Source organism: Myxine glutinosa, chromosome 1 (genome assembly GCF_964187855.1).
Source record: "Myxine glutinosa chromosome 1, kmMyxGlut1.1, whole genome shotgun sequence".
Taxonomy (NCBI): Eukaryota; Metazoa; Chordata; class Myxini; order Myxiniformes; family Myxinidae; genus Myxine; species Myxine glutinosa.
In genome coordinates, this window is record NC_136261.1 from 223,240,537 (window position 1) to 223,384,715 (window position 144,179).

Here is a 144,179-nt window from a genome sequence, read left to right on the forward strand (position 1 = left end):
CATGGCAGTCATGCCTGGTGTACCTGGATGACGTCCTGGTACATGCCCAAACGTTCCCCCAGGCAGTAGCTAATTTGGACCAGGTGTTCGGGTGCCTCAGACAGGCAGGGTTGAAGCTGAACCCGAGTAAGTGCACTTTGTTTGCAAGAGAGGTGGCCTATCTAGGTCACGTGATTGGCCGCGAGGGGGTAAAAACGGACCCAGACAAAATTAAAGCGGTAGAGGAGTGGCCCGCACCACGTACCATCAAAGAGGTGCGGGGATTTTTGGGACTCTGTTCCTACTACCGGCGCTTTGTGGCGAAATTTGCGGAGTTGGCCCGTCCCCTCCACCGGCTTACGGAGAAGGGGACGCGATTTAATTGGACACGGGAGTGCCACGAGGACTTCCAAAAATTGAAGGGGTGTCTAACATCCGCACCCCTTCTAGCTTACCCCACTAGTGACGGGACATTTACCCTGGACACGGATGCGAGCCAGGAAGGATTGGGCGCAGTTTTGTCTCAGACACAGGAGGGCGTGGAGAGAGTGATTGGTTATTATAGTCGGGCCTTAAGTAGACCCGAGAGAAATTATTGCGTCACTCGCAAAGAGTTATTGGCTATGCTGGCTGCCATGAACCATTTCCACCCGTACTTGTACGGGCGGAAATTTTTGGTTAGAACTGACCATTCCTCCTTGCAATGGCTCCTTCGGTTCAAGGAACCGGAGGGCCAAATTGCAAGGTGGTTGGAAAAGTTGCAGCAGTACGATTTTGATGTGGCCCATAGGGCCGGGAAGGCCCATGGTAATGCGGACGCACTCTCTCGGCGTCCTTGTCTGGGGGAAAACTGCAAATTTTGTGCGAGACACGAGGAGAGGGAACAATTGGGCGATTCGGACCCGACCCTCGTTGTCCGGGCAACCCGGGTGAGAGGGCCAATTTTGCCACTAACCGCTGATGAGGAATTCGGAACTTTGGCATGGAGCACGGCCCAGCAGGAGGATCCTGTCCTGGGGCCAGTGTTCAATTGGGTCAAATTGGGGCAAAGACCAAAGGGGGAAGAGGTCACCCCCCTCGGGGCACAAACAAAGGCATATTGGGCTCAGTGGCAGACCCTGGAATTGAAAGGCAACATCTTGTATCGCAAGTGGGTGGAGGTTCCCTCTGATCGAACTTCCTGGCTGGTGATAGTCCCTGACAAATTCAAGAACGTCATATTGCAACAGGTGCATGGTACCCGCTCCGGCGGCCATTTGGGCAGGACAAAGACAATATCTCGGGTCCGCCGGAGGTTCTATTGGGTGAATATGGGGCGCGACATACAGGACTGGTGTTGGAGATGCGACGCCTGTTCTGCCAAAAAGGGACCAGCACGGAGGATGAGGGCCCCCCTTCAATTACATCAGGTGGGGGCCCCACTTGAGCAGGTGGCTATGGATATTCTAGGACCGCTGCCCCGCACCCGCCAAGGTAATAAGTATATCCTCGTTGTAATGGACTATTTCACCAAGTGGCCGGAGGCCTACGCCCTCCCCAACCAAGAAGCAGGGGTGGTAGCGCAGGCCTTCGTGGAAGGATTTGTGTGCCGGCATGGGATTCCACAGGAGTTGCACACCGACCAGGGACGAAATTTTGAGAGCAAATTGCTAAAAGATGTGTGCAGTCTCCTGTCAATTCGGAAAACCAGAACAACGCCTTTAAGACCTCAATCTGACGGGATGGTGGAAAGATTTAACCGAACTTTAATCCAACAACTGGCACTGTTCACCGCCACCCGTCAGGATGACTGGGACGAACATCTCCCTTATTTGCTCATGGCCTACCGAACCAGCCAGCACGGGGCCACCGCATGCAGTCCAGCGTTGCTTATGTATGGGCGGGAGTTACGGGCTCCCGCCGACTTGCTATGCGGTCCCGTGCCAGACACAGTGGTTAACCCGCCGAGGGAGGGGTACGCACGTCACCTAGAGGAAGGCATGGAGCTAGTCCATGCCTTCGCCCGCCGCCAACTCCATCTGGCGGGGGAAAAGATGAAGCGCAGGTACGACGACCGGAGCCAGGGGAGTCAATACGCTCCGGGGATGAAGATTTGGTTCTTTAATCCCCGGAGGCGGAAGGGAAGGTGCCCAAAGCTCACCTCCCCCTGGCAAGGCCCAGGAGTCGTCCTGTCGCAAATCTGTGACGTGGTCATTAAGATCAAAATGGGGCCACGAGCCCTCCCTCGGATCGTCCACGCCGACCGAATAAGGCCTTACACCGGCGAGCAGGCGCCCCCGTGGATTGCCTCGGCTTTAGATGCCGAGGCGGGACGCAGTACCTCTGAATAAGGGGGGCTTATTAGTGCCAGAGGACTGGGGGATTGAGGAGCGATAGGCCCGGTGGGTAAGGGTGGCATCCCTGCCACCCTTCCCATGGTGGGGGCAAAGGAGCTATAGATTATGGGGTGCATGGCAGTGAAAACTAGCCCGGGTGGGTTAGGTTATATTGTAGGGATCTAGAAGAGATTGACATTAGGTAACGTTAAGTTTAGTTAGTGACTGATACCTGTAGTGGGGACGCAGGTAGATTAGTGTGGATGATAATGACGAGGGAGCGCAATAGTTTAAAGGGACGACTGGGAAGCGCAAGTTTCAGAAGGGAGTAGTTAGCTGAGATGATGCCGTGTGTGTGTGAGAATTGAACAGGTGTGATTGCACAGGTGTGCAACTGGACAGGTGTGTGGAGCAGTGTGTGAGTAGTGAGTGTTGTGGATCAGCGCGAATGCGCTTGGGGAGAGAAGGGTGCAGGTGGCACCAGGTGTGAGAGCACAGGTGTGCAGGTACAGGTGTGTGGAGAGAGTTGGAGTAAGTGGTACGGAGTGGTGTGCATGGTGCGAAGGTGTGGATGGGGGAAGAGTGGACCCCTTTCACGAGTACCCGGGGCGGGAAGTGTAAGTGTTAGGTAGAGGGTATAGGTAAATTGTGGTTGGAAATTGGCATTTGTGGTGCGGTTGCAGAATGGTGTTGTGAATGGGTGCATTAGTGTTGTGGAAATGGCTGGGCGTGTAGCCTGTTAGTGTGTGTAGTTGGTTGGGCACTCCACCACTGTGAGGATGTCGGCCAGGTGAGGCCGCAGGTGGGCTCTGGGAGCCGTTAGTGTTAGTGGGTGCCTGAGGATCCCGGGTGTGGATCGGGCAGCCCAGTGCCAGAGAGGGCACCGAGTGGGGAGAGCGCCAGAGGGCCTTCCCCAGGTAGTTAGGTTAGGGTAAGGAGCAGGTAAGCTCGGAGGCAACTGCAGTGGTGGAGGTGTGCAGGTGGGTAGACCGGCTAGGAGAGTTACACGTCGCAGCCCCGAAATTGTGCGAGGGCACCGAGAGATGAATCGGGGGAGTGAGACCCCAAATTGAAAAGCACCACAGTTTGGCCAATGGGAATTGGTTTTTAGAACCCATAGTGTAAGAGGGCCAATAGTTTGGCCGGAGAAAGACCCCGGGTAGTGTAAAGTTGTTAAAGTCATTTTGGAAATAGTTAGGATTGATAAACCTGTCGCACCATATGCAGCCACTTACCTGTGGTGATGATGACTCCACACCTGTGTTTTCTTTGTTTGTGTTGCAGGAAGTAAGGACTGCTGTTGGATTTGTGAGACGCATCACGACGTGGATGAGACATTGGGGTGATTCCATCTCTCCCTCCTTAGGAGGGACTGATGATGAATTGGTGATGGCAAATTATGATGTTGAGTTGGAGATGGCAAATTTTGAGGAAAGTTGGAAATAGCAAATTTGATTGGTTAGGAGGGAGAGAAGACGAATTTGGTTTATGGGAGGAACGGGGAAGACAGTAGGGACGTTTGTTGATTTGTAAAGTAGATGTTTATGGGTAGTGTTGTGTTTTGTGGATACAGTAAGGGGTAAGGGAGGGGCCATGTAGGTTACCTGGTGGGGGGGGGGGGGCGTACGGTAGGAATGTACCTGTCTCACCTGGTTCCCATGTGCCCCCAGTGTGCATTACCTTACATTGCGTGCACTTTTGCGCCCTTACCACCTTACTCACTTGTCTGCTTCTTTTGTCTCCCACCTCCGAGGATCTGGCTTTGGGGGCAGAGAGGGAGGAGAGAGAGGTGCTGGCTACGCAGTTGTGGGCCTGCACTTTCGCTGCTTGCTGCCTGGATCGATACACCATATGGACCGCAATGTTTGTGGCCACCCACCATGGACCGCAGTTCTTATGCGGCCAAGCACCACCCGTGGATGGACCTATGGGTCAACGTGGCACCGATGCCATACAAGGTGAACCACTAACAGTTGGCCCCCTGACGGCCACAATAGAGAAATGGACGCGGTTGGCGCCTTTCTTTATTTTTGAAAGAAGTAAGAAGGCCAAGTGCACCACACGAAGGCAAGACCAGCGGCAGAACATCGGCCGGCTGCGACACCACACAATGATTCATAAACACTTTATTGGTGCACCGGATGGTGCTCACTGTGTGATGGGGTGGTGCTTGATGCTTGGAAGGGGTGCTCTGCACATTATTAAAGGCCGTAGGCCACAGAGCACTCGTGGGTTGGTGTATCGATGCTGGCATGCGTGCTCTCTCTATGCATAACATCTGCATGTGTTCCTCCAAAAACAGGTCCTGGATCGTAGTGTAAATATCAGCATAGTCTTGTGTAAATAATGCTCCCTACCGGCTGTATGTTTAGTTTGAGGATTCTTTCCGGATTCGGTTATCCTGTGGGTGTGTTTCTGTGAGGAGAAGGGTGCAACGTCGCAGGGGGACATATTTACTCATTTGTGAATATCTGTAAAACTGTCGCACTCAGGGTAGAGTTAATAGTAGAGGGAACTACATTGCGTGCCACACTAAAGTAGGTAAAAATTTATCGGGTCGGGACGCCCCGAGGGTAGAGAAGGGTGCAATGTTGCGAATATGGAATTTGGCCTCCATATCCGCTTGTAAATATTCCCCTATTTCCCCAATACTCCCCAACTATCCCCAATCCCCCATTCCCTAGTCCCATTGTCTGTAAACAACAATCAGTAGAGCCGACCTTCCCCTATTTCCCCCATTAAATGTCGTGCCCAGGTCCACCGCATCTCACGTAGACAACTTTCGGACATCTTGCTAGTTATTCTTAGTCTATGTCAGTTAAGGACTCCTTTCCATTAATTCTGACTCTTCGTTGCACCAGAATGTGATTATATGGCACCAGTAGTGAGTTTAGGACCTTCCCATACCTCCTTCCATCTTCTTCCCCAAACAACAACAACAACAACAACTACAGCTACAACAACAACTACAACCACGGCGCGCGGGGGGAGTGTGCGTCCTCCCACCAGCTCGGTTAGCCGCCATGACCATGCGCTCCACGGGGTTACCACGAAGGGGCTCCCTGTCAGCCCCTCGTCAAGGGCGGAGTCGGTAACCCCCCCCGCATGCACCCAATGAGAAGCAACGAGCCGATTCCATCTGGGGCGGAGCTAACGAGCCGAGGGCGTGTCACTCCCCGCCGGATATACGCAGCGACTTACCGGATGTGACAAGAGATGCGCCCCGAGCTTGAGACGACAAGACGCCACCTCGAGCGCTGTGAAACCTCCACCTCCCGCATCTCTGGACCGGACCGGGTCGATTCTGTCCTTGAGCCAAGAGTGCACCTTGAGCCATCGATACCCGCTTTCCTTGCCATCAATCCCCGTGTGAGTCAGCCTTTTTGTCCTGTTTCTCTGTCGTCTGTTGGGGTTAATATAAGATTGTGTCTAAGTGCCTATCTTCCTTTGCTGTCCCTCTTGTAGTTGTAATCTAACCTTCCGAACGAATATAATCTCCTCCGGAGGTCTTGAGAACCGTATCCCTGGTGTCGTGTCATTTTAATCCCAGCCGTGTGTCTTTTCCTTCATTGACCTAGCGTAGCGCGATTAGTCAACGTTCGGGTATAATCGGGTAACTTGTGCAGACGTGGTCATACCAAACCGCTCGGTAAATAACATCCACCACCACGTCTGTAACAGTATCCTTATGTAGATGTGTATCTGCTCGATATAGTCGTTTTGTGTGTGTATGTATCCTTATGTAGATGTGTATCTGGTAGATATAGTCCTTTTGTGTGTGTATGTATCCTTATGTAGATGTGTATCTGCTAGATATAGTCGTTTTGTGTGTGTATGTATCCTTATGTAGATGTGTATCTGCTCGATATAGTCCTTTTGTGTGTGTATGTATCCTTATGTAGATGTGTATCTGCTCGATATAGTCGTTTTGTGTGTGTATGTATCCTTATGTAGATGTGTATCTGGTAGATATAGTCCTTTGGTGTGTGTATGTATCCTTATGTAGATGTGTATCTGCTCGATATAGTCCTTTTGTGTGTGTATGTATCCTTATGTAGATGTGTATCTGGTAGATATAGTCCTTTTGTGTGTGTATGTATTCTTATGTAGATGTGTATCTGCTCGATATAGTCGTTTTGTGTGTGTATGTATCCTTATGGCGATGTGTATCTGCTAGATATAGTCCTTTTGTGTGTGTATGTATCCTTATGTAGATGTGTATCTGCTCGATATAGTCGTTTTGTGTGTGTATGTATCCTTATGTAGATGTGTATCTGCTAGATATAGTCGTTTTGTGTGTGTATGTATCCTTATGTGGATGTGTATCTGCTAGATATAGTCCTTTTGTGTATGTATGTATCCTTATGTAGATGTGTATCTGCTAGATATAGTCGTTTTGTGTGTGTATGTATCCTTATGTAGATGTGTATCTGCTAGATATAGTCCTTTTGTGTATGTATGTATCCTTATGTAGATGTGTATCTGCTCGATATAGTCGTTTTGTGTGTGTATGTATCCTTATGTAGATGTGTATCTGGTAGATATAGTCGTTTTGTGTGTGTATGTATCCTTATGTAGATGTGTATCTGCTCGATATAGTCCTTTTGTGTGTGTATGTATCCTTATGTAGATGTGTATCTGCTCGATATAGTCCTTTTGTGTGTGTATGTATCCTTATGTAGATGTGTATCTGCTCGATATAGTCCTTTTGTGTGTGTATGTATCCTTATGTAGATGTGTATCTGCTCGATATAGTCCTTTTGTGTGTGTATGTATCCTTATGTAGATGTGTATCTGCTCGATATAGTCCTTTTGTGTGTGTATGTATCCTTATGTAGATGTGTATCTGCTAGATATAGTCGTTTTGTGTATGTATGTATCCTTATGTAGATGTGTATCTGCTCGATATAGTCCTTTTGTGTGTGTATGTATCCTTATGTAGATGTGTATCTGCTCGATATAGTCCTTTTGTGTGTGTATGTATCCTTATGTAGATGTGTATCTGCTAGATATAGTCCTTTTGTGTGTGTATGTATCCTTATGTAGATGTGTATCTGCTAGATATAGTCGTTTTGTGTGTGTATGTATCCTTATGTAGATGTGTATCTGGTAGATATAGTCGTTTTGTGTGTGTATGTATCCTTATGGCGATGTGTATCTGCTAGATATAGTCCTTTTGTGTGTGTATGTATCCTTATGTAGATGTGTATCTGCTAGATGTAGTCGTTTTGTGTGTGTATGTATCCTTATGTAGATGTGTATCTGCTAGATATAGTCCTTTTGTGTGTGTATGTATCCTTATGTAGATGTGTATCTGCTAGATGTAGTCGTTTTGTGTGTGTATGTATCCTTATGTAGATGTGTATCTGCTAGATATAGCCGTTTTGTGTGTGTATGTATCCTTATGTAGATGTGTATCTGCTCGATATAGTCGTTTTGTGTGTGTATGTATCCTTATGTAGATGTGTATCTGGTAGATATAGTCCTTTTGTGTGTGTATGTATCCTTATGTAGATGTGTATCTGCTCGATATAGTCGTTTTGTGTGTGTATGTATCCTTATGTAGATGTGTATCTGGTAGATATAGTCCTTTTGTGTGTGTATGTATCCTTATGGCGATGTGTATCTGCTAGATATAGTCCTTTTGTGTGTGTATGTATCCTTATGTAGATGTGTATCTGCTAGATGTAGTCGTTTTGTGTGTGTATGTATCCTTATGTAGATGTGTATCTGCTAGATATAGTCCTTTTGTGTGTGTATGTATCCTTATGTAGATGTGTATCTGCTAGATGTAGTCGTTTTGTGTGTGTATGTATCCTTATGTAGATGTGTATCTGCTAGATATAGTCGTTTTGTGTGTGTATGTATCCTTATGTAGATGTGTATCTGCTCGATATAGTCCTTTTGTGTGTGTATGTATCCTTATGTAGATGTGTATCTGCTCGACATAGTCGTTTTGTGTGTGTATGTATCCTTATGTAGATGTGTATCTGCTCGACATAGTCCTTTTGTGTGTGTATGTATCCTTATGTAGATGTGCATCTGCTCGATATAGTCGTTTTGTGTGTGTATGTATCCTTATGTAGATGTGTATCTGCTCGATATAGTCGTTTTGTGTGTGTATGTATCCTTATGTAGATGTGTATCTGGTAGATATAGTCCTTTTGTGTGTGTATGTATCCTTATGTAGATGTGTATCTGCTAGATATAGTCGTTTTGTGTGTGTATGTATCCTTATGTAGATGTGTATCTGCTCGATATAGTCCTTTTGTGTGTGTATGTATCCTTATGTAGATGTGTATCTGCTAGATATAGTTGTTTTGTGTGTGTATGTATCCTTATGTAGATGTGTATCTGCTCGATATAGTCCTTTTGTGTGTGTATGTATCCTTATGTAGATGTGTATCTGCTAGATATAGTCGTTTTGTGTGTGTATGTATGCTTATGTAGATGTGTATCTGCTAGATATAGTCCTTTTGTGTGTGTATGTATCCTTATGTAGATGTGTCTCTGCTAGATATAGTCCTTTTGTGTGTGTATGTATCCTTATGTAGATGTGTATCTGGTAGATGTAGTCCTTTTGTGTGTGTATGTATCCTTATGTAGATGTGCATCTGCTCGATATAGTTGTTTTGTGTGTGTATGTATCCTTATGTAGATGTGTATCTGGTAGATATAGTCCTTTTGTGTGTGTATGTATCCTTATGTAGATGTGTATCTGCTAGATATAGTCCTTTTGTGTGTGTATGTATCCTTATGTAGATGTGTACCTGGTAGATATAGTCCTCAACATGCATTGTGTTGAATTGTTGTGAAATTCTGGCTCTGATATCGACTTCTGGTGTTCGTTCAGGCTGGGTAAGGATTTCTGCAGTTGATTTACGTGAAGCTGTCCCAGACTCCGCCACATCATGTTCTCATTGTTAAAGCAAACACAAGACTTTCTTTCAGCTGTTTGGTAGAAGAAACACTCCCATTTGAAATACTGGATGAGGGTTTTGACCTTATTTACTCAAAAAGTGCCGAAAGGAAATCCTGAACCTGTTGTTAGTAAATATCTGGGTGTATTTATACCTCATAGAGTGACTCTAGCTGCTTGTCCTTTCAGCTCGTGTGAAACTCAAGGCTCATGGCGGAACAAAATGATGGAGCCTGAAAGGGCAGGGATGCAATACCTGCTGAGATTCTGGAAGATTGAAACAGCATCAACAAGTCGATGGTGAGAAAGCACTTTGCTTTATGCTGCAGAATGATAAACGCTTTCTGGGCCATACTGATGATTATCAGAGCTTTGGCATCCACTGCTGCAAGCATGTCGACTCGCATTGGAGAGCAATACTCTATTCTGCTTTGAATAAATGCTTTATAGGCTGTGATATGTTCTGCAATACCGAGGAAGGCCTTGTCCAACACAGAATGTCTGTTCCCTCCTTTATTTTAATGCCCAGTTTGAATATGTGGTTTGCCAAGCAGAGGTCATGACATGACTCTTTGTGATGAATCACAGACTGGGCAAACAAGTGGAACATGTCTTTCAATCCTGACAAATCTCACACTCTTACGATGTCTCTCCGAAAAGACCGACTGGACAACCCTCCCATCTACTTTCTGAATAATCCTCTCCAAGAAGTTCTGTCACTCAAGCTTTTGGGTCTCACTATCTGCCATGATCTTTCCTGGGAAAACCACATTTCCAAGCTGGCCTCCAAAGCCAGTCGCCGACTGGGCATCCTCCGTCGTGCGAAGTCCTTCCTTGGCACACCTGAGCTCCTCACCACATACAAGGCTTTCATCCGCAGCTCAATGGAATACTGCTCTCCCCTCTGGGCTGGTGCTCCTGCCTCACACCTAGCTCGTCTTCACGCTGTTGAAACCAAAGCGTTCAGAATCATTGGAATCTCCCGCAATGAAGCTAACTCCAAGGGCCTTTCACTCACTCACCACAGGCAGGTTGGTGGTCTTTCTCTCTTCTACCGACTCCTCTCCGGCCTTGCTCCCCCAGCTCTCTCTCTGTGCGCTGTTCCACAAATATTCCTGCAGGTCGCACAAGATCTGCCAGCAACCCTCTTATGGTTAAACTGCCAAAATCAAGACTCTCTGCTCACCTTCACTCCTTCATTCCTCTTTACTCCCGCCTCTGGAACAAACTCCCTCACTCTCTTCAATCCCACTCCACCCTCCAGGTCTTTAAAACAGCTGTTCACCACCATCTCTTATCTTCCCCCATCCAAAAACCTTGATCTTTTCTACCCCTGCTAATTTCACCCCAAATCCACTTTTTTGAAATACCAACTTTTTTCCTCGAAGTCCTTGGTGTCCTTGTGTTTTATACTTCTCACACCCCCCACCCCTTCCCATGCCTTCTCCCCCCAAGCCCTCTCCCTCCCACAGATCTCCCGATGTCCCTGCCCTCAAGCGTTGTGTTTGTGCTTCCCCTTCTCTCCCCATCTTATCTACCGCTCCGTTTATTGTATGTTTTGTGTGTCTGTTTGATTTTTTGTGTGATAAATGTTAGCTCTTTCACGAGCCTCGTTCCTGTATGCAAGAAAAATGAAATCTTTGGAAGAGTTTCAGTACTTTGAGCTTCTGTGTTTCATCAGCCTCCACCTCTCGCAAGGAGACAATTCATAAGTTGGCCTATTAAGCTATATACAGGCTGATAATTCTCCTTTGGTCTGTGTCACATGACCTGCAAGGCATTTCTTTCAATTAATACTAGAATGGCACATGGTAGAGCACGTACCTCCACCAGGCTGAATAGTTTATGGTTTGTATCCCACTGATAGGCCAGATCTGCATCCAGAGTTTAATCAAAATCTAATCGGATTGTTCTTGTCACCTAACCAGCTCATCCACCGAGTTGTGTCATAATCCGTCCACAACCTTTTGAAATATTCTATGTCATTTTCTCCCCATCTCCCAATATTGAAGAATCACTTGAAAATGAAAAACAATTCTCATACCCAGATCCAGATATTCACCAAAAATCGAGGCAATTCATCCTTGCTACACACCCAACCTGTCCACCAAGTTTCGTTTGAATCCGTCCATAATTTTTAGAGATAACGTGCTATGTATCATTTTTGGTCTGATTTCTCAATGGTGAAGAATCACTTTAAAAATTCTAATATACGAATTGTCACCAACATGTCATCAATTCTTCCTTCTCACACAACCAATCTTTCCACCAAATTTCATCCGAATCTATCCATAAGATATCCTCCTCACAGACAGACAGGTGGTGCACTATTTTGGTGCATCGTAACCTCCGTGCACTTTTTTTGTTGTTGTTGGTGTATACAAGATCGAGGCTCGTGTAAGAGCTAACATTAATCACAAAATAAACCAAACGGGACACATAAAACATATAATAAAGGGAGCGGGAGACAAGATGGGGAGAGAGGGGGAAGCACACAAGTACAATATTTGAGAGCAGGGACATCGGGAGATCTGTGGGAGGGAAAGAGCTAGGGCGAGGGGGCATAGAAAGGGGGGGAGAGGTGTGAGAAGTATAAAACACATGGACACTGCTAGTACTTCCAGGAAAGAAGTCGGTATTTCAAAAAAAGAGGATCTTGGGTGAAATTAGCGGGGGTAGAAAAGATCAAGGTTTTGGATGGGGGAAGATAAGAGATGGTGGGGAACAGCTGTTTTAAAGACCTGGAGGGTGGAGTGGGATTGAAGAGAGTGAGGGAGTTTGTTCTCGAGACGGGAGATTTCGGTGGCTGAGGTAACAAAATAGGTTTTTGTTTTTTCTCTTTTGTGGGTCAGTGTTCCAGAGGCCTTTTCTTTTCATTCTTAGTTGCTGCAGAGATCAAAATTCTGAGCGTTTCTGGTTTTATCCCCCCCCGAAAGGGCAAAGGAAAGCTTGGCACAGTGCCTCCTTGCTGCTTACTCATTTCTGATAGGTTGATGGCCTTTTGTATTCCACTGTCCCTCATCTAGTCTTGTGCTTTTGCCCATTTAACACTCCAACCTCCATCCAATTTTACCTGGATGACACAATTATTCACTAACCTTTCTTATTAACCCCCCTCCCCCCCCCCACTCCCCCTCAAGTCCAGTATGCTCATACTTTATCCTTTTTTTCTTATTTTTGGTCACTGCATTTTATCTTCGTCAGCGAAGGTGAGCAGAGGTGTGTTTTCACCCCTGTCTGTTTGTCTGTCTGTCTGTCTGTTTGTTTGTCTGAACAGGATATCTCAAAAAGTTATGGATGGATTTTTCATAAAATTTGGTGGACTGGTTGGATATGTGACAAGGACAAACGAATTAGATATTGGTGAAGATCTGGGTACGAGAATTTTAAAGCGATTCTTCACTTTTGAGTGATGAGAGGGTTCGGACATCCGGGGACTTTTCCACTAGCGCCCACACATCCGCCTAGCAACCAGAACAAAGGGGAAAACAAAGGGGAAGACGCGTAGTATGCAAGTCTGTAATTGCAGGCATCGTCAAAGTTGTTGCATCTTCAATTGCACCAACGACAAAGCAAAAGAGTCAGAACTTTTATTTTATTTGAAACCAGGTCAAGCTACTGGGCCAAAGAGAAGACTTCTATGGCTAAAAGCTGTCAATGGTGGCACGCAAGATTCCAGAGGGAGCAGATGGGAGCCCAAGTCAGATTACTCCTGCATTTGTTCAGCACATTTCATGTCGGGTTAGTGCTGTCATAGTTTCTTTCATAAGTCATGTAAAATAGAAGCTAAAGAAAATCTATTAAGTTAAACCGCCAATAATGTGTCCACCAATTTCAAGATTGGGATTGTTATGTGATCGTTCCACCAATATGACGAGACTTTTAACATGTGATCTGGCCTTATGGCTAAATTTAACAGACCAAGGCCAAGCCTAACTTTTTTTTTTTAGTCCGTTAAATCTGATGCGATTTGTTGAGTCGTTTTTGATTCCGAGATTTTCCACTCTCCCCACCATCACTTAGATGTAAATTGACATGTAACTTTATTTTGTCCAACTTCAGTAACAACAGTTAACCTTTTACACTTAAAATTACAGTTAATGCCAGCAAAATGTTAACTTAAAAATTTGAATTGGTTATTTTAACTAGTTAAAAAGTTAGATCTGTTGATGTGGGTGAACATGTTTTACTGACGAAGTATTACTGTAGATTAACTATAAAAAAAATTAACGTTACTTTTTTAAATAAAACGATAACAATTCAAATTGATAAATGAATAAATGAATTGGAATGTGTTTGATTATTATCAAGTTTGGATCTATTGTATATCTGGCCAATGCCGAACCTGGCAAATGTTCTATATACCGATAGGACATTGAAAGCTGTTAATTGAACAGAATGTATCAATAATTCAACCAAAATAAAGCAATAGATGAGCAAGTATGTTTCCGAAAGCGAGAGTCAACAGCAATAATACGTGTGATTGTGCGTGCAACAGCTTTCGTTTGCCAATATGGCGGCCACGTTCCCAAGAAAAATCACGTGACTGTGACGTCTCGCCAACTCCCTCTCATTTGGCTAAAACAATATGTGTATGGTATGACACCTCAAAAAGTTGTGGACGGATTCAGACGGAACTTGATGGACGAGTTGAGTAAGTGACAAGAAAAAGCCGGTTCGATTTTGGTCCATGTCGGGGTCCAGATCTGGCCAATCGGTGGTAAACAGCCAGAAACTGTTCAGCCTGGCAGAGATATATGCTCTACTGAGTGCCATTCTAGTTTTATACGAGTGTTTAAGCTCATGGGGAACAAAATTACAAAGGGCAGCAGGTTTAGAAACAACCAAAGGGTATCGGGGGTGAGATGGACAAACACAAGGCGGAAAGGAAGAGCAACAGAATCGACTAACCATGGGCCGGAGAGTAACAGAATGGGGGACAAAAAAAAAATCAGTGTGTGTTGAGTTCATGGCTGTGCATGGGTGAGGACACGCGCACACACACACACACACACACACACACACACACACACACACACACACACACACACACACACACACACACGTTAGGGTGGGAAGACACAAATGCTGTTCGGGAGAACCAACAAAACACTAAAGAGACTGGTACCAAAATCAAGCCCATTGAAGGAACTCACCATATAAATGGAGATCAGAGGCATGAGGGAGAAACTGAAAAAAAAGGGAAAGTATTCACACCCCTAGACGTTTTTCACATTTTGTAGTTACAGCCTGAATTTCAAATGGGTTAAACTGAGATTTTTTTGGCACTTATCTACACAAAGTACCCCACAATGTCAGTAGAATTTTTTTTTCCCGAAATTTTTACAACATAATTAAATATGACAAACAGAAATATCTAATTTACATAAGTATAACTTGAGTAACTCCTTCCAAGCAACTCCATAAGTATAACATATAAATCCCCCTGAGTCAATATCGTACAAGCGCCTTTAGCAGTGATTACAGCTCAGATTCTTCTTGTGTTTGTCTGTATCAGCTTTGCACATCTGGATTTGGGGAGTTTCTCCCATTCTTCCTTGCAGATTTTCTCAAGCTCTGTCAAGTTGGATGGGGAGCATCAGGGAACAGCAATCTTCAAGCTTTTCCAAAGATTCTCAATGGGATTCTAGTCTGGCATTTGGCTGGGCCACTCAAGAACTTTCACTTTCTTGTTCTGGTGCCATTCCAGTGTTAATTTGGCTGTATGCTTGAGTCATTATCCTGTTGGAACGTAAATATTTGCCGCAGTCTGAGGTCTTTCACTTTGAAGCAGATTTTCCTCAAGGATTTGCCTGTAATTGGCTTCATTCATTGTTCCCTCTATCCTTACAAGTCTCCCAGTCCCTGCCACGTAAAAGCATCCCCATAGCATGATGCTGCCACCACCATGCTTCATGGTGGGGATGGTGTTAGATGGGTGATGAGCTTGCTTGGTTTCCACCAGATGTAGCGCTTTGAATTCAGGGCAAAGAGTTAAATTTTCTTCTCATCGGACCACAGACTCTTTTGTCTCATGCTCTGAGTCTTTTACATGTATTTTTGCAAACTCCATCCCTGCTGTCAAGTGCCTTTTTTCAGGAGTGGCTTCTGTCTGGCCTCTCTTCCATAAAGCCTAGATTTGTGAAGGGCTGCAGAGACTGTTGTCCTTCTGGCAGGTTCTCCCATCTCAGTCAAGGAACTCTGTAGTTCTGTCAGAGTGGTCATTGAGTTATTGGTCACCTCACTGACCAAGTTCGTTCTTGCCCGGTTGCAAGTTTGGTCGGATGTCCAGCAATAGGAAGAGTCTAGGTCATTCCATTTCCTAATGATGGAGCTCTCTGTGCCCTTGGGTACTTTCAATACTCCAGAAATTGTTTCTAGAAATTGGGTTATTTTCCTATTGGATCCTTCCCCAGATCTCTGCCTCCTCACAGTTCTATCCCGAAGTTTTACGGACAGTTCCTTGGACTTATTGGTAGAGTTTCCACTCTGATATGAACTGTCAACTGTGGGAGCTTATATAGAAAGGTGTGTTTCTTTCTAAATCATGTCCAATTAATTGAATTGTCCACATTTGGACTCCAATCGAGTTGTAGACATCTCAAGGATGATCAAAGGAAATTGGATGCACCTGAGATCAATTTGGAGTGTCATCGTAAAGGGGTTGAATATTATTGACTCAATAAATTTCAGCTTTTCATTTTTATTTAATCTAAGAAATTCTACGAAGAAAATTCCACTTTAACATAATATAGATCAGTGACGAAAAAAATCTCAATTTAATACATTTTAAATTCAGGCTATAACGATAAAATGTGAAAAAAGTCGAGAGGTGTGAATACTTTCTTAAGGCACTGTAAATTTGCTAGTCAGGCAGACGTTCTTTATTGGAAGACGTCTTTGGGTATTAGTTAAGCATGATAGACGATACCAGTTGGATGATGATGCTCAGAATATTGTGCAACAGCTGCCTGAGTTGGAGCCAGTTGGCCTTGTCTGGCCTGAAGGTGACTTGGAAAATTTTGGCCTTGGCAAGTGTTGTCCGTCACACCCAGTCTACCGCCCATCCAGCTGAGTGTATGGCATGGAATTAATTATATTCTGAATAACTAGGGAAGCACACTGGTGCAGCACAAAATAATTAAGTCTAATCCTAACCTTAACTGCACACTCTCCTCCTAAACTTGCTTTTGGTGACATGTTGAGTGTCCTGAATTCCCACATTAATAGGGCCTTCATTTTTGGGTGGTATTAGGAATAGATCTGTGTAATATGAAAGCTAAATCTTGAACGGTTTTAAAAATATTGTGTTTCACAAGCCAAGTTACTGAGAAGGTTGCCACGACACCAGAATTCAGCCAATCACAACTGTTGTCTAATAAGGTTCAGATAATGTCATGAGAAATAGATATCTACAATAAGGAAGCAAAATGTTCAACAGTTTTTAACTCCGTCCAGTTGAGTTCATCACATAGTGAACCCTCCGGCGTCCGTCGTCATCGTCGTCGTCGTCATCGTGTCGTCCGTTAACTTTTCGACGTTAACACTCCAGCGTCCACAAATATCAACCGATTCTGATCAAACTTGACGTGCAGCATCCTTACCCCAAGGACCAGGTTGGTATTACATTTCAGCCCGATCCGTTGAAAAATGGCGGACCTAGGCGACCATTTTGTTTTTGGTCATGAAAACGACGTTAACACTCTAGCGTCCACAAATATTAACAGATTTTGATCAAACTTAGAATATTTAACCCTTACCACACAAGGTAGGTTGCTATTGCATTCCAACCCGATCCGTCACAAAATGGCCGCCATAGGCCGCCATATTGTTTTCAGCTCCGAAACGACGTTAAGACTTTAACGTCCACAAATATTTATGGATTTTGATCAAACTTGGTGTGTGAAGTTGTCCCGTCAGTTAAGTTGAGTTCTGCTTCCCTGGAAGCTCTAGTTTGAAATACAGTGAAGACAATAGTACATGGACGGAGGATCGGTCGGTCGAATGGACGGAGGTCATTTTAATATCCCTGTTTCTGACATTGTCGGAGGGCCGGGGGACAAAAATGTCCAGTGTGTAGAACTAGGACATCTTTCCCTATCAAGGACAGAAAGTCTATATATAGACATATACCACCTTGCATATAAGCAAAAATCACTATGAAGTGTATCGTGTTTGTTGCTTAGGATGGCGGTCATATATGAGAGACTAAGTGAAGTTCTACATTATTTTGAAAGACTATTCCAACTGATCAAATCACCTTTCCCACCTGTACCCATGAAATTGAGATGCATTCGATTGTTAAGTTCAATTTTGCATGTTATAGTGTAGGTCGTTGTGTTATTTAGTGAACGGTTCATATAGAATCTGGAAACTTGTGATTTTTTACTTTCTATGATCACACTGAACACAAAACAACCTGTTTCCAATTTTTTAATTTATGTCCAGTGGCAAAATTCAAGATGGCCGCCAGCATATACCGAAAAAGCAATAAATCGTTATATTTGAACCAACGTATTCAATATATGCACAATGATAAGCTTATTATGGACATGCTTTTGATTACAATATATTTGTATCTACATATGGTTGTATGAAATAGACTGTCTTCAATGTTTTCATTCATATCCATTGACAACATCCAAGATGGCGTCCACCAAATTTCGAAAAAATACGATATTTTAATATCTGAACCATTTATTTACGTACATGTATAATGATAAGCTAAGGACATTTTTGTGATTACAATATATTCTTTTCTACCAAGTATGTTACTTCTTTAAGAAGTTTTCAATGTTTTCATTAATGTCGTAGAATAAGTCCAAGATGGTGGCCACCATATACAGAAAAATCAAACCATTTATCAACATACTTGTGTTATGGAAATTTACCTAGGCATGTTATGTATCTAACAATCATGGGGAAAACCAAATGGTGTTCATACACATATCAAATTGGATGCTCAATTATACATGTATCCGGATGCTAGTTATTACTGCCACGTTATTAGTCATCACTGTCGCTGTCATCATCATCATCACTCTCTGTCTCCTCATTTGCAACATTAGTGCATGATCCTTCAGCACCTTCACACTTGCAAAGCTCTGTGCATGACAGATTATTGGTCTTGCAAGAACACCGTCCACTGCATTTGCTGGCAATACATGAACACTTCACGAGGCCGACGACAGCCTCTGGTACCGGTGGAACTTTCGACGTCACAGGAACACAACGTCCGTCATCTAGTTGTTTCCATCCCAACGATACTGGATCTAGAAGACTTGGAACAGCTACTGTGTCCTGCACCCAAATGTTAGCTTGGAAGTGTGCTCGCAGAATGTGTTCAGTTATGGATCCTTGAGTTGGAGGTAGTTTCTCTACACCCTGGTTGCCCTTGAGTTGCTTGAACATATGCCACCGGAGTGCTTTAGCTGATTCATAACCAGGTTTGAAGAGCTGACACACGAACTTTTCACAACCAGCCAACACCTCCGGAGATGGATACACACCAACACCAAGCCCAGCTAGTGCATGGATTACGTCATCACTAGCCTTCATGAAGGATTTGAAGCAAGTAGGCTTTCCCTTTCCCTGGATGTGGCCAGTGGTATCACATCCAGTGAGCGCGTGGAATCCTGGCAAAGCTGCTGCACGTTCTGCGCCAATGGCCATGTAGATAGGTTTGAGTTTAATCTTCCGTCGTCGATCACCAGAGCCCATGATGATGAGACTCTCTGTGTTGAGGTCTGGGACCCTGCGCAGAGCGAGCACCAACACATCTGTGTCAGAGGAGTATATATGTGGTGTATTACCCAAACTACTCACTGCTACTGCATACATGACCAGTAACGTGTCGGCTTCCTCCTGTGTACTTGTGATGTTCACCATGTTTGATTGGGAAGACATAACACCTTTGTGTGTGTGGGTAGTGATCGGCAGTTTGCACAGCTGGACAGATTTTGTGCAAGGTATAGCACGAGGTTGGCTTTGGTTTCCTTGGTTCCTAGGAATACCTTAAAGTCTTTGATAGGTGTGGAATCTTCTATTTTGTATCCCTTGTCTTGTGCTCTTCCTGCTGTTCGGAGCTGTCTCGTTCTGTCCTTCATGGAGTTTGTAACAGTGTAGTTATCGAATAATAAGTATATGTCACTGTAGCCTCGCGACTTGTTGTCAACACTTCGAATGAAACAGCCTGACAGGTCTCGGCAACACTTTATACCATCCTTCCGAACAACCATCTCCTGCACGAGAGCCATGCCATCTATTACGATGCTGGTCAAGACATGTGCTGATTGACGTGGGATGATCGGCTCTTCTATGGATTCTTCAGAAGTATCTGTCCCCGAAACCACTCCTTCCAGTTCATGGATGAGGGTGGACTTGCTTGTAGTAGGTAGCAGAGAACCATCGGGCCTCATTAAGCTTGCATTGTAATGGGCAAATTCATGTGTTCCCACAATGTCCTGCAGGTCCAGTGCTCTTGAGGACTTTGCAACGAGCAGCAAGCGAACGAACAGGGAGTTAGTTGCTTTCAAGCTGACTACTTCAGAGGATGCCTTCAGACTGATACTTTTGCATCCATCTTTCCAAGTCAGATACTTGAGCTTCGACATTTTGTCCCACATGTTCTTGTCTCCATTGACCCTCTCATCAACATATGTTGCAAGTGCCGTGTGTCCGCGTACCTCTATGTCCAAAACACCACGCTGCACTGCCATTGGCATTATCCGCTTGGTGACGAAGTTGACCAACTTCATTTCAGATCCATCATCATGTTCTGGTGCATTGAAGGGGTTTGCACTGCCTATGACATCCTTGAGTTGTCTCACAGCCTTTTCCTGTCGTGCAGTTTTAGATGCTGAGTGTTGGTGGTGCTTCTTTGGGATAGAATCTGATATGTTTAGCATACGCTCGGTTTCTCCAGCCAGCCTTGCCAGTTCTGGGGAGCCGAGGCAGTATTTGAGCAGACCCTGGGGATCGGTGGTTAAGCCAGAAATGGCACCTTCACCTTTGTGGATCTTGTTCACATGTTCCTGTGCGTGATCAGGTCCAATGGATGTGAATGCAACAGGGTTCGTACTGACGACAAAGTCACCACTCTTGAGCTCTTGCCATATCGAGGGATGGCTGCTTTCCAGGTGATACATGTGTGCGATGTAGTCAGGAATGTTCTGTGCATAGTCATGCCTGTTATATGCGAAAAAGTAGATGCACATCTTTTCCAATGAGGCAAGGTACAAGAGCCAGTTATGGTCGCGGGTACCTCGCATGAAGTGGAGTAGGTTGTTGACCTGTCTCATATACATACGAGCCCACTTGTACATCGGGTACTTCTCGTTCTCGTGGTCGAATGCTTCTAGCGTTTCCACCAGCTTCAGATCGGATGCCAAGTTCACCAATTCACGATGAGCTTGAGCTATATCCAGACCATTTTGACATTCTGTTCTCACATCTTCTATTGCAGACGTCAGTTTGTTGAGTAGCACTGGATGTTGCTCGCAGAATGCCTCGATCCACAAATCAAATAGAACTTGCAGAGTGATCTGGTGAGCATCCAAGGCTCTGTTGTGGTGCTTTCCATTCAGTATCTGTACTACAGTTACGCTACTGTACAGGCCGGCTTCAATCCATGCTTCATCTAGACCGCTGCTCTCAAGAGTCGCTCCAAGACACCGTAAGGCACAGAGAACTACATGGAAAGGACCGGGACTTGGGATTATGTTGGCTTGGAACTGTAGATCCAGGAAGCTCAGTTTTCTAACTCTTTTATACAAGTCCATATCTAGCCACACAAGTATTGGCTCATTGTCCTGATTGTCTCAGGCCATCAGTTTGTTGAGATTAGAGAGCTGAGTCAGGGCTGTGGTAAGGGTCGTCCACTCATGGGCTGGTGCATTTATGAGGGGCAGTGCATGCACTTTGTCCAGTTTGATAGATTCAGTGTTGGATGCTGACGTACGCAGAAGTGAATTATATGCTGTCCAGACAGGGACAGGTTGGTGTCGCACATGAATCACTTCACCATCTCGAGAGCTGTCGTGTGGTTCAGCTAGCTCAATAACTGGATTGGCATGATTGCGATGGTAATGGCGTACCAACAGCCATGATAGGTCATCAAATGCAGGTCCTCTGAGCTGTTCCTCATTCATCCCCAGTTTGAAGTTCGGATAAGAAGGACTCGTGGGAGGTTTAGGAGTACCTGTTATGTTGCTCGGAATCAGTGGGACGACAGTCATGGGGACATCTTTCAACGATCTTGCCGATTTGTTGTGTGTGGGGGTTGCATACTCTGTGACCACCTCCACGGTTTCATCCATGCTGGGTTCCCGTTGATACACAGCCATTGCCGTTGCATGGAAAGAATTCCTGCCATCAGAGGTATCAACCTTGGCATCAACGTTGTCAATTGAGAATCGCAATCTTCGTTTTTTGTGAAGCCCTGGTGGTAAATAGTTTCCATCGTTCTTCTCCATGTTCATCTGTACCCCTTCCGAAATTTGAGCGACACACTGCTTTACGCGTCGGTATGGAACTCCCAAACCGGCTTGTGAAACTAGATTTGACAGTTTCTGGCTTCGCCATTTGTGGTCACAATACAGTGAGATGCCGAGTGTGATAGGAGTTTCAATTGTCGATCGAAACGCAGCCACTGGTGATTTTGGGTCATACAGGAGTTGCCGATTAGATTTGTGGGCTTGTACTATTTGCTGAGAGACGATTGACGCAGATCTATTAAACTCCTGTGCACGAGCTTCAGTTTTAACTGTAGTTGTACCTTTCATGATCCAAAGCACCATGCTGTGGAGCTCCTGTGGCACTACGCAATGCTCACTATTTTCGAGTGTTCCGGTGAAAACCCACGGGTCTTTCTTTGTTTCCTGGATCAATTTACGTAGGACTCTGCTTGCTTCAAATAACTTCTTCATGTCATCGTATGTGTTGTTCTTGACAGCTTCATCACCTGCAGCATTTTATGCAGCTTTGGAATGTATCAGTGTAGGCTTCTTCGGTAATGGTGTGAACTGAACGAGATTAACATTTTCCTCGATATTTTGTCGTAGCCACCTCCCCTCGGACTTGGCGTTACTAAACTTCGAGACATACTGGATGTTGTATTGTTCCATCTTCGATAAGTATAGCTTTTCTGCTTCGTCCATTGGAATAAATTCTCCCTCGTTGATGCGATCTTGTATTTCGGCAAAGAATTCAATTTCAGCCGTGATGTGGTGTACTGTCGGCCCACTGGCATCTGTGTTGCAGCGGTCAGCTGTCTTAGGGCATGATCCACTGTCTGCAGCATTTCCCTGCTTTAGAAACTGCCACTGTTCGGTGATGCACTTCTTGTGGTAGACAATATCACGTGACAGCGCATCATTGTCAGATAGGACAGTGGCATAGTTAACCTTCCATTCTTGGTTGTTGGAGTGGTGTACTATGTCCTTTATCTGCTTTCCAATATTTGCTGATTGACATTCGTGCAAGGGACCTTGTATTTTACCTTGACAGAAGAAACATTCTGTTTTGTCATATGCAGTTAACTGTGATCGGGTGTACTTTTTTGACACTGGCTCTTCGTCCGTAGCACTAAGTGTTGATGAAGCAGTTGGTCTCCCCACGGTTCGGCTACTAAGGAGAGTAACATCGGATGTTGCACACGCTCGGTTGTAGCGCTTTTCATCACGTATTATATGTTCTTTATTTGTGCTCATGGCATTTTTTTTTTTTTTTTTTTTTTTTTTTTGTATACTGAATCGAGGCTCGTGAAAGAGCTAACATTTACTTCACAAACAAATCGACCAGACAAACAAAATACACAAAAAGAGGGAGCGGAAGACAAGATAGGGAGAAAAGGGGAAGCACACAAACACAACATCCGAGAGCAGGGAGATGTGTGGAAGAGAGAGGGCCCGGGGGGAGGAGGCATGGGAAGGGGGGGGGGGGGAGGGAGAAGTATAAAGCACAAGGACACCAAGGACTTCCAGGACAGAAGTTGGTATTTCAAAAAGTGGAATTGGGGTGAAATTAGCAGGGGAAGAAAAGATCAAGGTTTTGGATGGGGTTTTGGATGGGGCAGCCTTCCACAAACGCCGCCTCTCTTCACTTAAATTTCTTGTTTCCTCACCCTGATTCAGTAGAAGTTTGGGCGTTTTGTAAAACTTAACTCCTGGCCTAACGCCTGGCCTGTTTGAACAACGAAATACGCCGCAAATTGGCATGACTGGTCGTGAACAAAAACTATTTAATGTGAATCCGCTGACGACGTTGTTCGAGAGGGTATCAAAATGGCCGAGGTGTCCCAGGGTGCCCTGTGCGCGTGCTCCGATGACGTCACAAGAAAACAAAGAATTGTGTAACATCGATGCGGCTTTTGTTTTAATTAAAACTTTTTGTACTTGTTTCAATCACAGGTGCAGGTAGGTCCACTTAAGACGTGCACGTGCACACTGACCACCTGTCTTTAGGGGTCGTGGTCCGCGTGCTGTATAAATGCCCTGTAGACACAGGGCCATAGGGTGGATATCTATTTTTTTTTTTGATTTCATGACCTGAACCTAGGGATTTGGCAAGAAGGGTGTGGGATGAAGCCTTATGACCTCCAAAACATCTTGTTTTTTTTCACAAGCGATATCGTGGTACGTTACCGAGAACCGCTGCCCCAAAACACCAGTATACACCAATTGTATGTTACATTTGAAATACCCATTTACACAGTAAAAAAACAACACAAACTATATGATGTCATGTTCACATTGGTCTTGGCAGCAATATTTATTAATTCAGACCCCCAAAAGTAGTAAAAATGTTGTTTTAACGACTTGGTAAAATAACATGCTGTTGATGCATTTATCAGAAAGTCATGTTTTTGGACCTTAAAACCTGCATAATTTTAAATTTTTGTACAATATTTGTAATTGGTGTTGCTACTACGATCCATGGTGGTTTACCAATGCTATTTTGAAACTGTTAATAGGTCCAATAAGTGTTTAAGGGGTGATATTTTAACCCATCAAAGACAATTACGTGGCGTACAAGCGAACCAGTGCGCATTGACGTCATGATAAACTCGAGATGGGCTAGAGAAGCTCCACCGTCTCAATGTATGAACTCCAGAAGCGAAATGTTGGTTTGGTGTCACTTGCTTCTAAGAATTTGTCAAAGGAGGTTTTGAAGTCTTTGAACTTGTCACTGTTGAGAATGACATGGTAGTTTGGATGTGGGAAAGCTTCAGCTAAGTTTGACAAAAGTTCCTTCACTCTACCCGCTTCATGTTCTGGAATAGATTCAAAATATGCATCCAGGAGCATCTGCTGCATTGCGTCTGACATCAGCTTATGGGCTCGAACTGCCCTGTTGTAATGCTTGCCGCTGAACACTCCATTCACAGACCCCACTGCAACAATCTCTGACTCAACCAGGATGTCTAGGAGACCACCATCTCGAAATCTCTTTCCAATACAGCCAAGAAAGGACATTGCAGTGTGGAATGCCCCAAGTCGAATTACCAGTCTCTTCATGAACTGTGCATTCTTCCATCTAATGAGCTGTGCCTTGCAATAGATGGCTTGGTCAACGACAATGACGACTGCTTCCAACTGTAACTTGTCGGCGATCTGAACACTTCTCTGCAGTATTGTTAGTACCGTATTCATTTCAGTCGGAGTGGCATCAATGACAGGGAGATACCCTATCACGCTCTTTGGTGGAACTTCAACACAAGACAGTAGTTGGTTGAATCCTGTCCAAGATGGCAGAGTCCCGTCAATGTTGTACTTGGTGATGTGGTATGCTAGGTCTATCGTCTTAGGGTGCTGGAGTAATGGGAAGTACGTTGCTCGATCCAATGGAACGCTGGTTGCGAATGGAGCGGGTCCTTCGTTTTTCCCTCCATAATATGTGGCAAGGTTCACTGCAGGTGGCTGCATCGATCTCTCCCGCGTCCTCTTAACTGTAGTGACTGGTGCTGGTTGTACTACTTCATGGGATTGACTTGGTCACTGTATTATAATCCCATTGGTATTGTGCGTTGTTCCACGCCCAGACAATGTCTCCTCCCCGAAGTCATTATTGTCCCATACGAGTGTGACATGCTTGCCCGCCTGAATGATTGATGGAAGAGCATCCTCTCCACGATGTAGTTCTTGGTTAGCCAGTGCAGTGTCATGATTTAAGACGACAGAGTTTGAGACGCAGTAACCAAACCCATTGAGTAGGCTGATTAATTGGGCTGAACCTGAGAGATGACGTACTGTCATTGCAAGTGACAAATGTTTGGGCATCTGTTTCCTTCCCTTTGATTGGAGGTATATGATGTCCTGTGCAATTGTGAGAATTATTCTATGTATTGTAGATTCTATCTTTACAAACTCATCAGAATCAGGTTCGTCTGACACTCCCACCATCCATGCAATAAAGTTATAGAGACAGGCAGGTACAATTGCTTCTGCGGCATTTGTTGTCAGGTGCTCAGAGGTTGGGGGCCATGGCATATTTGGCTTGATCTCATCTATTGCATTTCTCAATTGTAGCGCAGTGAAGTAGTGTTCTCTAAGGTTATTCTCAGTATACCCAGGTTGCTTTGGTGGGGTTGGTTCAGAGTCGGATGTTTGTTCTGTCTCTGTTGTGTCATCACCTGAACCATGCATGGTTTCTTGCAACACTTTCTTTTTTTCAACCAGCACTTCAGTGGAGATGTCATTAACATACACAAGGTGTCCTTGGCAGCGCATATACAGGGTTAGAAAGCATAGTTGTGGAAATGTTTTCATCAGTCTTGTCTTGAGAAAGCCACTTTTGTAGTTTGATTCTATTCCGTGTGTTGCTTTGATTTGTTTCATGAACATTAGTGGGGCGGCTTAGCCCAAATATTCAAAAGAATTGTGCATTTTGTGATACAAGCACCAAATTTGGCACAAATGTACATTAATATGTTGCGAACATTTTCAGATATTGGGCCACTTGAAATTCTCAAGTTTGAAATTCTCAAATTCTCAAGAAATTCTCATTCTCAAATTATCTGAAATTCTTACTATAAGGCTTTAAATTAGAAATGTTTTATATAAAGTAGTATTTTGAGTGAAGTGTGTATTCCACACTGACAGTTTTGACATGTTCTGAATTTAACACGAAGGCTGTAATTAACAGAACGGGGTATGTCTGGAAAATGTACTGTCCAACCTAATAAGAGTTTAGACTGATTTATATTTAAATCTTGGCTGTGTAAATATTGTAAGAATTTATGAATTCAAATGTTTTGTAAATATTCAATAAATTTGGGAATATTTTTTAACTAAAGAATCTCATGTGATTTTATTTCTCTTCTTGCCTCCGGTATGGGTGAAAATTTAATTCCGGCATAATCTCACAAAACTAATTCCCTAAGTGTGCCAAGCTAAATGCTCTACGATATAGAGGAATTATCCTCCTCTCCATTAGTATGGCGGAGGAAACCCCTCTATTATATATATAACAAAATGTTAACATTATATCATTGTATCGTTGCAGATTCAGAAGACAGTTCCACCATGTCCAAGAGCTTCAGACTAGCTGATGTTGAGCGAACTTCACCATCAACATCACAGCACCTCACCACAACTGACTGGAAGTTATGCCTTATATGTCAAGAGGACAAGACGGAGACACTGACCAAACCTGACCAATCAAAGAGAAAAGACATTGGGAGTGGGTACAGTTCACTCGCAGAGAACTTGGTCAAATTCAGTGAACTTGGAGAGCTTCCAGGATCATTTCACCTGGAAAGACTCGATGATGGTCATGGCATTGAAGCTGCGATGGTTGCACACGGTGCAAAATATCATCAGACATGCAGGCTCCAGTACAACAACACCAAACTGCAGAGAGCACAAAAGAGAGCACTCAAGAAAGAATGTGAGAGCGATGAGGAACAAGCTGCATGCAAACGCACCAGGTTAAATTCACGCTCATCGAGTACAGAGAAGAAGGTCCCAGAAAATTGTTTCTTCTGTGAACAACCTGCTGGGGCTGACAGTCTTCGGAAAGCTGCAACATTCCAAATGGACAAACGGGTGCATGCCTGTGCAACCCTTCTTGGTGATACAGAACTGCTGGGCCGTCTCAGTGGTGGGGACATGATAGCGTTGGACGCCCAGTATCACCCACGGTGCTTGATAGGACTTTACAATCGCACAAGAAAGGCCCAGTCAACAGGATCACAGGACACAAAACAAGAGCGAGCAATGTCGGCAGTTGTCTTCGCTGAACTCGTCCTCTACATTGAAGAAACCAGACAAGATGAGGAGACGGCACCAGTATTCAGATTGGCTGACCTTGTCCAGCTCTATCAGTCCAGAATGGAACAGCTAGGAGTCCAGCTCGACACGAGAGTCCACTCCACACGACTGAAACAGAGACTGTTGGCTCAGTTTCCTGACATGCGGGCACACACCAAGGGGAGAGACATCCTGATGGCATTTGAAGAAGATGTCGGTGCTGCTCTTGCCAAAGCCTGCGAACTGGACAGTGATAGTGATGCAGTCCATCTTGCCCATGCTGCACAGATTGTTCGCCGTCACATGTTTGGAGAAGCCAAGCCCTTCACAGGATTCCCTGAAGTATGTCAAGAAGAATCTGTGCCACCGTTGCTGCTTGCCCTAGTCAGTATGATCCTAGAGGGACCCAGCATCAAGGAACAGATGGCAGACACTAACCCTGCAGCAATTGCCACAGCTCAGATACTGAAGTTCAACAGCATCAAACACAAGCGAACACGTGGCACCACATCATCCACCAGTGTCAGGCACAGTGTTGCACAGGAGACCCCACTTCCAATATACATAGGGATGATGCTGCATGCTCATACACGCAAGAAGGAATTGGTCGACAGACTGTCACACCTTGGCCTGAGCATCTCCTATGATAGAGTGCTCCAGCTCTCAGCACAGATGGGCAACAGTGTCTGCCAACAGTTTCACAGAGAACGAGTGGTCTAGCAGCACACGAAATAGCAGCTGGATTGGGACGAGAGAAGGCTCATGCACTGCCAATGTTCCACGCTCTAACTGGATGCGACACTGTGTCTAGTTTTCATAGACATGGCAAGAACACTGCGTGGGCAGTCTGGACGGTACTGCCAGAACTCACTGAGGCGCTGCTGCTGCTGTCCTCTGCACCTCGTGACATACCAGACGATGCAATGCGCATCATCGAGAGGTTCGTGATCCTGTTGTATGATCGAACCAGCAAATGCACAGACATTGACAAGGCCAGGAGGAAACTCTTCGCAAGGAAGAACAATGTGCAGCTCATCCCTCCAACGAAGGCAGCTCTGGAGGAACATGTCAAGAGGGCAGTGTATCAAGGTGGACATGTGTGGGGTCAGATACTGCTGCCAGCACCAGAGCTCCCTCCACCAACCAACTGGGGTTGGTCAAGGACTGGAGAAGGACAGTACACACCTTACTGGACCAGGCTAACTGAGGCAGCTCACAGCTGCATTGAGCTGGTTTCTTGCAAGTGCAAGAAAGGGTGTGTGAGGCGCTGCAAGTGCAAAAAGGCTGCCCTTCAGTGCACAGCCCTCTGTGTGTGTGAAGGGGACTGCACATGACGATGAGTCAACAACATACATGTACTTGTGGCAATGCTGAACTTGTTAACATGACACTGTTTATGTACACGTATCTTCAGTACCGGTATATACCTAGCCTCAGATACCAGTACACCTAGCCTCAAATACTAGACCATGTAGCATGTCAGTATTATACCTAAGACATTTACAGAACTAAGACATTCTTTTCAAAGTATTGTGTTGAATCCAATATTTGCCTAGATAATTTCCAAATAAAATTATATAACAGACTGTGATAGATAATATTAAGTTGAAATTGGTACCATTGGATTCCTTGCCCCCAAAAACATACATTTAGATACCAGAATCAAGTCAATAGCTGCATTACGTCCAGAGATAATAGCAAATGTAGATTTCAAGTGGCGGCCATTTTGAAATCCAATATGGCGGACATAAAGAGAGAATTTCAAGTGGCCCAATATCTGAAAATGTTCGCAACATATTAATGTACATTTGTGCCAAATTTGGTGCTTGTATCACAAAATGCACAACAGGTTTGCTATGCTGCTACACTACATGTCATTAAGTCGTTTCAGTCTGTAGATTTCCTTGTTGTCTATTATAAGATCCTTGACTGTTGCACAAAATAATGTGTATGCTTCTGAGTAGTTGGAGTCTCCTTGTTGCTCTGCATTAGGTGTTGTTGCTAGCTTGCCTAAATACTGGGTATACTCCTTGTAGCAGCGACCATGGTATTTTACCTCTATCGCAACACAATCGCGGTCTTGAATTTGAAGCAGCAGGTTTGTATTGTTGTTGTCTTTAGCAGCTTGCTGCAGTCTTGGTGCCTCAATTGTTGAGCACCTTGTTAGAGGCTCTTTTCTTCGGCCCCTTTTGCCTGTATTGATTGTTCTCTCTTTCTGACAAAGGATGCATATTGTTACAGACGTGGCTTGGATGTTATTTACCGAGCGGTTTTATGGTATGACCACGTCTGCACAAGTTACCCGATTGTGCCCGAACGTTGACTAGTCGCGCGATGCTGGCTCAATAAGAAAAAGAAGACACCCGGCTGGATTACAATAACACAATACGACACCAAGGTTTCGATTCTCAAGACCTCCGGAGGAGATTATATTCGTACGGAAAGGTCAGATTACAGGGGCTAGAAGTATAATCACAGAAAGACAGGCACTTAGACACACTCTTATATTAACCCCGGACAGACGACAGACAAACGGGACAACGGCTGACTCACACGGGGGTTTGATGGCTAGGAAAGGCAGGTATCGATGGCTCCAGGTCCTCCTGGGCTCGGGGCAGGGTACAGTACGGTCCGGTCCGGTCCAAAGATGCGGGGAGGTATCGTCGCGCTGGGGGTGGCGGTGGCTTCTCTCTCCAAGCTGAGGCGCATCTGACGTCACATCCGGCGCGGGGCCGCGTATATCCGGCGGGGAGTGACACGCCCTCGGCTCGTTAGCTCCGCCCCAGATGGAATCGGCACGTTGCTTCTCATTGGGTGCGTGGGGGGGTTACTGGCTCCGCCCCTGACGAGGAGCTGACAGCCAGCCCCTTCGGGGTAACGCCGTGGAGCGCATGGTCATGGCGGGTAACCGAGCCGGTGTGAGGACGCACACTCCCCGCCCCTCTGTTGTTGTAGTCGTAGTTGTAGTTGTAATTGTTGTTGTAGTTGTTGTTGTAGTTGTTGTTATTGTTGTTGTTTGGGGAAGAAGATGGGAGGAGGTATGGGAAAGGTCCTAAACTCACTACTGATGCCATATAATCACATTCTGGTGCAACGAAGAGTCATAATTAATGGAAACGAGGCCTTAACTGACATAGATTAAGAATAACTAGGAAGATGTCCGAAAGTTGTCTACGTGTGGTGCGGTGGACCTGGGCACGACATTTAATGGGGGAATAAGGGGAAGGTCGGCTCTACTGATTGTTATTTACATGCAATGGGACTAGGGAATGGGGGATTGGGGAAAGTTGGGGAGTATTGGAGAAAATAGGGGAATATTTACAAGCGGATATGGAGGCCAAATTCCATATTCGCAACATTGCACCCTTCTCTACCCTCGGGGCGTCCCGACCCGATAAATTTTTACCTACTTTAGTGTGGCACGCAATGTAGTTCCCTCTACTATTAACTCTACCCTGAGTGCGACAGTTTTACAGATATTCACAAATGAGTAAATATGTCCCCCTGCGACATTGCACCCTTCTCCTCACAGAAACACACCCACAGGATAACCGAATCCGGAAAGAATTCTCAAACTACACATACAGCCGGTAGGGAGCATTATTTACAAGATTACGCTGATATCTACACTACGATCCAGGACCTGTTTTTGGAGGAACACATGCAGATGTTATGCATAGAGAGAGCGCGCTTGCCAACATCGATACACCAACCCACGAGTGCTCTGTGGCCGACGGCCTTTAATAACGTGCAGAGCACCCTGTCCCAGCATCAAAAGCACCACCCCACCGCCAATCGGTGCAGTCACCATTGTTCATTGGAATAAAAATAAACTCGACAACCCCTAACCCTGCAGGTGTCTCTTGCTCTTCGTGTGGCCTTCAGTGGTGTTAATTAACAGTGGTTCACCTTTATGGCATAGGTGCCACGTTGACCCATAGGTCCATCCCCGGGTGGTGCTTGGCCGCAAACGAACTGCGGTCCATTGTGGGTGGCCACAAACATTGCGGTCCATATGGTGTATCGATCCCGGCAGCAAACAGCGAAAGTGCAGGCCCACAACTGCGCAGCCAGCACCTCTCTCTCCTCTCTCTCTACCCCAAAGCCAGATCCTCGGAGGTGGGAGACAAAAGAAGAAACAAGTGAGTAAGGTGGTAAGGGCGCAAAAGTGCACGCAATATAAGGTAATGCACACTGGGGGCACATGGGAACCAGGTGAGACAGGTACGTTCCTATCGTACGCCCCCCCCCCCACCAGGTAACCTACATGGCCCCTCCCTTACCCCTTACTGTATCCACACAACACAACACTACCCATAAACATCTACTTTACAAATCAACAAACATCCCTACTGTCTTCCCCGTTCCTCCCATAAACCAAATTCGTCTTCTCTCCCTCCTAACCAATCAAATTTGCCATTTTCAACTCTCATCAAAATTTGCCATTTTCAACTCAACATCAAAATTTGCCATTACCAATTCATCATCAGTCCCTCCTAGGGAGGGAGAGATGGAATCACCCCAATGTCTCATCCACGTCGTGATGCGTCTCACAAATCCTCACAGCAATCTCATTTCCTGCACAAAACAAAGAAAACACAGGTGTGGAGTCATCATCATCACCACAGGTAAGTGGCTGCGTATGGTGCGACAGGTTCATCAATCCTAACTATCTCCTAAATGACTTTAACAACTTTACACTACCCGGGGTCTTTCTCCGGCCAAACCATTGGCCCTCTTACACTATGGGTTCTAAAAACCAATTCCCATTGGCCAACTGTGGTGCTCTTCAATTTGGGGTCTCACTCCCCCGATTCATCTCCCGGTGCCCTCGTACAATTTCTGGGCTGCGACGTGTACCTCTCCCAGTGGGTCTACCCACCTGCACACCTCCACCACTGCAGTTGCCTCCGAGCTTACCTGCTCCTTACCCTAACCTAACTACCAGGGGAAGGCCCTCTGGCTCTCTCCCCACTCCGTGCCCTCTCTGGCACTGGGCCGCCCGATCCACACCCGGGATCCTCAGGCACCCACTCACAACTACCGGCTCCCAGAGCCCACCTGCGGCCTCACCTGGCCGACATCCTCACAGTGGTGGAGTGCCCAACCAACTACACACACTAACAGGCTACACGCCCAGCCATTTCCACAACACTAATGCACCCATTCACAACACCATTCTGCAACCGCACCACAAATGCCAATATCCAACCACAATTTACCTGCACCCTCTACCTAACACTTACACTACCCGCCCCGGGTGCTCGTGAAAGGGGTCCACTCTTCCCCCATCCACACCTTCGCACCATGCACACCACTCCGTACCACTCACTCCAACTCTCTCCACACACCTGTACCTGCACACCTGTGCTCTCACACCTGGTGCCACCTGCACCCTTCTCTCCCCAAGCGCATTCGCGCTGATCCACACACTCACTACTCATACACTGCTCCACACACCTGTCCAGTTGCACACCTGTGCAATCACACCTGTTCAATTCTCACAAACACGGCATCATCTCAGCTAACTACTCCCTTCTGAAACTTGCGCTTCCCAGTCGTCCCTTTAAACTATTGCGCTCCCTCGTCATTATCATCCATACTAATCTACCTGCGTCCCCACTACAGGTATCAGTCACTAACTAATCTTAACGTTACCTAATGTCATCTTCTAGATCCCTACACACAATATCCTAACCCACCCGGGCTAGTTTTCACTGCCATACACCCCATAAGCTATTGCGCATTTGCCCCACTATGGGAAGGGTGGCAGGGATGCCACCCTCTCCCACCGGGCCTATCGCTCCTCAATCCCCCAGTCCTCTGGCACTAATAAGCCCCCCTTATTCAGAGGTACTGGGTCCCGCCTCGGCATCTAAAGCCGAGGCAATCCACGGGGGCGCCTGCTCGCCGGTGTAAGGTCTTATCCGGTCGGCGTGGACGATCCGAGGAAGGGCTCGTGGCCCCATTTTGATCTTAAAGACCACGTCACAGATTTGCGACAGGACGACTCCTGGGCCTTGCCAGGGGGAGGTGAGTTTTGGGCACCTTCCCTTCCGCCTCCGGGGATTAAAGAACCAAATCTTCATCCCCGGAGCGTATTGACTCCCCTGGCTCCGGTCGTCGTACCTGCGCTTCATCTTTTCCCCCGCCAGATGGAGTTGGCGGCGGGCGAAGGCATGGACTAGCTCCATGCCTTCCTCTAGGTGACGTGCGTACCCCTCCCTCGGCGGGTTAACCACTGTGTCTGGCACGGGACCGCATAGCAAGTCGGCGGGAGCCCGTAACTCCCGCCCATACATAAGCAACGCTGGACTGCATGCGGTGGCCCCGTGCTGGCTGGTTCGGTAGGCCATGAGCAAGTAAGGGAGATGTTCGTCCCAGTCATCCTGACGGGTGGTGGTGAACAGTGCCAGTTGTTGGATTAGAGTTCGATTGAATCTTTCCACCATCCCGTCAGATTGAGGTCTTAAAGGCGTTGTTCTGGTTTTCCGAATTGACAGGAGACTGCACACATCTTTTAGCAATTTGCTCTCAAAATTTCGTCCCTGGTCGGTGTGCAACTCCTGTGGAATCCCATGCCGGCACACAAATCCTTCCACGAAGGCCTGCGCTACCACCCCTGCTTCTTGGTTGGGGAGGGCGTAGGCCTCCGGCCACTTGGTGAAATAGTCCATTACAACGAGGATATACTTATTACCTTGGCGGGTGCGGGGCAGCGGTCCTAGAATATCCATAGCCACCCGCTCAAGGGGGGCCCCCACCTGATGTAATTGAAGGGGGGCCCTCATCCTCCGTGCTGGTCCCTTTTTGGCAGAACAGGCGTCGCATCTCCGACACCAGTCCTGTATGTCGCGCCCCATATTCACCCAATAGAACCTCCGGCGGACCCGAGATATTGTCTTTGTCCTGCCCAAATGGCCGCCGGAGCGGGTACCATGCACCTGTTGCAATATGACGTTCTTGAATTTGTCAGGGACTATCACCAGCCAGGAAGTTCGATCAGAGGGAACCTCCACCCACTTGCGATACAAGATGTTGCCTTTCAATTCCAGGGTCTGCCACTGAGCCCAATATGCCTTTGTTTGTGCCCCGAGGGGGGTGACCTCTTCCCCCTTTGGTCTTTGCCCCAATTTGACCCATTGGAACACCGGCCCCAGAACAGGATCCTCCTGCTGGGCCGTGCTCCAAGCCAACTCTCCAAATTCCTCGTCCGCGGTTAGTGGCAAAATTGGCCCTCTCACCCGGGTTGCCCGGACGACGAGAATCGGGGCGGAATCGCCCAATTGCTCCCTCTCCTCGTGTCTCGCACAAAATTTACAGTTTTCCCCCAGACAAGGACGCCGAGAGAGTGCGTCCGCATTACCATGGGCCTTCCCGGCCCTATGGGCCACATCAAAATCGTACTGCTGCAACTTTTCCAACCACCTTGCAATTTGGCCCTCCGGTTCCTTGAACCGAAGGAGCCATTGCAAGGAGGAATGGTCAGTTCTAACCAAAAATTTCCGCCCGTACAAGTACGGGTGGAAATGGTTCATGGCAGCCAGCATAGCCAATAACTCTTTGCGAGTGACGCAATAATTTCTCTCGGGCCTACTTAAGGCCCGGCTATAATAACCAATCACTCTCTCCACGCCCTCCTGTGTCTGAGACAAAACTGCGCCCAATCCTTCCTGGCTCGCATCCGTGTCCAGGGTAAATGTCCCGTCACCAGTGGGGTAAGCTAGAAGGGGTGCGGATGTTAGACACCCCTTCAATTTTTGGAAGGCCTCGTGGCACTCCCGTGTCCAATTAAATCGCGTCCCCTTCTCCGTAAGCCGGTGGAGGGGACGGGCCAACTCCGCAAATTTCGCCACAAAGCGCCGGTAGTAGGAGCAGAGTCCCAAAAATCCCCGCACCTCTTTGATGGTACGTGGTGCGGGCCACTCCTCTACCGCTTTAATTTTGTCTGGGTCTGTTTTTACCCCCTCGCGGCCAATCACGTGACCTAGATAGGCCACCTCTCTTGCAAACAAAGTGCACTTACTCGGGTTCAGCTTCAACCCTGCCTGTCTGAGGCACCCGAACACCTGGTCCAAATTAGCTAGTGCCTGGGGGAACGTTTGGGCATGTACCAGGACGTCATCCAGGTACACCAGGCATGATTGCCATGGCATGCCGCCTAGTACATGCTCCATCAATCTCTCAAAGGTGGCGGGGGCGTTACACAAACCAAACGGCATCACAGTAAACTGATACAGTCCCTTACCTGTGGAAAATGCCGTTTTCTCCTTCCCTGCCCTATCCATCTCCACCTGCCAATACCCACTCTTGAGGTCCAAAGTTGTGAACCAATTTGAGCCCGCAACGGCATCGAGGGTGTCATCAATCCTTGGCAGGGGATATGAGTCCTTGAGTGTCACGTTGTTTAGCTGGCGATAGTCCACGCAGAACCGCGTGGTCCCATCCTTCTTTTTGACCAGCACAACAGGTGACATCCAAGGACTTCCCGAGGGCTCGATCACACCTGCGTCGAGCATTTTTGCAACCTGCTCGTCAGCTTCCGCCCTCTTGCTCCAAGGGAGCCGTCGGGCGGCCTGACGAATAGGCCGGGCCTCACCGGTGTGGATCTGATGTTTCACCAGGCCCGTACGTCCAATATCCTCGGTGGACAGGGAGAAGAGGTCCAAATGGGACCCAACCAGTTTGTGTAAGGCCTCCCTCTGGGTACCTCCCAACTCTACGCTGCTACGATTTACCATCTCGCAAATGGGATCGGGCCAATTCCTACTTGTTATTGAAGGCTCCCCCCGGGGTCGGCTCGGCTGGACGTTCTCGCCCCTCACTGTCGCGACTTCCTCAACGGGGGTGCAGCCAGCTACCCTCGTGCCCCTTACTATAGTGCGTGGTTCTGTACTCATATTTATTACTCGGACGGCCACTACCGGTCCGTCCGTTTTTACAAGGGTGCGGCCCACGATTAAACCCGGTATGGACTGCGCTGCCACCGGTTCGACCAGGCCGCAGGACTCCTGCCATGTTGGGCGAGCTGCCCATCGGGCCGGCACTATCGCCTCGGCCCTTGGGGGGATGGTCACGGCCTCGGAAGCCTCCAGCTCCGCTCTCTCGGCCGTGCTCACTCCCCCTAACGGCAGCTCTTCTACTCCCACCTGCAGGATCCCCCGGCACAAGTCGATTTTACAACCGCTGGCAGTCAACAGGTCCAACCCTATTAAACATGGGTCGCACACCTCCGCCACCCAAACATCTATCTCCCTCCTTACCGACCCTAACTTGAGGGTCACAGAACCACGCCCTATGATCGGGGCCGTTACCCCGGTAGCAAGCTGCAAACTATAATTTTGCAGGCGCTGGATCTTATCCCAGCCACCTGCGCTCGAATCAAGGACCACAGGGCTGATGATCGTGGCGCTAGCTCCTGTGTCCACTACGGCGTCTACCCCCACGCCGGCAATTTTGCATCTAATTGTCAGGCTACCGGTTCCAATTTGGCCACAATAAATGACCTGTCGCGTCAATGAGGGCTCTCCTCCATCCTCTGCTGCCGAACACCGCCCTACGTGCCCGACACCTTCTAGTTTCCCGGGGTCTGGCGGGGGGGTGTCTGGGGTCGGCTAACCCGCTCCCCCCTGGGCGGAGTTGAGGACCTCAACTGCCGGGGATCATCCCGGCGCGCGTTTCGACAGTGCCGCGCCAGGTGACCCAGGCGGTTGCAGGTATAGCACCTCACCTGGTAAGGTGCTTGCCTCCGGAATTCCAAATTCCCCCCCCTGTAGGTCCGAATTGGATTACCCGCTCGTGGTCCACCGCGGGCCACCTCCGGGGCCGCCTGCCATGGTCCAGGTCCTGCCAGGCGCTGGTCCACCAGCCTCCGGACCATGCCCGCCAGGTCAGGACCCACGTCGGGGGCGGGCCCCCTAAGGGGTCCGCCCTCCATCGGGGGTCCCATCTGGCGGACCGCCATTGCGAGACGCTCGCCCCCCCGGGCCAGGGGCCTCGCTGCTTCCCAACGGGCCGCAGCGTCAGCCGCCTGGCTCAGAGTCTGCGGGCGCCACATGGCGAGCTGTTGCCGGAGCTCAATATTCGGGAGGGCCTGGATAAAATGGTCCAGCGCCAGGCTTTCCCGGGAATCCGCTGCCATGCTAGCATGTGCGATCCCCACTGCGCGGCGAATGTCGTGGGCAAGTTCCCCGATGGCTTCCTGGGGCTTGCGCTTTCGCAGCGCGAGCTGAGCTTTAACAAGCTCGCTCTGCTGTTCTATTCCAAATCGATTAATTAGGGCGTCGCGGAGGGCTGGCAGGGTGAGAGCACCCGCTGGTAATGCCGTCAGCACCTCCGCCGCCGCGCCGCGCAATGCGGCCACCAGGTGTACTCCACCTTCGTCCTCACCCCAACCGTTGCCCTTACACACACAGTCGAACTGCGCCAGGTACGCGCGTAGATCACTCTTGCCGTCATACGGCGCGAGTGGGACCTTGTGGGACCACCTCATATGTGAGTCGTTGCCCGCCTGCCGGACCCCGTGCGTCGCCCCTTGCGGGGTCAGCGCGGGGCCGAACCGGCCGGGCCCCCACAGTACACTACCCCCAAGGGGCTCTCGTGCCTCCCCGGTCCCTCCAACAACTACCCCTGTTGGTGTTGATGCATGGGTCACACCTCCGCAACCCGCTACCCATTCCATACCACCACCACCACCACAACCTTGCTCACCCACACCTCGCACCTCTCGTTCCATACCCTCCGGACCAGCCATACACCTCACTCTTGGCCTCTCACGAACATCCGGGTCTATCTCGACCCCCAAGCTTATTAAATCACCTGGCGCATCATACGCACGACCATATTGGTCACCACTTACACCGGGTCCTCTTTCTCTTCGCTTCTCCTCCATCACCTGCGAATCCCTCATCCGGTTAATGAGCACATCATCACGATCCGAACACAGACTTTGGACCAATTCTTTTACTTCCTCCTTTATCTCTTTCTTATCCTCTCTCCGTCGCTTCTTAATTTCGCTCACCCCTTCTTCCACTTCTTCTAATTTTTGCTTCATCCCCTTCATCTCTTCGTGCGCCCCTTTAAGTTCTTCCTCTAGCTCCACTTAATTTTTTTCTATGTGCTCCCGCACCTCCCGCTCTTTAACCTCCATTACCTCTACCACCTTGTCCATTTTCCTCGTCAGGTCCTCATGTACCGTCTGACACTCTTTTTTAATTACCCCTACGTCCTTTTTCATCTCCTTCTGTGTCGATTTTAAACCCTCTATTACCGCTGTGTTCTTCTTTACCTGGTCCCCCAACTCCTTTTGTCCCACTGTCAGTTGTTCTACTCCCAGCGTCAACTCCTCTATACCACCTTGCAATTTTACGGTCCCCTTTCTCACCTCTTTCTCCATGCGCTCCTTACAGTGCCTCACCTCCTCGCGCACTCCTCCGACCTCCTCACTCACTCCTCTTCTGATCTCCTCTCCCATCACTTGCATCTCCTGCCCAGATGCCACCCTCATCTGCTCCATTTCCTCCCTGTGAGCATCCAGTTTGGTTTCTACCCCCATTCTGACCCCCTCTATCTGCTGCTCCATTTGTTTAACTTCCCTTTCCGCTTGGTCCCTCATGTCCCTCAATTTGCCTTCCATACTGTTTTCTAACCCCTCTAACCCATTTTTCACTCCCTCTATCTGATTCTCCTGGGCAGCCATTCTATTTTCTACCCCCGTTAACCCATGTTTCACCTCTTTTATCCCGTTGTCTAACCCCTCAAAATTATTGTCTAACTTCCCAATTTTCTTGTCTAACTCCTCAAAATTATTGTCTAACTTCTCACCGGTACCCCTCGCTTCGTCCCTCATTACCCCCAATTGCTCACTCCGAGCCCTCGCTTCGTCCCTCATTACCCCCATTTGGTTTTCCAATCGCTCACCCTGAGCATCCATCCGGTTTCCCAACCGCTCATTATCAGCCCTCGTTTCCTCCCTCATTTTCTCGCTATTCTTGGCCATAAGGGCCTTCATTTGTATGAAAAAAAGGCCCCAATCCATCGGGGGCACTGCCACGGTCGCTGGCGCGGTGATCAGCGAGGCGCCATTTTGCGCGCCCGCTTCTTCGTGCGTGACGGCGCTATTTTGCGAACCTGCCGCCCTCACTGCTTCGCTCTCCTCCTGTCCCTCATTTTGGTCCTGGATCGACCCTACCTCACTCTCCTTTACCGGACCCCAGCTGTCTTGATCCGCCATAGCGCGACTTTCAAAATTCGGTTTTTTTTTTTGTTTTTTTTTCGTAAAACAAATTCAAATTTCGCCGTTATAATTTCGCGCGGGAAACGCGCTCCAAATCGATTCGGTCGAGCGCCGTACGCGCTCCGGCTCGATTTTCCCTCCCAAAATTTGGGCCTAACTAATTTAGTCCCGGGTTCGAATTCCACTCCTCGACACCAATTGTTACAGACGTGGCTTGGATGTTATTTACCGAGCGGTTTTATGGTATGACCACGTCTGCACAAGTTACCCGATTGTGCCCGAACGTTGACTAGTCGCGCGATGCTGGCTCAATAAGAAAAAGAAGACACCCGGCTGGATTACAATAACACAATACGACACCAAGGTTTCGATTCTCAAGACCTCCGGAGGAGATTATATTCGTACGGAAAGGTCAGATTACAGGGGCTAGAAGTATAATCACAGAAAGACAGGCACTTAGACACACTCTTATATTAACCCCGGACAGACGACAGACAAACGGGACAACGGCTGACTCACACGGGGGTTTGATGGCTAGGAAAGGCAGGTATCGATGGCTCCAGGTCCTCCTGGGCTCGGGGCAGGGTACAGTACGGTCCGGTCCGGTCCAAAGATGCGGGGAGGTATCGTCGCGCTGGGGGTGGCGGTGGCTTCTCTCTCCAAGCTGAGGCGCATCTGACGTCACATCCGGCGCGGGGCCGCGTATATCCGGCGGGGAGTGACACGCCCTCGGCTCGTTAGCTCCGCCCCAGATGGAATCGGCACGTTGCTTCTCATTGGGTGCGTGGGGGGGTTACTGGCTCCGCCCCTGACGAGGAGCTGACAGCCAGCCCCTTCGGGGTAACGCCGTGGAGCGCATGGTCATGGCGGGTAACCGAGCCGGTGTGAGGACGCACACTCCCCGCCCCTCTGTTGTTGTAGTCGTAGTTGTAGTTGTAATTGTTGTTGTAGTTGTTGTTGTAGTTGTTGTTATTGTTGTTGTTTGGGGAAGAAGATGGGAGGAGGTATGGGAAAGGTCCTAAACTCACTACTGATGCCATATAATCACATTCTGGTGCAACGAAGAGTCATAATTAATGGAAACGAGGCCTTAACTGACATAGATTAAGAATAACTAGGAAGATGTCCGAAAGTTGTCTACGTGTGGTGCGGTGGACCTGGGCACGACATTTAATGGGGGAATAAGGGGAAGGTCGGCTCTACTGATTGTTATTTACATGCAATGGGACTAGGGAATGGGGGATTGGGGAAAGTTGGGGAGTATTGGAGAAAATAGGGGAATATTTACAAGCGGATATGGAGGCCAAATTCCATATTCGCAACAATATATTAGGCAACACATATTGGGATCTGGCTGAACATTTGGGCTTGCCTAAGCTGGAGCGTAGAGCACGTTTCTTGACTGGTTGTGGGCCTTTATGCACCTTGTCAATGTTGACGTTGATGTCATTGCATGTTGAAGCTGCAATAAATACACATAAAAGAAAACAATTAAAATTATGTGAGTTTAAAATGTCTAGACCTCAAGTCATGGTTAGCCCGACTAGATTCCCTACCCCCCCCCCCCCCCCCTTCCTCAGACTTCCTTTTAAAAATTTATTTGTTTCACCTCGGCCCAACCTCCTTGCATAAATATTGGACAGTTCCTTCAATTCAAAATCGTTCGACTACACACAAAATCATTTTACATATACCTCACAAAAAAAAAAATCAAACTAAAGTTTTGAAGCATTGTCATGATTTATTAATTCAAGTTATTCAACCTACCAGTATTGGCTGCATTTTCTTCTCTTTTTCATGCTGCTTTGCACCCTGCTCACTCGTTGTTTATCGGTAAATCGTGAATAACACACTTGATGAAACGCTGCATCGTGCGGTATAGCTATAGCAGGTATTGTTACCATACTGTTGCCACGTTCGCCGAATTCGTCAGCGTGGTTCTTCACGAAATTTCTCGCAATTTCAGCTTGATCACCTTCTAAATTCTGCCACGTAAGAACAAATTGCAAATATCGCGGCCATGTTATATCACTAAAAGGTATTAAACTTGATCTTTTGGCCGGAGAAATGCACATATAACAGCGTTTCTTGCTCCCACCCTCGTCACCGTCGCTGCTACTGGAGGCCGCCATTTTGTTTACTCGCAGTCGGAAGCCCAGACATCGTACGTAGCGCGAATAAGCGCGATCCTCATTGGTCAATACATCGAAATGCGTTCGAGGCTAAACGGAGATTTTGGAAATAAAATTATAAATTTCAACATTATATTACAGACTAACGTACCAGAATCTGACTTGTGAAAAGTCATGAACATTATTTCTTAATTTTTTCTATATTATCATGCCAATTTGATGCCCACGCCCACCCGATTTTCAGCTCATGAAATGAAAAGCTGGAATACCTGACAGTCTACTGTGGAGCTCTCTCGATCTTCAAAACGTGTTTCGACGAGGATTAGTCGACGAACGAGCGGGAGAATCGCAGACGTGAGTTTGAGAGGATTCAAAGGGGGAAACAAGGCTCGAGTGACGAGAATAGACGGGTGAGGGCGCTGTGCTCGGGCAGCCGGGGCTCCTCGCCTCATCCAGCCAAGATCACGGCCTGTCCGGGCTCGCGGGACCCAGCGAGCTCTTGGGATGGACACGCACGATCGAGGACGAGGCCCGAGGACGAGGACGACGACTCAGGCCATGGGCGAGAAGGTCGACATAAACTCGGCGAGCGCTGCCGAGCTCGAGAAACGCCTGGTCGGCGTGGGGCCCCACAAGGCGCAGGCCATCGTTAGCATGAGGACGGTAGGCCTCGTTTTTCACACATTTAATCATTTATTCCTCTCGGACAAGACATGTCCATGTTGTACACGCCTCGTGCTGTCGTCACGGCCGTTATTTACGGTTCTAGTTGCCGAATTTTCGGGCCTTCGCTGAATCACCTTCGTTTTTGGCGTTTTCCGTTTGGACTGTGTCTGCCTCGGTTTGTCCTTGTCTGCGGTACACAGTGGTACAAGATTGCCCGGAGAGTGAGTGCTTGAGTCATTATCGACATATTTATATTTTGAGGATGATAAAGCGAAAGGAAGAGCCCGTGTGTCCGTCCGCGCTTTGTCTCTTCGCCACGTCTCACCTCCACGTCCCACCCGTCACTCTTCCTTGATTATCTGCAGGTGTCTGCACTGTCTTGACACGCACAGCTCGAACATCGCCCTTTCTCTGGCTAGGTTTGTCGTACTAAAACGACTATCAAGGCCGGAGCAATTTGTACACGGACAAAGGTGATGGCGAGTGGTGGAACGTGATCGATCAAAGGGATCATCATGTGTACTGTATTGGGGGATTGATGGATGCTGTCCACGTGATCGATCAAAGGGATCATCATGTGTACTGTATTGGGGGATTGATGGATGCTGTCCACGTGATCGAAGGGACCATCATGTGTCCTGTATTGGGGGATTGATGGATGCTGTCCACGTGATCGATCAAAGGGATCATCATGTGTACTGTATTGGGGTATTGATGGATGCTGTCCACGTGATCGAAGGGACCATCATGTGTACTGTATTGGGGGATTGATGGATGCTGTCCACGTGATTGATCAAAGGGATCATCATGTCTACTGCATTGGGGGATTGATGGATGCTGTCCACATGATCGATCAAAGGGATCATCATGTGTACTGTGTTGGGGGATTGATGGATGCTGTCCACGTGATCAAAGGGATCATCATGTGTACTGTATTGGGGGATTGATGGATGCTGTCCATGTGATCGAAGGGACCATCATGTGTACTGTATTGGGGGATTGATGGATGCTGTCCATGTGATCGAAGGGACCATCATGTGTACTGTGTTGGGGGATTGATGGATGCTGTCCACGTGATCGAAGGGACCATCATGTGTACTGTTTTGGGGGATTGATGGATGCTGTCCACGTGATCGAAGGGACCATCATGTGTCCTGTATTGGGGGATTGATGGATGCTGTCCACGTGATCGATCAAAGGGATCATCATGTGTACTGTATTGGGGGATTGATGGATGCTGTCCACGTGATCGAAGGGACCATCATGTGTCCTGTATTGGGGGATTGATGGATACTGTCCACGTGATCGAAGGGACCATCATGTGTATTGTATTGGGGGATTGATGGATGCTGTCCACGTGATCGAAGGGACCATCATGTGTACTGTATTGGGGGATTGATGGATACTGTCCACGTGATCGATCAAAGGGATCATCATGTGTACTGTATTGGGGGATTGATGGATACTGTCCACGTGATCGAAGGGACCATCATGTGTATTGTATTGGGGGATTGATGGATGCTGTCCACGTGATCGAAGGGACCATCATGTGTTCTGTATTGGGGGGATTGATGGATGCTGTCCACGTGATCGATCAAAGGGATCATCATGTGTACTGTATTGGGGGATTGATGGATGCTGTCCACGTGATCGATCGAAGGGACCATCATGTGTACTGTATTGGGGGATTGATGGATGCTGTCCACGTGATCGATCGAAGGGACCATCATGTGTACTGTATTGGGGGATTGATGGATGCTGTCCACGTGATCGATCGAAGGGATCATCATGTGTACTGTATTGGGGATTGATGGACGCTGCCCACGTGATTGACTGGTGGGCCGAATGAACGACGCACGCTCTGGTCGAGTAGCTTCCTGCCTCCTGCTTTAGATCGATGCCTTTGCACTGAGGGTTGTGGATTAATGACGAGTTTGCACTGTCAAAAGGTATGGAGGGTTATTTCACTCAGAGGAGTTGTATGCAATGGAAAAGGTAGTGGCAGTCAATACGGTAGATAGATTTAAATTTGAGTTTGATGGTTACCCAGAATCATTGGCAGGAATGGTAGGTAACTGCTCAGTATGCATCGGTGATTGTACACCTGTGTTGTGATTGTGACGTCTGTGAGAGTGGCTCATAATAAATAAATAAAACCCCTGGTGATGTCCCTGTGCCGGCCACACCGTTCTCTCCGCTCCTTGCTCCAGCGAATTTAAATAAACACGCATCAAATTGATGGTGGTGATAAAGCACAGGCACGGTGGGGCAATTGCCCTCCTCGTGTGTTTATTGTCTGCTGTGATCACTAATCGACGAGTGCAAATAGTAGAATTGGACCGAGATGAGGAAAATGTACTTTTCCCACAAAACGAAGGACGAACGAGCAGAGAGCTGAGCAAATTTGGAATGGGCTAGATTGCTAAAAGATGGGAATGATGACCATTTTTGGCTTGGTGAGAGGTCCGGTGAAGACCGACGTGTCTTCTACTGTTTATGATGAGCGGAACGAGACCTTTGTGTGGGACGTTCAATATTTTCAGAGTTGCCAAGTCCAGCTGTTGATGCCACGGTTATGGCTCCGAATGGATTTTTCTTCTTCTCCGATCCTGCCAGCTTTGGCCTTGCATGCCGAAAGTAGCCGATGATGATTCGATAAGAGGAACGGTGACAGACGACGTCCGGTGGGCATTTTTTGTGGCTCATACTGGCGACTTTGAGATGCGGTCGTTCCAGGGCAGTTTGTGGTCCATTTTGGGTTTGCGGAAAGCATTTGATTTTACCTGTGGTAGTTGGATGTAGCTGATCTCTACATGCATACATTCTTGTACACCGACGATGCCCCGTGTATAAACCATGTACCGTATTTGTGCAAGAAAAAACCTTTTTGAGCGGACACTCGGTGTCCTGAATGTGGTTTTGATGATGATTTTTTAATACATTTTGATCCTCCTGACGCCATGTTTAACCTCAAATGAAAGATTGGGATTTATTTATCTGTTGTAAATAAAGGCAGATTTGGAATTAGTGCATCTTTGTGCGTGCTTTACATCGCTGCACCTTTCTTCACGAGTTGGGTTAACCATCAAGGTGTACGTTTTTGATGATTCCTGACTTGAGCGCGACGTGTTCAGATACACACGATGGTTGTGATCACATGGGTGTGTGGACATCCGTTGGTTGTTCTTTTGATGAATGATGTGTTTGAGGGGGAAATGGCCTTACGTTCGGAATCCCCATCTAGTTTACCTGCTCAAAATGTACGCACAGTACCTCAACAGAGTTGTTTATTTTGGCAAATTTTACATTTTGTTTTGAAGGAAAGTGATGATGTCTTGAGGGGTACAGGATGGCCTAGAAGTATGCACCTTCTAAGGTGTCTCACCTGGTGTGTGTGTACCATCCCTTGGATGGACTTCCCGTCTGCCAGCATTAGTTGGTGCACGTTAAAAGATCATAGTGTCCTTTCGAAGAGAGGAGGCGAGTCATCACCAGCACCCTGAACAAATTACAAATTCCTGTCTGAACTGTGGATTATAAGTGCTGTGGTATTTTTGGATATCCCTTGACACTAGGTTACACCTCTTGCTATCTCGGAGTGTGGTTGTCTGGGCAGCAGATCCTTAACTACAAACAAGTTCATGACCCAGATTGTTCGCTTACCGTTACCGGCTACTTCCATGTTCTTTGGCTTTGGCTTTGATGGGCAACCATGTAGTGCAGGAGCTTCCATGTCGTTTATATTAAATCGTTCCTTCCTGTTTTTATTTTTATTTATTTTTAAGTCTGGTACATATCTGTCACCTTCATGTTCATTGTGCTTTGTTGAATTTGTTTTTGCAAATAAATACTTTTTTTTTTTAAATTACCTCCGCCACCAAAGGTGGATGTAGGTTATGTTATCACCCCTGTAGTCTGTTTGTCCGTTTGTCTGTTTGTGAACAAAATATCTCAACTTCTGGACGGATTCGGACTAAATTTGGCAGAGATTTTTTGGGTGACAAAATTGGCAGTATGTGACTTTTTTTTTTTTTTTTTTTTTTTTTGTACACAAGATCGAGGCTCGTGAAAGAGCTAACATTAATCACACAGAAAGACAAACTGACACATAAAACATAACATGGGCAGCGGTAGACAAGATGGGACGAGAGGGGGAGGAACACAAACACAACATCTGAGAGCAGGGACATCGAGAGATCTGTGGGAGAGAGAGGGCTTTGGGGGGGGGGGGGGAGGCAGGGAAAGGGGGGGTGGGGGAGGTATAAAACATATGGACACTGCCAGGACTTCCAGGAAAGAAGTTGGAATTTCAAACAAGGTGGATCTGGGGTGAATTAGTGGGGGTAGAAAAGATCAAGGTTTTGGATGGGGGAAGATAAGAGATGGTGTTAACAGCTGTTTTAAAGACCTGGAGGGAGGAGTGGGATTGAAGGGAGTGTGGGAGTTTGTTCCAGAGGCGGGAGAAAAGAGGAATGAAAGAGTGAAGGTGAGCAGAGAGCCGAGATTTCGGCAGTTTAACCATCAGAGGGTTGCTGGCAGATCTTGTGCGACCTGTAGGAATATTTGGGGGACAAAGCACAGAGAGAGCTGGGGGAGCAAGGCCGGAGAGGAGTCGGTAGAAGACAGAAAGACCTATTCAAAAGATCAATAGGGGAGGAATGGTGGGAGGATTCGTCACTTCCGTTGTTGTGGTTTTCATCCACTGTTAACATTTTTGATTCCATGTACTATTATTGTTTTCAAAAGGTTTATTGTTTATGAACTGTTTTCAAAAGGTGAAAAAGTTAGAGTTAAAGGAAACCGGATCGGGAACTGGACGACGACGAAGAGGAAGAGAAAAAAAAGAAGGCTGAGCGAGTGGGTCGGAAAAGAAGCATAGTTTCTTTGCGGACTGGAGCGAACGTTGGCGAGCAAGAGTCACGAGTGAACTTTGGGTTTCCCAGGAAAGGGATTCCTGCAACAGAGTTGTTATCGCTGTGACAGATCAACCTGCGTGTCAGGTTTTGCGGTCGATTCCGAAGAGAATCGTTGGACTGCCGTTAGGTCTCGAGAACGGGCCGTCGGCCATTTTGACTCACGCGCTTTGCGCATCGCGCAAGGTCTTTGCTTTGCTTCAGCCGTTTTCACCGCATTCAGACGTGTGTGTGTGTGTGGTGTGTGTGTGTGGTGTGTGTGTGATAGTGGGACGGAGGCCATACAATGTTGAATGATTTGTTGGTGCCAAACCGCAACCCAGACACCATTTTTACTTCTAGATTTGTAAAGCTGTTTCTCTGCAGACTTTTAATCATTTATTGAACCTAAAGCCTTGCATTAACATTTGAATGACTTTTATACATGATACTAATTATGCACACCCCATACTCTCTTTTAATAATAAACCTAGAAATAGCCAATAATATATGCTGAAGCACACACGATCCCGGATCCACCCCCCTGATAATTGTAGACCGACCTTCAAGTTAATTTTCACCATCTACATCCGGACTCGCACTTGTTGAAAAATGAGCTTTTTATTTCGTGTGAATACTCGGATTGCATAATTTATTTGCTCATTTTATCTTGATGATGCCAGCTTAAGAAAAAAACAACATGTGCTTTTAACGGAACTAATCCTGCATCTTGATTGGCTACCTAAATGTCAAATTGGGGGACACCTGATGTGTCTGTAGAAAGAGCACATGTTCCCACGAAAAGCGACAAATGCAAGTGTATATTTATTACCTCCACCACCGAAGGAGGATGGAGGTTGTTGTCGCACATCTGTCTCTTTGCCTTTGAGCAGAACATCTCAAAATGTTGTGGATGGATTCGGGCAAAACTTGGTGGATCGGTCCGGTGTGTAAGAAGGATGAATCGATTAGATTTCGGTGAAGATCTGAATCTGGGTCCGGAAACGGATACGAGAAATTTTTATAATTTTCAAGTGTGGTTTTTCACCATTGCGAGGTTATGTCAAAAACAGTAAATGTTATATATCATGTTTTTTCAAAAGTTGTGGACGAGTTATGACAATGCAGGGTGGATGAGTTGGTTTGGTGACAAGAACAAGCCGATTAGATTTTGGTTCAGGTCCCAATCTCATCCGACCTATTGGTGGGACACAAAACATAAACTGTTCAGCCTGGCGGAGGTATGCTCTCTACCGAGTGCTGCTTGTTATTTTTTTTTAATGGTTAATGAAGAATAGAATAAATAAATAAATAAATAAAGCGCATACCTGCTTTGCAGTTCATTAAATTCTTCTTCAAAACATTTTTGTAATTCTACCTGATAAGGTAAAATAACTTTAAAATGTATATTTATTTATTTTATTTGACAAAAACAGCCGCCACTGATCTGTTCATTCAGCATTTTTAAACCACAAGCTGCTTGCTGACCTGTGCAGAAAACTGGAGATGTCCTTTGGCTGAAATGGAATGTCGAGTTTACAATTAACAGAACTCCCTTCAATAGCTGCAAGTCCAGGCAGTTTTGATGCAGGTGAAAAAATGAAAAAAGATCAACCAATCGGTCGAGGAACCTTTTGCCTGACTACTAATAAATTGATTGCTCCAAGCTGTCAGGAAAATAGAGATTGCCGGGCAAAATAGCTGTGCTTAGACCATAGTTATGGGATTAAAAGTAAGTACAGGAGCCCTCTACTGTTTTCTAAGTGAGCAATCATTCCTTTGTGGACAGCAGGAACTGTCATTTGTTGTTGCAATATTGATTTCATTCATGGTGATAAATCGTTGATACCTTTATTGACTATCAAACTGTATTCAAACCTTTCTTATTTTTATTAGGGAAAGAGAAATTCATTTTTTTTACTCTTGCTTTTGTCCAGAATTGAATATGAATGAATGAATGATCGTTTTAAGGCCATTTTCCCAGCTAGAGCGGGGGTTAGCCTTGCGGGCCCCATGACAATCATGGTTCCCTGTTTGAGGCAATGTTTTTATGGCCGGATGCCCTTCCTGACGCCAACCCTTGGTCGCCTCTTACGATGCGCAGGGATACGGTGTACCTATTCTAAACCGGGGTACACACCGTGATCATTCATCCCAGCAAGCTGGTACTCAATTTGCCGACCTCGGAAGGATGACAGGCTGAGTCAACCCCCCTGGCGTTAATTCAGCGATCGACCGGGATTCGAACCCAGGATCCTCGGATCCCAAGCCGGCACCCTAACCGCTAAGCCAACACCAGGGCTAAGCCAACACCAGAATTGATTGACAAAATTGATTTGACAGAATTGATTTGACATTTCAGGGCTGGTAGGGTGAACTGGAGTTGCACACACTTGCGTGTAGCCTGGGTTAGAATTTTCACTGCCTGTGGCCACAGCTTGTGCCAACACGTGGTGATGGTGGAGGCTCTCACCTCATCCAGCAAGTCCTCGGGCAATGTTGAAATCTTTCCAACATTGCCCAGCAGTGAGTGCTAGGTTGGACTCGATTTTTTTTTTTTTTTTTTTTTTTTTTTTTTTTTTTTTTTTTTTTTTTTTTTTTTTTTTTTTTTTGTATACAAGGTCGAGGCTCGTGAAAGAGCGAACATTAATCACACAGAAAGACAAACCGACACATAAAACATATAACATAGGGAGCGGTAGACAAGATGGGGAGAGAGGGGGAAGGACACAAACACAACATTTGAGAGCAGGGACCGAGAGACATGGAGACATCGAGAGATCTGAGAGAGGGCGAGGGCTTTGGGGGGGGGGGGGGGGCGTGGGAAGGGGGCGGTGGGAGAGGTATAAAACATATGGACACTGCCAGGACTTCCAGGAAAGAAGTTGGAATTCCAAACAAGGTGGATCTGGGGTGAATTAGCGGGGGTAGAAAAGATCAAGGTTTTGGATGGGGGAAGATAAGAGATGGTGGTGAACAGCTGTTTTAAAGACCTGGAGGGAGGAGTGGGATTGAAGGGAGTGAGGGAGTTTGTTCCAGAGGCGGGAGAAAAGAGGAATGAAAGAGTGAAGGTGAGCAGAGAGCCGAGATTTCGGCAGTTTAACCATCAGAGGGTTGCTGGCAGATCTTGTGCGACCTGTAGGAATATTTGGGGGACAGAGCACAGAGAGAGCTGGGGGTGCAAGGCCGGAGAGGAGTCGGTAGAAGACAGAAAGACCACCTACCTGCCTGCGGTGAGTGAGTGAAAGGCCCTCAGAGATAGCTTCATCGCGGGAGATTCCAATAATTCTGAAAGCTTTGGTTTCAACAGCGTGAAGCCGAGCTAGGTGTGAGGCAGGAGCACCGGCCCATAGGGGAGAACAGTATTCCATTGAGCTGCGGATGAAAGCCTTGTATGTGGTGAGGAGCTCAGGTGTGCCGAGGAAGGACTTCGCACGACGGAGGATGCCCAGTCGGCGACTGGCTTTGGAGGCCAGCTTGGAAATGTGGTTTTCCCAAGAAAGATCATGGCAGATAGTGAGACCCAAAATCTTGAGCGACAGAACTTCTTGGAGAGGATTGTTGAGAAAGTAGATGGGAGGGTTGTCCAGTCGATCTTTTCGGAGAGACATAGTAAGAGTGTGAGATTTGTCAGGATTGAAAGACATGTTCCACTTGTTTGACCAGTCTGTGATTTTGTCCAGGTCTTCAGAGAGTGAGGAGGCAGCAGACTGCCGATCTGAGGGAAGAGGAATGGAGCGGCAGAGAGTGGAGTCATCAGCAAAGAGATAGAGAGGATTTTCGAGAGAGTCAGAGAGATCATTGATGAAGACCAGAAAAAGCACGGGGCCCAGAACACTGCCTTGGGGAACTCCAGCCTGAACAGGAAGAGGAGATGAGAGAAACCCATTCAGGGCCACACGTTGACGACGACTAGAGAGGAAGTCCGCCAGCCATGCGTGGAGATTTCCATGGATACCAAAGGAGGAGAGTTTGGTGAGCAGAGCGGGGTGCCAGACCGTGTCGAAGGCACATGATATGTCGAGGGAGACAGCTCTAATTTCCTGTTTGGCATTGAGGACCTCCATCCATTGTTGAGACAGCAGAAGCAGCATGTCCAGAGTAGAGTGACCTGGTCTGAAACCAAATTGATGATCAGAGATCAAGCCATTGGAGAAGAGGAAAGATTTCATATCCGAAGCAATGATGGATTCCATGACTTTGCTGATAATTGGGAGAAGGCTGATTGGTCTGTAGTTGCTAGGATCTGTTTTTGCACCTTTTTTGTGCAAAGCGGTGATGTTGGCTGATTTCCAAGCAGATGGCAGTTGACCTTGAGCAAAAGAGAGGGTGAAGAGAACAGAGAGAGGGTGAGATAGAGCAGCAGAGCAGGATTTTAGGACCCGTGGGCTGATGCCGTCGGGTCCAGTTGCAGAATCAGAGTCGAGGGTTGACAGAAGCTTTTCCACCTTGTCAGGAGGAAAGGACACGGAGTCCAGGAGCAGCAGGGTACGACTGGGTATGGTGGGTACAGAGAGGGATGGGTTTGGGACACAAGATTTAGAGGCAAACACAGAGTTGAGGCATTCAGCTTTTTCACGTGCGGAGTCAGCTGTGTAGCCGTTTGAGGTAAGGGAGGGGATGGAGGGGGAACAAACACCAGAAACGGATTTGACCAGACGCCACCAGGATTTGGAAGAGGGAGACAGATAAGAGAGTTCGGTCTTGAGAACGGAGAGATATTGTTTCCTGGCTCTCCTGAGGGTGGACACACACTTGTTTCGGGCTTTGTGAAAGGAAATGAGATTTCCTTCCGTTGGATTTGCTTTCCAGGAGACGAAGGCAAGTTGTTTCTGGGCAACAGCCTCACCACAAGATTCCGTGTACCATGGACGGGAGGAAGGGTATGACAACTGAAGACGAGATGGGATAAATCTGTGCATGAGAGAGAGCAATTTACTTTGGAAGAATTCCCAGGATGAGTTGATGTCAGAGGTGGTAGAGATGGGAGACCAGTCCAGATGATTGATGGCTGCTTGAAGACCGTGCCAGTTGGCCTGAGTGAAATGCCAGACTCGTCGACGCTGAGCAGGCTCCCTGAGGATGGTCAGAGAGATGTCCACTTTAACAAGGACATGATCAGATGATCCGATCGGAGCAGAAGAAGAGCAGCAGACATTTTCAGGGAAGTTAGTCATAACCAAGTCCAGAAGAGAAGATGTTCCGTTGACTGAGATCCGGGTCGGGAAATTGACAGATTGTGTCAGTCCCAGTGAGTCGCAGAAGTCCTTTGCTGAGGAGCCATGGCTGGTGAGAGAGGTACCCACACCCAGCCAACTGGCATGATGACAGTTGAAATCACCACATATGAGGAAGAGAGAGTTGGGATGAGTAGATAGAAGTTGGTCCATATCATCAGACAGCGAGATGTAGATGGAGTCATCACTGTTTGGTGGACGGTACAACACACATATGAACAAGAGGTGGGAGCGAAGGGGAAGCCGTAGCCAGAGGTATTCCTGGGGGTGAGGTGGAGAGAGTGCAGTGCAGGGCGAGTGAGGAAGAGAGTTTTTGATAAAGATAGCAACCCCGCCTCCAGGACGAGGCTCAGGTCTATCATACCGGAGGAGGGAGTAGCCCGGGAGAGATACTATGGAATCAGAGACATCATAAAGGAGGAAAGTTTCTGTTAAGCAGATCACGTCTGGTTTGACAGAAGCAACCTGTATGGAGAGATCAGTTAAGTTTGAACGAAGGCCCCGGATGTTTGAGGTCCATACCGTTAATGAAGAGGAAGGGGGAGCATCAGATACAGAACAGGGGGGAGGAGGGGTAGGGTAAGATGTGGAGGAGGTGGAAGAGGTAGGGAGAGCTGTTGAAGGTGTGTCAGAGATTTCAGAATAGCTCGGAGAAAGGGAAGGATGGGGCGGACAAAAGGTTTGATGGTGATTGGGTGAGCCACAATGAGGTGTTATTTGAGGAGGGGGAAGAGCGAGGCAGAAGGTTGGGGGAGATGGAGGTGAGAGTTTGAAGGGGGAAGAAGCGGGGAGGACGCTTTGAGGAGGGGGAGTGAGAGGGGGGAAATTGAGAAGCAATGAGGGTGGGGAGATTTGAAGGGGAGGGGTGAGGGGGGAGTTTGGGAGGGAAGGGGCAAGGGGAGGGATTTGAAAGGGATGGGATATGGGGGAGATTTGGAGGGGAGGGGTGAGGCAGGAGTCTAGGAGGGGAGGGGCGAGGCGGCGTCTTGGCGGGGAGGGGTGAGGGGGTAGTTTAGGAGGGAGGGGGCAAGGGGGGAGATTTGAAAGGGATGGGTGATGGGGAAGATTTGGAGGGGAGGGGTGATGGGGAAGATTTGGAGGGGAGGGGTTATGGGGAAGATTTGGAGGGGAGGGGTGAGATTGGATTTTTGAAAGTGTACGATTTATGGGAAACGAACATTTATTGCAAAATGAGTTTCTTGTGACCTTCGAGTTAAAAATACGTTTAAGGACGCTGGATGGAGGATGGAGTGCAGGAGAGTTTAGGGAATGTAGAAAAAAGGCACTATAGGAGATGGATATTTTTTTTGGGATGAATTGATTTGGTGAGCAAGTCGAAAGCAGCCTTTTAAAGAAGAAGAAGAAAAAGGTGTTATAAAATATGACGGAATACATAACTTGAGGGGAAAGTGTAAACATTGAAGGTTAATGAGTGAAAACTATCTGGGGAAATGGGGGAGAAACACGTGGTCGAAGAACGAACGAACGAATAAGAATGAATAAACGAATGAGAACAGAGAAGGGAATTTTTTTTTTTTTTTTTTTTTGAGTTGAGATTTACACAAGGAAGTAGGCTATGGGTGAAAAGACTGGGAATACAGAGAACGAAAGTTATTGGATCACAAAAGACGGACCGCTGAGAGAAAAACAAAGCCTCAAGGTTGTACAGTGCACACTGTACAAGGCCTCAAGACACGACACGGCAAACAGACGATCAATTTATGAAAGATAAACACCGAGAAACAACCAAAGTTGCACACAATAACTTCACACACCGAAAGATAAATACAGTTTCGACAAAATACAATTGTGAACAGACTTAGCTTCGAAAAACGTGGAGACCGTGTGGAGCTTCGAAAATCCCTGCCGCCGTCTCCAAGATCTCGCGAGATGATCGATGATCTCGCGAGATGATCTTATTGCATCCAAAATTTGGCAAAAGGTGTGACGTGACGCGTGTGTATAAAATTATATATGCACCCAAGTTTACTCTAACATTGGCATGCCTTTCACATTTATGTCTGGCACCATATATTTATTGATTTTGACAAGGAGAGGAAAAGAGGAAAAATCGTGTAAAATGTGAATACCTGGTGATGAAATCTTATCTCGAATGAAAAGAAAAATACAATTCTCTATAATACAGTCATGTGTTGATGTGATGCACTAATTGGTGGTCCTACCAGCAATCGTGGGATGTTCCACACCTGCAAGTCTATAAAAGTATCTATTGGTTGTAATATCATTGCACTGTATTGAATACTCTGGCTCTTGGGAAGGAAATGTCACATGACGAGCGTAAGGTGGTCTCCTAGCTGGTCACGCTTGTGCCCGGACATTGTCAAATGAAGTCTTGCACGATTTCTTATTTTTATTGCATGTATACTAGGGCATGCCCGTACTATATCTATATCTAAAATTATATCCCCCCCCTCTATTTACATGAAATGGTTTGGTCCAAAGCGAACGGCTTGCGAGTACGGTGACAATCCCCCCCCTCTATTTACATGAAATGGTTTGGTCCAAAGCGAACGGCTTGCGGAGTTTGGTAAAGAAATCGCCATAGCGTGCACAAACGCGCAGGAAAGCGAAAGAATCGCAAATTAGTTTTAATTAGTTTTAAAACATAGTTTAACGCCAACATAGCGGCAACATAGTTTGCCAACGTGAAATAAATGAATACGCTCTCAAATGTACCGTCCGAGGCAGAGTCTGTTCGCCACGTTTGGCACACGTGATAACTCGCTGCTCTCTGATTGGTTGAATCGTTTTTTGGACATAGCTCGGTAACTACTTGTCCGATTAATATGAAACCTTGAAAAGGCACATCCTCGGGTCCCCAGCAATATACCTGGCAAGTTTCAAGTATATCGGACCGGTAGTTGTCGAGAAACAGCGGTCGCATACACACACACACACACACAGAGATTACTGGAATTATAGATAGATAACCTCCATCATCTGAGTAGAGTAGCGGATAATGTTGGCAATGCCCTTGATGCAAACGCTGGCTGCAAACGTTGTTGAAAATATACATTTCCCTAACCCTTTTCTACTCACCCCCTGGATGAATAAAAATGCTCTCCATTATGTAAACAAATGGTTTAGTACGCCAACCCATCTACCTCTAATCAAACTCTGGATGAGGTTGTTTCTTGAATCTCAGAGCCTTGCCATCAGCTATGGCCTCTTCTGGGTAGTCGATCATTTCAGAAATGTATTTTCTGTATGTGACTATGTGATGCATGCATGTTCAAATGCTTGTCAGTTGCATCCTCTGCAGTGTCAGCAAGAACACACCAGAATGGTGGAAGCAGGAACAGTGTTAAAGACAAAGGCAGACAATGTATAAAGATTGCACTGCGTAGGAATTTGGTGCATTGCAAAAAAGATTGTGTACCATGAATTTTAATGCGTTAGAGAAGAGATTTCAATTGGATGTCTCGATGGCATATTGGCAAAAAGGAGAATATGAGGTAGCAACTTGGTGCTACCAAGGTTGACAAGGAGTTATTTGGTCAAAGAGCACCTGTGACTCATTGTCGTGGCTGGAAATGAACAGATGTGTGACAGAAGGTGCGAGACAAAATTGAAAGCAAGCTGAGCAGACAGAGGTTACTGCATTGCCTTGTGAATAATTTCCCTCCTCGTATTCCACGTGAAGATGAAGAGTGCAAGGAAGGACTTGGCTAAGTGCTGTATACACTGAGCGTTTTCCTTTTAAGGCTGGCCTCAAAATATAGGTCACTTGAAATGGCTTGTGATTGGTGGTTTCGTTGAGCAATATGAACCGCGAATTCCACCGCCTCCTCAGCCCCCAGGATGACCGTAAAATAACGTGTCTTTGTCTTGGCACTCTTGTTCGATAAACATTTAAAAAATATTTGAAACCGCTTGAATTAATTTAATTATTTTTTTTTCCTCTAATTTACGTTTCCATTGGGATACAACACACCAACAATCCCTGGATCTGCTATTGCTGGATGCAATGTCTTACTACTTACTATTGAGTCGCTGCCATTGAGTCCAGATGACTTGTGCAAAAGAATCTTCTTAATGGCCACATTTTTGCGCACGTTCTTGTGGGGATGGCCGGGGCGAGTTTTATTTATTTATTTTTCCTGTAGTCTTTCACAAACCACTTGGCCAAGCCTGACGCGAGACTAAATAGTTAGGGCAGGAATTTGTAAAATGTTCAGGATGTTAGGATTAGCTCATCCATTCTTCGGGAATAGTCAGGTTCACTATGTTAACAAATATAATTTCGTTCAAACTTTTGGGAGATTAGCAAACCTTTTTTTTTTTTTTTTTTTTTTTTTTTTTTTTTTTTTTTTGTATACATAATCGAGGCTCGTGAAAGAGCTAACATTTCTCACACAAACAAATTAAACAGACAAACAAACAAAGTATATAAAAAGGGGAGCGGTAGACAAGATGGGGAGAGAAGGGGAAGTACATAAACACCACATTTGTGAGCAGGGACATCGGGAATGTGTGGGAGGGAGGGGGCTTGGGGGGAGGCGGCGTGGGAAGGGGGGGGGGGGGGGAGCATGGAGAATCAGAGCATGGAGAATCTGAAAATCAATGTTGGCATTTGCAGAGACACAGATTTTGGATTTTCAAAATGGCCGCCATAAATACATATTTTGCGCTATCTCGGCTTCCAGTCAACCTAGAAACTGAATGAAATATGCTAATCCTATGTTTTCTGGGTCAAGGAATCCAATAAAGGCCTCAAAATAGTGCTCAGGATTATAGAAACGCAACAAACAAAGGTAATTGAAAACCATTGTCTTTATATTTGTGATATAACTGTATTACATAATACATGATATTGCAAGTCCTTTGAAGTTATAGGTATGGGTTTATAAAGCAAGAAAGCAGCCTTGTTAGTATCAGATTGAACTATAAGTCCTATACACAGGATCTACTAGGTCTATACCGTTCAGGAATATGCTTTTGCAGATCTTCATCTCTGTCCTGAGTGTCATTTTTGCAAAGGTGTCTATGCCAATGCCAACATTAATTTTTGGATTCCTCATGCTCTGAATATTCCAAAAATGTATAGTTTTGCTAATCTCCAAAAATTTTGAATGAAAAAACATCGTGAACCTGACGAGAACGACAACGTGGGATTTTAATGCTCACCAACTAATCCCGGCAGATGGGACACACCGTTCGAGGGACGTGACACACATTGATGAATTGACATTCAAACCCAGGCAAGACAGCTTGAAGACTTGTGTTTATACCTTTTGGGCCTCCTGGCAATCCCACTTAGGTGTGGAAATGCTGGAATTGGTGAGAGCTTGGTGAGCAGTGCCTCCTGCCAGATAGTTGATGCTACAGGATGTCGAGCCAAGCTGCCCTACCCTGCATCAGGTTCCAGCCCTTTGATCCTTTGTTGCCACAGGGAAGGAAGCTTCAAGAAGCTGGTATTGAGGGACCATAGCAACCTAAATTATAATGGCACTTGGTAGATATTAAAGGCTTTGACTGATGAGGCTTTATCTGGAAGGCTTGGCAAAAACCAATAATTGGGATTTCGTGAGTTTTGTGGCGGTGGAATCCGGTGGGATTTTAGGGGGCGAGGAGATGGTGAAAGGTGATGAGTCGTTTCATGTTAAACCAAAGAATGCAGTGAATTTTTTGATTATTTTGGGAGAAATGTAGGAAGGTAGTAATATTGTATAATCCAGAATGTAGACCAAGCTTGTAATATATATATATGCACTTTTGACCCTCCATTAATGTTTTTTATTTAATTTGCTTGACTGGTGAGGTTTCTTTTCCACTGAAAAGTGAAATTTTGCTTCGATCGCTTGAGCCATTGTACATGAAGGATGTACAATATTACAAAATTTGCATGGAATATTCTTGGGAAGGAGTGGGAGAAGAGGTGTCTCATTTGGGTTTGTTGGTGTTTTGTATCCAGGAGAGGCAAGCTTGACGGTTGTTTTATGTACCTCAACTGGATGTGATGGTTGTGTGTTTGGTGTGTGCAACTCTTGAAGGCGCATCACCTGATGGCTTGTGTCTTCGACATTCTTGATTTTGTTTTATGCCTTTGCTGAAGAAGTGAACCAGCGATGGGATTCTGACCAAAGTTGGTATAAGTATGTATAATGATGCAAAGATGAACTGATTTGATTTTGTGGTCAAGAGGTCAAAGGTCAAAGTCTGTAATAGGTTTATAACTTGAGAACGGCTAAAAGGATCTAATTCAAACTTTGTACAGGTATGTATGATGATGTAAAGATCAAGTGATTAGATTTTGGGGTCAAGAAGTCAAAGGTCAAATGTCAGATGTCCTGTCAGGTAAAAATTCTGTTACCGAGCAAACGTGAACCAGTCATGGGATTTTCACCAAACTTGATGTAATTATATATAATGATGCAAAGATGAACTGATTAGATTTTGGGGTCAGGAGTTCAAAGATGAGAGGTTGTTTCGTTACAATTACTTCTTTACCGTGATAACTTCGAGAAAAGCTGAAGGGATTTAAATCAAACTTGGTACAGGTAGCCATAATGATGTAAACATGAACTGATTATATTGTAGGGTCATTAGGTCAAAGGTAAGTAAAAAATTCTGCTACATGTCAGGTAAAAATGTGATACTTGAGAACAGCTGAATGGATTTAAATCAAATTTGGTACAAGGATGTTTCATGATGTAATAATGTGGGTGGAGGCATATCAGTCGACGTTGTGACGTCGAAGAGTCGTTCTAGTTTTTATTTTATGTTATTTGTTTCTCGTAGGCTGGAGATGGTCGATGGAAAGGAGACTGAGACTGCTTTGTTATTAAAATTAATCTCAACAAGGCATAACATGCCATGACAAGGTGTAAAGATTCTTGTTCTTGTGTTCCAACAACAGTTAAGTCTCCATTTTTGAGTTTCACCATCTCCATTTTTGAGTTTCACCGTCGCCATTGTGCTGCAACATCTGACCTTTTGTCAAGAATGACCTGTTTATGCCTCCGCAGTCAAAGACCTGAGGCATTGCTTGGGTTGTCTCTCTGGTTGTTCCTCAGTTTTAGATTTTCATAACACAATAACTTGTGAACCGCTTAAATAGTCCAGTTGCCGCCCTTATATGTCCTTTATGAGACCCTGCAATGTTAACTACTGCGAACCTTTTTCACGGAAATGTGTTCTATATAGTTAGGAGAGTCAGGTTGGCTTGGTTGCTACTTGTGCAACGTTGAGCATTTCTCGGGGTTCGAGATGGCGGCCGCCGCTGTCTTGGATGTTGGCCAATTTCAATTTTTGATCTCGATGACCTGGACGGTCCTAGAGGGTCGTGTAATACCTCATTCTGGGGGGTTTGAGTGCTGGGAGTCCATTTCTGGAGTTATTTTTTGGATACGGGGTCGATGTCGGGGTCAGAATGAAGGTCAAAGGTCAAACTAAAGCTTTGATGTTATTGTTCATAAGACATGACGACGGAGCCAGAGACATGTGATGCACAGTACCATGACCTCTATAGAGACATTGAGCACAGTATTATCAGCGGTCACAATCCTCTACTACTCTTCATCATCGTCGTCATCTACACCTAGCTCCCCTTCGTCGTCTTCGATGTCCATCTGCTTGCTGGTGAAACGACTACAGCAGGCGACTCCTCCCTCGCACTTGCAGTAGTCCGTGTATGAAAGGCCTGCGCTGTTGCAGCTGCAGCGCGCACTGCTGCATGCTCTGCGGTGCAGCTGCAGCTCACTACATCCAGGAGCGCTTGGGGAGCAACTGGCACTGTTGAGACGGCAGGTGTGATGGTGGAGCCTTCGATGCTCCAGCCGAAGTTGGCAATATCTCGAGCTTCTTCGAGTGTGTCACGTTGGTCCGCTGCCTTCCACAGTAGCATCTCAAGGTGAGCTCGGAACCTGACTATAGCGACATAACGGTGGGGCCTCGGCAATGGCCACACAATAATCATGTGATGTAGTGGCTTGTCAAGTATTCCTTGGTCTCACTAATGGCGGAGGTACACAAGAAGCAAGTTATTGGGAGCAGAAACCGAAGTAATATCTGTAGAAAAGAGAAAGAGAGCCAACTTTGCGGCGTAGTTCGAGTGGGTCAAGTTTTGAGGTCAGATTGGGAGAGTTGATAAGTCGGATTACTTTGGATTCAATTCTGTCCAGTAAATATGTGGAGCAAGAACCTCCCCAGATGTGAGCAGCAGTCTATACAAGGACGAATCAATCCTTTATATAGTTGAAGCAACAGTTGAGAGAAGAAGCTTCGACATCTTCTTCTTTTTTTTTTTTTGGTATACAAGATCGAGGCTCGTGAAAGAGCTAACATAATCACACAAAAAGACAAACCGACACACAAAACACAAAAAACAAGGGGAGCGGCAGACAAGATGGGGAGAGATGGGGAGAGAGGGGGAGGGACACAAACACAACATTTGAGAGCAGGGACATCGGGAGGACCTGGGGGAGGTGGGAGAGGAATAAAACATATGAACACTGCAAGGACTCTGGGGTGAATTACCGGGGGTAGAAAAGATCAAGGTTTTCGATGGGGGAAGATAAGAGATGGTGGTGAACAGCTGTTTTAAAGACCTGGAGGGAGGAGTAGGATTGAAGGGAGTGGGGGAGTTTGTTCCAGAGGCGTGAGAAAAGGGGAATGAAAGAGTGAAGGTGAGCAGAGAGCCTGGACTTTGCCAGTTAGAGGGTTGCATAAGAGGGTTGCAGGCAGATCTTGTGCGACCTGAAGGAATATTGGGGGGACAGAGCACAGAGAGAGCTGGGGGAGCAAGGCCTGAGAGGAGTCTGTAGAAGACAGAAAGACCACCAACCTGCCTGCGGTGAGTGAGTGAAAGGCCCTCGGAGTTGACTACATCGCAGGAGATTCCAATGATACTGAAAGCTCTGGCCTCAACAGCGTGAAGCCGAGCAAGGTGTGAGGCAGGAGCACCAGCCCAGAGGAGGGAACAGTATTCCATTGAGCTGCGGATGAAAGCCTTGTATGTGGTGAGGAGCTCAGGTGTGCCAAGGAAGGACTTCGCACGACGGAGGATGCCCAGTCGGCGACTGGCTTTGGAGGCCAGCTTGGAAATGTGGTTTTCCCAAGAAAGATTATGGCAGATAGTGAGACCCAAAAGCTTGAGCGACAGAACTTCTTGGAGAGGATTGTTGAGAAAGTAGATGGGAGGGTTGTCCAGTCGGTCCTTTTGGAGAGACATTGTAAGAGTGTGAGATTTGTCAGGATTGAAAGACATGTTCCACTTGTTTGACCAGTCTGTGATTTTGTCCAGGTCTGCAGAGAGTGAGGAGGCTGCAGACTGCCGATCTGAGGGATGAGGAATGGAGCGGCAGATAGTGGAGTCATCAGCAAAGAGATAGAGAGGATTTTCCAGAGAGTCGGAGAGGTCATTGATGAAGACCAGAAATAGCACAGGGCCCAGAACACTACCTTGGGGAACTCCAGCCAGAACAGGAAGGGAAGATGAGAGAAATCCATTCAGGGCCACACGTTGCCTACGACCAGAGAGGAAATCCGCAAGCCATGAGTGGAGATTTCCCTGAATACCATAGGAGGTGAGTTTGGTGAGCAGAGCTGGGTGCCAGACCGTATCGAAGGCACGTGATATGTCAAGTGAGACGGCTCTGATTTCCTGTTTGGCATTGAGGACCTCCATCCATTGTTGAGACAGCAGAAGCAACATGTCCAGAGTAGAATGACCTGGTCTGAATCCAAATTGATGATCAGAGATCAAGCCATTGGAGAAGAGGAAGGATTTGATATCTGAAGCAATGATGGATTCCATGACTTTGCTGATAATTGGGAGCAGGCTGATTGGTCTGTAATTGCAAGGATCTGTTTTTGCACCTTTTTTGTGTAAGGCAGTAATGTTTGCTGATTTCCAAGATGCTGGCAGATGACCTTGAGCAAAAGAGGGTGAAAAGAACAGAGAGAGGGTGAGATAGAGCGGCAGAGCAGGATTTTAGGACCCGAGGGCTGATGCCATCTGGTCCAGTTGCAGAATCAGAGTCGAGGTTTGATAAAAACTTCTCCACCTTGTCAGGAGAGAAGGACACAGAGTCCAGGAGCAGTTGGGTTCGACTGGGAAAGGTGGGAACAGAGAGATGGGTTTGGGACACAAGATTTTGAGGCAAACACAGAGTTGAGGCATTCGGCTTTGTCACGTGCGGTGTCAACTGTGTAGCCATTTGAGGTAAGGGAGGGGATGGAGGGGGAACAAACACCAGAAACGGATTTGACCAGACGCCACCAGGATTTGGAGGAAGGAGACAGGTTTGAGAGTTCAATCTTGAGTGTGGAGAGATAGTGCTTCCTGGCACTCCTGAGGGTAGAAACACACTTGTTTCGAGCTTGGTGGAAGGAACTGAGATTGCCTTCAGTTGGATTTGCCTTCCAAGACGCAAAGGCAAGTTGTTTCAGGGCAACTGCCTCACCACAAGATTCAGTGTATCATGGACGGGAGGAAGGGTAAGACAACTGAAGACGAGATGGGATAAATCTGTGCATGAGAGAGAGCAGTTTGCTTTGGAAGAATTCCCAGGAAGAATTGATGTCAGAGGCATTAGAGATGGGAGACAAGTCCAGTTGATTGATAGCTGCTTGCAGACCGTGCCAGTCGGCCTGAGTGAAATGCCAGACTCGTCGGCGCTGAGGAGGCTCTCTGAGAATGGCCAGTGAGATGTCCACTTTAACAAGCACATGATCAGAAGAACCGATTGGAGCAGAAGAAGAGCAGCAGATATTTGCAGGGAAGTTAGTCATAACCAAGTCCAGAAGAGAAGATATCTGAACAGGACTCTTAGTTTTTTCGAGGCAGACTTTGCTATTTTGTGTAATGTGTGGATTCCAGGATAAATTTCATGTTAGGGTAATACCTTGTAGGTTTTTTGAATAACATGGTGTAATTGTGGAGCTTTCAAAGGAGATTGGAGAGATGACATTGAGAGAGAGAGAGAGAGAGAGAGAGAGAGAGAGAGAGAGAGAGAGAGAGAGAGAGAGAGAGAGAGAGAGAGAGAGAGAGAGAGAGAGAGAGAGAGAGAGAGAGAGAGAGAGAGAGAGAGAGAGAGAGAGAGAGAGAGAGAGAGAGAGAGATAGATAGATAGATAGATAGATAGATAGAGAGATAGAGAGATTGGAGGAGTTTGAGAAGCATTAAACTTAACCTGATTACATTTGTCCCACAGGGAAATCTTGGCCAAGTCCGAATTTAAAGTGGTGGATGTGATCAAACAAGATGTAGATCGAACGAGGAAAGATGGGGCAGATGGGAAAAACATAGAGGAATGTAATGTCGAGTCATCAGCATACCAGTGCATTTGGTTATTTGAAGAATAAAGAAGGTCATTGATAAAAACGAAAGAAGAGTGTTGGAGACGGGACAGAACCCTGAGGGACACTGCTGTTGATAGGAAAGGGGGGAAGATGTTGAACCAGCACCAATTATGGAGATGAGTGTTGGAGACAGGACCGAATTGTCAAGTATTCATTTATGGTCAGAGAGACAGTCAGAGAGAAAGCTTGATATGAGAGAGCAGAGTGAAGAAGGAAAGACGGAAGAGGGAAGCTTGGATATCAGACCCTGATCCCAAACTCTGTAAAAGACTTTTGAGATATCAAGGACAACAACAAAGGAATCCCAAAAGTCTCTCAGAGAAGAGGCCCAGACATTAATAATGTAAGAAACGATATCACCGGTCCATATTGCCTTGTGAAAGTCATATTGATGGTAAAATAAATAACTGTGATATTCAAGCTGCTTGAGGAAATGAGAATTGAGAAGACATTCAAAGACTGTTCTCCTCACCCTCTTTTGCTCAAGGTCATCTGCCATCTGCTTGGAAATCAGGCAACATTACCACTTTATACAAAAAGGTGCAAAAACAGATCGTTGCAACTACAGACCAATCGGCCTGCTCCCAATCATCAGCAAGGTCATCGCTTCTGATATTAAATCCTTCCTCCTCTCCAATGGCTTGATCCCAGATCATCAATTTGGATTCAGACCATGCCACTCTGCTCTGGACATGCTGCTTCTGCTGTCTCAACAATGGATGGAGGTCCTCAATGCCAAACAGGAAATTTGACACATCACGTGCTTTCGATATGGTCTGGCAACCCGTACTGCTCACCAAACTCTCCTCTTATGGCATCCTTGGAAATCTCCACTCATGGCTCGTGGGCTTAATCTCCTCTAATCATCAACGTGTGGCTCTAAATGGAATTCTGTCATCTCCTCTTCCTTTCCAGGCTGGAGTTCCACAGGGCAGTGTTCTGGGCCCTGTGCTTTTTCTGGTCTTCATTAATGATCTCTCCGACTCTGGAAAATCCTCTATCTTTTTGCTGATGACTCCACTCTCTGTCGCTCCATATCTCAACCCTCAGATCGGCAGTCTGCAGCCTCCTCACTCTCTGCAGACCTGGACAAAATCAGAAACTGGTCAAACAAGTGGATCATGTCTTTCAATCCTGACAAATCTCACATTCTCACGATGTCTCTCCGAAAATACCGTTTGGAAAACATTTCAATCATTTCTCAACAATCCTCTTGAAGAAGTTCTGTCACTCAAGATTTTGGGTCTCACTATCTGCCAGGATCCTTCCTGGGAAAACCACATTTCCAAGCTGGCCTCAAAAGCCAGTCTTCACACGACAGAGGATGCCCAGTTGAAGTCCCTCCATAGCATGACTGAGCTTCTCTCCACACACAACGCTTTCATCCGCACCTTGATGGAATACTGCTCTACCCACTGGGCTGGTGCTCCTGCTTCACATCTAGGTCAGCCTCACGCTGTTGAATCCAAAGCTTTCAGAATCATTGGAATCTCCTGTGATGAAGCTGATTCTGAGGGCCTTTCACTCGCTCACCACAGGCAGGTTGGTGCTCGTTATATCTTCTACCGACTCCTATCCGTCCTTGTTCCCCCAGCTCTATCTGTGCTCTGTTCCCCAAATATTCCTGCAGGTCGCACAAGATCTGCCAGCAACCCTCTACTGGTTAAACTGCCTAAATCAAGACTCTCTGCTCACCTTCACTCCTTCATTGCTCTTTTTCCTGCCACTGGGACAAACTCCCTCACTCTTCAATTCCACTCCCCCCTCCAGGTTTTTAAAACAGCTGTTCACCACCATCTCTTATTTTCCCCCATCCAAAACCTTGATCTTTTCGACACCCGTTAATCCATCCCAAATCCACCATCAAATTCAGTTTTCTTTCCTGAAAGCCCTTGCTCACCAAACAGTCCATCTTGTTTATCCGGTGTACCCCACCCCAGCCTTCCCCCTTCTTCAGATCTCCCGATGTCCCTATTCTCCACTGTTGTTGTGCTTCCCTCTCTCTCCGCCTCTTGTTTCCTCCCGGTCTTTATTATATGTATTATTATTTTATTATTATTTTTGCTTTATTTGCTTTTGCTTATTATTTGCCTCATTGCCAAAGTCATTTTTTTATGTATTGGGAATACTTCATTGAAGTATGAAATGCCGACTACCCTTACTCCAGCAGCCTGGGGAAAGACGAATATAATAGTATACAACAACAACAACAACATGCATTTTAAGGCCATTTTCCCTGCTATAGCGGGGGTTAGCCTTGCGGGCCCCATGACAATCTTCTCCATCCTGCCCTATTTTCTGCATCTCTCCTTGTTAACCCCCTTGCCCGCATTTCTTCTTCCACCATCTTTAGCCAAGTCTTTCTCGGTCTTCCCCGTCCTCGAGTTCCTTCTACATTCATTTCCATCACTCTTCTCAACCAGTCACTTTCATCCTTCCTCAACACATGACCAAACCACCTCAACCTGTTCCTCTTCACAGCATCAATCACAGGCTCTATTCCCATCATCTTTCGCAATTCATCATTTGTCTTCCTCTCTCTCAACGATACTCTGCACATCCACCGAACCATTCGCATTTCCACCCTTTCCAGCCTTCGTTGCTGCTCTACGTTCATTACCCATGTCTCGCTCCCATAAATCATAACACTTCTCACACATGCAGCATACATCTTTCCCTTCAGCTTCGACGACACTCCCCTCCTCATCAGCACGCCACTCAGTTCCCGAAACTTCTTCCGTGCACATCTCACTCAAGCAACCTTTGCCAAGCCTGATCCACCTTCTCCATTCAGCATGTCTCCGAGGTAGCAAAATGTTTTCACACCTTCCAGCTTCACGCCGTCTCCAAGATCCAACTCAACATTTCCTCCATCTGCAGCTCCCTCTGTGCACACCTCACATTTGAATGTAGTTGCCACTGTGGTTAATCACCCTCTCAGACCACTACATTTTTGATGAACCCACTCAGCGCACATTGTACATTGAATGGAGTTCACTCCGACACCCTTCCTGCACACAGCACATGGCCACTTCCCAGTTCTTTCCACCTCACCACATGCTTTACCACGTGCCATCATCTTCGTCTTTCCTGTATCACCTTCAGACCTTTTGTCTCCATACATTCCTTCCACTTGTTCATATTTTCCTTCAGTCCATCCATACTTTCCGCAATCAACACCAGATCATCTGCATACAACTCCCACGGTAAACCCTCCTTCACGTTCTGAGCCAGCACCTCCATCACAGCTACAAATAGTAGTGGACTTAGTACCGACCCCTGATGCACTCTCACCTTCACCTCAAACTCACCACTGTTCCCGTCCTTCGTCCTGTCAGCTGTGCGCGCTCTTTTGTACATTGCCATCACTACTCTGATCAACCATTCCCCCACTCCTAACTTCCTCAATGCTCATGTCAATACTTCACGTGGAACCCAATCGAATGCTTTCTCCAGATCAACAAACCCAAGAAACAACTTCTTCCTCTTCTCCATATACTTCTCCTGCAACTGCCTCACAATAAAGAGTGCGTCTGTCGTTCATCTTCCTGGCATAAATATCCAAACTGCATTTCGTCGATCTTCACCTTCTTTCTTATCCTCCTCTCCAACACCCTTTCCAATACCTTCATTCCATGCTCCAAAACTTTATCGCTCGGTACGAGCCGCACTCCAGAGGGTCACCTTTCCCCTTGTATAGAGGGACGAGGGTACTCAGTTCCCAATCCACTGGAATGCGGCCTTCTTTCACCACCAGATTACAGATCTCTGTCATTCTCTTCACACCCCAACTTCCTGCTGCCTTCAACATATCTCCCACAACTCCTGTCGGCCCTCCCACTTTTCTACTCTTCATTGCTTTTATCGCTTCCTCAACTTCCCTCTCAGTTATCTTCTCTGCCGGTCCTAAAACTGGGTTACTCTCTATGTTGCCATCCCATTCATTCTCTGTATTCAACAGCATTTCCATATATCTTTTCCATCGTCCTTTAATTCCATCTGGGTCCACAACGATTTGTCCCACTTCATCCTTCAAGCAACTCTTCCCCATCACATCACACCTCTCTTTCGCTGTCTGCTTTGCAATCCTGAACACCGCTCTCTGACCCTCTTCCGAATCCAAGCTTTCTCCGAACATTTTCCGACATGCCTCCTGCGCCTTTGCTTCCTCTTTCTTTGCAGCCTTCTTGGCTGCCTGATAACTTTCATGCTCTGCTTTTTCTGCTCCCGTACCCTTCGCCTTCTGCCACTCCTTGAACTTCTTCCTCTTCTCATCAATCCTCTTTCCAACTTCATCATCCCACCACCATGTTTCCGAGTGCCTCGGTGGTCCTTTTGTCCATCCACATACCTCACCAACGGCTCCCAACAGACTATCTTTCATTGACATCCAACCATGTTCAAGCTCAACCACATCCTCTACCCTACTCAGCCTCTCTTTTAATGCCTCCCTTACTGTCACCTCTTTCAACCTCCACACCTTCATTCTCGGTTGGTACTTCACCGGCCGAGCTCTCCTCGCACCTTTCACCCTTATGTCGCAGACAACCAAGTGGTGCTGTGAAACAGCCTCCTCCCCCGTGATCACCTTTGTGTCCCGGAGGTGCCCCTATCTCGCCTACGCACCATCAGGTAGTCAACGGTTGTCGTCGACCCACCTGACGTGTATGTAACAAGCTTATTATCCTCTTTCTGGAACTGAGTATTACAAATCAACAAATCAGCTCCATCAGCAAACTCCAAAATCCTTTCACCTTCTCCATTTCTCACACCATATCCGTAACCCCCATGAACTCCCTCAAAACCGTCCATACTCCTTCCCACATGTCCATTTAGGTCTCCTCCTACCACAACAACTTCCTCATCTTTCACATTTTCCATCAGCTTCTCTATTGCACACCAGAACTTGTCCTCTTCATCGCTCCGACCAGCCTGCGGAGCATATCCCGAGATGACGTTCACCAAGAGCTTTCCAATCATCATTTTCACCATCATCACCCTATCACTCACTCTAGTCACACTCACCACACTGTCTACAAACTCCTCAGAAAACATGACACCAACACCATGCACACCCTCCGGGCACCCTTGCCACACAAACCTGTATTTCTGTCCCTGCCTACCCTTCACCATTCTCACACCACTTCCCTTCCATCTCGTCTCTTGTACACAACATATGTCCACTCTTCTTCTGATCAATACTTCCACCACTTCTCCTGATCTCCCTGTCATTGTCCCTACATTCCATGGCCCAAACTTCAGAAACCGATCTCCACTTCGGGCTGTACCCTGCCGATATGTTGTTGTAATTGTCATGGTTCTCTTTTTGAGGCAATGTTTTTATGGCCAGATGCCCTTCCTGACGTCAACCCTCTTAGTCGCCTCTTACGACACGCAGGGATACATTGTACCTATTCGAACCAGGGAACACACCGGGAGAATATAATAATATAATATATATATAATATACACTACTCAGCATCCTCTACCCTACTCTACCCATCCTCTACCCATCCTCTACCCTATATATATATATATATATATATATATATATATATATATATATATATATATATATATATATATATATATATATATGTATATATATATATATATATATGTATATATATATATATATATATATATATATATATATATAATATATATATATATATATATATATATATATATATAACCTCCAGTAATGTTGCAGTCACGACAAAGGGATTAGTGTTACGATTAGATTTACCACAATAATAACGTTATGTTATTATTATGAAAATTATATTATTTTTTCAAAAACCGAGGTGAATTCCTTACTTCTACTTTTACACCGCTTCAATCCATCACCTTTCCATTCATGACATTGGGATTAGTGTTATGGTTATATTTACTATAATATTATTATTACTATGAAAACGATACTACTGAAACGTTACCACTGTTTTCAGAAACCTGGGTTTAATTTGTCTGAAACTGAAGGGAGGCATAAACGCGTAAGGCCTACACGTACCGTATTGTTGGAAGAGATGTAACGCCGATGTTTTCGATATGTGATGGTCATTTTAACAATCGGTTTGTGTTTCACACTGAATGAAAAACGTAAAGGTAGAGAATGGCAATTGTGATATATGACAGGTTCGACAATATGTTCGGCATGAACGGCATATAAATCAAAGTGGCGGTGTGTGTAGTCAGCTGCAGCACCGCCGTAATGACATCAGACATAATCACATCACCCTGTCATGTGACCAGATTCTCAGCTCTGATTGTTATACGTTTGAGGGACATACATACATACATACATACATACATACACACATACACATACATACACACACTGTTCTAGACGGCTCTGCCAGATGCGCTACGCTCTAAAAAATAGTTGGCGACTGGCTTTGGAGGCCAGCTTGGAAATGTGGTCCATGGCAGATGGTGAGACCCAAAAGCTTGAGTGACAGAACTTGTTCAAGAGGATTGGTGAGAACGTAAATGGGAGGTTTTTCTAGATGGTCATTTCAGAGAGACATAGTGAGAGTGTGAGATTTGTCGGGCGCAACACCAAAGCACAACAACACCAAAGATGGATGGAGCTTGTTTTTACCCCTGTCTGTCTGTCTGTTTGTCTGTCCATTTGTCTATCCGTTTGTGAACAAGATTTCTCAAAAGGTTGTGGACGGATACGGACGAAACTTGTTGGACAGGTTGTGTGTGTGTGACAAGGAAGAATTGATTAAATTTTGGTGAAGATCCGGATCCAGCTATTAGAATTATTAAGTGATTCTTCACCATCTTCTATTATCTATATAAAGCAGTAAAGTATGTTTGTTTGTTTGTTTGTCCTCTTAAAACTCGAGAACTACTCATCGCAGAGCAAAACCAAAGGCATATTCGGAATCAGTACGTCTCAGAGCAACTACAGCACACCTTAAAATGTAAAAAAATTCGCGTTTTAAAATTATGACGTCATCAGCGTTTTTCGGAACGTTAATTTTTCAACTTCATATTCGGAATCAGTACGTCCCAGAGAAACTTCGTAACATTAATTTTTCAACTTCATCTGATTGACATGGGACCAACGGCATGTGACAGAGAGTGAAACATTTATTTGATGACAATGACTTCCGACTTCCGGGTTCGGAATGCGGGACCAATGCCATTTGACAGGGAATAAAAAAATAAATGCGACATTCAATTGACGACAATGACTTCCGACTTGACTCCCCACTCCGCCTACCCTCACCCCTCCCCCTCCCCTCCCCTCCCCCCCTCCCCTCCCCCCTCCCCCTCCCCCTCCCCTCCCCCTCCACCCTCCCCCCTCCCTCTCCCCCTCCCCCCTCCCTCTCCCCTCCCCCCTCCACCCTACCCCCTCCCCCCTCCACCCTACCCCTCCCCCCTCCACCCTACCCCCTCCCCTTCTCCCCTCCCCTTCTCTCCCTTCCCCCCCTCCCCCTCCCCCCTCCCCCTCCCCCCTCCCCCCTCCCCCTCCCCCTCCCCCCTCCCCCTCCCCCTCCCCCTCCCCCCTCCCCCTCCCCTCTCCTCCCTCCTTCCTCCCCCCTCTCCCCCTCCCCTCTCCCCCTCCCCTCCCCCCTCCCAACCCCTTCTCCCCTTCTCCCTCCCCCTCCCCCTCCCTCCCCCCATCCCCCTCACCTCCCACCTCCCCTCCCCTCCCCCCTCCTCCTCCCCTGCCACCCTCCCCTCCCCTCCCCCTCCTCCTCCCCTGCCACCCTCCCCTCCCCTCCTCCCCTTCCCCCCCCTTCCCCCTCCCACCCCCTTCCCCTCCCATCCCTCCTCCTCCCCCTCCCCACCCCACCCTCTTCTCCCCTCTCCCCTCCCCCTCCCCCTCTTCAACCCCTCTCCCCCTCCCCCGCTCTTCTCCCCTCTCCCCCTCCCCCTCTTCTCCCCTCTCCCCCTCCCCATCCCCCTCTTCTCCCCTCCCCCCCCCCCTCTTCTCCCCTCCCCCCCCGTCTCCTCCCCTCCCCTCCCCTCTCCCCTCCGCTCCCCCGCCCGGCAATGCCGGGTACTTCTGATAGTTGAGTGATATGTCCAAAAATGATATATCGCAGGATATCACAAAAAGCTGTGGATGGATTTGGACCAAACTTAGTGGAGAGGTTGTGTTTGTGAAAAGGACTAATCGTTTAGATTTTGGTGAAGATATGAATATGGATTCCGTTACAATAATTATTTAATTTTTAAGTGATTTTCCACCATTGAGAGATCGGGTGAAAAGCGATATATAACATGATATTTAAAAAAGTTATGGACGAGTTATGAATAAACTTGGTGGACGAGTTTGTTAGGTGACAATAACAAGCCGATTAGATTTTCGTTCAGGATCGAATCCTGATCCAGCCTATCAGTGGGATGCAAAATGTAAACTGTTCACCAGGCGGAGGTATGCTCTCGACTGAGTGCCGGCTAGTTTAGTCTGAATCGGTCTAACTTTTTGAGTTGTTCTGCACACAGACAAACAGTGGTGGTGAAAACATAACATCCATCCATCTTCGGTGTCGGAGGGAATAAAGAGAAATAACTTCAGCGGAGAATTTATGTCCATGACTAAATAAAATCAGTGGCATGATTTACATTGCAAGTCGGCAAATCAACTTCACTCGCCACCTCGCAGAGGGGTTGGGGGTTCCGCTGGGTATTGCCAGCATGTGTGCAAAATTTTGTGAGACCGGGTAAAAATGGGAAGTCACCTTCCACCCCTCCCTCCTCAAAGAGAGTGGGGGTTCCTTATGACCATGACTTGACCGTAGGTACGACCAACACAAATTCAAAATTTGATGGAGATCCGCCCCGCCCTGGTGTTTTTACCGCTCCTCGAGTATATGGCAAAAGTATATGGTTTATATGGCAAAAGACCGCTCCTCGATTGCTCCGGATTTTTTTTTTAATTTGCTGTTAATTAATATGCCGCGATATCTTTGCTATTAATAAATATGATGATTTTAGAATTTCACAATACTCTACACAGATATAATAGGCTAATGCTGTCTGTCAGATCCAGGAAGGAGAAGTCTGACCTATATGCCACAAGCAACACAGTTCGTGAGACTGAGTACATGGCTGCTCCTTTTCTTCACAACGAAAACGAACTAGATGCAGAAAAAACGAGTTGGTTTTGTTTCTTTTGTAAAGAATGACGAGAGAAGCTTTTAATATAATTTGCTGAATCAACCAACAGATTCACGATGGACAAAGTAAGATGAGGCATCGTAGGAATTTATTCCGGAGACTTTAAAAAATATAAACATGGGATAAGTAATAGAGCTGACGTACACACACGCACACACATGCACACATGCACACATGCACACGTGCACACACACATACACACACATACACACACGTGCACACACACACACACGTGCACACATGTGCACACACCTGCACACACACCTGCATACACACACGTACACACACATGTGCACACACACATACACACATACACACATGCACACACAGCCATACTGATGAGACAAACAACATGGCCACTGAGCTTGGGGGAAGTGCAGTCACTTCCTGGGATACTCTGGTTACCAGCGACGTCATAACAATGGCGCTGCTTTTCTCACCGTACTCAGTGGGGCATTTCCTCAAGATTCCTCAAGAGGCATTTCCTCCTCCCCATGAATGCCAACCGATGGGGATTGTCAGTGCTCTGTCATTTTCAAGCAAGGAAGCAGCACATACCATTTTTAAAGTCTTTGGGATGACTTGAACTGGTGTAAACCGGATGGGTGTTTTTTAGGAGACACAAACTCCTTACTGGATGGCTGTTTGCTCCCTACGGGAGTTCATCCGCCCTTTGCCAGGTGTTATTTTTGGTCCTGGCAGGTGTCAGTCACCCTCCCCACGAGCAAAGCCAGTGAGGCATGTCGGTTTAGTCGCCGACAACCCGAACATGCAGCAGGTAGCAGTGGGTAACATCACCAGTGGCAGTCCCAAAAGACTGACCTGACCAGACACTTGTCCAACCAAGATATAATCTAGTTTTGTATTTTTATTTAATTTGCTGAAATTGGTAGAATTTGATTTTCACTTGCAAGTTGTGGGTTACGATGTGTAAATAAAGGTGGAAAAATTGTGATTTAATTCCAGGCTATAAGGCAACAAATGGTGAAAATTTTTTAAGGGTGTGTGTACTTTCTATAGGGTGTGTGTGTGTGTGTGTGTGTGTGTGTGTGTGTGTGTGTGTGTGTGTGTGTATGTGTATGTGTGTGTGTGTGTGTGTGTGTGTGTGTGTGTGTGTGTGTGTGTGTGTGTGTGTGTGTGTGTGTGTGTGTGTGTGTGTGTGTGTGTGTGTGTGTGTGTGTGTGTTATTGCGAGAATGGATAATGCGTTTTTATTTGATGTTATTTTGTACGTGAGTGGTCAATCAACCAATGTGTCTCCCACAGGAGATCGGTGGATTTGTATCGGTGAAGGATCTTGCAAGGGTGCGAGGCATTGGTCCTTGGGTGCTGAAGATGAACCATGAGGTGGTTCTTCATCACTGTATATTACTTTCGCCTCCTCTTCTTTGGTTTTGTACATAATTAATAAATTCCACCTGTTCCTTCTTATTCTTTGGTTTCATTCTCCCCTGATCGCTTTAGTCCTTTCTTTCGATTGAGTACCTGTGGCACGATTTGGCCAACGCTTTATAATCGGGTTTAGTCTCTTGGTAACGGCCCGAGTCGCAGCTCGCTTCGCTCGGCGCAATCCAATCACGCTGCGGCCCGGGTGGGAGTATTTCCTCGCTTACGGCCGGTGGTAGTACTTAGGTATTAAGACAAATTAGGCTTACAACCCTACTTACCATCGACCGGAAGTGACGTCATACCCCCAGGACCGGTCAGACGGCCAGCTTAACAGGACAAGGGGATTAACCCCCCCTTGCTAACGGGAGTTGTTGTGTAATACAAACAATTATTTTGCACAAATGTATTTGTTGTTTGTCATATTACATTTTCATAGGCAATTTAGGTTGAATTTTTTTTGTTCAAGAAAGAACCCCTCAGCACATACCTAGGGGAGGGGTAGGTGCAAACTGGAAGTTTGGGACGATCACACCTCACCACCACGTAATTCAAAACACCTCACCACCAAGTAATTCAAAACACCTCACCACCAAGTAATTCAAAACACCTCACCACCAAGTAATTTAAAACACCTCACCACCACGTAATTCAAAATACCTCACCACCAAGTAATTCAAAACACCTCACCACCAAGTAATTCAAAACACCTCACCACCACGTAATTCAAAATACCTCACCACCAAGTAATTCAAAACACCTCACCACCAAGTAATTCAAAACACCTCACCACCATAAAACACATAATAAAAACACCTCACCACCACGAAATTGAAAACACCTCACAGCCATCAAGCACGTAATAAAAACACCTCAGCACAACGAAATTAAAAACACCTCACAGCCATAAAACACGTAATAAAAACACCTCACAGCCATAAAACACGTAATAAAAACACCTCACCACCACGAAAATAAAAACGCCTCACAGCCATAAAACACGAAATAAAAACACCTCACAGCCATAAAACACGTAATAAAAACACCTCACCACCACAAAATTAAAAACACCTCACAGCCATAAAACACGTAATAAAAACACCTCAGCCATAAAACACGTAATAAAATCACCTCAGCCATAAAACACGTAATAAAAACACCTCAGCCACGAAATTAAAAACACCTCACCACGTCATTTAAAAAGACCTCACCACCAGGTAATTCAAAACACCTCACCACCACTTAATTCAAAACACCTCATCACCAACTAATTCAAAACACCTCACCACCACCTAATTAAAAACACTTCACCCCCACGTAATTATAAATACCTCACCACCACGTAATTCACAACACCTCATCACCATGTAATTTAAAAACACCTCACCACCATGTGATATTAAAACACCTCACCACCACGTAATTCATAATACCTCACCACCACGTGATTCAAAACCACCACAATGTTATTAAAAACACTTCACAACCACGGAAACAAAAGTTTGAGGGAGTCGTTAAGTGACAACACAGACACTGCCCAGATGTGTAGATATATAGATAAATGACTGCATCCGAGTTGCCGTTTTGTCATGCTTTAAACCAATCATAATTCAAACAATTATTTTGCACAAATGTATTTGTAATATACGTGATATCACATTTTATAAACAATTGAAGTTGCAAAAAAAAAAAATTCCCCAAAAAATTCCAAAAATAAAATTGGAGAATTTTTCAAAAAAATACCCTTAGGACATACCGCCGGGTGAGATATGTGCATTCCAGAAGTTTGGTACGATTTCACAAAAGTTTGAGAAAGTAGTTCAGTGACAACACAGGACAACACAACACAACACAGGACAAACGCTGCACAGATATATATATATATATATATATATATATATATATATATATATAGATATATATATATAGATATACTTTTTTTTTTTTTTTTTTTTTGTATACAATATCGAGGCTCGTGAAAGAGCGAACATTAATCACACAGAAAGACAAACCGACACATAAAACATATAACATAGGGAGCGGTAGACAAGATGGGGAGAGAGGGGGAAGGACACAAACACAACATTTGAGAGCAGGGACCGAGAGACATGGAGACATCGAGAGATCTGAGAGAGGGCGAGGGCTTTGGGGGGGGGGGGGCGTGGGAAGGGGGCAGTGGGAGAGGTATAAAACATATGGACACTGCCAGGACTTCCAGGAAAGAAGTTGGAATTTCAAACAAGGTGGATCTGGGGTGAATTAGCGGGGGTAGAAAAGATCAAGGTTTTGGATGGGGGAAGATAAGAGATGGTGGTGAACAGCTGTTTTAAAGACCTGGAGGGAGGAGTGGGATTGAAGGGAGTGAGGGAGTTTGTTCCAGAGGCGGGAGAAAAGAGGAATGAAAGAGTGAAGGTGAGCGGAGAGCCGAGATTTCGGCAGTTTAACCATCAGAGGGTTGCTGGCAGATCTTGTGCGACCTGTAGGAATATTTGGGGGACAGAGCACAGAGAGAGCTGGGGGTGCAAGGCCGGAGAGGAGTCGGTAGAAGACAGAAAGACCACCTACCTGCCTGCGGTGAGTGAGTGAAAGGCCCTCAGAGATAGCTTCATCGCGGGAGATTCCAATAATTCTGAAAGCTTTGGTTTCAACAGCGTGAAGCCGAGCTAGGTGTGAGGCAGGAGCACCGGCCCATAGGGGAGAACAGTATTCCATTGAGCTGCGGATGAAAGCCTTGTATGTGGTGAGGAGCTCAGGTGTGCCGAGGAAGGACTTCGCACGACGGAGGATGCCCAGTCGGCGACTGGCTTTGGAGGCCAGCTTGGAAATGTGGTTTTCCCAAGAAAGATCATGGCAGATAGTGAGACCCAAAATCTTGAGCGACAGAACTTCTTGGAGAGGATTGTTGAGAAAGTAGATGGGAGGGTTGTCCAGTCGATCTTTTCGGAGAGACATAGTAAGAGTGTGAGATTTGTCAGGATTGAAAGACATGTTCCACTTGTTTGACCAGTCTGTGATTTTGTCCAGGTCTTCAGAGAGTGAGGAGGCAGCAGACTGCCGATCTGAGGGAAGAGGAATGGAGCGGCAGAGAGTGGAGTCATCAGCAAAGAGATAGAGAGGATTTTCGAGAGAGTCAGAGAGATCATTGATGAAGACCAGAAAAAGCACGGGGCCCAGAACACTGCCTTGGGGAACTCCAGCCTGAACAGGAAGAGGAGATGAGAGAAACCCATTCAGGGCCACACGTTGACGACGACTAGAGAGGAAGTCCGCCAGCCATGCGTGGAGATTTCCATGGATACCAAAAGAGGAGAGTTTGGTGAGCAGAGCGGGGTGCCAGACCGTGTCGAAGGCACGTGATATGTCGAGGGAGACAGCTCTAATTTCCTGTTTGGCATTGAGGACCTCCATCCATTGTTGAGACAGCAGAAGCAGCATGTCCAGAGTAGAGTGACCTGGTCTGAAACCAAATTGATGATCAGAGATCAAGCCATTGGAGAAGAGGAAAGATTTCATATCAGAAGCAATGATGGATTCCATGACTTTGCTGATAATTGGGAGAAGGCTGATTGGTCTGTAGTTGCTAGGATCTGTTTTTGCACCTTTTTTGTGCAAAGCGGTGATGTTGGCTGATTTCCAAGCAGATGGCAGTTGACCTTGAGCAAAAGAGAGGGTGAAGAGAACAGAGAGAGGGTGAGATAGAGCAGCAGAGCAGGATTTTAGGACCCGTGGGCTGATGCCGTCGGGTCCAGTTGCAGAATCAGAGTCGAGGGTTGACAGAACCTTTTCCACCTTGTCAGGAGGAAAGGACACGGAGTCCAGGAGCAGCAGGGTACGACTGGGTATGGTGGGTACAGAGAGGGATGGGTTTGGGACACAAGATTTAGAGGCAAACACAGAGTTGAGGCATTCAGCTTTTTCACGTGCGGAGTCAGCTGTGTAGCCGTTTGAGGTAAGGGAGGGGATGGAGGGGGAACAAACACCAGAAACGGATTTGACCAGATGCCACCAGGATTTGGAAGAGGGAGACAGATAAGAGAGTTCGGTCTTGAGAACGGAGAGATATTGTTTCCTGGCTCTCCTGAGGGTGGACACACACTTGTTTCGGGCTTTGTGAAAGGAAATGAGATTTCCTTCCGTTGGATTTGCTTTCCAGGAGACGAAGGCAAGTTGTTTCTGGGCAACAGCCTCACCACAAGATTCCGTGTACCATGGACGGGAGGAAGGGTATGACAACTGAAGACGAGATGGGATAAATCTGTGCATGAGAGAGAGCAATTTACTTTGGAAGAATTCCCAGGATGAGTTGATGTCAGAGGTGGTAGAGATGGGAGACCAGTCCAGATGATTGATGGCTGCTTGAAGACCGTGCCAGTTGGCCTGAGTGAAATGCCAGACTCGTCGACGCTGAGCAGGCTCCCTGAGGATGGTCAGAGAGATGTCCACTTTAACAAGGACATGATCAGATGTTCCGATCGGAGCAGAAGAAGAGCAGCAGACATTTTCAGGGAAGTTAGTCATAACCAAGTCCAGAAGAGAAGATGTTCCGTTGACTGAGATCCGGGTCGGGAAATTGACAGATTGTGTCAGTCCCAGTGAGTCGCAGAAGTCCTTTGCTGAGGAGCCATGGCTGGTGAGAGAGGTACCCACACCCAGCCAACTGGCATGATGACAGTTGAAATCACCACATATGAGGAAGAGAGAGTTGGGATGAGTAGATAGAAGTTGGTCCATATCATCAGACAGCGAGATGTAGATGGAGTCATCACTGTTTGGTGGACGGTACAACACACATATGAACAAGAGGTGGGAGCGAAGGGGAAGCCGTAGCCAGAGGTATTCCTGGGGGTGAGGTGGAGAGAGTGCAGTGCAGGGCGAGTGAGGAAGAGAGTTTTTGATAAAGATAGCAACCCCGCCTCCAGGACGAGGCTCAGGTCTATCATACCGGAGGAGGGAGTAGCCCGGGAGAGATACTATGGAATCAGAGACATCATAAAGGAGGAAAGTTTCTGTTAAGCAGATCACGTCTGGTTTGACAGAAGCAACCTGTATGGAGAGATCGGTTAAGTTTGAACGAAGGCCCCGGATGTTTGAGGTCCATACCGTTAATGAAGAGGAAGGGGGAGCATCAGATACAGAACAGGGGGGAGGAGGGGTAGGGTAAGATGTGGAAGAGGTGGAAGAGGTAGGGAGAGCTGTTGAAGGTGTGTCAGAGATTTCAGAATAGCTCGGAGAAAGGGAAGGATGGGGCGGACAAAAGGTTTGATGGTGATTGGGTGAGCCACAATGAGGTGTTATTTGAGGAGGGGGAAGAGCGAGGCAGAAGGTTGGGGGAGATGGAGGTGAGAGTTTGAAGGGGGAAGAAGCGGGGAGGACGCTTTGAGGAGGGGGAGTGAGCGGGGGGAAATTGAGAAGCAATGAGGGTGGGGAGATTTGAAGGGGAGGGGTGAGGGGGGAGTTTGGGAGGGAAGGGACAAGGGGAGGGATTTGAAAGGGATGGGATATGGGGGAGATTTGGAGGGGAGGGGTGAGGCAGGATTCTAGGAGGGGAGGGGCGAGGGGGCGTCTTGGCGGGGAGGGGTGAGGGGGTAGTTTAGGAGGGAGGGGGCAAGGGGGGAGATTTGAAAGGGATGGGTGATGGGGAAGATTTGGAGGGGAGGGGTGATGGGGAAGATTTGGAGGGGAGGGGTTATGGGGAAGATTTGGAGGGGAGGGGTGAGATTGGATTTTTGAAAGTGTACGATTTATGGGAAACGAACATTTATTGCAAAATGAGTTTCTTGTGACCTTCGAGTTAAAAATACGTTTAAGGACGCTGGATGGAGGATGGAGTGCAGGAGAGTTTAGGGAATGTAGAACAAAGGCACTATAGGAGATGGATATTTTTTTTGGGATGAATTGATTTGGTGAGCAAGTCGAAAGCAGCCTTTTAAAGAAGAAGAAGAAAAAGGTGTTATAAAATATGACGGAATACATAACTTGAGGGGAAAGTGTAAACATTGAAGGTTAATGAGTGAAAACTATCTGGGGAAATGGGGGAGAAACACGTGGTCGAAGAACGAACGAACGAATAAGAATGAATAAACGAATGAGAACAGAGAAGGAAATGTTTTTTTTTTTTTGTTTTTTTTTGAGTTGAGATTTACACAAGGAAGTAGGCTATGGGTGAAAAGACTGGGAATACAGAGAACGAAAGTTATTGGATCACAAACGACGGACCACTGAGAGAAAAACAAAGCCTCAAGGTTGTACAGTGCACACTGTACAAGGCCTTGCTCGCGACACGGCAAACAGACGATCAATTTATGAAAGATAAACACCGAGAAACAACCAAAGTTGCACACAATAACTTCACACACCGAAAGATAAATACAGTTTCGACAAAATACAATTGTGAACAGACTTAACTTCGAAAAACGTGGAGACCGTGTGGAGCTTCGAAAATCCCTGCCGCCGTCTCGATACATATATAATATATAATATACATACTAGATATACTAGATATACATATATAATATATATAGATATATATATAGATATACATATATAATATATATAGATATATATATAGATATACATATATAATATATATATATATATATATATATATATATATATATATAGATATACATATATAATATATATATATATATATATATATATATATATATATATAGATATATATATATATATAGATATATATATATATATAGATATATATATATATATATATATATATATATATATATATAGATATATATATATATATATATATATATATATATATATATATATATAGATATATATATAGATAGATATATATATATATATATATATAGATAGATAGATATATATATATAGATATATATATATATATATAGATATATATATATATAGATATATATATATATATATATATAGATATATATATATATAGATAGATATATATATATATATATATATAGATATATATATATAGATATAGATATATATAGATATATATATATATATATATATATATATAGATATATATATATATATAGATATATATATATATATATATGTATGTATGTACATATATATATATATGTCGGTCGAAGACCTCAAGGGAAGGAAGAAGAAGAAGAATCAGAGCAACAATGTTTAATAAAATCGATTACAAACACACAGTGTGGAGCAAGGCTCGAGAATGCACCGCCTAACACGCAGCGGGCAATTCCTCAAGACACTCGCTGCAAAATAAGTAAAAAGGCATTTCATTTATAGCAAAATATCAGACAAGAATCTGCGCTAAAGACATAGCAAAACCTGGGCCATAAAGACCCACCTTCCCTCGTCCCTTCCTGAAGAAGGCCAAACTTAGACAAAAAGATGTAAGCATAGGATAGGCTGAGCCTTTTTGGCTCTTTATCTAAACATATCAGACCCGAGCGCAGGCCGAAGAAAATATTCTCATACACTAGGCTAAATGGTAGATGAATGATTGGATACACATGCTGAATACAATAACTATCAAAGGATGTGTAATGTCTATATTTCTTTCCAAGGTTGGTTACATCCTTGATTTAGGAGACATACTAGAAACTACAAAGATATATAATTAATTATTCCCTTCGTGAAGGAGGCGTTTGGCGACATGTTTTCCCTGTACGTGGGTCACGAGCATTTTATCTACTGTCTGGCACATACATTCAAGGACTTGTTTACTGGGCTAAGGATCCACCCTGCACCTCGAGCCTCGAAACCACATTTTATCCACTCGCCTCTGCCTGCAGCTGAGTTCAAATCAGTTTTCAGAAGCACGATATATAATTTCAGATGTTTATGATCAATTGAGTCATGGGGTTTAAACCCTAATGGCTAACAGTTCCTTCCTTTGTCTTTACAAGACAACTCCTTGGAAAGACACCGTATACCTAGTGGTTAGCATCCCAATTAGTCACATGCCAGGCACGACATAGCGTCACGTATGCTCAAAGAGAGATACCGGCCCTAACTGGCCGTCTAACATTCAACGCATAAATTGTTAGCCATAATTCGCGACGACGGCGCCTGGTTAAGAGATTGCTGCCGCCCGGCCGGATTCCGAATCCACCCTCGCAGCGGCGTAGGTGCGACCCAGTTGCCAGCCAGATTTAGGGCCCTCCTTATGCAGGCGTGGTCCTCGCGAATTAGGGCAAACAATCGACGTTCAATGCCATCAAGCCTTGTACATGTGATTGCTGGGTGGTGTAAGTGGTGGTGAGGGTGGTTCTTCCGGATACATGTTTGCCATCCGCTCCTTACTGCTGGCATAATAGCAATAACCTTTAAAAGAACCTACACTTTCTAAATCACAGGTATAATCATCCCAACTAAAATAATTATTTTAGTCTCAATTCTGATAATGTACTCAATTACTCAAGTACTCAATTCTGATAATGATTATAATCATTATCAGAATCCCAAGCATCAATAGGTTCATCGATTACCCCACATACTCCTTCCTTTTCTGCCAACAACATATCCAAAGCCACTTGATTCTGCATCACCATCGTTCGCATATGCACTAATTCGTTTTCCAATTGTAGTTCTGCGATTCGGGTTTCGTTTCCAATTCGTTCCATTACTAATGCGAGACTATCTATTCGCCAATCATTCATAATACATAAGAGGCGTTAGCCAGTACACGCAAGGGGTTTACCACACAAGTATCACAGTCATCACAAAAATCAATACAGGCATCAGCCAGTTCCCACAAGGGATTTTTCAACACAAGTATCACAGTCATCACAAAAATCAATACAAAATTCTGAAGCGCCGGTCACATCTGCCTTGTTGAAGGACCCATTCAGGTCGACGGCCTCTATGGTCAAGATCATGGTCTTCCGACGGCGGTTTCTTCATTGTCCATCCTGAAAAATACTTTCTTACACACACCATGATCAAATTCCTAGCCCCCCGTCCCACCAATTGGCATTTAGTTACCTTATCTCTCAGATGGTTGGCTTATTCATAGCCGCATTTCCTGTGTCGTGTCTGGAAATTTGAATGCCATATTTACTTTCACCAATTTCCGAAAATACCTTCCTTTTAATCATCTTCCCTACATCTAATAATACATGATTTACCAACCATCTCCCCCCCAGTGCAAGCCAACCCCTTGTATCACCTTCTTATCACGAAACAACAGTCCATAACTAACCACTTTCCTTTATTTCCTGTCTTTTCCATTAACTTTTATAACCTTTTCCTCCACTTTCTCATCAATTCCTGCAGTCACCTGTCATTGACAAATAATCCATCTGATTCGACTTTCCACTCCAATCATCTTTGCACTTTCCATGACCTTCTTCACACTTCCTTTTAAACCTTTTTTTCAGACACAACCCACATGAGTTATGAATACAATTTCCCCTTTCAGGCACGTGTCTAGCCACTCACAAAGTGTCCATAAGACAACGTCATCATATTTCACACCTCAGCTCTCGAGACCACCCAGGGGTCCCTTGAGAGATGCATCCTAATGTTAATCAGCTCTCGAGAGCTCAATTTTGAACAGGGGTAAAACCAGCAATACTCAATTCTGCCGAGCAAGAGGCCAGAGCAGTATCGCTCCCTCTTCCCTCTGCCCACCATAACTGGCAGACAGACAATGGCGAGCCATAAGCCCCAAAATGACATTGCACGAACCCTTTCAATATCTGTCTAAACCTACTGCCATTTAACGACGCTTCCCAGATGACGGCTCCCATACACTATTCTGGCACAAAATTGTTGCATCCCACAGATGCCACGATTATTTGAACAAATTCATTTTCCTAATCCACCCTTTCAATTTTCATTTCAATTTAAAGTCAATCCAATGTCCTCCAATACCTCTCTTAGCATCCCATGCACCTGTTGCAGACACCTGTTTTAGCCTCTGGCCCCAGATAACTCTCTGCCGGTAGACCTTAATGGTTTGGTCGCCATATGCATATGTCTCCGTGTTCGCCCATGCCCTCATGTCCCCAGTGCTGGCAAAGCGGTATATTAAACTAAGTGTGATTGCCACCCCTAACAGGCGGTGGTGCAGCATCCTCGATCTGTGGTGGTGCGTTTGAGGTGTCTGTGTTTGTGGGTATGGCCAACTTACAATGTGTGGCATGTACCCAGGACGACTTGCCCTCACAAAACACCGCTGTTGGTGTGATCAGAAGAACTTGGTATGGCCCCGTCCACCTTGGTTCGAGCGCAGTCTTACGGGTGAAATGCTTCACCAGCACGTAATCTCCTGCCTCGAAGGTGTGGATAGGCTTGCTTGTTGGCTCCGGCAGGGCCTCCCGAACGCGTTCATGTATGCTGCGCGCCACATGGGAGAGACCTATGCAAAACTTTAGAAGCATGTCATCCATGATAGGTAATTCAAGGGCTGCCATATCCACTGGCGCCGATACCGGCAAACTCATGGGCCGACCCATTAATATCTCGTGCGGAGAGAGACCAGTGGTGCGCCCTGGAGTGGAGCGCACGCTCATTAACGCTAGCGGAAGGGCCTCCGGCCACTGGAGGCCTGTCTCGTCGCAAATCTTTGCCAACTTACCTTTCAGTGTGCCATTCGTTCGTTCTACAAGTCCCGCCGATTGCGGGTAGTAAACACAGTGGAACGACTGTATCACTCCCAAGGCCTTTAACACGGCTTTAATGACGTCACCTGTGAAGTGCCCGCCCTGATCGGATGACACTTTCTGCGGGACACCGAATCGACATATAAAGTGCCGCAAAAGGCACTTGGCCACCGTTATAGCGTCAGCCCTGACGCATGGGTAGGCCTCCACCCACTTGGTGAACATGTCCACCACTACCAATACATGCTTAAAGGACATACAAGGCGGTAAATTGAAAAAATCGAACTGGATATGACAGAACGGCCCGACGGGAGCCGGGTGACCCACGTTGTGGCGGCGTCTGGGGGGTGCCCCCCTATTATGCCGTTGACATATAGCGCACGAGCGACAGACCATGGTAACCACAGTCGAAAGGCCTGGTGCTGCCCAGGTGGAAGTGACCTGCCTCATCACCCCCCTATGGCACACATGGCCATTTTGATGCGCCATGCGTGCCAACCATGGCAATAAAGCTCGCGGTGCCACGGGTTTGTCATTAATCGTCCACATTTGTCCTTCCGCGGGCGCTGAGCTCCCAATTTAATCCAATCTTGATGTTCTACGTTTGAGGCCGCGGCTTGTAATTGTATTACATCGAACTCTGTAGGTGCGGATGTCGGAACGTCTGTCTGGGCGGTCGCTTTAGCGCCCTGTTTGCGCGTAACTACTGGCATATTATACCCAATCTGTTGGTTTGCCGCTTGTGCTGCTGCTTCGTCGGCTCGGGCGTTTCCACGGGCCACAGCGTCGTCTGTACGCTGGTGACCTCGGCATTTAACTACAGCTATTTCACGTGGAAGCATAATACTATGAAGCAGATTTCGCACTAAGTCCCCATTTTTAATGAGTGCTCCCGCTGAAGTGAGGAACCCTCTCATTTTCCATATGGCCCCTTTGTCGTGGACCACTCCGTGTGCGTATGCCGAGTCTGTATAAATTGTCACTGCTTTTTCCTCGCTTACTTCGCACGCTCTCGTGAGTGCGTACAGTTCAGCTTGTTGTGCTGACCAGGTGGGCGGGAGGCGGCCGCTTTCGACCGTCTCCGTATCCGAGCATACTGCGTACCCAGATAACAGGGATCCGTCCCAAGCCCGTTTGGCTGAACCATCGACGTAATAGGTGTGATCGGCTTCCTGTAGCGGTGTGTCCTGTAAGTCAGGCCTTACTGTTGATATTAACTGCACCACGTCCGTACAAACGTGCGGGATTCCCTCCTCCTTTGTTGGCAAAAGTGTCGCTGGGTTAAGAACGGTACACCGCATCACCGTCACGTTGGGTGCCATAATTAATGCCATTTCGTATTGCATCAGTCGAGTGGCTGTGAAATGCTGTGTGTTTCGCTGTTGTAGTAGTGTATGGACGCAATGCGGTACCTGTAAAAGGACAGCATGTCCCATTACTATGTCGGCCGTCCGCTCAACTGCGTATCGGGCAGCCGCCACGGCTTGTAAACACAGCGGAAAGCCTTGTTCTACCGCATCAAGCTTTTTGCTGAAATAGGCTACTGGACGTTCCCTATCTCCATGAGTCTGAGTTAACACGGATTGTGCGAATCCCCCTACTGCATGGGTGAAAAGTGTGAAGGCCTTTTTATAGTCAGGAAGGCCCAAGGTTGGGGCCGTTACCAGGGCTCGTTTGAGTCCTTCGTAGCAGCGTATTCGATTGTCCGTCCAGTTTACCATCCGTGGCTGGTCGTTTTTTGTCGCCTCATACAGAGGTTTTGCTAATAACGCATAGTCAATTATCCATGTACGACAATACCCTGCCATTCCCAAAAATCGCAACACCTCCCTTTGTGTGCGAGGCAACGGGGTTTCCATGATGGCCGTGACCCGGCTCGCGTTGAGCTCGCGTCTCCCATGCGAAATCGCGTGTCCCAAGTATGTAACTATCTCCCGCACAAATTGCAATTTTTCCCGGCCTACTTTGTGGCCTTTCTCGGCTAGCGCATTTAACAGCGCTAGTGAATCCGTCTCGCAGGCTGCCTGGGATGGAGAGCAGATTAATAAGTCGTCGATGTACTGCAACAGCACCGAGCCGCCTTCCAATTGGACATCTGCGAGATCGCGGTGCAGCGCTCGTGAAAACAAGGTGGGGCTATTTGCGAAACCCTGCGGAAGCACTGTCCAGGTGAATTGTCTCCCCCGGAAGGTGAAAGCGAAGAGATACTGGGACTCTGGAGCTATTGGCACTGAAAAGAAGGCGGAACACAAGTCTATGACTGTAAAATGTGTAGCATCTGGCGGAATGGAAGTCATCAAAACTTCTGCATTTGGTACAACCGGATGAATACCCTGAATTATTTTATTAATCTCTCGCAAATCCTGCACAAATCGCCACTTTCCTGTCATTGGTTTTGGCACTGGGAATACGGGGGAGTTACATGGGCTGTTGGTTTCGATTATTATTCCTTGCTGCACGAGCGATTCTATCACCGGAAAAATGCCTGCGTCAGCCTCGTGCCGAAGTGGGTACTGCCGAATGTGTGGTAAAGGTAACCCTTCTTTAATTGGAATCACCAATGGGGGTGCATCCCTAATGCGCCCTACTTCATTCTCGTGTTGCGCCCATAGTGACGGGGTGACGGTATCGAGCAATCCATCGGAGTCCCCTGGAGTCGTGGGGACCGCCCTGACCATATGTGCAGCTTTGGGTGGCAGTTCCACCATCTCAAATCGAACTCGTCTGTCTTGAGGTGCCAAATTAATTATGAACCCTTCATTGTTGTCCAACACATGGACCGTTCGGTGTTCAACATTGTATCGACGCCTTACTGGCGTTTTCCGCAGTCGGTCCATCATCCATCCAATGCTCTCGGGTGGCCATCCTCTGGCGGTACTAAGGGTAACATGCGCTACCATCCCCTCGGGGTACTTAGCCTTTGATCTCTGGCGCGGCGACAAGGTTACCGTAATCCCAATGCCCTCTCGGCCAATCCATATGTGTGATAATTGAAGATCAGAGGTTTCCCCTAAAGCTGCCGCAACCATGTCTAAATAATAATCATCGCTTCCAGTCGCGTCATAACATGCGGTGCAATGCGGCGGATTATATTTCAATTTTGTGGCTATGTGGTGTTCTTCTAGCCAATCACGAATTTCTTGCGTTTGCGCGCCAATCGTGTCGATCACATGAGTCCATGTTGCTAAAGCCCCTTCCTCCAACCGCCACCAATACACGGTGGGGCTGGCGCGCTGCAATGCCATCATTAACAAATCACGGTTCGATTCTCTGACGTCGACGTATACACCTTCCTTGGTGCACGCAATGTCACAACCTAATCGACACAGCAAATCCCGTCCTAGTAAATTAGTTGGGGCAGTAGTGGTCATGAGAAATGCATGCTTAGCTTCTAGCGGTCCGAACATTACTCGGGCCTCTTTTGATACGGGGAGAACTTCTAATTTTCCTGAAACGCCCTGGATTTGGACGCTTTTGTGTGTCGGTTTCAAAGTAGGTAGTTGTCCCTTATTGATACAACTGCGAGTCGCACCAGTATCCACTAAGAATTTTAGTGGTTGTCCATTTACATCTAACGTCAAGGTCGGTTCCTCATCTGGGGTCATTGTTATCAATGGACATTCCTTTGGCGGCCCGCATTCGTCCCGTCAATAGGCGTTTCCATATGACGGCCCTTGCTGTCCCTGGGGTCCTCGTGGTCCCCTTGGATAATTTGGACAATCCCGTCTCCAGTGGCCCATCTGTCCACATTCAAAACATGCCCCTCTCCCTGGGGGTCCCTGTCCTGGACCCCCCTGTTGGTTTGGCCTTCGCCCCCCTTTGTAGGGAGGTGGGCGCCCTTGCCCTCCCCTCGGCATTTGTTGGACTGGGGCACAAGGCCCGTATGGCATGCCCGAATTGGGGGTAACCCATGGGGTGGGGCCCATATTGGAGGGTCCCCATTGCGGTGCCCATCCTGGCATGGGTGTTTGTGGTGACCAATAGGCCGGTGGGGGACCTAGCACAGAACATGGTGGAGCAGCCCACTGGGGTTGTTGGGGTTGTCTCCACGTCTGATTCCCTGGCCCACTAGGCCCTTGTTGTGGTCCCCGGGGTACTTGCATCACAGCTGCCTGCAGTGCCGGACCGAGTGTCTCGTCATCACTTGACTCACTCTCACTGTCACTTCCCATTATTTTTGCCCCCTTTTGTTTCTTCTTGCTCCCCATTGTTCTTGTTGTTTGTTGCTGGGCCAATTTTTCCCTTACTAACATCTGCAACATTTCTTCTTTAATTTCCTTTTTTTCCTCCGAAGAGGAGCCCGGACATTGTTCGAGTTTTGTACATAATTCATTGGTCCCCATTCCTTTCCAACCGAAAAGGACGGCATGCACTTGTTTTTTTAATGCGGGCCGAAGCCCTTCTACTAGGTAATTGTTCACCAGGGGAGCGGGTAGGTCCTCGACTTGGATTAATCCTAACCCGCCCCATCGAGCTATCGCTTTTTCTATTCTCTCTCGGTAATCGCCGATAGTCTCTCCTGCTTTCTGTTTTATGTTCCCAATTTTTCCCCAATCTGGCCCTCCAGGTGGCGCGAGCGCATTGCCAATGTTGGTCAGGAGATGATTTTTCAAAATGACCCAATCGTTTCCGGTCATGGGTGGATTCTGAGCCATGGGGTCATCTATTGGCCATAATGAAAGGGTTTTAGCCTTTACCCATACCTTTGGTGGCAATATAGATGCTCCCAAATGACAAATATCTCTCCAATCTGGGGCATCCTCTGTAATCCAGTGACGGAGCAATATTACTATATCCAAAGGTTGGTCGATCAACATTTCCTGAACCCTCTTTTGCATGGCCGTTAAATCAGATTCTTTCCAAGGCACACGTTCCCTTACTGCCATGCCGTTTGCGTCTATTCCCACGCATCGCATGGGGAACACTCCCTTTGTTTCTATCGCACGTTGCACTGGTGCCCGATACTCCACTAGTGAAGGGTAAACTTTCTGACCTGGACCAATCGGGGGTGGAAACCCCGGGGTGTCTGTGCCGCTATCTCCATCGTCCTCGACTTGAGGGGCTGATGGTTGTGGGGTCTTTTGAACTTTAGGGGGTCTCCCATTTGTTTCCCCTATAGCGCCCTGGTGTCGGGTACGTGCCTTAGATCCTGGGACTGGACCATGGGGGGGGGGGGGGGGGGGGGGGTAGGAAACAGGGATTTCATCTTCCTCATCCTGTTCCTTCTCATCGGAATTAATCCGGGCTACCATTAGCCTCTGACTTGTCTGCGCTGCGAGCGCCTTCATCTGTTTACCCTGCTTCTTTGGACCCTGTTTGCGCTCATCTTGGTATTTGCCCAACTCTCCTCGCAAACTCGCTTGTCTGGAGGCTGCCTGTCTCTTCAAGGCCTCCACCTTCCACCAACTATAGACCTTCCATGAATCAGGTGGGAGTCTCTTCTTCTTCTTCTCTAGGGCATCTAAAGCCCCATATAGCACATCTAACCTGTCTATTGCAAATGACCCTTCCTCTGGCCAAGGCGTATTCAAACCCTCGGTCAATATAGTCCATGCCTTGCTCGGTTACAAAGCAGCATACCCATAATCTCTTTTCATGTAAAACGCTGGAGTGTTCTTCAACGGCTCTCCCTCCTTTCCTTTCCTATTACCCATTCTTCCTACCTTCTTGGGTTAATCCCTCCTGGTAGTCCTAAGATCGGGTCGCCCCCCGATCCCTAGCCTTAAACGCAGTTCTCACGCCGGAGTAACTTAACACCTATTATCTATCTCCCACATATGGGTCTACCTGCTTCCCACGCAGGAAGCTTACCTGAGGGATATCCCTCCTTATCTCGGGCGCCCTGTATAATCGATTCGTTACCCACTGCTGCTCTGGTTTAAACTAAATATGGTTCGGAATACAAGCCAGGTAGTACAGCCGACAGAGGTCCACACGTCCAAAGCAAGGCAGGAGGCTTCAATTTCGATGTGCAAAAATGCTTACCCAAATTTGATGCCGGCAGGCCTCCTTCCCGACCTGGAACGTGAGGGTCCACCTCGTCTGCACACTTGGATGATCCCACTTCTGACACCAGAATTGTCGGTCGAAGACCTCAAGGGAAGGAAGAAGAAGAAGAATCAGAGCAACAATGTTTAATAAAATCGATTACAAACACACAGTGTGGAGCAAGGCTCGAGAATGCACCGCCTAACACGCAGCGGGCAATTCCTCAAGACACTCGCTGCAAAATAAGTAAAAAGGCATTTCATTTATAGCAAAATATCAGACAAGAATCTGCGCTAAAGACATAGCAAAACCTGGGCCATAAAGACCCACCTTCCCTCGTCCCTTCCTGAAGAAGGCCAAACTTAGACAAAAAGATGTAAGCATAGGATAGGCTGAGCCTTTTTGGCTCTTTATCTAAACATATCAGACCCGAGCGCAGGCCGAAGAAAATATTCTCATACACTAGACTAAATGGTAGATGAATGATTGGATACACATACTGAATACAATAACTATCAAAGGATGTGTAATGTCTATATTTCTTTCCAAGGTTGGTTACATCCTTGATTTAGGAGACATACTAGAAACTACAAAGATATATAATTAATTATTCCCTTCGTGAAGGAGGCGTTTGGCGACGTTTTCCCTGTACGTGGGTCGCGAGCATTTTATCTACTGTCTGGCACATACATTCAAGGACTTGTTTACTGGGCTAAGGATCCACCCTGCACCTCGAGCCTCGAAACCACATTTTATCCACTCGCCTCTGCCTGCAGCTGAGTTCAAATCAGTTTTCAGAAGCACGATATATAATTTCAGATGTTTATGATCAATTGAGTCATGGGGTTTAAACCCTAATGGCTAACATATATATATATATATATATATATATATATATATATATATATATATATATATATATTGTCGCGTGACTACCCTTGGTGAACACCGTAGGGTAACACGGATGACCGATTGCGAGACTTTACACTCCCGAGGCGAAAACTCAATGGCGGATTCAAGCTCAACACAAAGTTAAACGCGCGGGAGGCCAGACGCAACGAGCTCCACAGCCTTATCTATTAAAATGAAACACCCAGGAAACTGCGTTCAAATATGTACAGAAAATAATATAAGGATTTATTATTGAAAAGTAATAACAGTGAAAAAAACACGCGCCGGTAATACTAATAACTAAATCGGGACGTCCCCACACGACTGATATCAAACACAAAACGAGGGAGATTAATTACGAAAAGAACACGTCACGTCGTTCAAAATGTACGCGGATTCGGGCTTATCTGGTCTTTCGTCGTCTTTGTGGCTGCCGTCCAACACCGCTCCTATCGGCCCGATCGCACACCTCGCTCCAAGTTCCACGGCCCTCTGCGTCCGCCTCCAAGCGCCACCAGGCCTCGTCGGTCCAACGGCCCACACACACCACGAGCTCCTTTGCTCCAACGGTCCACCGCAGGGCTGCACGAAGCAACCAAAACCAAGTGCCAACTGCCAACTGCAACGAGCTGTGGTCACGAATGTTCAACGAACCGTGTCCTGTGCCAACTCCGACGAACTGTGCAACGAACCGTGTCCTGTGCCAACTGCCACGAACTCTGGTACGGAACTGTAACAACGAACTCTGCGACTCAACTCTCTCAATTCTGGACTCCACTCGAACTCCGAAATGGCGTCCGACCGTCGCCTATATTGGTGGCCGATGACGTCACATTGGCGCGCTCCTCAGCCAATCATAGCCTCCCAACTCGCCCAGGTCACGCCCTCTGCGGCATGCGACTCCTGACATCTCCCGTCCGTGACCCCGCGGTCCTGGTGTAACACGTGCCAGCGAGGTTGGTAGGCCTTTGAGGTGCGCAGGCGAGGTTTGTAGGCCTTGGAGGTGTAAACGGTGGCGGTGTATTGTGGCGGTGTTCTTGGCCTGGTGGTGCCCATTTATTACGAAGTCAATGTCAGGGAAAGGGAATTATTTAATGTTGCACTAAGGACCTAACTAATGTTTATGTGGTTTGCAGTGCCATAAAGGACAAATGTTTGATTACTAGGTGATACTCACAGGGGCGTTACCTTTAATCCCTCACTATTTAACACTCGAATCTCCAGGTAGATCCACACTCATACATCTTACCCCGACAACCGCCTGAACATCAATAACTTATTACATGTAGAGTCCCTGTCACGACAGCCGAATACCTACCTATTCAGATCTACCTAGCTCTAGATGTTGCATTACCAAATTCATAACACAGCCCCCCCCCTGGAACCGTAGCTCCTGCAAGGTTCACCGCAGGGCTACCATTCCAGCCTTAACACTTACTGTCACACACTTAATTAACCTATGAAATAAATCAGGAAGGGCTGTGGGAAGTGAGTCGGACTACCTACCTACACTTCCTTAACATGCTGAACCCCTTAACCATCATGCAAGTATGTACATCTTCTTCGTTGTTCCTGTGGAGGGAGGAAACAACAACACACAACACTAACTTAACCACAAAACTTAACCATCTTTCCAAAACTCAAAACTCTAACCTTTGTACATACCCCGGTCTACAGACCGCGTCCCCCGGTGGATGCCACAAGACTCAACCTTACCTGCGGGGCCATCCCCAATGCATCCCCCTAAATTTCCTCGGGCCCTGTCCAGATGTTACAGGTGAGTGACACGGCTCGGTGGATTTCGCCCACATTCATGCTACACAGACCCCTTAACCACTCATTCTCATTCCATAGGTCATCAAGGCATTGCAAAAATCAACAAAGCACTTATTCCCAATACACCCCCTGCAGGACCATGGCATTGATGTCATTCACGTGTGTGTGCATTCCTCAACTAGGCAGCGGGGAGGTACCGCACAAAAAGATGGTGGGGGCGCATCAGGCTGTGGTGCCCGCAGTCCCAAAAACAAGTCAACCGACTTACAAGTTCATTGCCCCCCCCCCCTTTACCTCTTGGCCCCGTGACAGCCCAACAGCCCCTTTCCGCCGTTACCTCGCCGGTGAGGGTCTCCACACACACCAGGCTCCTTTGCCTCCTGCTTTCGCGCAGCAACACGGGTCACCGGGGGACTTCCTCACCCCGCGGCGCCCAACCAGACCCTCCACCGACGAGCTCCAATTTCCAGTTACCACCGGCTGCCAGGGGTAATTGCCGCAGAGGGGGGCCCGCAGGCATCGCTCCTCAGAGCTTGCTCTGTACCTGCGGACACACACACCTTCCCCACCCATGGTCCCCAAAACACACTTCCTCCCCCGCTGCCATTCAATTCTCCACACAACTCAGCACAATTCAGTACAATTCATAGATGGTGTAAAAGGTGTTACAAGGCTTGCCATGGCCTGCCAATGTGAAATCCCATTCACAGTTCGAATCATTGAATCCTTACACATTTCCATTAGCACATTTCCAAAAAGCACAATTTATCGCCCCTCATTATCTCCAATAATCATCACTCACTCTCCAGGTTCCACTCTCACGACCACATCAAAACACCTAACCACAATACAAAAACATACGCCACCCACAAGACACTGTGGCTCCCATTCCATCCCCTCACCGGCCATGTCATCACTCTCACCCGCCTCCCAACTCCAAATTACATGTCCCCAATTTCCCAAAGCAAATCCTGAAGCCTGGGACAGTACTCCTCAAAACACTCACCTCAAGTGCAGGTAGTTGCAGGTTGGTCAGGTTCAAGGGTATCATCCACCCTTCACAATCCCAAAATTTCACATTGGGCCTACCAAATACTTCCAAATTTCTCTTTTGTCCCCACTACACTGGCAGGTATGTGGATCCGCATCCAACGGTGATCATCACTACACAACTACCTGTGGCCACGACAGCTCTGCACCTCTACCGTGCAAGGGTCACCGGGACAAGGTGAGCAGTCAAAACGCCAACATGGCCCATGAGCGTCCATAAGGGTGCGACCCACCATCCATCCTTCGGCCCCCCTGCGAGGAACACAGCTGCAGCAGCCCCAGCTGGCCAATGTGGTGAGCACTTGCTGCCACAACACACACTACCGCACACACAACCTCGGCCCTGGGGGGCACGGTCGCAGTGCGTGGCATCCCTACAGCCACGTCCCCTGCACCTCCCCATCATCCCCCAGTCCGACTACAGAACTGCAGCCCCCCAGTGCTCACCCACACTTGACCACACCAAGGTCCAGTCAACAGCCATGCTCCACCAGGAGACCCACCCAGAAGACATGGTCCACACACCTCGGACACGCACAGCACCACGTTGACCCTCAGGCTACACAACTACATCCCCATCATCCCGCGTCCCAAATATCAGCACAGTTGCCCCCGCAACCAGTTGAAAGCTGTGTCTTGCTACCCTATTAATTTCATCACAGCCTCCAACACTTTGGTCTACACACCTGGATCAATAATGGCGTCACTGTACAGTGTCCACCATGGCATTTCAAAATCCACCCTTAAATTTCCATCTAACCCACAGATTACCCATGCCAACCATTTGTCACATTTCACTCACCTCACCAAAGAAGGATGCTTTGCCATACACATGCCAGCCGAGCATGGCCCATATGCTCGGCTCGTCGTTACACATCTCCCGATTCACATCCCCATGGCTCTCTTCCCAACCCGAGAGTCCATAAATCACAACGGAGCATCTGTGGAAGGTCGCTCACACCATCACGTTCCACAGATGCCCCAATGGTTGTCCGGCAGGCTATCTCCATCCCTGTCCATTCGGTTTGACCCGCGTCCATAGACCAACCACCATGCCAGGTCACCACATGCTGGTTGTCCCAGAGTCCCTGGAGGAGAGTGCCAGGCCGCATGCCCGGGTGGTCACCACATCAGTCCCAAGTTGGCCGTCCGCAGTGCCACCACCAAAGCGCGACCCACAACACCTCCCCCTAGTGGTCCTCAATATTTGCCATCCCAGGCTTGAGCAACCACCTCGGACCTCCCTGGAGGTCTTAACCCCCACCAGGGTCCGGTGACCCTGCCGGCCCGAGCCACCAGCTCGGACGGCGCCCCGACGGACAAGGGACGCCACACTCCACCAGACCCCCCGTGGGACCCAGGTCGTACCTCGACACCCAAGGCTGGACCCCACGTCCAAATCTCGCCATCACAGCCCCCCAGCTGGCCGGCATACCCAAATTTTGAAAGGGGCAACTTTTGCCCGAGGCCATCACCCATGACCTCTCCATGTCCAAATCCCGCAGCCCGGGGACCAATCCAAACCATGGCTGCTCCAAATCAATTTCCCATTGTAATTTTATTTTACAAATTTTCATTTTACAAATTTTCATTCCCACTGCCAAACCGCAGCTGCAGGGAACAACCTCTACCACCGGTTGTTCTGCCCCTCCCTGCAGTTGATCCAAATTCCCTACAGGGACCAAATCTCCAGAAGCTCTATCTCCCGATCCTCCAAGATCCAAATCCAGCCCGGAGCCAACACACTCCCCCAACTGGTTGTCCAATTTTGGAGCCTCTGTTTCCAAATAGCAGTGTACAGTGAGCGTCCCCTCGGTCATTCCAACCACCTCCTTGGACCAACTCACCTCTTCCCCCAGACTCCTTTGGGCCTGAACAAGCTCTACCTCCATGGGACTGTCACAGGTCTCCAGCTGCTGGATCAACTCATCCTCATCATTAGAAATCATTCCTGGCCCCGCCAGGCTTTGATCAATATCCCCAATAAATACCCGGTCCGGCTCTATCGCATGGACCCCCAAAAACTCTACCCCCTCTTGCTCCGCACCACCGCCCTGGTGCTGCACAATTTCAAATTCATCCCCCGGTTGGGGTGTTGTGACATCCACACGGTCCCGATAAACAACCAGGCCAGAATGTGGGAAACATTCCCCATTACAACTCTCACATTCCAAATTTCCTTCCCCGCTCACCTGTGGACACTCCACGTTTACCTGCAGGCATTCCCCATCTACCTGTACACATTCCCCATCGAACTGTGGACATTCTCCGCTCACCTGTACAATTCCAAATTTTGCCATTTTGTTTGCCAGCCCATCAAGTTTACTACTCAATCGATCACTCATTTCCTTCATTCCTTCCCTCCATTCCTTCCCCTGTGACTCCATTTTTCGAAGCAATTGACCCAACATCTGGTCGGTTGTCGGGGCCGTTCCTACTACTCCCGACTCCCCGGTGGGGGAGGGGGATAAGTTGGTGCTCGGGACGAGGGAGGTTCCAAGGCTCACCTCTGCATCTAATTCCCCTATTTCCGGCTCACTCCCGACGCTGACGGAGGCCTCGCTGCGTACTTCCATCTCATCAATTTCCGACATCCGCTTTCCGGAAGATTGTTTCCCGCGCGCGTATTTATTTTAATAATTCCTGAAACAATTTAAATTTGACGAAGACACGATATCGCGCTCCGTTTGCCCGATTGATTATTAAATTTCTCCGCCTCGACTATAAAAATTTTGCGTTCGAACGTCGGGCGCAATGTACGCCCGACCGTGTCGATGTCTCCCCGCGGACAAAAAAAATTTGTCCGACCGTGTCGATGTCTCGCCGCGGACAAAAAAAATTGTCCGACGGGTTCAAATCCTACACTCCTGACACCACTTGTCGCGTGACTACCCTTGGTGAACACCGTAGGGTAACACGGATGACCGATTGCGAGACTTTACACTCCCGAGGCGAAAACTCAATGGCGGATTCAAGCTCAACACAAAGTTAAACGCGCGGGAGGCCAGACGCAACGAGCTCCACAGCCTTATCTATTAAAATGAAACACCCAGGAAACTGCGTTCAAATATGTACAGAAAATAATATAAGGATTTATTATTGAAAAGTAATAACAGTGAAAAAAACACGCGCCGGTAATACTAATAACTAAATCGGGACGTCCCCACACGACTGATATCAAACACAAAACGAGGGAGATTAATTACGAAAAGAACACGTCACGTCGTTCAAAATGTACGCGGATTCGGGCTTATCTGGTCTTTCGTCGTCTTTGTGGCTGCCGTCCAACACCGCTCCTTTCGGCCCGATCGCACACCTCGCTCCAAGTTCCACGGCCCTCTGCGTCCGCCTCCAAGCGCCACCAGGCCTCGTCGGTCCAACGGCCCACACACACCACGAGCTCCTTTGCTCCAACGGTCCACCGCAGGGCTGCACGAAGCAACCAAAACCAAGTGCCAACTGCCAACTGCAACGAGCTGTGGTCACGAATGTTCAACGAACCGTGTCCTGTGCCAACTCCGACGAACTGTGCAACGAACCGTGTCCTGTGCCAACTGCCACGAACTCTGGTACGGAACTGTAACAACGAACTCTGCGACTCAACTCTCTCAACTCTGGACTCCACTCGAACTCCGAAATGGCGTCCGACCGTCGCCTATATTGGTGGCCGATGACGTCACATTGGCGCGCTCCTCAGCCAATCATAGCCTCCCAACTCGCCCAGGTCACGCCCTCTGCGGCATGCGACTCCTGACATCTCCCGTCCGTGACCCCGCGGTCCTGGTGTAACACGTGCCAGCGAGGTTGGTAGGCCTTTGAGGTGCGCAGGCGAGGTTTGTAGGCCTTGGAGGTGTAAACGGTGGCGGTGTATTGTGGCGGTGTTCTTGGCCTGGTGGTGCCCATTTATTACGAAGTCAATGTCAGGGAAAGGGAATTATTTAATGTTGCACTAAGGACCTAACTAATGTTTATGTGGTTTGCAGTGCCATAAAGGACAAAGGTTTGATTACTAGGTGATACTCACAGGGGCGTTACCTTTAATCCCTCACTATTTAACACTCGAATCTCCAGGTAGATCCACACTCATACATCTTACCCCGACAACCGCCTGAACATCAATAACTTATTACATGTAGAGTCCCTGTCACGACAGCCGAATACCTACCTATTCAGATCTACCTAGCTCTAGATGTTGCATTACCAAATTCATAACAATATATATATATATATATATATATATATATATATATATATATATATATATATATATATATATATATATATATATCATATAGATATATATATATCATATATATATATATATATCATATAGATATATATATATCATATAGATATATATATCATATAGATATATAATATATTTGCTTGTTATAGGTATAGATTACTGGAATGGGCAATAAAGCGACTGACTATATTGCATGAAGAAAAGTGAAATGAAAATGCAAAATAACCAATCTACAGCTTTTCAAATGCAGAGGGGGAAGGAGCCGTTGTCAGTGGGAGACAGACTAACGCACAAACAAACACCATGGTTCCTGATATTTAATAGAGGATGGGCTAATATTACAGCATAGGTTGCCTTCTCCCTGCTTTATTTTTATTATTATAATTATTTTTGCCTCACCCTCCCGTAGCACCCTTTCTTGAAACTGGCCAAGCCTCTCTCCAGCCTCACCCCACTCATCCTCGCTGCCAAGGATGCTATTAAGAACAACCGCTAGATGCAGAATGTACCACACTGGGGGTTTTCCTTGCCACAGCAGCACTGAGCTCTTTCATCACCTTTCGTCTGTCTACAGTCCCACCTATCCTCTACAATCTAGCATTTTTAGACTCTTGGCCTCAATTTACAATCTTATCCATCATGCCTTACCTGTCTCCTGAAAACCTCCAAAACACGTTTTTATTTCCTTCGTGATCCACCATTATATTTGCCAGCTTCCAATCTGCAACCTTGGATATCAGCAAAGTTCGTTCTTTTTACATACTACCCCGACTACTATTTTAACACTCACCTTCCACTTCTCCCTGCTGTTCCGATTCAATTTCCCTTTGGGACATGAAACCTCACTTGTGCCTCCACCAGGCATGCATCCCTGTGCCTCTACTCCCAACTTTATATTTTAATTTAATTTTTTTATTTTGAGTTGCATTTGTACTTTTTATCTCTCATGTTTCCTCATCATCAGGCAATGCCCAGACGAGTTGGGATCAACATTGCATTGCCTGCAAGATGGTGGGATGGAGTAGGCTATTGAATAAGATAATTGGATAAGAATCCAGTGGGCTAATATTGAAAATTAGTGCAAGGGAGAGGTTTTTTCATTTTATTTTTTCACCTCTGGGTTGGGCAACTGGTTGGATGTGCCCTTTTAGGGAAGGTGGCTCTGCATGTCTTTTGTTGCTCTGAGCTGGAGAACCTGGGATGGACATGACATTGGTTTGCTACTGTCACTTGTCACATGTAGTTTACAAGGAGATTGTAAATGCACAAGTGTCTATTTCATCCTCTTTCCAGCCCGCACTATTTGCTGTATAATATCTGTTTGAGGCAAAAGCAAAACTGAGGAAAAAATATTTCTTGCTTTGAATATTTGTCATTTTTGCAAGTTTTGCTGTAGTGCCAGTCTCGAGTTGATAAAGATATTGGAATCCAGCCCTGTTGTGTTTGATGTTGTCAATCCCTTTTTACTTTGTTCTTATGGCAACCTCCAGATGAAATGTTGGTCATTGTCATTAACTCCTCTGTCATCATTAAGCTGTGCTCGTCCTATTCCTTTTGTTGTCCATCCGGGTGGAAAAAAACAACTTTCCTGATTATATTCTATTTTATCTATATGCTTCATTTTCTAAAACATTTAAACAGCCCCTCATAACCATCTCCTTTATCGAAAGGCTAGTTTCCCTCAGCCACTCCTTGTGGTGAAGCAAATCTACGAGTGACCCTGGAGCACCACTCTACCCTCTATGCCTCTACAGCCTGCACCCCAAATTTACCTCTGCTGCTTGTTTCCAATCTTCACAACTGCTCACCCATGCCTGCCTGCTCAACCCTCCTCACCACGACCCACCCGCTCCATCGTTTCACCAAGATCCAGCCACACTCTGCGGATGTCCAATGTTTGCCTGCATACCTGCCATACTTCTCCATGCCTACTCTCTGGGACTCACCACCGGATACCAAATACTGAATTTGGCCAACCCAGAAGTTCCAACCTCGTCACAAGGGTTCTCCGTGTTTGATCCCCAGAATCTTCAACTCTATGATGTCAACCCCCACCCTTCCCCACCCTTCCCCACCTATCATGTGACCCTAACATCACCGCAATATCCCAGGTTGGGTGAGCACCAGCACTTATCCTATTATCAGCTTCTTCATTGGATTTCTCTGAGGAGTTTTTATCCTCACCAGAGGAGAGGTTATTGCATTTGGATCTGCTTATCTGTCTTTGTTACTTGCGAAATCGAAAATTTGCAAGTATATTGGTTGGTCTGTCTGTTTGTCTGTCTATTTATGTAATTTGCCTACATGTTGCATTTTGTTTTACTCCGATCTTCACGAAACTTCCCCACTTCATTGGAGGTAGTCACAAGCAAGAAGCCTATTGTTTTTGAGATCAAAAGGTCAAGGTCGCATAAATTGTCAATTTTCATCCAATTCACTTGAGATATCTATATATTGTCCTGTCACCAGTGGTTAAAACCGCTGGATGACGGATAACCGAGACAATTTTACTCCCGAGGCGGCACCCCGAAAAATTACGGTATCTTTGTCGCGCGCTGAATGAAGGAAGGCGAAGCATTTACCTGAACGGAACACACGGGTTTATTCTGAAACCACAAAAAAGTAAACATGACAGTAAATTCAACAAATAATTTCATGAAAATAAATGCAGGATGAAAATGTCAAAATTAATGTGGAGGTAAATAAAATTCCTATCTGAGATACCTCCACACACAGATTCAAAAACAGACAAGGGGACAGATGAAAGAAAATAAAATCCTTTTTTGGCCGTCCGGCACTCAGCTTTGGCCTCAAGTGGCCCTTTTTGAGGAGAGTGGGGGTGGCGAGGCTCAGGACGCACACAAGATGGCGACCGCCGACGAAAAGCCCGTGCGTCGAAGGTGCCCACAGCCGTGGGACGAGCAGTGAAGACCGCCTTCTCTCAGGTTCCCCTGCTTGGGTGAGCACAACGTGGCCTCCAACTTCCCCGAAGAGCACCACAGCCAAAACCTCTTTATAAATTCTGCCGACGCAACAAAAGCTCCACCAGCCCTCCAAAAATATGCACACTTAACTCAGCAACAAAATGACCAGCTTCTTGTCTGACCCAGCAGAAGAAGCGCACTCTTCCTCCCAAGCGAGAACCAATCGAGAACGAGAACCTGCCGGTCTTCTCCGCCCACTGATCCTCTGCCTCCACTGGGCGGGGCCTTTTGCCTGTCGTGTTCTTCGGGCCGGCGCTGGTTGTAAATGTAAAACTTGAGGGAAAATCAAATAATGTTTCAAGATATTAAATTGGCACTTACAGTATGCACCTTATGTGTACATATGTGAGTAAATCGTGGTCAAAATTAGTCATTCGAAACATGTAAAACACCTATTAGGCCACAATTAGAAAATGTGTCAACCAAATTTGTCATGCATAACAATCAATCATGTAAGACACTTGATAGGTCAAATTTTCGAAATTGCCAAATTGCTGTTTACGTGGTAATTATTTATTTGGTTTTCTTGTATTGTGCAATGCGTGACATCTTTCTGGTTTTGTTTGTTTTTGTGACACATAATGTGCCAACGTGAACCACAATTTTACACATTAACTTTTTTTTCAATCGAGTACTTCTATAAACCATGCATAATTACAATGTGAGTACGTCTATAAAATACGTACTTTAAAACTACAGAAACACCACACAAGTCCTGGTAAGTGTCTGCAATCTTTGATTGCTCTTTCTAGTTTAAACTTCTTCTTTTTTTTACAGCTGGCAGAGAATAATGAAATTTCTTGCAGTTTTCATTCATCTTTCATTCACTGTCTCGCAAGTTGCAGATGAAACAAGTGTACGATTTGTTTTCGCAAATGCATGAAGCAAGAACAATAAAGAGAACATCAGTCTCTCCATGTTTCATAATAATTGCACTTGTACAGTAGAGTGAGTTCAAGCTCTTCCACGATACCATCAAAGCATTTTTCAGGATGTAGCACATTTACTGCCAGAAGATGGCGCCATGTGCAATACAACTAGGAACACCTCCCTGGAAGAGATGCAATTGACATGCACGTCATCAAGCATGTCTGGAAACATGCATCGGAGGCTGTGGAAAAGCTCACTCTTGCCAGGTAATATGACGTAAGGGCTGTACTAATTTGGTCCACATTTGGCAAAATCTGCATCGGTCTGTCAAAAAGCATATCATTAGCTCCACCACCGTGGGTGGGTGGAAGTTGTGTTTTCATTTCTGCCTTCGTCTGTTGAGAGCAGGATATCTCAAAATGTCATGGAGGGATTCGGACGAAATTTTATGGACAAGTTGGGTGGTGTGACAAGACCGAATTGATTAGAGTTTGGTGAAGACCCAGATCCGGATAGTAGAAGTTTTCAAGTAATATTTCACCATTGTGTGATCGGGCAAAACACGATAAATCAAAAAGTTATGGACGGATTCAGCCGAAACTTGGTGGGCAGGTTGGGTGTGTGGCAAAGAACAATCAATTTGATTGTCATGAAGATCCGAATCCAGATCCAAGAATGATTTTTTTTTTAATGATTCTTTACCATAGATTGATGGGGCAAAAACGATACGTCGCATATTTCAAAAAGTTATGACTACTAGGTGGATTTGTTCGGTAGGTAACAAGAACACTATGACGACTTGTCTTTTCAACTTTGTTCGCATTGATTGTGAATGCCATGTATTTCATTATATATCTGAAATATTGTTGTAGACACATTCATTGCATTTATGGACATGATGATTAGGGGTTTATTCTGGCATAATTAAAAAACATGAGTGTTATGATTGTTTTGGATGAAAAGGCTGGGCAGGGGACGGGGTATTGTAATCACTTCTGTGTGTCTGTCTGGCTGTCTGTGTCTGTCTGTCTGTCTGTGTGTCTGTCCGGGCTTTAACTTTACCATTTGAGTTTTGGCATCAAATTTTCATCAAAGCTTTATTTTGATGATACGGAGAAGACGAATCAATAATTTTGTCAAAAGGTTAAATGTCAGCAACACCTAAAATCGTCACTTTTAATCCAATTGACCTGAAAATCGATTTACCATTTCAGTTTTGTCATCACATTTTAAAGAAAGCACTATTATGATAATATGGAAAAGGCAAATTTATAACTTGATCAAAAGGTTAAAGGTCAGCGTCACCAAGAATCATCAATTTTCATCCAATTGACCTGAAATTTCAATTTACCATTTCAGTTTTGTCATCAAATTTTCAGCAAAGGTTTATTATGAGAATATGTAGAAGGAAATTAATAATTTGGTCAAAAGGTCAAAGGTCAGCATCACATCAATTTTCAAAATCATCAATTTTCATCCAATTGACCTGAAATTTCAGGAATTTTTTATATCGGGTCAGTGAATTGGTTCACTAATCAAAAGGTATGAGTCGATTTTTTTTTAAAATAGATCCAAAGGTCAAGGTTGCATAAAATGATCAATTTTAATTTTTGTTTTTTTTTAGACTTTTCGTTAATTTGAGCATATGGAAGAAGAAGAAGAAATCTGCATACACAAGCTAGTCGGTTTTCTTAATTTCACATCCTGGTAGAAGATCGTACAAGAAGCCTACGATATGACACATTTACAATTGTGATTTAAACATTTTATTGGGATTAAAGCAACATTGTATTAATCAAATACCGACTATTGTGACGAGCATTTGCCAATGTGTTTCCTCCAACAGATCAATGCAATTATCGAAAATCAAATCAAATTGGTCATAATCGAAACAGATGGATAAAACTCGAAGATTTTGTTTCTGCAAAGTGCCCGTCTTAGCAAAAATAAAGCTTTGCAAAATCAATGAACGAGAAAGCATCTGAAAATGCAACGCCCATCCGCATACGTTTGTATTCAAACGTCTTCCGTATGATCAAATAACAAAGCAGTTTAAAAAAAAGAAGAAAATTGATGATTTTATGCAGCCTTGACCTTTGAGCTTTAGATCTAAAAAAAATACCTGTAATCATCTTCTAGCTTTTGATTGGTGAACCAATTCAGTAACCCAATATGCAAATTCTTGAAATTTCAGGTCAATTGGACGATAAATTGACGATTTCATGCAACCTTGATCTTTGACCTTTTGATCTAAAAAAAACAACAATCGACTCCTACCAATTCCAATTCAATGACCGTGATTGGTGAACAGTGACATTGAACAGTGATATCGTGATTCAGTGACATTGATTGGTGAACCATTATAACTACGAGTATAAGCTATTTATGCACGTTATCTTGTAAACAGTGACCTGATATGCAAATTCTTTAAATTTCAGGTCAATCTGGTGAAAATTGGTGATTTTACGCAACCTTGACCATTGACCTTTTGATCTAAAAACAAACACACAATCGGCTTGCAGCTTTTGATTGGTGAACCAACTCAGTGACCTAATATGCAAATTCTTACACTCACAAGTGCTCGGGCCGAAACCACTTGAATCTTACCCCCTTATCTTTAACAAATCTCAGCACACAGTCCGTTCCTTTCCTAGTAAACTTTCCTAGTTTACTTCATAAATCGGATGAAAATTGACGATTGTATGTGATGTTGACCTTTGACCTTTTGACCAAATTATCAATTTGCCTTCTCCATATTCTCATCGTAAACCTTTGTTGAAAATTTGATGACAAAACTCAAATGGTAAATTTAAAGTTGAGGTCAAATGGTAAATTTAAATTTCAGGTCAAATGGCAAATTTTAATTTGAGGTCAAATGGCAAATTGAAATTTCAGGTCAAATGGTAAATTGAAATTTCAGGTCAAATGGTAAATTGAAATTTCAGGTCAAATGGTAAATTGAAATTTCAGGTCAAATGGTAAATTGAAATTTCAGGTCAAATGGTAAATTGAAATTTCAGGTCAAATGGTAAATTGAAATTTCAGGTCAAATGGTAAATTGAAATTTCAGGTCAAATGGATGAAAATTGATGATTCTCGGTGATGCTGACCTTTAACCTTTTGACCTTTTGACCAAATTATTAATTTGCCTTCTCCATTTCATAATAATGCTTTGTTGAAAATTTGAAGACAAAGCTCAAATGGTAAATTGAAATTTCAGGCCAATTGGATGAAAATTTATGACGTTACGTGACACTGACCTTTGATCTTTTGACAAAATTATTATTTTGCCTTCTATGTATTATCATAATAAAGCTTCGGTTAACATTTGATGACTATAGCTCAAATGGTAAAAAAAAAAGTTACGGCTTGCATAGATACACACAGACACAGAAACACACAGAGACAGACGGACAGGCAGAAGTGATTACAATACCCTGTCTCCTGCCCAGACTCTTCGCCCAAGACAATCATAACACTCTCATGTTGTTTCATTATGCCAGAATAAAACCTCCAGTCATCATGTCCATAAATGCAATGAATGTGTCCACAACATTATTTCAGATATACAGACTTGGCATTTAATATGGAATATATTTTTTTTCTTGACTTGGGTTTCCTTTCTGAACTCAGTATATCAATCTGGTGAGTTTATTTTACGCTTCGGTGATTTATTTGTTAAAAGAACCATGTCACTGATTGTCTGTCGCAGCAAGAAGTCAATAACAGGATTATATCGCAGGTGGCGTGACAAAATGTACGGACAGGTACATTTGACGATTGGCTTCACAATCGGGTATATAAGGGTTGTTGCGTTCTGTATTAGTGGAAAACAACTGCTGCACGTCTACAGAAGTTATTGCCGCTTCCTCTGGAGATGGTCCGTCAACTCGACAATGCTGTTTGTCATGGAGTGGTGGCTTTACGAAATTCCGGCATGAAACAGCGTGCTATTGCTCGGCAGTATGGCATCACTCAAGGTCAGGTGTCAAAGATCCCGAAACAATGCTCAGAGGGGTGTCCCTACTCCAATATCGAGGCCAGGACGTCCCCGCAGAACCACAAAGAGGGATGATCGCCAGCTGCACCGGTTAGTCCGCAATGGCCGTACCAAGTCAGCTAATCAGCGTGGGGCTGAGTGGCATCAACTGACAAATGTGCCTGTATCCAGAAGGCTAGTCAACCAACGACTGGTTCAAGCAGGCTATCGTGCCAGGCATCCCCTGAGAAAGCCACGCCTGACAAGACAACACCGCCAGCACCGATTGCAGTGGGCCAGAGAGCACCGTCAATGGCAGCCAGGAAACTGGAATCACGTGATCTTCAGTGACGAGTCTTGATTTCTGGTCTATCTTCAAGATGGCCATGTCCGAGTGTGCAGACAAGTGCATGAAGCCTACAACGAAGATTGTATAGTGCCAAGAGTCCAAGCTGGAGGTGGTGTGGTGACAGTTTGGGCTGATTTTCATGCAGGGGGCAAAACTGACCTGGTTGTTCTGAATGGAAACCTGAACCAGTTCAAGTACAGGGCCATTCTGGAAGAAACATTGCTTCCATTTGCTCGTGCAGCCTTTCGAGGAAACTTTGTCTTCCAAGATTACAATGCATGGCCTCATCGTGCTCGCATGATCCAACACTTTCTTGCTGACCGTGGTGTAGAGCATATGGAGTGGCCTGCCATGTCCCTGGATATGACTCTGATAGAGAACTTGTGGGCAGAATTAACGCGTCAAATCGACAACTTGGACCAGCAGCCTACCTCTGTGCGTGAATTGCAGCAGGCTTTTGTCACTGCATGGCAAGCGATTCCTGTCCAAACCTTGGCAAATCTCGTGAACAGCATTCCTCAACGTGTACGTGCTCTCCTGAATGCTCGTGGGGGTTGCACGAAGTACTGAACTGTAATTTTACTGTCCGTAATCCCAGTCGTAATTTAACTTTTGTTTTTGTGAAAAAAATTTTTGGCTAATGTGCAAAATAAAGAAATACTTCTGGAAAACGCACAGAAGTTTAACAGTACTGTCCGTGAATTAAGTTCGATATCAGTTTACATCACTTTCAAGGATCAATTTATTTGCTTCGAAATGTCAAATGTGGTTTTTGTTTCTTTTAAAGGTCACATTAACAAAATCTAGAATAATTTCAACATAATTCCAATGAACTTTTGGTTCAAAGTCAACTTGAAAAGTAAGTTCACCCCCACAAAAAAAATATTCCATATTAAATGCCAAGTCTGTATGATGAAATACATGGCATTCACAATCAATGCGAACGCAGAGGAAGGGAGAATAATAATGTTGATGTTAAATGATGTTCCACTTCCATTCAGTATTCTGTTATATAGTAAAAGGAAGGTAGTCCAGAAGTTGTCAAGTGTGGGTTCTTGAAAGGTGAAATTTAAAGAGGACCAGTAGCTTTCCTAGATATTTGTCATTTCTGTAGCACAGAGGCCCATAAGGCATAAGGCCCTATTATGACCAGTCGTATAAGCACCCTAATGCCTAAGAATCAATCCTGGAATGGTGGAACCCTCACTGGTAAGGATAGTATGAGTTATAAATGGTCTGAGTTAAAATATCGTCAGCAGGATTGCTGTGAGGAAACACCTTCATTCCCTACCAGCAGAGGGCGCCGTATCATACAGCATGCCAGAGCCATAGAATACTAGAGTTCAGCACAACTTTTGGGGATGCCTCTTCGAGATGGTTGTACTGTACCCCCAATGTAAGTTGGGGGGCAAATCTTTCCCATTTTTCTCTGCTGCCCAGATTCATCAGGGCAGCGCGGTCACGGTCAAAGTGCCGATCGGTCCCCATGGACCAGCCCTTTCCCTCTTGTTTGTCTCACTCTCTAACTCTCTCTTTCTCTCTCTCTAACTCTCTCACTCTCTAACTCTCTCTCTCTAACTCTCTCACTCTCTACCTCTCTCTCTCTCTCTCTAACTCTATCGTGGCCCTGACTTTGTGAAGGCAGGGGGGGTACACCATCCTAGATGTGGCCGAACACTTCAACAAACATTGAACTCAATCTTGCTACTACATTCACAAGCTGAAAAATCCCTCAATATGTAATGGTGATGAGAAATATTTATTTATGACCATGATTGGGCCTAAATTAATAATGCAACGTTTCCAGAATTGATATCTCTCACTTCCCTTGTTTGCAGCCTCCCCTCTAAGGCATTTCAAAGCTTTACCGAACTGACATTTCTAAGCTTGAACAACAACCAACTGCAAACTCTCCCTGCAGGAGGAGGATTCCAACTGGTTAATTTTTTTCTTTTTTTTACACTTGTAGATAAAGACACACAAAGAAGAAAAAACTGCATTTTTATCATGTATAAGAATGGGCATTTGAGGCCAAGTAAAATAAATGATTAGTTTCTCATCCAGGTTTTTCAAAAAAAAGAGGGGATGCCTTACTATTTGATATTTTCCAAATTTTTGACTTTTTTCCCAAGATGGCTGCCACATAGTGAGGCCTACCAGATGAAAGACTAGCACTACCACCAACACACATCCCATATTCCATTAAAAATGACGCTGGTCATATACCCGATTATGTCAACATCGACTGCAGCAATGGCACTGTCTGTGGTACTGTGCGCTTGTATACGTACTGGACCAGTATTAGATATATGCGGACTTGCAATATATATATATATATATATATATATATATATATATATATATATATATATATATATATATATATATATTGTTATGGATATGAGGATTGTGTTTTTTTTATTGTGTTTTTTATTATTATTGCTTTATTCTGGACCCTCCTGCCTCCAGTCTGTTGTATAAAGGTCAAAGGGCGTTCCCGTAGTTAATTCCATAAAGCATACACGTTAGCCAATCATAGATTTTCCCCCTTGTTGATAGTTATATCTTTATTATGTGTATTAGGGTAAGGCCTTGTCTTCCATTAAGATGACACTCCATTGCACCAAGTGAAATAAGATAGATTCCCTTCATTCCCCATTCCCACTCCCAAAACTTCCATTGCCAAGCCTCAATTGCCAGCTACATCCCCTCCAAGTCTCCATTGCCAACCGCACTGGGCAGTTTGCCAGGTTTGTTACAGCGGTGGGTTGCTGATTTCGCCCCAAAGCCGCCATTAAGCATGTGCTCAGCTCGGGGAAGAAAGGCATGCCCGCCCATCGTCATCGAGGGCGGAGCTAGAGGGCCGTGCCGACCAATCAGGGCCGAGGCGAGTTGACCGATGGGCGTGTCCTGAAGGCCGGCGGCTTGATCGCCGGAGGCGCTATAAAAGCGCGCGCGCAAGAAGCAAGAGGTGGTTGAGTGGTTGCGTTGTTGAGTGCAGTAGTTTGACAGGGAGATGTGCAAGTTGTTGAGTTGAGAAGTTGGACAGGGAGACGTGCAAGTTGTTGAGTTGAGTGGTTGGACCAGATGAGCTTTGACAAGACGAGAGAGACGAGTCCTGAAAAGAGCACGCGACGTCCACACAGCCGCAGCAGCAACAGCCGCAGCAGCAACAACAGCAGCTTGGGGCCTGGCCGGCAGTTTTGAGCAAGGCCGCAAAGGAACGGCGGCTGCGAAATGCGCCGATCGTGCTGCAGGACCCGTTGGACCTTCCTCTCCCTCCAGCCATCCACCTCCTGCCTTTCCATCCTTTTGTGTACGTGAGTTTGTTCCGTGTGTCTTGTCCCTGGGTATTTAATTAAGCTTGTATAAGTTAATAATTGCACTGTGTCTAATATCTTCTGTAAATTATTTTATTATCTTTCCTTCTTCCTTGGTTACTTTGAGCGTGTATATAATAGGAATAAATTTAGTAGTATTGCCAACCTTTTTGTCTTCTTCTTCTTCTTCACATCCGTGTCGCTTTTGTCTTTTCCTTATTGAATATCTGTGGCGCGATCCGGCCAACGTTCGGGAATCGGGTTAGTCGGGGTAACTGTGCGACCGCGGTGCCATCCGCTCGGCAAACAACATCTTATCCGCGGTCCGTAACAATTGGTAGTCAGGAGTTGGGATTCGAACCTGGGACTAAATTTATTTAGCCCAAATTTTGGGACACCAATTGTGTTATTGGCAGTAACAATTGGTGTCGGGAGCGGGGTCGGACCCGAAGCGCGCTTAACGCGCTCAAAATTACAAGCAGCCGAAATTTGTTTTGTTTTAAAAAAAAACCCGAATTTTGAAATCGCGCCATGGATAGTCAAGGCGATCAGATGCAGGTGGGTGAGCTAGAAGAGGGGTTAGGGGTAACTCAGGACCGGAGGGAAGAAATGGTGGAGGAGAACAATGAGGAGGTGGTTGAGGAGGTTTCAGGCGCGCAAGATGGCGCTCTCGCGCACGAGGTTACGGGCGCGCAAAATGGCGCCTCGCACATGGCTACGGCGGCCGCGCCCGCCGCACAAGTGGGAGGGATTGATGTGCGGGACCTCATGGCGCAGATTAATGCAGCCATAGTAATGGCGAATATGGGGCTAGAAGCCAAAATGGAAGAGAACAGGGAGCGATTAGAGGGCCAAATGGGGGTAATGAGGGATGAAGCGAGGGGTACCAGTGCCCAAATTGGGAAGTTAGACAATAAATTTGAGGGTCTCGGAAGCAAATTGGAGGGACTCGGAAGCAAATTGAAGGGACTCGGAAGCAAATTTGAGGGATTCGGAAGCAGATTAGGGGACAAACTGGGGGGCATGGTTGGCCAAGCCAAAGAAATTAATGAGGAAGCGGAGAGGGACAGAGACCGCGGGTTGGGCGAGCAGGTCCCACGGGTGCACGAGGAGGTAACGCGGGTCGAGAAGCGCTGGTTGAGCGAAGCGGAGGAAAGCGCGGGTAAAATGACGGGGGTAGAAATCGCGACACGGGGTTTGGGGCAGCCGGCGACCGCTGAGGTAGAGGGGATTTTATTAAAGCCAGCGGTCGTCGAGGTGAACAAAGAAATTATGGGTATAGTTGAAATTGGAGAGACCGGGGACTTAAAAGAGCAACAATCGGAGGAAGGAATGGAAATTGCTCAAAGTCTAAATGCACATCCTGATGCCGTACTTGCTAATCCTTATAAAGATTTGCAGGTATTGGTGCAGGGAGGAAGAAGAACCCCGAAGGTGAGACGGGCTGCATGTGGTGCCGGGAGATTTTGTAAAAGGGGGTTTGGCGCGAAGAGAATAGTCGCGCGATTGGGGTCACTATGGCACCCGGGCGTTGGTGAAGGGTCCGGTGTGAGTGGAAATAGCACGCGTGTGAAGAAAAAGTGTGCGTCAAGGGGTGAGCGTGTTACGAAGCGCGAGTGTGATACCGAGTGCGAGCGAGAATGCACGTCGGGGTGTACGGAGTGTGACACAGGGAGTGAGAGCAATACGGAGTGTACGTGCGAGGGTGAGTGTGACACGGAGAGTAAGGTGGTGGTGGAACGTGTGCGAGGAAGCACACCTGAGTTGGTCGTGGCGCGGGTGTGGGAGAGCCCATCTGAGTGCGTTAGTGGGTGGATGCAAGGGTGCACGCTCATGGTGAGTGGTACGGAGTACGTACCGAGGGGGAGTGCGCAAGACGGTGCGCGAGGTGTGTTAAGGGAGTGTGCGAATGGTGAGTGTGCGCGAGAGGTATGGTGTGTAACAGGGAGTGCGTTGGTGGAATATACGGACGGCGTTGGAACGCCGGGTTTTGCGAGTGTCAAAAGGGTCACGTGTGCGTGTGGGCATGCGAGTAAAGCATTGACATTGGACGGGTTAGCGTTTAGGGCGACGGATAGCCGATGCGAGCACTCGGGGCGCGGTGTGCTTTGTTGGATGCCAGGCCCGGTGCGGATCGATGCTGCGTCGCTTCTCTTCGAAGCGTCGTTGCCGATTCGGGCTTGGCCCCACCCCGCACAGTCGAGTCCGGGCCTTGTCGGGCGAGGCGACCGGTCCGGTTCAAGGGCGAGTGGGAGGAAGCGGAACGGTGCCCCCTCGTGGGGACGGGGTTCCGACCGGGCGAGCCTCAGCCATCGGGCCCGGGACCGCAAGGTACCGCGCCGAGATGGTGCGTGGAATCTCGGCCCAACCAAACCACCTCCCTTGAACCGAAAGCCGGACGGATTCAACCTGCAGGCGACCAAACCACCCAAATTCATTGCTCGGCTTTACGAAGCCGAGTTTTAATGATGTGACGACGCACCGAGGCTCAGATAAAGCGGACTGTGATGAGGATGATGAGGATAGTGTTTTTGATCCGAAATTTAGAAAAGTGAATAGAATTAGCTGAAATTTGATGTGCAAAATTGGTAGTGGAAGAGGCCCGATGTGGTGGGATGGCAACTCTGCCATCCCTCACAGCGGGGGGCAAAGGAGCACTAGTTTTATGGGGTTTATGGCAGTGTAAGCTCGCCGAGGGAGGGTTTGGATAATGTGTAGGGACCTAGAAGATGACCTTAGGTAACGGTAAGATTAGGTAGTGACAATGATACCGGTAGTGGGGACGCAGGTAGATTAGTGTGGATGATAATGACGTGGTATGTGCTTAGTTTAAAGGGAAGACGGGGAGCAATAAGTTAGCAGGGCAACAGGTAGTTTAGATGATGCCGTGTGAGTGTTGGAAGTGTATTCAGAAGTGTATTGTGAAAAGTGTGTGAGGAACAGGTGTGATTGCACAGGTGTGCAACTGGACAGGTGGATGGAGCAGTGTATGAGGGAGTGATGGTGATGTGTGTTGTGTTGACCAAATGGTCCAGGAAGGAAGGAGGGTGCAGGTGGCAGCAGGTGTGATTGCACAGGTGTGCAACGACAGGTGTATGGAGAATGGTTGTGTGGAATAAATGGTATGGAGTATATGGAGTATTGGAATGGATGGTCGTGGAGTGAGTATGGTGGAAACTATGGAGTGGAGTGGATGGTGCGAAGGTGTGAATGGGGGGAAGAATGGACCCCCATCACGAATACCCGGGGAGGGTAGTGTAAGTGTTAGGTAGAGGGTACAGGTAAATTGTGGTTGGATATTGGCATCTGTGGTGCGAGGTGAAAGAATGGTGTTTGGATGGGTGCATTAGTGACGTGGAAATGGCTGGGCGTGTAGCCTGTTAGTGTGTGTAGTTGATTGGGCCCTCCACCACTGTGAGGATGTCGGCGAGTTGAGGCCGCAGGTGGGCTCTGGGAGCCGGTAGAGTTGTTGTGGATGGGGCCCGAGGATCCGGAGGACGGACCTGGGTAGCCCAGTGCCAGAGGGCACCGAGGGGTGACAGAGCCAGGAGGGGCCTTCCCCAGTTAGATAGGTTAGGTGAGGAGCAGGTAAGCTCGGAGGCAACTGCAGTGGTGGAGGTGTGCAGGTGGGTAGGCCTGCTGGGAGAGCTACACGCCCCAGTCCTGAAATTGTGCAAGGGCACAGGGAGTTGCATCGGGGGAGTGAGACCCCAAATTAAGGAAGCACCACAGTTTGGTCAATGGGAATTGGTTTTTAGAACCCATAGTGTAAGTTGGCCAATGGATTGGCAGGGAAAGACCCCGGGTAGTGTAAAGTGTATTAAAGTCATTTAGAAAGTAGTTAGGATGAAAATCTCCTTGCACCATCTACATCCACTCACCTGAGGTAACGATGGTACTCCACACCATGCCATGGTTGTTTTATTATTTTTTATTTATGCAAATGTTTGGATTGTGAGACGCATCATGACGTAGGTGTGACATTGTGCTTGATATTCCATCTCTTCCTCCTTATGAGGATTGATGATGAATTGGGTGATGGCAAATTTTGGATAGAGGGATTGTGGAGAAGAATTTGGTGTGGGGGAAATATGGGGAAGACGTGACATTAGCGACGAATTTGTAAATGTGTAGATTTTTGTAAATATGGGGTAAGGGCAAGGGTAGAGTAGGTGACGGGGGGGGGGGGGGAGGTGACGTACGGAAGGGACGAGCTTTTCTCACTTCGCTCTCCGTACGCACTTCGCCTTGCATTGCCTTGATTGATGTGTACCCTTGTGACCTTACCCCTCGCTCATCTGTCTTTCCCCCCTTTGTCTCCCACATGAGGACCTGTGCGCCACTGGGCGCCGAGGGGAGCGTGCGTGAGTCCGCCATTGTGCGCCCGGAACTCCCAGAACCAGCTGCCTGCATCGATGCACCACATTATGGACCACATGTCTGTGGCCGAGCACCACTTATGGACCCCGTGGGTTGGGGCATGGCCCCTCTGCTGGCACTGGCCATGAAGGCCCGAGATCTTGCTGGCGGACCTTGATCACAGGGCACCGATGCCCCACAGGTGAACCACACTCGTCGGCCCTGTGGGCCATAAATAAAATAAAAATGGACACGTTTTGTGCGAGTTGTAATACAAATAGGCCGCCAGCAAAAGAAAATGACAACATCTGGAAGAAAGCAAATAGCCAGCAGAGGGAGCCGAAGAGCAAGAGACCACCTGCAGGGTTAGGGGTCGTTGGTTTATTTTTATTCATGAACAGTGATGACTGTGCACCGATTGGTGCTTGAGGGTGTGTTGGTGCATTTTGGGTGCTTTCAGGGTGCATTGATGCAGAGCAGACTGTCTCTCCCCCCCCCCTAAAAGAACAATCACAGGTCCTGGGTTACGTTTTGTAAATAAAGTAAAGCCATTGTAAATAATGATCCCCACCGTAAGTGTTTTAGTTTGAAGACCATTCCGCAATTCGGTTAGCTGTGGGCGTGAGTCTGTTAGGCAGGGTGCAATGGAGCAGGGGGACATATTTATTTATGTTTTAAAACTGTCGCACTCAGGGTCAGGTTAAAAGTAGAGGGAACTACACCTACGTGTCACACTAAGTTAAAGTTATAGGCCTGGGAAGTGCCTAAGAGGAGGAGGGTGCAGTGTTATGGATATGAGGATTGTGTTTTTTTTATTGTGTTTTTTATTATTATTGCTTTGTTCTGGACCCTCCTGCCTCCAGTCTGTTGTATAAAGGTCAAAGGGCGTTCCCGTAGTTAATTCCATTAAGCATACACGTTAGCCAATCATAGATTTTCCCCCTTGTTGATAGTTATATCTTTATTATGTGTATTAGGGTAAGGCCTTGTCTTCCATTAAGATGACACTCCATTGCACCAAGTGAAATAAGATAGATTCCCTTCATTCCCCATTCCCACTCCCAAAACTTCCATTGCCAAGCCTCAATTGCCAGCTGCATTCCCTCCAAGTCTCCATTGCCAACCGCACTGGGCAGTTTGCCAGGTTTGTTACAGCGGTGGGTTGCTGATTTCGCCCCAAAGCCGCCATTAAGCATGTGCTCAGCTCGGGGAAGAAAGGCGTGCCCGCCCATCGTCATCAAGGGCGGAGCTAGAGGGCCGTGCCGACCAATCAGGGCCAAGGCGAGTTGACCGATGGGCGTGTCCTGAAGGCCGGCGGCTTGATCGCCGGAGGCACTATAAAAGCGCGCGCGCAAGAAGCAAGAGGTGGTTGAGTGGTTGCGTTGTTGAGTGCAGTAGTTTGACAGGGAGACGTGCAAGTTGTTGAGTTGAGAAGTTGGACAGGGAGACGTGCAAGTTGTTGAGTTGAGTGGTTGGACCAGATGAGCTTTGACAAGACGAGAGAGACGAGTCCTGAAAAGAGCACGCGACGTCCACACAGCCGCAGCAGCAACAGCCACAGCAGCAACAGCCACAGCAGCAACAACAGCAGCTAGGGGCCTGGACGGCAGTTTTGAGCAGGGCCGCGAAGGAACGGCGGCTGCGAAACGCGCCGATCGTGCTGCAGGACCCGTTGGACCTTCCTCTCCCTCCAGCCATCCACCTCCTGCCTTTCCATCCTTTTGTGTACGTGAGTTTGTTCCGTGTGTCTTGTCCCTGGGTATTTAATTAAGCTTGTATAAGTTAATAATTGCACTGTGTCTAATATCTTCTGTAAATTATTTTATTATCTTTCCTTCTTCCTTGGTTACTTTGAGCGTGTATATAATAGGAATAAATTTAGTAGTATTGCCAACATTTTTGTCTTCTTCTTCTTCTTCTTCTTCTTCACATCCATGTCGCTTTTGTCTTTTCCTTATTGAATATTTGTGGCGCGATCCGGCCAACGTTCGGGAATCGGGTTAGTCGGGGTAACTGTGCGGCCGCGGTGCCATCCGCTCGGCAAACAACATCTTATCCGCGGTCCGTAACAATATATATATATATATACATACATACACACACACACACACACACACACACACCCAACCCCATAAATGACGTTTCACACCCCCAAGGGATGCGTGCACCCCAGATTGAGAACTACTGGTCGAAAGAGTCCAAAGGGTCGAAAACGGTTGAAAAGGGTCTAAGGAGGCCAAAGGGTCTAGAGTTCTAGATGCTCTAAGTGGTCAAGGGTTCAAGTAGTCTAAAGCTATCAAACATGTCTAAATGGTGTAAGGTGTCTAAAGTGTTGAAGAATCTTCAAGATAAAAAGGTCTGAAGGGTCTAATGGATCTAATGGTATCAATAGGGTCTACAAAGCTTAAAGGGGTCTTAGGGTTTGAATGGGGTCTATTGGGTGTACACTCCACAGTGTCATGGTTCTAGATCGTCTTAATGGCTTGTATGGTCTTTGGAGTAAAAGGGTTTGAATGGGGTCTATATATGGTCTACAAGGTCTTTGGGATCTTAATGGTCTTTAGGTTCAAAAGCCACATGGGGTTTTAGGGTTCCAACGATGACTTAGGGTTCTAAAAGATCTAACGGGACTATAGGTTATTGGGGTCTCAAGGTGGTAAAGGGCCTGACAGGGTATACAGAGGCTAAAAGGTCTAATGTGGTCTTTGGTGGCTAATGGATAAAAGGGTCGAATGGTGTCTATTGGGTCTTGAGGGTTTGAAAGGGTCTGACCGGGTCTATAGGGCCTTAGGGTTTTCAAGCGTCTGACCCGGTCTGAGATATATTAGGGTTCTAAAGGGTTTAACAGGGTGTGTGGGGTCTTAGGTGTCTAAGGTTCTAATGGGGTATATAGGGTCTACAGGGTGTACAGTTGGTCTGAAGGGTCTTAGGGTATATGGGTCTAATGGGATCTATAGCGTCTACAAGGCTTGTATGGATCTTAGGGTTTGAACTGGGTATATAGGGTCTACAGTGTCTTAACCTCTTAACATTGGTTTACGACTTTATGTCTTAAGCTTCAAAAAGGGGGAAAAAACAACGAATGAAGCAAAGCACAAAAATACATGGTGCTGTTGTCAACAATAAAATAACCCCATAACCCCAACATATACGCTCCAAATCATGCCAACGAATGAGAGGAGATTCTTAATTATCCTAACTTATCTGGACACAACAGACACACCAGAGGAGATAGACATAGGGAAATTCACCAGAGAAGAAAGAATGCTAAGGTAAACCAGAGCTAGATTCTAGCAAGATGTCTCAGTCCCGGTTGTGGAGGGATGATCATCCTGTGTCACTGGCTGAGGGCAGTGAGACAGGCGCGGCTGATTTGGCATGGCGTGACGCAGCCATTTACTTCTGTGATGCAGCCGCTTTGGCGCAGTGAGCAGTATCAGAGACAAGGAAAAGTCCTCTTTTTTTCTCCCAGCGTTCCTGGCTTTTATCACGTCGGGCATGTGTGTCTTTGATCAGGTGCTGCAGGAGATCACTTTCCCCTATCCTTGTAATTGGTTGTTGTTAGGCCTGGTGGGTGAGGTGACTGGGCCATAATGACAGCACCACAAGCCATTGCGATATCACCTTAGATATGTAATGGCAGCATCACAAGCTCTCTGAGGTAAATGAATGACTGTTAACTGCCTTTTAATGGCTCTTGTTCGTTTTCCTGCCAGACTTGTGATGCAAGGCCAAGCGAGAGCTCCAAACATTTAAACAGATAACAGAGGGGAGAACATAAAGCTTAGTCTCACAGGGATGATGAGTTTAGACACAGACATTAGGAAGGTTCGCAGTGCCTTTCTAGCATCTGATATTACATTTAATTACTTTACGCTTATCTAAAACCCATACTAAGAAATAACGAGAGTTATACTAAGGATTTATTAACCCCTAGGAGTCATTCACACAACAATCTACCATATAAAACACAATGTCAGTTTGTGTGTTTGCACAGATGTCTCCCCCTTCATAAGGGTAGGTTTTAAAGGCCAATCTTTTAACACGAATGTGTGTTCACTACAATCTATTTTTTTGAAGATAAAACAAACTCAACTAGAGCAATGTGACTGTGTTGCCAATATGCCTCCGCATAGTCCCACAACGGGAAGATGCCCTCTTTCACTGTTCTAAAAATAAACGAGTTTGATTTAAATCCCTTCAGCTGTTAGGAAGTTTCACATTTTCACCAGCCTTGACAGGTTTCACATCGATCGGTGAAGCACTTTGAGAGAAGGGATTTTTTGAAATATCGGCTTTCAAGCTAATATGGCTGCCACACCACATGACATGAAAAATGTACACACTGCATATGTATGGGTAGAGGATCACGTTTGTGAAGTTTCGTGTTGATCGAATAGGTTCATTTTTCTATCCAGGATGGCTGCCAAACCACATGACCTATGATGTCATTATTTTCAAACTATATGCAACAGTGGTGCTAGATGAAATTTGTAGAATTTCGCATCGAAAGGTGAAGTGGTTTCAGAGATATCATTATTTAATATTTTCCTTCATTCCAATATGGCAGCCACACCATGTGACCAATGATGTTTTTATGATCAGATTTTAATTGCTATGCCTAGTCAATACCACACTTAAAGTTTCGCGATTTGGTGGTTTGGGAGAAGATGTTTTTTTAAAGGTTTTAGGTTAAATCCAATATGGCTGCCAAACCATGTGACCTATGATGTCATAAATTTAATATTTCAATACAAATGGGTCATAGATCATGTGCATGCAATTTCACATTTTTAGGATAAGGAATTCGATTATAACATTTTTGGCTGGTTTACCACTTCACCGATGATGTCATCATTATCATGCTTTTGTTCCACATTGGGAGTACTTGACAATGTGCCAAGTTTCAAATTTTTCAATTCAGTGGTTTCCGAGAAATTATTTTTTAATTATTTGCATTTATTCCAAGATGGATGCCATACCACGTGACCTGTGATGTCACAATTGTGATAAAAACATTCGGCATGGGTGTCACTCCTACCCTGAAAGTTTCGTCTAAATCGGACAGGTGGTTTCTGAGAAAAACGAGGTTTAGCCCATACAGACGGACGGACGGACGGACAACCCAAAATCATAATGCCTCCGGCCACCTTCAGGGGCGGAGGCATCAAAATCATTTTCCATAAAAGAATAATTATGTCTCTTCTATTGCAATTGTAGACGGTGGCTTGCAAATCGGTCCTCAAGGGCAGTATACAGAAGCGTTTTTAAAAATAACAATAAATACAAGGCGCAGGGAGGTGAAATTCTCTGCACGTGATGATAACTTAATTTTTTAAAGGCTAAAACCTACCTGGGCACACCACAAGTACAACTACTGTTATGTATTCCCTCCATAAACCCTGGCCACGGTGTACCTCCTAGAGCCTCAAAGGAGTCACGGCAGAAAGATGTGCTATTATGTGTGTGTCCCAATGACCAATGGTAGAACCACACCAAGCAATTGATACAAAACAAATTATTGAATTCAAAACTCACACAATAATAACACTTATCGCAAGTACAAGGAAACTCTCACTTGCACATCATAAATCATACAATTTCTATGATGGTACCACCAATATGTTCCTTAATCAATAACTCACAGTACTCCAACGTGAGTGAACTGTAACATTCCCCAAAGTTCGTGCAGAACGACGGCAGCACGACGTGCAGCGTGATGAGTAGAGCGACGATTGTCATGACACAAGGCCAAAGTCGATCCCCGCTCTGGCGATCAACACGAAGGTCGTACTGGGACCTGAACCCAGGTCGGTCGACAGTCAAAGCCGTAGAAGAGCCACGAGGCGAGAGGTTGGGCCGAAGTCGGTCCGGTAATGATTCACCCAAAAGGTGAGTGGAAACTCACACCTTCCATTCACCGACAATGAAGCCGACATGAACCATTGGCGGTTCCCATGCTGAGGTCGCTCCGAGAAAACCCACGACGACACACACGTGGAACAGGGCGAAGGGCTGGTGTGAGGTGAAATGATGGACCGGCCGATAATGGAGGCGTCAGCTTGCTCTCCAACGATGATTCAATCTCGGAACCAAAACCTGTCACGCAGGTTTAATTGCAACGGCAATAACGACACTCACGAGAATCCCTTTCCCGGAGAAAACAACATTCGCTCGCGACCATTGTCCAAAAGGTCCGCTCGCCACCACGAAGCAGAGCAGCCCTTCTTCTCCGATCTCTCTCGATTCCCCTCGCCCACCTCTTTTTCTTTTTCCGGTTTCTTCTTCACCCATTTCGTTGTTCTTCTGAAACACTATTTTTACCTTTGAAGACAGTTATCTCCATTTCACACCGAAACCGTAACAATAACAGTACCTGAAACTAAAAATGCTTCAAGTAGATGAAAACCACAAAGACGGAAGTGACGAATCTGTAACACTACCAAATTTCAACTCGTTCTGTCCAGCGGTTTAGGAGTGCATACAAGTCAAACACACATTCAGACACACCAAATGATTTATACAGGGTGTTTATAAAGTCTCTATCTATTTCAGAGAAATAACGGGTAACTAAATAGATAGGGACTTTAAAAACACACTGTATAGTATTACCTCTGCTTGATGGGGCTATATAAGACTCCTTTATTATTATTATTATTATGATAGTGTGTACCGTGATAGTACAATTGCTGATGTTAATCATGTAGTTTTGAAAGATGTGCGTTTTAGTGATGACATTGCACTGAAGTCCTAAGGTTTATGCTGAGCTATGGTTTTGTTTGCTCTAGGGTAGTGCACCAATCAACAGGTGCTACGAGTACCTGAAATTATGGTTAATGCATAACCATAATGCATTGTACCTACACCTGATGTCAGATGTCATCATTTATGGACAGTACAGTGTTAACTGTACAGTATTAAGTGTTACAGTGCTTACGTTATGTATTGCATGTTTACATATATCTGTTAATCAGTGTTAGATGGAATTGTGTTCTGCACATTCCACGCAGATTGCAGTTAAGGCTTTATTTTCCACTTCACACCCTGGGAGAGACGAGAGCTGGTTAGTTTGCATGCGTAAGTCTTTTAAGTTCTCCAACTGGTCGAACACACCCACGGGGAGAGACTGCAGTTGATTTCGGTTCAAGTTTGAAAAAGAGGAACTACCTTTTTCATACAATTCAGCTTTCTGCTACCAATCCATGACTTTTTAAGTTTTATACTCAAACTATTTTCCACGGCTAGCTAATGCAAGAAGAGGAAATTCGTCTTGGAATGCAGCAACCCCATAAAGCATCACCCATCCACAGACAAACTACCCGGTGCCAACATCCCGGTACCCTTCTATATCCAATCCATCTTATATAGGTACTGTACCTCTCCAATTCCCTTTTAGACCTATCCACTCTCTGCTGCAAATACCTTTCTCGGGAGACCATTCCAGGCATTAACGACTCCCTGACTGAATAAAAGGGGTCTTCGTGTTTGAAGGTCTTAGACAGGTCTTACCTTCCTATCTTTACTTTCAACTTATTAGGTAGCCTAAAATATTTTTAAAGGACTCAAGCACAGAAGTAAACTTATAACCGAAAGGTTAATGCCATTTCCCTATTGTAGAACTCATGTACAACCAGTCATGCATACAGTACCTTTAGAAAGTCTAGACGCCAATTCAAAAATTTCACCTTTTGTTGCCTTATATGCTGGAATTAAATTACATTAAATTAGACGTTTTCCACCTTTATGTATACATCGTAACCCACAACTTCCAAGTGAAAAACAAATTCTACAAATTTCAGAAAATTAATTAAAAATACAAAACTAGATTATCTTGGTTGGATAAGTGTCCACCCCCTTAGTTAATACTTGGTGGAAGCACGTTTGACAGCAATTACAGCTGTGAGTCTGTTGGGATAGGTCTCTACCAACTTTGCACACCTTGATTGGGCAATATTTGCCTATTCTTCTGTACAAAACTGTTCAAGCTCAGTCAAGTTGTGTGGAGAGCGTTGATTGGCAGCAATCTTCAAGTCATGCCACAGATTTTCGATTGGATTTTGGTCGGTGCTCTGACTGGGCCACTCAACAACATTTCTCTTTTTGTTCCTTCGCCACTCTAGTGTGCTTTGACTGTGTCCTTCGAGTTGTTGTCATGCTGAAAGATGAACTTCTATCCCAATTTCCACTTTCTTGCAGAGAACAGCAGGTTTTCCTGTAGGATTTTTCTGTATTTTGCTCCATCCATTTCCCCTTCTAGCCTGACAAGTGCCCCAGTCCCTGCTGATGAGAAACATCCCCATAACATGATGCGGCCACCACTATGCTTCACAGTAGGGATGGTGTTAGATGGGTGACGTGCTGTGTTTGGTTTGCCCCAAACATAACGTTTTGCATTTAGGCCAAAAATTTCCATCTTGGTTTTGTCAGACCACAAAACCTTTGGCCACATGGCTTCAGAATCTCTGGAGTGTTTTTTTGCATACCTCAAACGTTTGCGCCTCCCTTGATATTCCACCGGCAAAAGGCGATCTAAAATGGTGGAAGATAAAAATAACCCTGGAAAGTAGAAAAGTTAGTCGGGTTGTTGCAAACAGCGAGCAAATGACGAACAAAAGTAGAGCTCTGCTGATAGTCCCAAGGGAAACTAAAGAACAGTGAAGTATAGTATTTATCCGTTGCACGTAATCACGTCCTTTTAGCTCCAAGCCCCTCGAGAGGAAGGAGTTCGCATAAAACCAACCCTCTTCTTCCTCATTCTCGTGATTCGTCCTCATGTACTCAGAGTTGATTGGTTGTTCCTTGTTTTTAAACCATGCCCCACTAACTGAGCATTTGCTAGGAGCTCCTTAGCATGGGAGGAAAAAGCTTATTGAATTGAACTGCCTGCATCTCTGTTAATGTATAAAATAATGCATGTAAAGCTAGAAGTCGCTATACATGCCCACAATTTTACGGCGAATTATAATTCCTCATTTGAACTCTTATTAAGTTCCATCTCTGGTACATGATGTGTACGTATAGCTAAAACAGAGTGACTAAACAAGCAAAAACTCTCACTAGGTGATTGTTCCTATTTGCATCTACCTCACAATACTATTTGCCAAACTTTTAAGTTGCACTAAAGTCATGAATAGCTGTATCGACTGAGCTGATGTAAGGGAGGAGTCAAACATAGCTCACAGTTTCCCGACCGAAGCATAGTTGCGGATTCATTCCTCATCAGTGCATACGACACGCTCACCTGGTGTGTTTCTCGGCCTGTAACAGCTCTATAGTGACTGGTAAGTGGTAAAAATTTGAATCCTATAAGTTTGCAAATCTAAGTAAAGCTGCACATAAAGTTTGATTTTGGAATCAGACTCAGAAAGTTATTCGACTGCATATCCTTGGAAAAGCAAGGTATTGTTTATGTTAGGTGGGTAACACTGGCCACCATTTTGTGGACAACATTTATCTTGGAGATTTCTACATATACAAGATGGCAGACTTTAAAAATATTTCTCCTCTGCTCCCTGAACTCTCATGCAGCTGAGCCTCACCCATTGTACCTATACCATTAATGAATTGTTTTTATATTTACATATTGGTCAAAAATATGCAGATTGACCAGTTTACCAGATTTGATCAGCTTGCTGAAATGAGCTTGCTGATTTGATAGTCTGCAAGTTCTTTGTCTGTGCCGACATACAAACAATACGAGCTTGCATCACTAATGCTCAATCAACAGATACTCATGTTGTGAGAATAGTTAACTAATGTTTGAACCTGCATAACCATAATGCAAGTGCAAAATCATGTGCAAAATATCCCAACGAATATACAACAAGCCTGCATAATCCTGATAACAGTCTGCATAACTAAGAGTAGAGCCAGGAGAAGGTATGAAAAAAAACTGTTTGCTGTATGTATGAAAAATCGAGTGAGTATGCCCTATTATGGCGGCACTTGAAATGTGGGGAAATTGCACATCAATTTAATTTTCATTCACATTGAGATTGTCATAACCTCTTATTCCAACATTCCCATAGCCCCACGGCATTTCACAGCCTGACTGAGTTGAGAAAACTGTACTTGAATGACAATCAACTGCAGACTCTCCCTTCATGGAGCAGTTACAGGGCCTTCAGGAAGTATTCACACCTCTTGACTTTTTTCACATTTTGTTGTGTTACAGCCTGAATTAAAAATGAATTAAACTGAGATTTTTTTGTCACTAATCTATATATAATACGCCATAATGTCAAAGTGAATTTTTTTTTCTTTTTAGAAATTCTTACCAAATAATTAAGAATTAAATACAAAAATGTTTAATTTACATAAGTATTCATCCCCCTGAGTCAATACTTCATACAAGTGCCTTTGACAGCTATTACAACCTCAGCTCTTCTTGGTTATGTCTGTATCAGCTTTGCACATTTGGATTTGGGGAGTTTCTCCCATCCTTCCTTGTAGATTTGCTCATGCTCTGTCACGTTGGATGGGAATCGTTGGTGAACAGCAATCTTCAAGTCTTTCCACAGATTCTCAATGGGATTCAAGTCTGGGCTTTGGCTGGACCACACAAGGACTTTCACGTTATTGTTCTGAAGTCATTCCAGTGTTGCTTTGGCTGTATGCTTGGGGTCATTGTCCTGTTGGAACGTAAATCTTTACCACAGTCTAAGTTATTTTGCACTCTGAAGCAGGCTTTCCTCAAGGATTTGCCTGTATTTGTCTCCATTCATTGTCCCTCTATCTTAACAAGTCTCCCAGTCCCTGCCACTGGAAAGCATCCCCAAAGTATGATGCTGCCACCAACATTCTTCATGGTCGGGATGGTGTTAGATGGGTGACGAGCTGTGCTGGGTTTCCGCCAGACGTAGCGCTTTGCATTCAGGCCAAACAGTTCAATTTACTTCTTGTTAGACCACAAAATATTTTGCCTCATGCTCTGAGTCTTTCGCGTGCCTTTTTGCAAACTCCAGGCGTGTTGTCATGTGCCTTTTTCTCAGGAGTGGCTACCGTGTGGCCACCCTTCCATAAAGCCTCGATTTGTGATGAAGTGTGGCAGAGGCTGTTGTCCTTCCGGCAGGTTCTCCCGTCTCAGCCAAGGATCTCTGTAGTTCAGTCAGAGTGGTCATTGGGTTATTGGGCGCCTCCCTGACCAAGGTCCTTCTTGCCTGGTTGCTAAGTTTGGTCGGATGGCCAGTTATAGGAGGAGTCTGGGTCATTCCATATTATTTCCATTTCCTAATCACTGAGCTTAATGTGTTCTTCAGAACTTTCAACACTCTAGAAATTGTTTCATAACCTTCCCGAAATCAATACTTTCTCACCATTCCACCATGGAGATCTACGAATCCTATCTATCTCAGAGATTCATGACTCACTTCATATCACACAAGAAACAAACATTATTACACGAAACCAAAAAAACACATCAAAAACGCTTCTATGAAGAATATAGGATTGTTCTTGCATGAATAATTTACCAAAATTTTCCAAATAACGATATGAAACACAAACGTGTGCATGGGAGTAGCACAAAGAGTTTCCAAAGTTCCATTCCAATATTATAAAACAAAGAGCTTCCATTGGAATGGAACAATGAAACAAATCGCTTCCAAAATGTACAGAGACAAACTTTTGCGTCAAAAACTCTTCGATGAAGTTTGTCAGACTTTTTTTGCAGGAATAATGTTCCCAGTACTTCGTACAGGCTGAGGTGCACACAATTTGAAACGCACATACCGCTATAGGTACAAAGGCACAGCACACCGTCAACTATATGAATTGCTTATTTCATCTACTTTTTCATCTACCATTTCATCTACCAGCACACAGTCAATTGCCATCTACCGATGCCTGCATGAACGATGGATCCATTGATAGTGCAGCGCGATCGGTCGATAGCGCAAATAGCGTGGTTCCCAGCACGGGTGGGGGCCCGTGCTGTCGCTCGAAGCCCCTGGCTATAGGTATAAAGCTACGGCACACACTACGATATGTACAAACAATAAACACAATATGTATAAAGCTATGTATAAACCACAATATGTATAAAGCTACGGCACACACACCACTGTAGGTATAAAGCTACGGCACACACACCACTATATGTATAAAGCTATGGCACTCACCACTATCATACTAAAATACGCCATTTAGTGTCTGTCTTTCTGTCTGATGAATTTTTGACCCCAATACATTCCGTCGTTACTGATTCAATCTCAACCAAACTTGACAGGATGACTAAGGGTTACACAATGAAGGTTGTAGCGCATTCATTTTCTCCCCAGAGCAGGTTTTCCCTGCCATTGCCGTCAATGGGGTTGCATATTGAGGTGTATATCAATGTTAAATTAGCTTTATCGTGGCATTTTTCCAAAGAAGATTTATCGTGCCGTTTTTCCAAAGACGCTTTTAATAATAAAATGAATGATAATCGCATATTGTTTATGTTATTACAAAACAATATTAATACTAATAATGTCCCACTTCCCCAAAGCATTTTTCCTGCAGTGATAACGTGTATAAATAGCTTATAGTTATAATGGCGTTTCCGTGGGAGCAACGGCTTCTACAGGAAGTAAAAATATTATAAACCACAAACATGTATGATTAGCTTTTTAAACAGTCGCCAATGTTCTTTATAACACCAAATGAGGAAATTTGGAGGAATCCCAACAAATGTGAAGTAAGGTTTACTTACAGAACTCAGTGAAAATCTATGGTACTCTATATACCCCACAAATGTTGGGTTAATAACATGGCCCTTTCTGGCGCTACCGTGGCGTTTTCGTAGCAACCTTTTGAAACTCGCTCCTGCTGTTTAACACGAAACTGAAAGGGAGAAAGCCATGTTGTGCTCATTTACCAAGCAGCCAGCTAGCCCTTTCCATGCCAGCCGTTCCTTAACGGTTTTGAATGCAATGCTTGCTCGAATGCTTAAAGCACTTGGTGATCTCTCCATAAGAAACTTGGTAAATGAACACACACCCAATGCTCTTGCGACCAGACCATAGATCGACTGTAATCTATATACCTCAAAGAGGAATGACCCTTCTTGTTGCTCCCGTAGTGTGCGGGTGTACTATTATATACAAAGCTACGGCACACACACCGCTTTATGTATAAAGCTACGGCACACACACCACCATAGGTATAAAGCTACAGCACACACACCACTATATCTATATGTATAAAGCTATGGCACACATACAGTCACGTGAAAAAGTAAGTACACCCCATGTAAAGTTTTGACTTTTTCAACATATTTCAACCAACAGCTATTTGATCTTCATTTCAACAATATAGATAGATTAAGGTGAAATAATATAACAAATATCATGAAACATTTACATATTGTAGTTCATTGTATAATATAAATAAACATAAATGCAAATATCGCATGTGGAAAAAGTAAGTACACCCCTACATTTATCACTACTTCAAATACCTAAAATTAGAATCAAGTGCACCAGCTCAGGTGCAAATGATTAGAACATCGTTAAAGAGTATCTTGGAGGAACCTGTCTTATTTAAACCTCAGACATTTAGTTTGGTTTGCTCTTTTTTGTTGAAGTGTGCGGCGTCACCATGCCTCGATCAAAAGAGCTCTCTGAGGCCTTCAGAAAGAAGGTTACCGATGCCTAGGGGTCTGGGAAGGGATTTAAAAAGATCTCCAAACAATTTGAAATCAATCATTCGACTGTGCGGAAGATCAACTGCAAGTGGAGAAGATTCCAAACAACTGCCAACTTCTTCAGGCCAGGACGCCCCAGCAAGTTCACCCGAGAGCAGACCGCAAGATGCTGAAAGAAGTCTCGAAGAACCCTAGAATGTCATCACGGGACCTACAGGTAGCTCTTGCCACTGTTGATGTAAAAGTGCACGTGTCTACCATTAGAATGAGGCTGCACAAATTTGATCTACATGGGAGGTGTGCCAGGAGGAAACCTTTGCTGTCCAGAAAGAACATCAGGGCAAGACTAAAGTCTGCGAATGAACACCTACGCAAAGACCAGCACTTCTGGAACAATGTGCTCTGGTCAGATAAGTCAAAGGTAGAGCTATTTGGCCACAGTACCAGCAGACATGTTTGGCGAAAACCAAAGACAGCATTTGACCACAAGAACCTGATACCAACTGCAAAGCATGGTGGTGGAAATATTATGGTTTGGGGCAGCTTTGCTGCATCAGGGCCTGGGCAGCTCACCATCATAGAATCCACTATGAATTCTTCATTGTACCAGAGGGTGCTTGAGGATAATGTGAGGCCATCTGTCAGAAAATTGAAGCTCAACCGAAGGTGGACCTTGCAGCATGACAATGACCCTAAACATACCAGTAAATCCACCAAGGAATGGCTGAAAAGAAAGAAATGGAGGGTTCTGGAATGGCCAAGTCAAAGCCCGGATCTAAATCCCATCGAGATGTTGTGGGGGGATTTGAAACGAGCTGTGCATGCACGAAGCCCCTCAATCATCGCCCAGCTGAAAGAATTCTGCATGGAGGAGTGGGCAAAAATTTCTCCCAGTCGATGTCAGAGACCGGAAGACAGTTGTAAGAAACGTCTACTTGAGGTTGTTTCTGCCAAAGGAGGCAATACCACCTATTAGAGCCAAGGGTGTACTTACTTTTTCCACATGCGAAATTTGCATTTATATTTATTTAAATTATACAATGGACTACAAAATGTAAATGTTTCATGATATTTGTTATATTATATCACCTTTATCTATCAATATTGTTGAAATGAAGATCAAATAGCTGTATGTTGAAATATATTGAAAAAGTCAAAACTTTACATGGGGTGTACTTACTTTTTCACGTGACTGTACCTCTATCGGTATAAAGCTACAGCACACACTGACACACACCGCCATAAATATAATGCTACGGCACACACACAGCAATAGGTAAAAAGCTACGGTGCACACACACCACTATATGTATAAACTATAAATGTACGGCACCCACACCACCATAGGTATTTTCACATCCGTGGCCGCAGACGAATAGCCGAACGTTGTTACTCCGAGGCGTATATCCGAACTTGGCGGGATTATCTTTTCGCCAACGTGCGAAGGAGCCGAAGCCTTACCTGATTGGACGGCCGCCACGGGGTCTATTCCTCGAACCCACAATGGAGTAAACGAACACAACACAACAGTAAAATGCAACAAATATGGGTTGAATGAAATTAATGTAAGAATGACAAAAACGAAAGGTAAGGTAAAACGAATTCCTATATTGAGACGCCTTCACGCAGACACAATTACATGACAGGGGAATGATAAAAGAAAAGAAAAATGGTTTGGTGAGTCGGCTCATACTCAGCTTTGCTCTGACGAGGACAAGTGCGAATGGTCCCCGAGTCTCCGTGCAGGAGCGCACAAGATGGTGCGAATCGCCACACAGCACACTAAGCCTTGAAGCAGTGGCAAAACGTCCTCCTCCTCCGGTCGTTCCATGCTCCACAAAGCTCCGATGAATCTCTCAGGCACAAACAGCACGAAGCACAGCTGTCCTCCACCCAAGCCAGAACAAGAGAGAGCCTTTTGCCACAAGCACACACGAGCCAAAGAATGGGACCACCCAGAGAGAGAGAGAGAGAGAGAGAGAGAGAGTCACAGAGAGAGACACAGAGAGGAGGGACTCACCCTCCTTTTTCCCTCGCTGACATCACACTCGACCAATCCTGGCACCCCAGTGCATCATCCCATCTCCATGACCAATCATCCCCTTCTTGGCGGGGCCTCATGGCGTGCTTGACGCCCAATGACAAAGTTTGGGGCGTGGACTGCCAATTACGATCCTTCGAGGTGGAGTCTAGCCGTCCTTAGGGAAGGTTCGTCTTCCTGTTGGCTATGTCAGTGGTGGTTGTTGGTTAATGGATGGTGCTCGTTTGTATGGCTGGCCAAGTGAATGTAAAAACATTAGGGAAAAATCACAGGAGGCAAGTACATACTGGGGATTATCCTTAAGCCTTTCCTAATTAGCATAGCTCCACCCCTCGAATGGAAACACATATACAATATTATGCTCTACAGATTCCCTACTTCGTAGATTGAGGTTCTTCCTCTTCGCGGCACCCTGTCCATGCTAAACTATACATTCCTATCTCCACTATGGTATTTCATTCCTACCCCCACAAACGTAATAGTGTAAAGCTACGGCACACACACTGCTATAGGTATAAAGCGATGGCATATACACTGCCACAGGTATAAAGCTATGGCATACACACTGCCATAGGTAGGTATAAAGCTATGGCACACACACCGCTATAGCTATACGGCACACACACCGCTTTCGGTGTAGAGCTACGGCACACACACATCACTATAGGTATAAAGCTCCCATACATATTTTTCCCTCCATACGAGTATTTGGACGCAAGACTCGGTTTGCCATCTCCGCTCACCCATACACTATTGCTGATCCAAAGTGCAGAACGAAAGGTGATGCAGATACCTGTAGTTTTATCCCTCGTGCTGTCTCGCTCTGGAATTCACTACTTGCAACATGCTTCCCATTATCGTACGACTTCCTCTACTTTAAGAGGAATGTCAATTCATACTTCCTACATATTTGAGGTTTAATCACATTTTACAAGACCTCTGCTACTTCCGGTATCTTGGATGTTTTCTTGTTATTTTATTTTCTAGTACACCCACAGACTCCGGGACGGGCAGGATGGGTCAATTCCTCTTTGGGGTATATATATTACAGTCGATCTATGGGCGGGTCTCAAGAACATTGGGTGTGTGTTCATTGATAGTAAGGGAAACATATGAAAATCTGTTAACTAAATTGTTACCAAAAAATTTCTTCACCAATATGTTTGTACAGGTGTGTAATAACATGTGTTAAAATGTTGAAGGTCAACTCCCGTGGGAAACCCAGAAAAAAAGCTGTTGAATTCGGGTACCGAAAAATTATTTTCGAGAATTTTTATTTTTTTTAATCGGCCCTTAAGTAACTTATGAGGGGTCAAATAAGGGTTTTTCATGATTCTGAGTTGATTGTTAACATTTATATTTCACCACAGACACTCCTTTGTGGAAAAATAATTTCTAAATATATCTCATTTTCTACTTTGCAGGACATGGAGTCTAGCAATATGGATGAAGACGTTACTCCACCTGTGCTCAATTGCTTCATCTGTGCACGCTCGGATACACCAGCTGAAAGGCTCATACAGGCAACTCCAAAGGGATACTCAACTTTATTGAAACAAGCAGAAACTGTCGAAAATGTTACTGTTGTGGAACGTATGAAGGAGGCTCAAAAGGAAGGAAAACTGAGGTACCACCAGAAGTGTAAAAATGATCTGTACAACAACTTTGTTGCAACCACCAAGAAGTCAGCTCAAGCATCAAAGGCAGAGAAAGAGTTATCAAAGTTGAAGAGAAGACGCACTACTTGTGAGTTCAGTTCATCAACTGGCTGCAGGTCTAGAAGATCACAGTCAGTTGACCTCCTGTATAAGGATGTATGCATTCTTTGCAACCAACCAGCCCAGCTCTACAAAAACAATCCAGCACAAGCTAGAAAGAAATACAGAGTGCCAGATAATTTGACTGCAGATACACTGAAGGCAAGCTTGCTGAAGACAGCACGGAGTCGCGGGGATGACTGGGGCACTGAAGTCACTGGACGCCTGGAAGGGATCAACGACTTGGTAGCAGAAGAAACTGTACCATTTGCGATGCAAACTTATGTTTGCGAGAGGTGACAGTTTGTCCAAGACTGATGAGGAAGGAAAAAGGAAGAGAGGACAGAGGAGTATTGATGAGGAGCGAGACGCAGTTTTTATTGAATTCTGCGAATGGTTAGACTCAGAATTAGAGCATGGGGTAATGAACATGGACCAAGTCCATGAAAAGCTGCAGGAGTTTGATCAGTCACCAGAGAAGAGCCTTTCTTATTCAAAGCATTGGCTAAAGATAAAACTTCTAGAGAAATACGAAGACACCTTGTATTTCACAACACAGGAAAGAAGGGCAGATGTTTCAGTTTTTCAGTTCAGGGAGTTTCTTTCACCCGTCGTCGTTTGATTCACAATCTTATGCACCTCCAATGTATTAATAAAATAATTTAAGACCAACATCGGCCCGCACGGGCCTGGTTATCTTCAACAAAACGCGTCACCAAACACCGGACCCAATGAGAGTCGAGCATTTGCAAAAATATTTGCAGTCGGGTACTAGTAATATGACCCCACTGCAAAGCCGCAATGAGCCGGCGAAGCCAAAGCCTCTATTGAACTTATGCATACTTCCGCATCCGAAAGATGGCGGCCTCCGTGGAGCGATTTGTTGCGTCAAAGCTTCAAAATTCTCAAAGGATCCAGCAAAATCTGGCTTTTCAACATAATACGTATGCGTTCATTCACAACACCAGCTTCGTCGGCTACTAATAATGTCCCACTTCCCCCAAGGCGTTTTTCCTGCAGTTATAACGTGTGTAAATAGCTTATAGTTACTAGTACCGACTGCAAAGCCGCAATGAGCCGGCGAAGTCAAAGCCTCTTGCCACTATTTTTACCCATCACTATGGCATCAATAGGTTAGGCAGTTGGTAGGTGTAGTAGGTACCGTACCTGGTAAAACTTGGTAAAAGAGAAGAGCAGACAGTCCTCAAAAAAACATGACCCATCACCAGGGACATCTACTGCAGCATATTCCCAAAAAGAAGACAATGGTGTCACATCCGATGGCTTTACTTGGTGCAACGTAAAAACCTCTCTCAAGTTACCACGGACTGTTGTCGAATCATGTTTCAGTGATGATAGCACTGGTGGAGGTTGTACCATTTTTCCTTTCATTTCGGTTCTTTTTCTTTCTCCGTAACAGACAACAGTGCCCAAAGCAATGACGATTTAGCTTAGGAAATTTGAGCATATGATGAGAACTATTTCGAGCAGTATATGCTTACGCGTGATTCGGTTGTTTTGCACCAACCTCGTTCCCGGCGTCGCAGACGTGTCGAGGGCGCTGGTAAGATGTCATGTGTCGAGGGCGCTGATTGGCTGATTCGGTTCTCCGACGGCCACAAGATTTCTAAAAAATAATTTTTCGTCAATGTGAGAATATTTGACGCCGTTTTCACCGTCCGAAACGCGTAATAAGCTTGTAAAAATTTTTTTTTCAAATGCTCGAATCTCATTGGTTCTGGTGTTTGATGACGATTTTCGTTGAAGATAACGAGGTTGGTCTTAACGTATTTTAATTACTAATGAGAGGTTTCATTAGATTATGAATCAAAGAACGACGGGTGAAACAAAGTCCTATTGAACTTTTTCGCAATTGTTTTATGCAAACTTCCGCATTCGGTCGATGGCTGTCTCCAGCACTCCATCCAGTGAGTGATTTCATTTTAGAAATACTTTTGCAAATGCTCGACTCTCATTGGGTCCGGTGTTTGGTGACGCGTTTTGTTGAAGATAACCAGGCCCGTGCGGGCCGATGTTGGTCTTAAATTATTTTATTAATACATCGGAGGTGCATAAGATTGTGAATCAAACGACGACGGGTGAAAGAAACTCCTAATGAACGTTTTAAATTTGTTATGCATACTTCCGCCTCCGCAAGATGGCTGCGTCCACTGCGCTTCGATTCTCGAGCCAAGGCATAATCAGGTTTTCAACATAATACGTACTCGTTTATTGACAACACCGGCTTTGCCGGCTACTAGTACCGACTGCAAAGCCGCAATGAACCGGCGAAGCCAAAGCCTCTTGCCACTATTTTACCCATCACTATGGCATCAGTAGGTTAGGTAGTTGGTAGTAGGTAGGTGTAGTAGGTTCCGTACCTGGTAAGACTTGGTAAAAGAGAACAGCAGACAGTCCTCCCCAATACCTGCATACCTCTTGCCACTATTTTACCCATCACCATGGCATCAGTAGGTTAGGTAGTTGGTAGTAGGTAGGTAGGTAGTTGGTAGTAGGTAGGTGTAGTAGGTACCGTACCTGGTAAGACTTCGTAAAAGAGAAGCGCAGACAGTCCTCCCCAATACCTGCATACAATAAATGTCACAAGAAGCTTAAGGAAGTAAAGATACGATGTGCTAGCTTAAGGCCTATTTTAAGAAATTTTAACTGGGCTTTTTCACAGTATGTGTGTAGTCTTCTAACTTCAGTCGCTGGCAGGACTGGTTCTCTCCGGGCACTGCGGCTTCCTCCACCAGAAGACGTTAGCTTGCAGTGATTAATTCGGTGAAATCCGTCTCAACTTCGGATATTTCCGGCCGTGAAAAACTATCCGTATTTCTAAACTAAATATGTAAACCGCTTATACCATATTTCTGGCCGTGAAAAACTATCCCATATGGCCGCGAGATTTCTAAAAAATAATTATTCGTCAATGTTAGAATATTTGACGCCGTTTTCACCCTCCGAAACGCGTAATAATATTTTTTCAAATGCTCGAATCTCGAAAGTGCTGAAGAGAAAAAATTGAGACATGGCTCATTGTAAAGAACTCTCCATGGGGAATAAAATATGTTAATGATGATGTCATCGGTCACGTGGTTCGGCCGCCATCTTGGAAAAACCGAAAAACTTAGCACCTCCATATCTCCAAAAGTGCTGAACAGAAAAAATTGAGACATGGCTCCTTGTAAAGAACTCTCCATGGGGAATAAAATATGTTAATGATGACGTCATCAGTCACGTGGCCGGCCGCCATCTTGGAAAAACGGCAAAACTTTGCACCACTATATCTCCAAAAGTGCTGAACAGAAAAAATTGAGACATGGCTCATTGTAAAGAACTCTCCATGGGGAATAAAATATGTTAATGCTGGCGTCATAAGTCACGTGGTTCGGCCGCCATCTTGGAAAAACCGAAACACTTTGCACCTCCATATCTCTGAAAGTACTGAATAGAAAAAATTGAGACATTGTGACTCTCCATGGAGAATAAAATATGTTAATGATGATGTCATAGGTCACGTGGTTCCGCCGCCATGTTTGTCCTAAATGGCCGATAAAGTAAATTCCGGCAAGTCCTCGGTCTCTGACCGATTTTTCATTTGTCTGTCTGTCTGTTTGTCTGTCTGTCTGTTTGTCTGTCTGTTTGCACCACTGCGTCTACACCGTTGCACGGAGAATCGCCAAACTTTGCACACATATTGCCCTGGAATAGACTGTGCCCAATTTATGACGTCATCGGTCACGTGTTTTGGCCGCCATCTTGGAAAAACCGAAAAACTTTGCACCTCCATATCTCCGGAAGTGCTGAATAGAAAAAATTGAGACATGGCTCATTGGAAAGAACTCCATGGGGAATAAAATATGTTAATATTGACGTCATAGGTCACGTGGTTCGGCCGCCATCTTGGAAAAACGGGAAAACTTTGCACCACTATATCTCCAAAAGTGCAGAATGGAAAAAATTGAGACATGGCTCATTGTAAAGAACTCTCCATGGGGAATAAAATGTTAATGATGACGTCATCTGTCACGTGGTCGGCCGCCATCTTGGAAAAACGGCAAAACTTTGCACCACGATATCTCCAAAAGTGCTGAACAGAAAAAATTGAGACATGGCTCATTGTAAAGAACTCTCCATGGGGAATAAAATATGTTAATGATGACGTCATCAGTCACGTGGTCGGCCGCCATCTTGGAAAAACGGCAAAACTTTGCACCACTATATCTCCAAAAGTGCTGAACAGAAAAAATTGAGACATGGCTCATTGTAAAGAACTCTCCATGGGGAATAAAATATGTTAATGCTGGCGTCATAAGTCACGTGGTTCGGCCGCCATCTTGGAAAAACCGAAACACTTTGCACCTCCATATCTCTGAAAGTACTGAATAGAAAAAATTGAGACATTGTGACTCTCCATGGAGAATAAAATATGTTAATGATGATGTCATAGGTCACGTGGTTCCGCCGCCATGTTTGTCCTAAATGGCCGATAAAGTAAATTCCGGCAAGTCCTCGGTCTCTGACCGATTTTTCATTTGTCTGTCTGTCTGTTTGTCTGTCTGTCTGTTTGTCTGTCTGTTTGCACCACTGCGTCTACACCGTTGCACGGAGAATCGCCAAACTTTGCACACATATTGCCCTGGAATAGACTGTGCCCAATTTATGACGTCATCGGTCACGTGTTTTGGCCGCCATCTTGGAAAAACCGAAAAACTTTGCACCTCCATATCTCCGGAAGTGCTGAATAGAAAAAATTGAGACATGGCTCATTGGAAAGAACTCCATGGGGAATAAAATATGTTAATATTGACGTCATAGGTCACGTGGTTCGGCCGCCATCTTGGAAAAACGGGAAAACTTTGCACCACTATATCTCCAAAAGTGCAGAATGGAAAAAATTGAGACATGGCTCATTGTAAAGAACTCTCCATGGGGAATAAAATGTTAATGATGACGTCATCTGTCACGTGGTCGGCCGCCATCTTGGAAAAACGGCAAAACTTTGCACCACGATATCTCCAAAAGTGCTGAACAGAAAAAATTGAGACATGGCTCATTGTAAAGAACTCTCCATGGGGAATAAAATATGTTAATGATGACGTCATCAGTCACGTGGTCGGCCGCCATCTTGGAAAAACGGCAAAACTTTGCACCACTATATCTCCAAAAGTGCTGAACAGAAAAAATTGAGACATGGCTCATTGTAAAGAACTCTCCATGGGGAATAAAATATGTTAATGCTGGCGTCATAAGTCACGTGGTTCGGCCGCCATCTTGGAAAAACCGAAACACTTTGCACCTCCATATCTCTGAAAGTACTGAATAGAAAAAATTGAGACATTGTGACTCTCCATGGAGAATAAAATATGTTAATGATGATGTCATAGGTCACGTGGTTCCGCCGCCATGTTTGTCCTAAATGGCCGATAAAGTAAATTCCGGCAAGTCCTCGGTCTCTGACCGATTTTTCATTTGTCTGTCTGTCTGTTTGTCTGTCTGTCTGTTTGTCTGTCTGTTTGCACCACTGCGTCTACACCGTTGCACGGAGAATCGCCAAACTTTGCACACATATTGCCCTGGAATAGACTGTGCCAAATTTATGACGTCATCGGTCACGTGTTTCGGCCGCCATCTTGGAAAAACCGAAAAACTTTGCACCTCCATATCTCCGGAAGTGCTGAATAGAAAAAATTGAGACATGGCTCATTGGAAAGAACTCCATGGGGAATAAAATATGTTAATATTGACGTCATAGGTCACGTGGTTCGGCCGCCATCTTGGAAAAACGGCAAAACCTTGCACCTCCATATCTCTGTATGTACTGAATAGAAAAAATTGAGACATGGCTCATTGTAAAGAACTCCATGGGGAATAAAATATGTTAATGATGACGTCATCTGTCACGTGGTCGGCCGCCATCTTGGAAAAACGGCAAAACTTTGCACCACGATATCTCCAAAAGTGCTGAACAGAAAAAATTGAGACATGGCTCATTGTAAAGAACTCTCCATGGGGAATAAAATATGTTAATGATGACGTCATATGTCACGTGGTTCGGCCGCCATCTTGGAAAAACCGAAAATCTTTGCACCTCCATATCTCTGAAAGTGCTGAATAGACAAAATTGAGACATGGCTCATTGTAAAGAACTCCATGGGGAACAAAATATGTTAATGAAGATGCCATCGGTCACGTGGTTCGGCCGCCATCTTGGAAAAACGGGAAAACTTTGCACCACTATATCTCCAAAAGTGCAGAATGGAAAAAATTGAGACATGGCTCATTGTAAAGAACTCTCCATGGGGAATAAAATGTTAATGATGACGTCATCTGTCACGTGGTCGGCCGCCATCTTGGAAAAACGGCAAAACTTTGCACCACGATATCTCCAAAAGTGCTGAACAGAAAAAATTGAGACATGGCTCATTGTAAAGAACTCTCCATGGGGAATAAAATATGTTAATGATGACGTCATATGTCACGTGGTCGGCCGCCATCTTGGAAAAACGGCAAAACTTTGCACCACTATATCTCCAAAAGTGCTGAACAGAAAAAATTGAGACATGGCTCATTGTAAAGAACTCTCCATGGGGAATAAAATATGTTAATGATGACGTCATATGTCACGTGGTTCGGCCGCCATCTTGGAAAAACCGAAAATCTTTGCACCTCCATATCTCTGAAAGTGCTGAATATAAAAAATTGAGACATGGCTCATTGTAAAGAACTCTCCATGGGGAATAAAATATGTTAATGAAGATGCCATCGGTCACGTGGTCCGGCCGCCATCTTGGAAAAACGGGAAAACTTTGCACCACAATATCTCCAAAAGTGCAGAATGGAAAAAATTGAGACATGGCTCATTGTAAAGAACTCTCCATGGGGAATAAAATCTGTTAATGATGACGTCATCTATCACGTGTTTCAGCCGCCATATTTGTTCTAAATGGCCGATAAAAAAGTACATTCGGGCAAGTCCTCGGTCTCTGACCGATTTTTCATTTTGTTGTTGTTTTGTTTTATCCTTGTATTTTTCTAACTTTCTCTTAGCCCCTTACCTAGAGTGGCTGGGGCGATATCCATTAAAAATAAATATATAAATAAAAAACCTACGGCACACACACCGCGAAAGGTATAAAGCGATGACAGATTAAGGATCAGGAAAAAATAAATCGTATTACTCAATTAAGCCGGATGTGACATTTGCAATTTCAGTCTGTAGTGTTTGAGCATCAGACCAGTCGGTTGTATAGATGGAATATAAAATACGTCTTGGAGATTGTGTCAAGTATCTGCTGGAAATAAGGTTGAGGTGGCAAGTGCTGTCCTTCCAGGTAATTTGGATTATTTTGGAAAGTATAAGTTGTGAGCACTTCACAAATAAGCATGACCAATAATCCATCCAGGGAACATGCTGAAATAATTTCATCGAAATGGTGACCATGCCATGACTTGGTATTTGATTTATTGCTGGTGTTCATCTGGATTTCAATGTAATCATATTCTTCTTCTTTAACAACAATTAGTCCCACATTCTTGTGGGGTTCTGGTTGCACAGGTGGGGGACGGTGAGGGGTAGGAAAGGGGGAGGGATTTTTATCCAAAGTTTTCAGGATCCGGCCAGATCTGACGTTTGACTAAGGTTAACGCACGAATTTTGAATTGGACAAAGTGCCGGTGATAACTCGCGTGGTCTTCACGAAGGAGACCATGGGATCTTCAACGCCAACCAACTAATGCCGGGAGACAGAACACCCAGTTTAACGTCCATCCAAGGACCAGCCCACGTCACATTGATGAATCACCATTCCTCTGACACAACGGGCTGACTTTATACTTGGGTTGAGATTCGAACCCTGGCAAGATAGCTTTCAGGTGAGTTCAATGTCATCTTAACGCCTTTTCACACACTCATCCTGTGAAAACAAAAAATAATGCAACAAATAACGCACACATATATATATATATATATATATATATATATATATATATATATATATATATATATATATATATATATATATATATATATATATATATATCACATATGCTGGATAGCAACAAGCTGCAGAGTCTGCCGAAAGGAGTGTTTGACAAACTTACTCAACTGAAAACTCTGCAGATGACCAGCAACCAGCTGTGGAGAGTTCCTTCTGATGTAAAAACCAAACTTGAATCGTTTTCTGTAAAATATGAGTAAAACACTAATGGTCTGCAGGGTTTTCCAATCCGGGATTACGACACTAACCTCATACATGCAATAACAGAGGATGGTGTAGTAGGTGGTGAATTGAGAATTTGCTATTTCTGAAGTGCCAACCAAGGTACTATGATAAAGGGAATTGCTCAATTGAGCTGGAAGTGACATCTGCTCTCATGGGTTATGGATATTGGGATTGAAAGAAAAAAAATACACTGAGAACATTTTGCAGAGATGTAGATTTAACATTGTGTGATGTACTCTGCACTTATTACCCTGCGCTCGCGAAGTGAAAAGCGAGGTTAAGCGATCGGGGCGTCCGTACATGAGTTATTGAATGATACGGAAATGGAGAAGTATGGAATGGAAGTACGGAACAACGACATTTCAATTGGATGTTATTTTTTGGATACTGCAGAAAACAAATCGGTACATGTATCAGAATACGGTCCTGCAGTTTAGCAGTACTTTAGCTTTTAATTTGGCAAATTGTACGGAATCTAGTCCCCAACGTGTATGCGCAGAGAGGAGTAAGAGATATTCTTTTACTCTGTCCGGCAGTCAAACAAAATTGAAAATCATACCAAACAGGAAAGTTGCTGTTTTTAAGGACATCATAAAAGATGCAAACAACAGGCACAAATAACTAATTCTAACTTTTAAATAAGGAGATGTAAAAGAGGATGCATCAATTGCGGTAAACTTTTTTTTTTTTGACATTTTCAAACGTAAAAGTTTTTTTTTTCTCCAGCCTTTAAAACACTTATGTTATTTAAATTGAATTATATATTTGAACACTCAAGAACACAAATTGCCTTCACATCACCCTCCCCTTCATCCCATTCTTGTTCCTAATCAACTCATCAACCTAGTTTTGTTTGAATCCGTCCCCAACTTCTTGAAATATTATGCTATACGGTATATCGTTTTTGGCACCATCACTCAATGGTGAAGAATCACTTAAAATAAAAGAAAAAGTTTCGCATCCAGAACCGTATTCAGATTTTTACCAAAATCAAATCCATTCGTCATTGTCACACTCACAACCTGTCCACCAAGTTTCGGCCCAATCTGTCCATAACCTTTTGAGAAATCCTGCTCACCAACAAACAAACAGACAGGTGTGAAAGCGACCTCTAGCCACCTTCAGTGGTGAAGGTAATAATACAGAGCTCGCTTTTCCCAGCCGTGAAACACCGTGGCCTCGAGTTCCCTGAGCTTGTTGTAGTTGAGCACCAGCACGGCACGGGTATAACAAATTCCGATTCAAAAAAATATATATTATGATGTTATTATGATATATGATGTTATTTGTAATAATAAAAATTTTGACTGTGGGGAAACAATACAGATCATTCAGCACCGATAGACTAAATCATATATATATATATATATATATATAGTCACGTGAAAAAGTAAGTACACCCCATGTAAAGTTTTGACTTTTTCAACATATTTCAACATACAGATATTTGATCTTCATTTCAACAATATTGATAGATAAAGGTGATATAATATAACAAGTATGATGAAACATTTACATTTTGTAGTCCATTGTATAATTTAAATAAAAATAAATGCAAATTTCGCATGTGAAAAAAGTAAGTACACCCTGGGCTCTAATAGGTGGTATTGCCCCCTTTGGCAGAAACAACCTCAGGTAGGCGTTTCTTATAACTGTCTACCAGTCTCTGACATCGACTGGGAGAAATTTTTGCCCACTTGTCCATGCAGAATTCTTTCAGCTGTGCGATGTTTGAGGGGTTTCTTGCATGCACAGCTCGTTTCAAATCCCCCCACAACATCTCGATGGGATTTAGATCCGGGCTTTGACTTGGCCATTCCAGAACCCTCCATTTCTTTCTTTCAGCCATTCCTTGGTGGATTTACTGGGATGTTTAGGGTGATTGTCATGTTGTAAGGTCCACCTTCGGTTGAGCTTCAACTTTCCGACAGATGGCCTCACATTATCCTCAAGCACCCTCTGGTACAATGAAGAATTCATCGTGGATTATATGATGGTGAGCTGCCCAGGCCCTGATGCAGCAAAGCTGCCCCAAACGATAATATTTCCACCACCATGCTTTACAGTTGGTATCAGGTTCTTGTGGTCAAATGCTGTCTCTGGTTTTCGCCAAACATGTCCTGGTACTGTGGCCAAATAGCTCTACCTTTGACTCATCTGTCCAGAGCACATTGTTCCAGAAGTGCTGGTCTTTGCCTAGGTGTTCATTGGCAAGCTTTAGTCTTGCCCTGATGTTCTTTCTGGACAGCAAAGGTTTCCTCCTAGCACACCTCTCATGTAGATCAAATTTGTGCAACCTCTTTCTAATGGTAGACTCGTGCACTTTGACATCAACAGTGGCAAGAGCTACCTGTTGGTCCCGTGATGATATTCTGGGGTTCTAAGAGACTTCTTTCAGCATCTTGTGGTCTGCTCTCTGGCTGAACTTGCTGGGGCAGCCTGGCCTGAACAATTTGGCAGTTGTTTGGAATCTTCTCCACTTGTGGATGATCTTCCGGACAGTCGAATGATTGATTTCAAATTGTTTGGAGATCTTTTTAAATCCCTACCCAGACTCGTAGGCATCAATAACCTTCTTTCTGAAGGCCTCAGAGAGCTCTTTTGATCTAGGCATGGTGATGCCGCACACTTCAACAACAAAGAACAAACCAAACTAAATGTCTGAGGTTTAAATAAGACAGGTTCCTCCAAGATCCTCTCTAACGATGTTCTAATCATTTGCACATGAGCTGGTGCACCTGATTCTAATTTTAGGTATTTGAAGTTGTGATAAATGTAGGGGTGTACTTACTTTTTCCACATGCGAAATTTGCATTAATGTTTATTTAAATTATACAATGGACTACAAAATGTAAATGTTTCAGGATATTTGTTATATTTTATCACCTTTATCTATCAATATTGTTGAAATGAAGATCAAATAGCTGTATGTTGAAATATGTTGAAAAAGTCAAAATTTATTGTTGCGGTTTTGCGAAGCCCGTTCCCTTACAAAGGGGAGATTGAGCCCCTTTTTCTCCTTGGTCTTTGAACCGTGAGACTAAGTTGCCACTTCTGGACAGACGTGGGAAAGGGTCTCGGGACAATTTTCGCACGTACCTTAAGTACCCACGCCACAGCGGAAGCGGGGATCGAGTCTTGCACGAGCCACGCGTAATTGAGTATACCCGAGCGGATGGCGTACCACGTGACCCGTGCTGTTACCTGGCTATTGAACCCGATCAGAGCGATCGAATTCGTCCCATGCTAAGTCAATGATGGAAGGGACGAAACGGTCGAATCAGAGGAAGAACAGATTTAATTATTATTTACACAATGTACAATGGTAGAAGAAGAAGAGACACAGGGCAGCCTTAATCAGTGTTAACTTATTTCCCCAGACAATGGGCCCACTTACATAAACAGGGAGATGAAGAAGAATGTCCATGCACCGAACGTGCCTTCTTTGGTCGCTCCAGGAACAGCTCACCCGGCGTGGCCCTCTGGTGGTCACAGCACGTATCCCGGCGAAGGCAGGCAGGCAGGAAAATCCTCGCGGCGCGTATATTGGCAAAGGCAGGCAGGCGGGAAAATACGCGCGTCTGTGGCCCGGCACGGCTGTCTTTCACAGCGCGATTAATACAACTGAGCACTTTCACTCTCGTAACTGACACA

The 144,179-nt window shown here is 45.7% G+C and overlaps 1 protein-coding gene across 1 annotated transcript; it reads left to right on the forward strand.

Moving 5' to 3' along the window:
* The first annotated feature begins 42,070 nt into the window (after positions 1 to 42,070).
* Positions 42,071 to 100,446, forward strand: LOC144893601 (uncharacterized protein HI_1008-like). Its single transcript, XM_078784207.1, has 3 exons — positions 42,071 to 42,491; positions 74,358 to 74,438; positions 99,424 to 100,446. Exons 1-3 carry the CDS (start codon positions 42,333 to 42,335, stop codon positions 99,508 to 99,510), a joined length of 327 nt encoding a protein of 108 aa, XP_078640333.1. The 5' UTR covers positions 42,071 to 42,332; the 3' UTR covers positions 99,511 to 100,446.
* Positions 100,447 to 144,179: the final 43,733 nt, after the last annotated feature.

Coding starts and splice junctions, on each gene's coding strand:
- LOC144893601 (XM_078784207.1), top strand. CDS start 42,333: ATGGACACGCACGATCGAGGACGAGGCCCGAGGACGAGGACGACGACT. Junction 42,492..74,357: donor CCATCGTTAGCATGAGGACG/GTAGGCCTCGTT, acceptor TGTCTCCCACAG/GAGATCGGTGGATTTGTATC. Junction 74,439..99,423: donor TGCTGAAGATGAACCATGAG/GTGGTTCTTCAT, acceptor ACCCTCCCGTAG/CACCCTTTCTTGAAACTGGC.